Source organism: Balaenoptera ricei, chromosome 16 (assembly GCF_028023285.1).
Source record: "Balaenoptera ricei isolate mBalRic1 chromosome 16, mBalRic1.hap2, whole genome shotgun sequence".
NCBI lineage: Eukaryota > Metazoa > Chordata > Mammalia > Artiodactyla > Balaenopteridae > Balaenoptera > Balaenoptera ricei.
In genome coordinates, this window is record NC_082654.1 from 94,040,484 (window position 1) to 94,184,662 (window position 144,179).

The following is a 144,179-nucleotide window of genomic DNA, read 5'->3' on the forward strand; positions in this document are numbered from 1 at the left end:
CCACTCAATGCACAGTAAGTAATGCCGCGCTTCACAACCCCCTTCCTCTCCCTCTCTCCACTCATCCCCGTCGGCTGTAACACCAGCTGTATACGGCAGCCTCCACATTGTATTTCTCTGACTTGACCTCACTTGACTCGTGCATCCACCTACCTACTCAGCACTTGACAGATCCTGGTCTCCACATCCCTCATGTGGCAGATTCTATTTCCCAGAGATAAGCGCCAGGGTATTCCCCATTCCATACGCTCCTCTACAACGTGATGCTGACACCCTCCCACGGAGAGCCGGGTCTGTGTCCCCTCCCCCTGAACCTGGCCGACATTTTGTGACTCCCTCAAGCAATAGGGGACAGTAGAAATGAACTGAGGGGCTTCCGGGGCTGGGGCCTAACATGCCATGTGCTTCCACCTTGTCTGGGGAGACTCAGTCTTGAAGCCCGGCCCCCAGGCTGTGAGGGAGGTGGGATGTGGGGTTTCTGGCCGAAGGTCCAAGCTGAGGGTCCTGCTGACAGCCAACATCAACAGCAGGAACGTGCATAGAGCCAGAGCCTCAGATGGTCCAGCCAGCGTGTGAGCCGCCGCGGCCACTAGGTCCCCTCTGAGCTCTGCCCTCACAGGCAGACCTGTGAGCAGAACTGACTTTGGGATGGTCTGTCCCTCAGTGATAGACAGCTGGAACCTCCAACCTGCGCCCCCCCCCCCCCGCAGGCTCCCTTTCTCAGGTAATAGAACCGTCCTTTACCCCACAGCTCAGGCCAGTACCGGATGCACTGTTGGCTCACTTCTCACGTCTCAGATCCAGATCCAGTCGATTCTACCTTCAAAATACACCCAGAGTTCATCCACTTCCCATGGCTTCATTGCCCCACCCCCAAGCCGCCATCGTCTCGGGGGACGGTGGCAATAGCCCCCGCTCTCCAGCACGCGGGGCCACCCTCTCTTCTTCCACTGGACACATCACTCCTGGCATATTCCACATTTACTTATTGATTCCCTCAAGTTCTGTCTGGAGACAGGAGGCAGGAACGTGGCTTTGTCCACTGCTGCAGCCCCAGGAACAGAGCGGAGCCCGGAATTGGTGGGCCTACAGCGAATGTTTGCTAACCAGGTGAATGAACAGAACCAGCAGCAAAGGGCGCTGTCAGCACAGATGTGAGTGAAGCAGAGGAGCCCACCTTTGTGTCTGCCTCCTTAGCGCACACTTTTTTTTTTTTTTTTACTGGACAACACAACCCAAACTGACTTCTTTCTAAGATGTGGCCTTGGACCAGCCACATCTCAGCTCTGAGATTTCCCTTTTCTCCAAAATGGGAATACTAAAACCCGGTCCTTGCAGGGGCCTTTGAAGGATGAGAAAGAGTATGAAAGTCCCTGCCACACAGAAGACACTCAGTATGATGTTAGCGTTCTTGTTGTTGTGAAAAGTAAATTGGAGTCAGATTAGGATGTGCTGAGGGGTTTTTATCCTGGGCACTGGGAGTCATGAAAGTATTTTAAACAGGGAGTTACACAGTTAGATTTGTGTTTCACAGAGCTCTCTGTGGACCTTGAAGCCTCCTGAAACTCTCTAGGACATTCTGTGTACATGGATTATGTACCTCACTGGAGGGAGGGTCCATAGGTCTCTTTAGGTCTCAGTGAGTCTGCAGGCCCATAAAGGTCAAGAACCACTGGGAAGGGAAGAAGGTGGTGAGGTAGGCAGGAAGGGGCAGTGGGAGGGATGAGGAGGTGCCATGTCATGAAAACATTCAAGCAGACCTCCGGAGAGGACCATAGTGAGGACCTGAGGCCTCAGGCCAGCAGCCGTATGAGGGCACCATCCTGGAAGTGCGCCCACAACCCCAGTCTAAACTTCGGATGGTGCAGCCTCACAAGAGACCCCAGACCAGAAGCACCTAGTTAAACTTCTCCCGGTTCCTGAGCCACAGAAACGGTATGCAGTAATACAGAGTTATTGTATTCAGACCCTAGTTCTGGTGTAATTTGTCACAGAGCAATAAATGACAGATTCCTTTAACTTTCTCCAACTCTCCTGGGCATCAGTGCCTTTGGCTCACTTGATGATCCAGTTTCCATGATATTCTCCTTTATGATGTTTCCCTACATGGACCAAGGCAAACCGACATCAGAGTCTAGCTCTTAGCCTCTGCACTGCACGACATCCCAGCTTCCCTTGCATAATAATGTAACACTTGCACAGAGCTCTACAGCTTACAAAATGCAGGATCACACTTCATCCTCATGGGAACCTTGGGGTAAGGAAACGCTTTTTCATTTCTCCATTTTGTAGTTTAAAATAATGAGGCTCAAAGAAACTGAAGTGATTTGCACAAGGTCACAGAGGTAGTGCGTGGTAGCTGGAATTCCAGACAGGTCTTCTGACTCCAAATCCCCGCCTCTCTCTATTAGTTTGCTGGGGCTGCCATAACAAAATAGGGCAAATGGAGTGGCTTAAAACAGTAGAACTGTATTCGCTCACAGATCCCGAGGCTGGAAGTCCAAAATGAAGGCGTCAGCAAAGTCCTTCTGGAGGCCCTGAGGGAAGATGTGCTCCACACCCTCCCCCAGCTGCTGGTGTTGGTGGCAGTCTTGACCACAAGTCCCCTGGTTTGTGGCTGCACCATCTAATCTCTGCCGCCATCCTCATGTGGCCTTCTCTCCTGGTGTGTCTCTCTCCTCTTCTTATGAGGGCAGCAATGTTATTGGATTAAGAGCCCACCCTGAAGACCTGATCTTAACTTACTTCTTAGCTACATCTGCAAAGATCCTGTGTTCAAATAAGGTCCCGTTCACAGGTACCAGGAATTAGGTCTTCATCATATCTTTTGGGGGGACACAGATTAACCCAGAAAACCTTCATAAATTACATTCTTCCCTAGTAGACAATCCATAGACAATCATCCAACTGGGCCTAAACTGGGAATTCCTGGGGTTGTCCTTGCTTGGCCCCAAAGTGCAGCCTGGGGCTCAAGCAGCCTGGGAGAGTCCACAAAGTGCCCACCAGGGGGCACCACTTGACCAGACAATAACTCCAAAATACCTATGGGTTTATTGAATTCCTTCATGAATTGTTTCTCAACTTTATTTCTTAAATTATGATCTTCAAATTTGCTGGGCCAGAGAGATTCCAGGATTTACTGGTTTTCCAATCACAGATTTCTGAGCAGCTTTGAAACTCATTGTACCCACGCTTGCAGCCATGGACTTGGAACCACCCTGTGCTGGTAGGTTCTTCAGGCAGACAGTGGGTCTCCTCGGTCCTTAAACTGGGCACTCCCATGGGATAAGCTCAGTTAGAGGAGCCAGGAGCCCCCACTGATTCTGAGATTCAAGTGAACAGAAAAATACGTGGAGGAGTAGGGTGTCTGTCCCTCCAGGACTGGCTCAAGCTCCTGTCTCGCTAAGGTAATTTCAACTCTCAGCAAAGTTGCCCAAGAGAAGTCTGCTTTGGCCACCACTTCCCCATGGACCCCGTCTCTCTATCCTCCTTCCTGCTCAGACTCACGTCCCACAAGCTTGCCCCCAAACCCACTGCACACTGGTTCCCAAAGAGCCCTCAAGTTCCAAGACCACGTCTCCCACAAACAGAATCTCCAGTTCCCTGAAGGTCATTAGTTATGAAAGGTCCCTCTTTACTCACACGCAAAGTGAAACTCGTAAGCTGACTGAGAAGGGGCAGAAGGAAACCCACAGAAGCCTCGGAATAAGCACCCCTGAGCCCTGGGCCTGGGTGGCTCGCGCATCCTGGGGACGCTGGTATGCGGCCTCGGCACTGACTGCGGGCTCCCCTGGGACGGTTTAAAGGCTCATCATCATCTCCGTGGCCATGTTTACTGTTACCACACAGGTGGTTCCAGCTTCCACTCACCCACTCACTCATCCCACACATATTTGGGGGCATCTGAAAAGTGCCCCAGTGCTCTGACTGGGTCAGAGGCTCCAGACTCCCTTCCAGGCTGACGCTGAGCCATCGCTCAATCATGGGGTCAGGAGAGTAAAAGAAAGAAAAAAACCGAAGAAATCGGGCTTTAAGAAGGAAATGGGGATTAACCAAGATGGCGGAGTAGAAGGACATGCTCTCTCTCCCTCTTGCGAGAGCACCAGAATCACAACTGGCTGCTGGACAATCATTGACAGGAAGACCCTGGACTTCACCAAGGAGGATACCCCACGTCCAAGGACAGAGGAGAAGCCACAGTGAGACGGTAGGAGGGGCGCAATCAGAGTAAAATCTAATCCCATAACTGCTGGGTGGGTGACTCACAGACTGGAGAACACTTATACCACAGAAGTCCACCCACTGGAGTGAAGGTTCTGAGCCCCACGTCAGGCTTCCCAACCTGGGGGTCCGGCAACAGGAGGAGGAATTCCTAGAAAATCAGACTTTGAAGTCTAGTGGGAATTGATTGCAGGACTTCGACACGACTGGGGGAAACAGAGACCCCACTCTTGGAGGGCACACACAAAGTAGTGTGCGCATCGGGACCCAGGGGAAGGAGCAGTGACCCTGGGGGAGACTGAACCAGACCCAACTGCTGGTGTTGGGGGGTCTCCTGCAGAGGCGGGGGGTGGCTCTGTTTCACTGTGGGGACAAGGACTCTGGCAGCGGAGGTTCTGGGAAGTGCTCCTTGGCGTGAGCCCTCTCAGAGTCTGCCATTAACCCCACCAAAGAGCCCAGGTAGACTCCAGTGTTGGGTTGCCTCAGGCAAAACAACCAACAGGGAGGGAACCCAGCCCCACCCATCAACAGTCAAGTGGATTAAAGTTTTACTGAGCTCTGACCGCCACAGCAACAGTCAGCTCTACCCACCACCAGAGCCTCCCATCAAGCCTCTTAGATAGCCTCAACCGCCAGAGGGCAGACAGCAGAAGCAAGAAAAACTACAATCCTGCAGCCTGTGGACCAAAAACCACAGTTACAGAAAGATAGACAAGATGAAAAGGCAGAGGGCTATGTACCAGATGAAGGAACAAGAAAAAACCCCAGAAAAACAACTAAATGAAGTGGAGATAGGCAACCTTCCAGAAAAAGAATTCAGAATAATGATAGTGAAGATGATCCAGGACCTCAGAATAAGAATGGAGGCAAAGATTGAGAAGATGCAAGAAATGATTAACAAAGACCTAGAAGAATTAAAGAACAAACAAACAGAGATGAACAATACAATAACTGAAATGAAAACTACACTAGAAGGAATCAATAGCAGAATAACTGAGGCAGAAGAACGGATAAGTGACCTGGAAGACAGAATGGTGGAATTCACTGCTGCGGAACAGACTAAAGAAAAAAGAATGAAAAGAAATGAAGACAGCCTAAGAGACCTCTGGGACAACATTAAACGCAACAACATTCGCATTATAGGGGTCCCAGAAGGTGAAGAGAGAGAGAAAGGACCAGAGAAAATATTTGAAGAGATTATAGTCGAAAACTTCCCTAACATGGGAAAGGCAATAGCCACCCAAGTCCAGGAAGCGCAGAGAGTCCCATACAGGATAAACCCAAGGAGAAACACGCCGAGACACATAGTAATCAAAGTGGCAAAAATTAAAGACAAAGAAAAATTATTGAAAGCAGCAAGGGAAAAACAACAAATAACATACAAGGGAACTCCCATAAGGTTAACAGCTGATTTCTCAGCAGAAACTCTGCAAGCCAGAAAGGAGTGGCATGACATACTTACTTAAAGTGATGAAAGGGAAGAACCTACAACCAAGATTACTCTACCCAGCAAGGATCTCATTCAGATTCGATGGAGAAATCGAAAGCTTTACAGACAAGCAAAAGCTAAGAGAATTCAACACCACCAAACCAGCTCTACAACAAATGCTAAAGGAACTTCTCTAAGTGGGAAACACAAGAGAAGAAAAGGACCTACAAAAACAAACCCAAAACAATTAAGAAAATGGTCATAGGAACATACATATCGATAATTACCTTAAACGTGAATGGATTAAATGCCCCAACCAAAAGACATAGACTGGCTGAATGGATACAAAAACAAGACCCATATATATGCTGTCTACAAGAGACCCACTTTAGACCTAGGGACACATACAGACTGAAAGTGAGGGGATGGAAAAAGATATTCCATGCAAATGGAAATCAAAAGAAAGCTGGAGTAGCTATACTCATATCAGATAAAATAGACTTTAAAATAAAGAATGTTGCAAGAGACAAGGAAGGACACTACATAATGATCAAGGGATCAATCCAAGAAGAAGATATAACAATTATAAATATGTATGCACCCAACATAGGAGCACCTCAATACATAAGGCAACTGCTAACAGCTGTAAAAGAGGAAATTGACAGTAACACAGTCATAGTGGGGGACTTTAACACCTCACTTACACCAATGGACAGATCATCCAAAATGAAAATAAATAAGGAAACAGAAGCTTTAAATGACACAATAGACCAGACAGATTTAATTGATATTTATAGGACATTCCATCCAAAAACAGCAGATTACACGTTCTTCTCAAGTGCACATGGAACATTCTCCAGGATAGATCACATCTTGGGTCACAAATCAAGCCTCAGTAAATTTAAGAAAATTGAAATCATATCAAGCATCTTTTCTGACCACAACGCTATGAGATTAGAAATGAATTACAGGGAAAAAAACGTAAAAAAGACAAACACATGGAGGCTAAACAATACGTTACTAAATAACCAAGAGATCACTGAAGAAATCAAAGAGGAAATAAAAAAATACCTAGAGACAAATGACAATGAAAACACGACAACCCAAAACCTATGGGATGCAGCGAAAGCAGTTCTAAGAGGGAAGTTTATAGCTATACAAGCCTACCTAAAGAAACAAGAAAAATCTCAAGTAAACAATCTAACCTTACACCTAAAGAAACTAGAGAAAGAAGAACAAACAAAACCCAAAGTTAGCAGAAGGAAAGAAATCATAAAGATCAGAGCAGAAATAAATGAAATAGAAACAAAGAAAACAATAGCAAAGATCAATAAAACTAAAAGTTGGTTCTTTGAGAAGATAAACAAAATTGATAAGCCATTAGCCAGACTCATCAAGAAAAAGAGGGAGAGGACTCAAATCAATAAAATCAGAAATGAAAAAGGAGAAGTTACAACAGACACCGCAGAAATACAAAGCATCCTAAGAGACTACTACAAGCAACTTTATGCCAATAAAATGGACAACCTGGAAGAAATGGACAAATTTTTAGAAACGTATAACCTTCCAAGACTGAACCAGGAAGAAACAGAAAATATTAACAGACCAATCAGAAGTAATTAAATTGAAACTGTGATTAAAAATCTTCCAACAAACAAAAGTCCAGGACCAGATGGCTTCACAGGTGAATTCTATCAAACATTTAGAGAAGAGCTAACACCTATCCTTCTCAAACTCTTCCAAAAAATTGCAGAGGAAGGAACACTCCCAAACTCATTCTATGAGGCCACCATCACCCTGATACCAAAACCAGACAAAGACACTACAAAAAAAGAAAATTACAGACCAATATCACTGATGAATATAGATACAAAAATCCTCAACAAAATACTAGCAAACAGAATCCAACAACACATTAAAAGGATCATACACCACGATCAAGTGGGATTTATCCCAGGGATGCAAGGATTCTTCAATATACACAAATCAATCAATGTGATACACCATATTAACAAATTGAAGAATAAAAACCATATGATCATCTCAATAGATGCAGAAAAAGCTTTTGACAAAATTCAACACCCATTTCTGATAAAAACTCTCCAGAAAGTGGGCATAGAGGGAACCTACCTCAACATAATAAAGGCCATATATGACAAACCCACAGCAAACATCATTCTCAATGGTGAAAAACTGAAAGCATTTCCTCTAAGATCAGGAACGAGACAAGGATGTCCACTCTCACCACTATTATTCAACATAGATCTGGAAGTCCTAGCCACGGCAATCAGAGAAGAAAAAGAAATAAAAGGAATACAAATTGGAAAAGAAGAAGTAAAACTGTCACTGTTTGCGGATGACATGATACTGTACATAGAGAATCCTAAAACTGCCACCAGAAAACTGCTAGAGCTAATTAATGAATATGGTAACGTTGCAGGATACAAAATTAATGCACAGAAATCTCTTGCATTCCTATACACTAATGATGAAAAATCTGAAAGAGAAATTATGGAAACACTCCCATTTACCACTGCAACAAAAAGAATAAAATACCTAGGAATAAACCTACCTAGGGAGACAAAAGACCTGTATGCAGAAAACTATAAGACACTGATGAAAGAAATTAAAGATGATACCAACAGATGGAGAGATATACCATGTTCTTGGATTGGAAGAATCAACATTTTGAAAATGAGTATACTACCCAAAGCAATCTACAGATTCAATGCAATCCCTATCAAATTACCAATGGCATTTTTTACAGAGCTAGAACAAATCATCTTAAAATTTGTATGGAGACAAAAAAGACCCCGAATAGCCAAAGCAGTCTTGAGGCAAAAAAATGGAGCTGGAGGAATCAGACTCCCTGACTTCAGACTATACTACAAAGCTACAGTAATCAAGACAATATGGTACTGGCACCAAAACAGAAACATAGATCAATGGAACAAGATAGAAAGCCCAGAGATTAACCCATGCACCTATGGTCAACTAATCTATGACAAAGGAGGCAAAGATATACAATGGAGAAAAGACAGTCTCTTCAATAAGTGGTGCTGGGAAAACTGGACAGCTACATGTAAAAGAATGAAATTAGAATACTCCCTAACACCATACACAAAAATAAACTCAAAATGGATTAGAGACTTAAATATAAGACTGGACACTATAAAACTCTTAGAGGAAAACATAGGAAGAACACTCTTTGACATAAATCACAGCAAGATCTTTTTTGATCCACCTCCTAGAGTAATGGAAATAAAAACAAAAATAAACAAATGGGACCTAATGAAACTTCAAAGCTTTTGCACAGCAAAGGAAACCATAAACAAGACGAAAAGACAACCCTCAGAATGGGAGAAAATATTTGCAAATGAATCAACGGACAAAGGATTAATCTCCAAAATATATAAACAGCTCATTCAGCTCAATATTAAAGAAACAAACACCCCAATCCAAAAATGGGCAGAAGACCTAAATAGACATTTCTCCAAAGAAGACATACAGACGGCCACGAAGCACATGAAAAGATGCTCAACATCACTAATTATTAGAGAAATGCAAATCAAAACTACAATGAGGTATCACCTCACTCCTGTTAGAATGGGCATCATCAGAAAATCTACAAACAACAAATGCTGGAGAGGGTGTGGAGAAAAGGGAACGCTCTTGCACTGTTGGTGGGAATGTAAATTGATACAGCCACTATGGAGAACAATATGGAGGTTCCTTAAAAAACTAAAAATAGAATTACCATATGACCCTGCAATCCCACTACTGGGCATATACCCAGAGAAAACCGTAATTCAAAAAGACACATGCACCCGAATGTTCATTGCAGCACTATTTACAATAGCCAGGTCATGGAAGCAACCTAAATGCCCATCAACAGACGAATGGATAAAGAAGAAGTGGTACATATATACAATGGAATATTACTCAGCCATAAAAAGGAACGAAATTGAGTCATTTGTTGAGAAGTGGATGGATCTAGAGACTGTCATACCGAGTGAAGTAAGTCAGAAAGAGAAAAACAAATATCATATATTAATGCATGTATGTGGAACCTAGAAAAATGGTACAGATGAGCCGGTTTGCAGGGCAGAAGTTGAGACACAGATGTAGAGAATGGACATATGGACACCAAGGGGGGAAAACTGCGGTGGGGTGGGGATGGTGGTGTGCTGAATTGGGCGATTGGGATTGACATGTATACACTGATGTGTATAAAATTGATGCCTAATAAGAACCTGCAGTATAAAAAAACAAACAAAACAACTAATACTAAACTTTCATTGGGTTATTTTTATGGAAATATGTTAATATAAATGTTTCAGACATTACATGAAATTTCTAAAAATCTAAAAAAAAAAAAATATATCATGATCTTCAACTTCAAGTCATTGCAATTTAACAAATGTTGCAGTGCTTACTACATGCAAGGCACTGTGCTAGCTGGTTAACTTCCCTCCTCCCCCACTCTCAGTGTTGTCAGACATGTGTCAGACATGGTCCTTTTAAAAATCCATTGTTGCTTTTCACTTGCCTCTCAGAGAGTATTAAAGATATGAATCGTGAGAAAAAAAAAAGAAGACACTGATTTTCTGAAACAAACCTCTTGTACAAAATAAATTGAGAGATAATAAATCTCTATATAAAAATGATTGTACACACACACACTTATATGCCCACAAACACATATTTACCTTTCATTTTAAACAAATCACTAGGAAAATAAGGGTTGAAGGAAAAGTTCCTTGCTCCTTTACAAGGTAGGCAAATCAACATAGGGTAAAAATAATACCCCAAGTCACCTAATCTATTTTGGAATAGTAAAACCAAAAGAGATGAAGAATCAGTTTTATCTTGGGGAAGTTGTTTCTGATTTTAAAATGTAAGCACAATACACATGATGATAAAATGGACTTCTCAACTCAGAATAAATGAACTTTTATGAGTGTACATAACTCTAAAGTAATGATAATGAAGTAACTCAAATAAAGGGAAGGTTGGTGTGTGAGATGTCTCCAAAATTTTTCATAATATTTGGTTTTCCCTTTACTTAGGACTTCTTTTAAACAAGGCGAAAACTTAAGGTTTTCTGGCCTGTTTTGGACAAGTTGTTATGAATTTTAGCATCTCATCTTTAAATCTCTATTCTTGAACTCCAAATGTTTCCCTCGATTACAGTGTACAGTAATAAACAACTGCTACTCTCTGCTTGTTCCCACCCACTTGTACAAGTAAGTCTGTAGTATTTCAGGACCTCTGATTTGGTTTTCAAGAGGCTTTTTCTTGTCACTGGCTCTCCTCCATTTCTGCTGACCCAGGCTTCCAAGAGTGTGAGGGATAATGGGATACACTCTCCGAAGAGTTTGATGCCTCTCTTTTTATTTGTTTTGCTCATCACTGTATTAAAAACATAAAATTCTAACTGAGTAAATTTGAAGATCGAATTGGCTTTATTCAGTGATTTATGAATCGGGCAGCATCCCATTGAGCAAGTAGAAAGGAGCTCTGCAGAGCTGTAAAAAATGCAAGAACTTTACAGGCAGGAGGGGGCAGAAAAGGGAAGTTTCTAGCTAAGAGTGGATTGTTTCAGGCAGGGTCACCTTCCTTTTGGGGGAAGGTGGGGGGTCACCCCTCTAGTGCTGACCAGGTAATTCCAGATCTATTGGTGAAAGGTCCCATTCCTGAGAGAGGCTGAAACTGCAATTAGGTTAGCTATTAAGTCTTGGTTTGCTGACGTGGGACTTAGCACAAGTGACTCCATTTGGGGTTTGTTGTTTCTTTACTAACAACTGTATCTCATTCCTAGCTCTTAACCCCAGTACCTAGATACTTGCTGGTGAATGGATGACCAGACCAGTGAATTCAGAATTTCAGAGAAGTTCTTTATAATGAGAGACCGGCAGAGAAATGGCAGTTCTACCACCCAGTAAGTTTTGAACTCTTGCAGGTCTGATGCCCAAATCAAGTGTGGGAACGTGAACAGTGAGACTGAGTGAAAACACAGCAGTTCTTTGTGCTTCTGTTAGAGAAACACTGGTGGGAGACAGAGGACAAAGGAAGGAGACACAGGACTGGAGTGACCTCAGCTGGGGGCGGGGTTTCACAGTGTTGGGTGCTGCAGAGAGGTAGTCAGCAGGAGCAGGGGCTGTGTACATCATCAGAGGCATTTTTTATTTTATTTTATTGTTTTTATTGACGTATAGTTGATTTACAATCTTGTGCCAATCTGCTGTATGGCAAAGTGACTCAGTTATACACATATAGACATTCTTTTTTTATATTCTTTTCCATTACAGTTTATCACAGGATATTGACTCTAGTTCCCTGTGCTGTAGAGTAGGACCTTGTTGTTTATCCCTCCTATATATAATAGTTTACATCTGCTAATGCCACACTCCCAGCCCTTCCCTCTCCCACCCCCCTCCTCCTTGGCAACCACAAGTCTGTTCTCTATGTCTGTGAGTCTGTTGCTGTTTCATAGATAGGTTCATTTGTGCCATACTTTAGATTCCACATGTAAGTGGTATCACATGGTATTTGTCTTTCTCTTTCTGACTTACTTCCCTTAATAATCTCTAGTTGCATCCATGTTGCTGCAGTCATCAAAGGCATCTTAGAAGAGGCTCTGCTTGCCATAGCTTCTGGCAACGTTGCTTCCTACAGTGGAAAGAAGAATGTTGTTGATAGGAATTCCCAAAGTTAGGCTAAAGTGGGGGTGAAGTAACTTTTCTAGGTGAAGAGGTGATCTTTTTTTTTTTTTTGATTTGTATGTGTGTGTTTTATTATATATTAGTCTCTTAAATCAAATAGAAGACAAAAAGTGGAGCTACAAACCAAAGTTACAACAGTACTAGCTTTTCTCGTCGCCCGTCTGTCTACTTTTACCAGAGGTCTTTATTTCTTCATAAGGCTTTGAGCTACTGTCCAGGGTCCTTGACTCCAAACTGAAGAACTCCCTGTGGCAGGCGGGTCTGGTGGTTAAGAACTCTCTCAACTCTTGATTAACTGGGAATGTCTTGATTTCTCCCTCATTTTCGAAGGAAAGTTTTGCTAGATATAGGATTCTTGGTTGACGGTTTCTTTCCTTCAACACTTCAAGTACATTGAGTCATGCCATCTGGCCTCCGAGGCTCCTGATGAGAAATCTGCTCAATGACCTTCCCGGCAAACCTTCTCTCAGCTTCATAGACTTTCATAATGTACCGTATCATGTCTTATGCAACAGAACATTTTGTATAGTATCGTGAAGTCAGTTAAGTTGTAACGTTATTTTGAGACCAGAATTTAAGGAAAAGGAATTGAACATTTCAAGTGTAGACATTATGAGGTCTCTAAAATTATTACACATTTTCAAACTAGAAATAAAAAGGCCACTGAAGTATCCTGCAGATTTTTATTTATAACAAAGTGAATACCAATATCTAATAACACACGTAAAGAAAAATTTCTTTGGGATCCTTTTTCCTAAGTGTAAAGGGGCCTTGAACTCAAAAAGTGAGAAAACCACTGTGGTGTATCCCCAGCGGTGATGGGTCCATTTCTTGCTCTGACCTCAGAGTGCACCATTGTGATGTACTTCACAAAGCCCTATGAAAGAGAAAGGTGGGCCCAGGTTTTTGGTCCTTAGAGCCCAGGAAGCTGCTTTTGGTGACCTGACGGCCTTGGACCTACAGTTAGCTTGTGTTTTCCTTGTTTCTGCCATTTTGTTGATTTTCGTTTCTCTTTTCTCTACTCTTTTTTATTTGTGTCATTGTTCTTTCTACAGTTAGCATAGTGAGTATTGTTGGTATAGTTAATACTTGATTAGCATAGTTAGTGTAGTTAGTACTAGTTAGCGCTGTTGGTACAGTTAGCGTAGTTAGCGTTGTTAGTAGAGACAGCATACTTAGCCCTGTTAGTACAGTTAGCATTGTTAGTTAGCGTAGTTAGCGTTGCTAGGTAGTGCTGTCAGTCAGTGTAGTTAGCAGATCACCAGGATGCAGGGCCTCACAGCCAAATCTGCTGGCAAGGAGGCTCATATTGATGACTTCGAGATGCTCCACACCATTGGTGAAGGCACCTTCGGTAAAGTGAAGTTGGTCCGGCACGTTCTGACCGGGACACAGATGGCTGTGAAGGTCATAAGGAAAAGGCGTCAGAGCTTCTCAAGTGTCCAGGCACTTTTCTGGGAAGTGTGCAGTCTGAAGGCTCTGAATCACCCCAATATTGTAAAACTGCTGGGGGTGATTGACACAGAGGAGACATTTTTCGTGGTGATGGAGTACCTCAGTGGGGGGGACATGTACCGCTATTTGAAGACCCATGGCCGTATGACAGAGGCGCAGGCCCGCGGCCCGTTCCAGCAGCTGCTCTCCGCCCTGCAGCACTGCCACCGGAGGGGCATCGTGCACCGGGACCTGAAGCCACTGAGCCTCCTCTTTGATTCCAACATGAATATCAAACTTACAGACTTTGGCCTCAGCAACAAGTGTGATGGCACTGTCCAACTGGACACGATCTGCGGCACACACCCTTATGCTGCCCCGGAACTCCTCCTGGGGCAGAGCTACAGCGGCCCTGCGGTGGACATGTGGAGCTTGGGAGCAGTGCTCTACACCATGGTAACTGGGTCCCGGCCCTTTGTGGGAAAAGACTTACAGGAGCTGCGGAAGCAAATCCTACAAGGGCAATACCCCATCCCACCTTATCTGTCTGTGAAGATAAGGGATCTGTTACAAAAAATGATTGCCCTCAACCCCAGTGACAGATGCACCTTACCTGACCTCATGAGGCATCCATGGGTCAACATGGGCCAGAAGGAGCCACTCCAGCCACCCTGTGGAGAGGACCTGGAGGTGACAATGGTGAGGACTCCGGGCTTGACTTGCGACCAGATCCAGGACACTGGGACAGGCAGTGTGAGCTCCAAGAAACCCAAGGTGGAGGTCTCCATCATAACTCTGAAGCCCTTCTCTTGCGGGGACCTCTGTGGCAGTGAACTTGAGCCTTCTCCAAGCTCTGTGGTGTCCTCCCTGCAAACCAGGTGGCTCTACCACAGAAAAAATGTGCAGCTGCAGGAAGACCAGCAGGCAGGGCAGAAGACCGGTGAGTCTGCCTGTCCCCCACCCAGCCTGGAGGCGAGGACTGCCACCCCCAGCCCAGCCCCCCAGTGTGGCACTGGGACATCCACCTCCAGCAGCAGCAGCAGGATTGGAGCCCCAGAGGGAAGCAGCTGCCCCCTGGGTGTGTCCAACACTGGAAGGTCCTCCCACACTGGGCAGCCTGAGAGTGTGTCCTCATCCACTGTCTCTGGCCAGAGCCAGAAAAAGCAAGGGGTGGCTGGGAGAATCTGGAACTTTATTTTGAAACATCTTTGTTGCAAGCTGCCCAGCATGAGGCGTCATAATAAAGTGAGCCCATGTGAACCCCATGGATGACCGAGGCAGGAAGGTCAGGCCGCCGCGCTCCCTGGGGCCCGGTGCAGGGGAAGAGGAGTGTGTTCTCTGCACGGCTTTCAGAAGCATCGTATCCAAGACCCTGGCCAGCTCAGAGGATGGTCCGGAGCAGCCCGGGCGACCGAAAGCGAGGCCACCGTGGCTGCAGGTCTGACCCTCAACCCCCACCTGGGTGAAACTTGAGAGACGGGACTGTCATTCCTGGGGCACGTCTCCCCTCCCCCACTCTTCTGTCTTCCGTGTTGGTGGGGGAGGGGGATAGTTCTTGTTCCAAGAACTCCTGGGTTCTTCCAATTCTAGTTAATAAACTTGATGCTCCAGAAAAAAAAAAAAAAGAAGGAAATGGACCATCTCAACAGAGGGGATCAGGGAAAGTCCCGAGTCAAGAGCCTCCTGAGAAAGATGAGAGAGTGAGGAGGGGGCCCTGCAACACACCCGGTCCCCCCAGCTTTGACGGCTGGTGTTGGCTGCATCCCTGGAGAGAAGCTCTGCTTCTCACTGTGGGGCAGTGGTGGGGAGCCCTGAAAGGGAGGGAGCAGCCCCCAACATGGATAGCTTGAACGTTAGCCCATGGTGTATTTCCAACCTGTCTATACCTCTAACCAGAGAACTAGCTGCCAGCAAGACGTCCTCACCGCCAGACACAAAGGCCCCGACACCCACCGCATTTGACATTCCCCTCAGCCTCTGCTGCCCTCCATTCCATTCCCCAGAGGCAGTCAGTGCCTGAGTCCTTTAGCAATGAAGCGCCACCCACCCCAGCCCACATCAGGATTCCCCACGTGTGGGGACCACCTCCATCAGAATCCTTAGATGCTTGTTAAAAAGATGCAGATCCCTGGGCCCTGACCCAGGATCGGTGAGTCAGACCCTCTGGAGATGGGATCCAGAGTCTGTGCTTCGGCCAGTCTCCCAGGTGTTCACAGACTCTGCAGAAGCCTGGTCTTCACATCGGAGCAGAGTGCAGGACCTGTACTGACACACAGCATTGCCGTACTGTATTCACAGCTCTGTGGAGCATTTGGGTGATGAAAAGTGTTATTTATGGGTTGAATGGTGTCCCCACCCCACACTCATATGTTGAAGTCCTAACGCCCAGGTCCTCAGAAACTGACCTTTTATTTAAGATCAGGACTGTTGCAGATGTAATTGGTTAAGATGAGGTCATTAGGATCATTAGGACTTAATCCAATGTGACTGGTGTCTTTATAAAAAGGGGAAATTAAAACACAGAGACAGACAAAGGGAGAAGACCACGTGAACATGAAGGCAGAGATCACGGGGGTGCCAGTGACCACCAGAAGCTGACAGCAGAGGGAACAGATCCCCCTTCACAGCCTCAGAGGGAGCCAACCCTGCCCACACCTGGATCTTGGTCGAGTTGCCTCCAAGACTGGGGGACAGTAAATGTCTGCTGTCTAAGCTCCCCGCTCTGTGGTCCTTTGTTACAATAGAAATGGTATTGGCTACAGTTTGGGCCCAAATAAAGATGTGGAGACCAAAATAAAGGACCGAGTTTGGAGGAGGGAAAGCAGGCTGGAAACAGAGGATATGGTGGGTGTCCTCACAGTAGAAAAACCCACCCCAATCTCATGGAACATATTATATTTTCCCATGGGAAAGCCAGTCATCTTCTATCAGAACTTCTTAAAAATTAGCCTAGAGAAGATTTAGAAAGAGCATGAAAGAGCTTTTGGGGTGACATGAAGGTTCTATATCATGATGGTTGTGGCTGTTTGTTACACGACTGTGTAAAATTTGTCAAAACTCATTGAATTGTACACAAAATTGATGAATTTTGTTGCATGTAAATTATAACTCAGTAAAACTGATTAAAGTGAAAAATCAGCCCAGCAAAGAAATTTCTGGTTAATTTTGTTTGGTGGTGATTAGAGAGAAAATCCAAGAAGAAAAGATAAAGACAAAAAACCACTTGTTTTTGCAAACCATCTTTTAAACAAGAAACCAGGCTAAAAATAGGCCATTTGATTTGAAACACAGTATGGGAAAGAAATAGAAAAATAGAAGAAAGATAATTCTATAGCATTTTTATCAGAAAATGAAAACACGTGTATTTTAACATCCTCAGGCAGATAGTTAATCTGACATGGAAAATATAATAAAAAGAAAACAAAAACCAGAAAATCTTCTTCTCCTTTTTAAAAAAATTTATTTATTTATTTATTTATTTATTTATTTTTGGCTGCATTGGGTCTTTGTTGCTACGCACAGGCTTTCTCTAGTTGCGGCAAGCGGTGGCTACTCTTCATTGCAGAGCACGGGCTGTAGAGCACAGGCTCAGTAGTTGTGGCGCATGGGCTTAGTTGCTCCGCGGCATGTGGGATCTTCCTGGACCAGGGCTCTAACCCGTGTCTCCTGGATTGGCAGGTGGATTCTTAACCACTGCGCCACCAGGGAAGCCCCAATCTTCTTCTTCTGAATAAAGAACAAAAATTCAAAGAACTCGTGAGTAATCCCTGAATACAAATGCTGTTAAATGCAGAAATAAGCAGAGAAGCGTTCCTATTAGAACTAATGGACGGTTAACTGGTAAGTTTCAAATTAAAATATGAAGGGGGGGAATGACCACATCACTGAAGTGTACCCATAGCTCCAGCCTCGACTGAACACTATACACTGTGTACTCACATTGAGCATTTGTGGTATGTTCCCGTCACGTAAACTAGTCCATGTGCTTTTAGAGGAGGTCCAAAGCCTTGAGCTTGGTCATGGAGAACAGGACGTTAATTGCAGTGTTGTTTTCTATCTCACAACCGGAAGTGCTACCACTCACATCTTTGTACATTCAGCATTGTGGTGCCCGAGAGAACCTGGGTTTGGTGCATCCTCAGCTGTAAAGGAGGGTGAGGGGAGCTACCTGGGCAGGTGTTGTGAGGGTCGAGGGAAGGGACAGAAAGCACCCAGACAGGCCATCGGTTTTCTTAGGTTCCCCTACTTTAAACAATTTAATGCCTTTTCAAGTCACACCCCTGTGTTTTGGATGTTTTTATACTGCATTTTTTTTTCTCTTACATATTATAGATAAAAAGGAGACATGCCTAGTTTAGTTTGGCTTTAGAGAAAAATCCCAACATTGATACATACTAGCAGTGAGAACTGGGGCAAAATATGTAATCCATCTAGACCCTTGTTTCCTAATCTACAAAATGAGATAATACCTACCTTATGAGTTTGTTGTGAGGACTAGGGTTTATAATACATGTAAAGCACTTAGCACTATACCTAGTCTTTAATTAAGTCCTCAGTAAATACTATTAGATGATACTTTTAAATGGTTTTATTACAGCCTTTCCACAATTACATGGTGGCATATGAAACTACTGACTTTTAAATTTCCCATAAATCAACAAGTTTAAAATTAAGTTTATTATATTAAACTAAATCCAAATTAATAAAGAGCTGCTGAGTTTTATTTCATTCATTCCTCATTCAACAGCTACTTAATTATTGAGGGTTTTCTATGTGCCCAGTACTATTTTAGGCATGAGGTCAGAGCAGGGAATAAGACAGATAGATACATCCCCTTTCCTTACAGAGCTTACAGCCTAGAGGGGAGCAGATGATGTACTAATACATGATGTACGGGGTAGATGCTGGGGGGACCAAAGGAGGAAGTGTGTGAAGGGCTGGGGAGGAGAGGGATCACTCTGATCAGAGGATCCAGGGATCCTCTGAAAGGGAGGGCCTCACGGATGAGGTGACGTATAAGCAGAAAACATGAAGGCTCTGGGGGTACAAGCCACATAGATGTCTGGGCAAGAGCATTCCAGGCAGAGGAAAGAACACGTGCAAAGTCCCTGAGGCCAGAGCCTGCTTGGTGTGTTCAAGACGCAACAAGAGGGCCTATGTGATCAGAGCCATGAGACTAGTGGGGGGGTCGGGGGGAGGAGAGCATCAGAGGAGAGATAGAGCCCTGGGAAGTGATGAGAGGAAGGGTTCTGAGCAGAGCATGGCCACCCATCACCCCCATCCCTGGCTGCTTCAAAGGATTGTTCTTTTTGTTTTTATCTACATTTTAATAGGTTCGCTCCAGCAGCTGTGGGAGAGCAAACAGCAGGGAGGCCAGGATAGATGCAGGGAGGCCAGTTAGGGGCACGTGGGTGAGGGGGCAGCACAGTGGGCAAAGGTGATTCTGAAGGTGGAGCCAGGGGGACTTGCTGAGGGCCAAACACAGGCACGAGTGACAGAGCAAAGCTGAGGACTCCAAGGTTTTGTCCTGAGCAAACTGCCATTTGCTGAGATAGGAGAGCCTGCAGAGGGCACAGGTTTGCTGGGAACTTTGGATGTTTGGGTTTTATTTTGTGAGTATTAAGAAACCTAAGAGGCGTTCAAGTAAGAGGTATCAAGTAAGCGATTGTATACAGAAGCCCAGGCAAGAAGGAGATCTGGCAGCCTCAACTTTACCAGATATTTAAAGCCCTGCGACTGGATGAGATCAATAATGAGGAAGTGAGTGAGGATAAGAGATCACAGCCTGAGGAGAAAGCAGCACCCCTGAGCTGGGCAGACAGAGTGGGAGTCCTCGGGGCCCAGTGAGGAGGGGGCAGAACTGTGCAGCAAGGGGGTCAGAGCCTCCAGGGGTCCCTTCACGCCTTCATCTATGGACCCGCACAGGCCTGCGAGGAAGCTACCTGGGGCCGGGGAAGGGTCACCTGCGGAGAGTGGAGGGGAGAATCCCCAGCACCCAGCCAGGGCCCAGAAGAGCGCCTAAGTCCAGAACCACAGTGGGTCCTCAAGTTCAAGGACACTGGGCGGAGTCGTCAGGAGGGGTTGGCCTCAGTAACGGGGCAAAATGCTGCTCTGGGGCCCCCACAAAAGCTTAAAAACAGGACCTGAAAGCATCAAACTCTTTCCAAATAGCTTAACTGTATCCCAGAACAAAGTGCAACAATACTTACATATATAAACAAAGTAAACGTCTCAATGTCTGGCATCCGATCAAAAATTACCTGGCATGGAAAACATTACTCACGACAAGGAGAAAGGCCAATCAATAGAAACTGCTTCAGAAATGACTCAGATGATAAAATTAGTAGAAAATGACATGAATACCATTATTAGAATATATTCCATAGGTTCAAGATGCCAGAGGTGAGATCAAGCACTGAACATGGTACACACACACCCAAGGTGAACTTCTAGAGATGAAACTACAATATGTGAAATGGAAAATACACTGGATGAGGTTAACAGCGGATGAAATACTGCAGGGAAGATTAGTGACTTTAAAGGCGAGGCAATAGAAATTATCCAAAATGAAACACTGAAAGAAAGACTGGCCAGAAATGAAACAGAGTAGCCGTTAACTGTGGACAAATTCAAGTGCCTGATACATGTGTGATGCAGTTTCCAAGGCAGAAGAGAGGGGAGGGGCAGAAAGACTATCTGAAGAAATAATGGCTGAAAAAATTCCAAATCTGATAAAAACTATAAACTCACACACACACACACACACACACACACACACACACACAAACAAAACAAAGAAATGTAATGAAACTGGAGGACAAAACCATGGGAAAAAAAACCACACCAAGGTACATCATAGCACATCATAATCAAACTGCTTAAGTCAGAGATAAAGATAAAATCTTAAGAGCAGGCAGTGATAAAAAAGACACTGTGCATACAAAGGCATAAAGATAAGAATGACAGCAGACTTCTGATCAAAAACAACATAAGCCAGAAAACATTGTATTAGGGGGAATAAAACCACACATTAATTTAGAAATCGAAACTTAGCAAAAATATCATTCAAAAACAGAGATAAAAAAAGATTTTTTTAGATATACAAAAGCTGAAAGAATTCATCACCCACAGACCTGTGCTTCAAGATCCGCTGAGGGAAGTCCTTCAGGCAAAAGGGAAATGACGGCAAGTGGAGACGTGCATTCACACCGAGGGCTGAGGAGTCCTAGATATGCTACCTATGGGCTCAATATGAGATGTTGGGTCTTATTGTTTAAACCTGTTGAAAAGGGAATTTGCTGGAAAATGTGGTAAAAAACACACAGTGGAATATACAGGAAGGAGATTCTGACACGTGCTACAACACAGCTGAATCTGAAGGACGTGATGCTCTGTGAAATTAGCCAGTCACCAAGGACAACCGTGTGATTGCATCCACATGAGGTCCCCAGAGCAGTCAAATTTATAGACCTAGAAATGGAATGGTGGTTGTAGGGGGCAGGGGGTGAGGGGAATGGGGGTGGAGGGTGCAGAGTTACATTTCCGCAAGATGGAAAGAGTTCTGTGGACGGAGGGTGGTGATGGTTGTACGATGTGAATACAGGTGACCCTTGAACAGTGCAGGTTTCAACTGCGTGGGTCTACTTATACATGGATTTTTTTCCCATAAATACACAGTGGACTCTCCATATTCATGGGTTTCGCATCCACAGATTCAGCCAACCATGGATTGAAATTTCTCTCTGTGGTTGGTTGAATCTGTGGCTGTGGAACTACGGAAACAGAGGGCCAACTGCACCATACCATCCTATCTAAGGGACCTGAGCATCCATGGATTTTGGTATCTGCAGGGGCTGCTGGGACCAATCCCCCATGGATACCAAGGGACTGAATGCCTCTGAACTGTACTCTTCAAGTCAGACAGTTGAGATGGTCAGTTTTATGTGTATTTTACCACAATTTTAAAAACAGAGGAAATTGCCTGCTTAAAGCAAAAATAATAACAGCATATATGGGGCATATGAGAAATATGGGGGCAGAAGATCCACAGCACCATGGGTGGGGAGAACGGTGGTGAGCTGCTAGGAATGGAAGGTAGACAGTGATGAGGTGAAGACCCTATTATAAACCCTAAAACAACCACTCAAATAACTCTAGAAATAACCTCACGAGCAGTTATTCCTAATAAGCAAACAGCAGGTAAAATAGCATCATAAAAAGAAAAAATGCTTCTGTCCACCTTAAAGGCCTGGAAGCAGTGACATCCCAGGAGTAGTGACCACAGGTGTACACAGATACCAGAAATTATCAAAGCGTGTGCTTTAAATGTCAGTTATACTTCAACAAAGTTGTTTAAAATAAAAGCAGGATGAGCTGCTTGCACAGGCAAGACCTCCTGGGCTGGGGGGGGGGGGGGATGTCACATCTCTCCACGTAACCCCTTCTCTCCTTCTGCAGCAGTAACGACATTGTGTGCTCTGACATTAGGTGTGGCCACGTCACTTGCTCTGTCCCATAAAATGTCAATGAAAGTGATTCTATCAGTTCCTGAAGGGGTCCTCACGAGCTAATGCACGTGGTGCCGTGTCTTCCCCCTGCCCAAGAGACAGTAGCAGCATGTGTGCAGCTGACCCTTGGGGCACCCTGGGTCTACCAATGCCACGTGGAGCTGAGCCTCTGCCAGCATGAGTGCAGGAGGCAGTCTGAGTGAGAGATAAACTGCATGGGTATGTTGGGACACCTTTGTTACTACAGCTAACTTAGCCCATCCTGACTGAACACCCCCTGACACCACACAGGTCCCATTACAGTGGAAGTTTTGTTTGGCACTAGAAGGCAAACCTGTCCAGTGGCCTCCGAGGTCTCTTCCACCTTGAAGACATGAGTTACATGTCACAAGTGTCAGCAGCCTGGGTGTCTAACTTAGGTACCTTTTCAAGCCTCCACCGACCTGTACAGAACTTGGTACCTTCTCACAGTATCACCCAGATATTTCTGAGTCCCCAAATACTCAAACACAAGTTGGCTCCTGTTCTTCACCTCCTTCAGTTACCAAGGAAAATCACAGTGACACAGAGACTGTGACCAGTGCCCCCCACCAAGACTGGCTCTGCCAAGGATGCCACTTCCCTTTGTTCCCAGTGTCACCACTCCCCAGAATGTCAGGGTCATGCTGGATTCTCATCCCGAGCCCTTTCTAAGGCTCCCCTCCAGGGGACCAGGCCGCCGTTCTAGGTCTGACCCTGTGTCTAGGAGCCCATCTGTCCCCACTGGTTCCTCCAGAGATACCACTGCCCCTACCCATGTGGGCCTCTGCCAGTCCTGGGGAACAGGACTCCTTGTGAGGCTGGCAGCCCCTGAAGCTCCTAATCGCTCGTTAAATGTGACACACTGCCAGGGAGCAAACAGGAAAGTACCAGGTGCTTCCAGGCCCCACTGACCTGAGGAGGAGTGGGCAAGACCTATTTTGGAAGAACTCCTTCTCCCTTCATTTCCATTAGACAAATTTCCCATGTGCCTAGGATTTTGGAAGGCTCCCCTGAAGAGAAAGGAGAAAATAACTGGAGAGAACACAGATTAATTTTGCAGTAAGTTTCCCTTCCACACAATCAACAGTACCTCAGAATCAAAGCAGTCTCCAAGAATATTTAGGAGAAATGTATTTTCTCTCAAAGATCCAACGTTGCTGAGATGCAAATCATCTTTCACATTATTATTCAAGGAAGTTTGGCTCCTTCCAACCTCAGTTCTTGAGTACTTCCCTTTCAAGTTGTGATATTTTGGCTTTATATTTGCAAACTAAAACAAAAATGGCTTCTCTGGGTGGTTTTTCCAAAACAAATAGTCTTTTCCACAGGCCTATCTAAGCATTCTTTTTCCACAGTAAAGAAAACTGCTCTCAGCTTTGAAACAGTCACTTAATTTCTGTTTCTATCACCCTGTCCAGGTTTCACAAATCATGAGGTCCAGTTTCAATAACTCAGTGATTCCTTTCTTATTATCCACAGAAGTTCCTGACAGGAAGAAGACTTAGATGTAAAGAATGGGATCACTGTCTTTCTTCTGAAATAGCTCTAATCAGAGTCAGTCTGTTATACTCAGGAGTGTAAATCAAACCTAACCTGCAGAAAGCCAAATGAGAAAACAACAAGTGTCCCAGCTGCTGAACAAGGGATATATACAAAACAATTCCAGGAAATTGCAGTTCTCACCACATTTCAGCATGGGGCCTCCTCTGTGACTTAGAAGCAAGGATATCTAGTTTCTGCTAGCATCAGAGAGTAGAGTAAAATGCCGAGCCAGATAGCCTTTGGAGAGGAGGGGAAGATCTCAGGGAAGGTCTGATGCCAATTTGGAGGACAGAGTCAAATGGGCTTGAATAAAATGCATTTCCTGGCATCTTCCCCACCATCCAAGTCACTTGGGAGCTTAGCCAGGGCATATTTTTAGTATTCTACTGTGTCTTTTGAACAAGGTTGGGTCTTATGAGATACCACGTGGCCCTGATCACGCTCCGAAGGAGCAAAATCCCAACCAAGAATCTCTTCCCAGTAAATGTTTATCGCTGCATTTCCAACAGAAGGGGATTCTGAATTCATTTGTGCTCCTTAAATCAAAATAGTCAACCAACGACTCCTACCCGTAGAAATGCGTCTGCGGCTGAGAGCCCAGAGATGCTTCCTGCCCAAAGGCCACATTCCCCAAAGTGAGGTGCAGAGGGGCCAACGTCTACAGTTTTCCGGGGACTTTTTGGAACCGGTACGTCTTAAGCTTCTGTCAGTTTCCCCCAGACGCCAGCTCGGCCCCAGCGGCGACGGCCCCGGCAGGTCAGCCTGCCTCCCCGCCCGCAGGGCTGGCCTCCAGCTGGACACCTGGGGCCACGCACGGCCTCCTAGTTACACATTCACCCCGTCCCCGGGTTGATCATTCCTCCAGCGCGGAGGAAGTCCTTCCCCGGCCGAGCGCCCCAGATGACGACGACCAAGCCTTTACCGAGGCGGCCAACCTGGCAAAGGGCTGCCCTCCTCGCCAGTGCGGGCACTTTGCCTCCTCTGCGCGAGAAAGGACCCCGCGGTCCCAGTCCCTGTGCCCAACCCGTCACCCCAAGGCCTGCGGACCGCCCGCCCCTCGCCGCCCCCCCACCGCGCCCCGCCCTCCCCGCGCGCCGACCCGGCTCCTCGGCGCTCATCGGCCATCCCCGCCCCGGCCTCCCCGCGCGCACGCGCGACCACGGCGGGGGCCGGGCCTCGCGCCCCCTTCCCTCCTCCCCTGCCCCCTCCTCCGCCTCCCGACCGGTGGGGGGCGGGGCCGTGCGCCTGCGCGGAGCGGACAGTCTGGCGGGGGCGCAGCCGCGGGGTGGCGGGCAGTTGCCGTGGGGACCGCGGGCCCCTCCCTCCTCCGGTCCTCTACCCCTGGCGTTCCCTTCCGAGGCGCGGCCGACGACCCGGCTTCCCTGCCGCCGGCCCGGCGGAGCTGCAGACGGTGCCCCGCGAGAGGCGGAGCCGCTCCCAAGATGTCGCAGACGGCCATGTCCGAGACCTACGGTACGGGGCGGGGGCGCGGGCCGGGGCGCGAGGGGCGCGGGCGGGGCGGGCCGGGGTGCCGGGGGCCAGGGCTTGCGGGCCGGGGTGGGGTGGGCGCGGGCGGCGGGGCGCCGATACGAGTGCCGGGGCGCCGGCCGGCCGAGGGTAGCCAGTCTACGTGATCTGCTTCTCCGAGGGTCCTCTTGCTGGTTCTCCGCGTTCACGCCGGTAGGGTTTCCCTTTCTTAGTCTGATATCAGTAGTCGGGGTTTGGGAAGCCAGTTGGAGACTCGGTTCATCTGCGATATTGTCCCTAGCAAAGGATGTGAAGGACTTGAGGCGACGCCTGCAGTTGAGTGTGCTTCTCGGCTATTGCACTTTGAGCTTTCCTAGATTGGAAGTCCTTCCTTTGCACTGAAATTACAAGGACTTATCGATAGGCAAGTTCATCCATTTCTTCTTCCAGAGACTTTTCAGGCTGCGTGATGGCTATTTATAAATGTGTCTTTTTAAGACCATAAACACCTCCGAAGCACAGCCCAGTAGGCTTGATCTTTGCTTCCTCTGTAGCACCCACACCTGAAGGCACCCAACAGAGATTTTTTTTTTTAATAAACGAAAGCCTTCCCAATTCATAAACTGTGTTTTTGTCCTGCGTGGTAAAAATAAACAACATAGTACACTTCTGCTTTGTATCAAGATTCATGAGGTGTTCACGAGTCTGGAATCACTCTCAGATGTGTGCATTCTCAGATTAAGTCTGATTTGGATTTTACAGTCCCAGGGAGGGGCTCAAGTTCAGAACCATTACTTCTAGGCAAATCAGTCATGTCTCCTCCGTGTGTCCTGGCATGCTGCCCCCTTTCCCATCAACAGATAGGCGTGGGCCGGCTTTATGGGCCGGCGTGGTTTCCAACACTACAAGGTACCCACCGGCACTGATCTGCTCTCAGGGAGTTTACAGTCCGGGGCGGGGTGGGATACAGTGTTAATCCAGGTATGATACTAATGAATGTTAAAAACTTCAGGCAGGAGTTCTGAAGGAATGTGGTCTCTGAAGGTATGTTAGAAAGAAACCTGACCCAGACCCAGGCCAGGGAGGCATTAACCAGTGTGCAAATACCCAGGCCCTGAGGGATCCAGGGTCCCTATAAGAGGAGTGTGGTTGAGGCCCCTTGGCCCCTGGGCATTTGCTCCACCTTTGGCCACTCCCGTGACTGGAACCTGCCCTGTTCTTGGTAACACTGGGAGCAGGATGGCTGTTCCTAGAAGGCATAGGAAGTCCGACAGGACGTCCCTGGCTTGTAAGGATCAGTGTCGTGGGAGCTTCTGATGCTACAGCACCTGTCACATCCACGTGGTCTGCCTCTGTCTGTAGAGAACCACAGTCAGATTTCCTAAAGAAAAGCCATTTCTCCAGCAAGTTTTGGATATGCTTTTGCTTTTTCTTTATTTTCAAGTGCTCCTTTCCCCACACTTTGTTTTTTTCCTCTGACCCGGAGAAGGAGCACATGGGAGGGGTGGAAAGTCCAAGTAAGAAACCAAGTGGGGTTATGAGTTAGGAGGAATATGGGAAGATAGGGATTTTATTATTCAGTTGTCTCATATGAAACAATAACCTTGGTAAAATCTGGCACCTCCACTTCAGACAGAGCTCATCAAGCATCCCAGGTTAACTGATCAGATTCTGTTCATCAGGCTTTGACCTTTAGTGTTCTTATTTCATGGTACCTTCCAAATATGTTTTTTACTTTAAACTAACTGAATTTAATCCTTCCCTCTAATAGAAGAAACTCATAGAAAATTAGTTTTAGGAAAAGCAAGTGTGGCACTTGAAAGTGCCAACCCAAAATAAAAGTCACCCAAAACCAAGTCCTAAACTGTCACCTTCACTTATCATTGGTAGATTGGCACAGCATTGGTTCCCTGCTTCTGGACGTTCGCCTGTTAGGTAGCTGGTAAAGGAATGTTTGCCTAATCTTTAAACTCCTTTGTACTCTGTGCTCATTTTCTCTCTTCTGGAAAAGGAGTCTCTGTAGCTTGACAGGTATATGATGAAAAATAAAGAACCACTGCTTATCAGTATACTGTTAATGAGCTCTGTCTACCTGCCTTTTAGCTTATTAAAGCAGTATTTCACTTGCCAGTGACTGAATAGTGTTCAGTATTTTGCTGCTCTGAAAGCACCAACCGCATGAATAACATATGTTATGTAATACTTTACTTAATATTGTAATACAACATTGAAATCTCGAACACATAGGTTTCTGGTTGAAATCCTCCCTCTGAATATCCCTAAACCGAAACAGTGTTTCCCAAACATTGTTAGATCCACAGCATTCTTAACGCTCTGGCCACTTAGTATGGCTTGGGGCTTCCCAAGGAGCTCCAGATTGGCTGATCACAAATTGGCTTTAATTTCTGATACCAAGATTTGTGAGACAAAACTAATGAATCAAATAGGTAGTATCAAGCAGTGATGTTCAGAAAGGAGCTGAGAAGCATAAGTGGTGTAGAACAGCGGTTCCCCAACCTTTTTGGCACCAGGGACCGGTTTTGTGGAACACAACTTTTCCATGGACGAGGGGGCGGGGATGGTTCAGGCGATAATGCCAGTGACGGGGAGCGATGGGCAGCGTTGGATGAAGCTTTGTTTGCTTGCCGCCGCTCACTTCCTGCTGTGCGGCCCAGTTCCCAACAGGCCACGGAAGGTAACGGTCTGCAGCCCTGGGGTTGGGGACCCCTGGTGTAGAAGATGCTAGAAATTAAAAAAAAATGTAAGGGCTGAGGCAGTTTGAGAGTGAGGAAAAGTCTAAGCCAAATCTCTATACACACTGGACTTTATGCATTCTACAGTGACAACAATTTATGAAGCCAGAACACAAATTGTTGGTCATATACTAGTTTTATTATTGATACAGTATACTCAGTATTTTTATTTTGTCCTCTATTTTCAAAGTATTACAGCATTTGACATATAACTTTGAGAATTATCAGGACATGTTCTTTTTAAAATGTTATCACTATAGGCTGCTGTGGGTTGAATTGTGTCCCCTAAAAGGTATGTCCAGGTCCTAAGCCCAGGCAACCTGTGGATGTGACCTTATTTGGAAATAGGGTCTTTACTGATGTAATCAGGTTCAGATGAGGTCATGTTGGATTAGGGTGAGCTCTCATTCAATGACTGGCATCCTTATAAGTTGAGAGGAATTTGACATAGACACGTGGAGGGAAAATGTGATGTAAAGACAGGCTGAAGTCGAAGTGATGTGACTACAAGCCCAGGACCACCAAGGATGGCCGGCAGCCACCAGAAGCTAGGAAGAGGCAAGGAGGGGTCCTTCCCTGGCATCCTCAGAGAGAGCCTGGCCCTGCCAGCACCTTGACTTTGGACTCCTAACCTAGAACTACGAGACTACCAAATAAGCCATCCAGTTTGTGGCATTTTGTTATAGCAGCCATAGGAAACTAATACATAGGCGTTGGTAGTCAAAATATGATTCAGGGAGAAATTCAGGCTTGATAAAGCAAAGTGGAGTGAGGAGAACATTCTAGGCAAAGGAAATAACGTCTTCAGAGTCATCTGGTTCCAATGAAGTATGAAAAAACTTGCTGTTAGGGAAATCACCTAAATTGCCATTACTGTATTTTGCTAGACAGGGCGTGTAAAAAATGTCAACAAAGGAAGCATATAACATCAGAATAAAGGACATTTCTCTAAATTGAATACGTTTATCATTTTAAATGTTTGTAGTTTTCATTTTCTCACCATTGAAAATTGGTGAACAAGAACCAACGTTTGGGGAACACTACAACCGTGGTTCTCAACTGCATGTGCCCTGAGCCCCCTGGTGTGTTAAGATGCAGATTCTGGTTTTGCATATTCACTTCTGCACCTGCCCAGCTCCCAGGCTGTGCACGCACTGTTGGTCCAAGGACCACAACTGCATATCAGGACACTATTCTCTACAATGCCTCCAGGCCCTAGAACTTTGAAAACATTGTTCTTTGGAAATCAGAAGTTTATGAGACTTTTTCATGGTCATTTGAACTATAAAGCATTCCAATCCTTGCCTGTCATTTGCCTTTCTCTGAAGTCTCCTAAATATTTCTAGCCACATCAGTCCCTCAAGCTACATATCTTGCTTTCAACTCCCTACCTACCTATTGCATGTGGGTGGCCTAGAGGTAACCTACCCCATGTCCCAAAGCCAACTAATTACCCATTGCTATTCCCCAGGTACCCGTTTGCCTAAGAGATGATCTTTGCTCTGAATATTGTTTTGGAATGAGAAGAAAGCTGAAGTTTCTTTGATTTTTTTTTTTCTCCTCAACCATCCGTTAGAGATTGCTCAGACTGATGTAATAGATTTTTTTTCCCCCATTTCTAACAAATCCATTCGAATACTTGCCAGTGGAAATAGTTTGAGGGAAAACCTTTGATTCCTCTGTGTCCTGTAACACTTGACTTTGGACGTCACAGCTTTCTCTGCCAGTCTCATCTTGGTAATGGACTGAGTTCCATGTGTTTAAAGAAGACTTTTGCTTCTCTGTTGCTGTGAATATGAATCAAAAGCTAAAATGATGTGCAGGATACTATTGTTTAAAGGCGGATCAAGCAAGGCAGATGTAAAGGATAGGGTACTACAGCACAACACATAAGTCAAACAAACACTGTCTGTCTACAAATTGTCTTCCTTTGTAATCCCCACCAAGCTTTCTCAACAAAAATAAGTTTACTTTGAGAGAGATTTGGCCAATAAATAAATCCCTGATGATGACGGATGTGATACCTGGGGGAATCATGCTTGATTGCTCTGCCACAGCTAGATGCAACCCTACACTACTCAGAACAGTAACTGCTTATATGACAACACTTAGTGACCTTGGCCTTCTAATTCTTTCTATTTCTCTTATATGCTGTGTTTTGGACAGTTAAGAAGTCTTAAAAAGCAGCTAATATTTAGAAATGGTGGGGAGGGACACCATTCATAAAGTGCTGATACTTTATGAATGGGACGATGTGTTTTAGAGGGAAGTTTATCATTTTTCAAATATGAATTTTTAATCTTCCAGAAGAGACTGCGGACTTAAAATCACAGCATCTTTCCCTCCTTTGTTGTGATTTAAAATATTGTTACGTGCCACGTGCTCGCTTCGTTACAGAAGTTTCTCTGGTTCACTTGCTTACATGGGTTATGATAGGCGTTCTCATAAAATAAACACCCAGCTTTGCTGCCTGCGGGGACTCGCAGATCTATTTTGCAATTCAGTCAGCTCTTGATGGTGGCAAAGCACATCTCTTTCAAGACTAGACCGTAAGCTCTTTGAAAGCAGGGCACTGCTTGCATGACTTTCTGTCCCCCATGCTGTAACCAGCCCCTGGACAGCCGTCAGGGGACGCTGAATGAGCCTTCACTTTGATTCCACTGGGGAGGTGGTATATTTTCCTCTCAGTTACAGGATGTGAAACAAAACGCCAGGATGAATAGAAAAGCTGACTGGAAGATGTCGTTTAATTCTTTTCTTTATGGTAGAAGTCTACCAGTTTTTTTACATTGTATGTAATATAAATGCAATTCTAATTAAAACCTCTCCAAAGAGGTCACACAGGCATCCTTTTTTGAGAATGGACTTCCCTTGGGAAGTCACATCTGAAACCAGCTCCCAGCGGTTGGAGCTGAGGGCTGCAGAGGCACCATTGCTTTGCTTCTGGGGCAGCAGCCCTTGACCATTGCCCAGCTGAACGTAACTGCACCTGCAGAGAGAACACGATGGTCATATGGCAGCTGGCCGGCCTGCAGGTATGAGAGCCCAGAGGCAGGCCTTAGTGTGTCCATCAGGCACTTCAGGGAGGGTGGCACCCTGCCCTGGGGCCTGGGGCACCCGGGCAGACTTCTCCCCACCCTGGGGACAGACACCAGGTGACTGGAATCTGTGTTCACCAAACATTCAAATGCCCGACAGTTGGTAGTTATTAAATACATTCGACGAATGCACTTACCTGGTTCTAAATCCATGTTTACTGAACCACCTTCTGATTATAAATTGACTCTACGTGATCAAAAATAAAATTTTTTAGAAATTATGCTTAAAAGAAAATTTCTGTTCAATAGATAATAGATTGTTAGCTCTTTTGGTCATTTTCTCAGGTGGAAGGTTTCCAACTGCAAGTGGCATAGGTAATATGAAAATGTATTTTTTTTTTTTCATTTTAGAGTACTTTATTCAAGTATTGGTCTGTCGGAATTCATTCTAGTGCGCTCTTCTTGTTGAGTTTGAACATGTACTTTTGAAAATAGCTATAGATGAGGTTTCAGGGCTGGTTGATTCAGAAGCTCAGCCATGTCAGCAAGGACCTAAATTTTTAACATCTCTCTCTTACGGCTGTATTATCCTCATCCCCTGAGTCATAAAACGGCTACTCTTTGTAATCTGGGTACCCTTCCTTGTTTACATCCATAGAAGAGAGGAGTGCTTTCCCATGTTTATGAAATAAAGTCCATCATCCCCATCTGATTGGGCCAAGTTAGGTCAAGTGCCTGCCCTGGACCAGTTACAGGCAGGGTAATGCCTTGCTCTCTTTAGCTGAAACCTGTGTTTCTAATCCAGTCTCAGGAAGGGAGGAGGGACCTGGGAATCGGTTTATAAAAACAGTGCCTGTCCTGGAGTTCTGGGGTCCTGTTTCCTGAGGTTACTGTGGCTCCTTGGGGGAAGGCTGTTAGGCGGACAACATGTACCGCAGCAGTGCCTCCTGGTCTCCAAAAAATGTCAGCCGCGGTTGAGTTTGAACTTGTTTCTTCTGGTTAGTGACCTTCCTGAAGTAGAGGGCAGACTTAGATGTCCCTTCTCCAATGGGGAGGACACAGCAGAGTTGTGGACAGAGCGCGGACCTCCACCGTGGGCGAGCACAGATGGGCATCCCTGGTCTTCTTAGGAAGAGCGAAATTTCTTGTGTTATTTTGCAGACACAATATACTTGCCTTTGACCTTAGTTCTCATTGTCTTTGTGAAGCTGATAAAAATATTTGGTGTTTTGAAGACTAACATTTACCTTCAGAATCACTTTGACTGCACTAATACTTGGGGGGGGGGGGGTGCAGGGAATGGAAGTCAATTATTTGGTGGCCATTGCTATTTCCCCACTTTTCATAAATTAACACCTTGAGTAATTTTTTCATAAATTTGTACATAAACTAGGATACTATACCTGTCACATACCTTTATAAGAATGAAGTCCTTACTTTGGATTGTCTTTAATATTAAAATCCGTAGGGACCTTCATAGTCTAGACATTGATAAAACTTTGTTGGTAAAATTGATATTAAAGTGTGTTTTGTTATTACATAAATAAGTTCAATAAGTGTTCACAACTACAAAAGCATTATGAGTTAAAAGTGACCTTCTCTGTATTTCTTCTGGTGTATATCATCTAGTAACAAAGTTAATTTTCCCTAGTTACATTTCCCAAGAACAGTGTTATTTCTAGCTGTTACGTGACTATTATTTCTAGCTGTTACGTGACTAAAGATGCTTTCAGGTCAATATCCTTGAATGAGATTCTTCTGGTATTGACCTATTACTCTGTTTCCATTGTACCAGGAAATCTTTCCTTACTGAGAAACCATTGGTGTGTCAGCCTGAATTATAACCCTAATCTTTGAATTATAACCCTAATCTCAATATCCTTAAATGAGATTCTTCTGGTATTGACCTATTATTCTGTTTCCATTGTACCAGAAAATCTTTCCTTATTGAGAAACCATCAGTGTGTCAGCCTGAATTATAACCCTGATCTCTAGATGAAGGGTGAAGTTAGAATAATCTACACAAGGTGCTTTGTATCCAGTGTCTAATCCTCACCAGGACAGGGTAAGGTAAACACTGGGACGCACTTGCGGGTGAGGAAACTCTCTGAGAGGCTAGGTGTCTGCTCAGGGTCCCGGAGCTAGGGTGGTGGGGCTGGCATTTGAGCTCATTCTCAAGGGTAATCAAGTCCTTACTCTCCTTTCCTTTCCCGAACAGAAATCTTTCTCCATATAGGCTCTGATCAGTGATGACCCCCTGGATCTCATTGTCTAGTGCATGTGCTAGACAAACACTGGATGTTTGATACGAGTCAGAATCTCTCTCTAACTCAGGACACAATTGGGAAGTGGGCGCTGAAGCCTGTACCTTCTCAACTAATGCCGGAGACCTTTCCCGTTCACATGGGGTGCTTTCATTTCTGTGTAATCTCTAAAATTGCAGATACTATCATGGTACTCGAGGCTTGCTCCAAAGTTGTAGTTCAGAAAGACACGTTTTGTGTATGAATCCTCAAATACAAAATTAACTGTTCAACTTTTCTCTCTTTATTACCCTAGTTGGAGTGTTCTCTGCAACATTTTGGCAAACAACTTGCCCTTAGTTCTTCATATAATTTTATCCTCTCGTATACCTCAATCAGATTTAACATTCTACTCTTTAAAGTATCCAGACTTGTTTCCTGGTTAAGGATCATTGTTTTTTAATTAGTTCTCTTCATTTCTGTCTGCTTCACTGGCCGCCACCTTCCTTTTCTGGGCAGTTTCTACTTTAGGAGAAGAATTCCTCTTCTTTTTTTCTTTTTCATGTTATTACATCAATTAGGTATCACCTAAGAACTTGCGGTTTTGATGCTGGCTCGCTGGCCAGGCTCACTCACCTGCTAAGGAAGCTCAGGCCCCCGGTGGGTCTGACCCGCACGAGCGTGTCCGCACCGTCTCAGAGCCTGTCCGTGACCTTGAGCAGCCCTTGGGGCCTGTGCCGGGAATGTTAAACCCACGATGTCACAGCTCCTCTCTGTCGTCATTCAACTCAGGCTCCGGCGAAGCCCCAGCGCCGCTGCCAGCAGCCAGGCTGCTCGCCGTCTGTCCCGCCGCCATCCGTAGGTCACCGCTCTCCTGCCACCCAGACCGGCCGCCTCGCCTAAGCCAGCGCTCCACCAAGGGTTTTGCTGCTTGATTCCCCCTGCCCAGTAAACCAGAACTTCTTTTTTTGGAAGTACTACAGGTCACCCGATGTTCTGCGCCGTACTTTGTCCTCCTTGTTGCTGTTCCCTGTTGGTGTCCTCGGGGCTGTTCCTTACCCCCCAGGGTCCCCTGGGCTGGAGTCCCGCTTTCTCCTACAGCTCCTCGCCCACCCTGGGCGACGGCAGGGTCCCCGCTTGGATTCTCAGTGCCTCGATGTCGTTGCCTGTCCCCTTCTCCTCCTTCTCTTCTGCCCCCACTCTGAGGCCCTCCCGTCCCCGGCTGCTCTCTGGACGTGGCCGCGTGCCCCGTCCCGATCACCCTCCCCCGCTCGTCCCCTCAGGAGCTCCGGGCGCCCGGCCCCTCCAGCCCCTTCTGTTCGGGCGATGAGCGGCTCCTTCTCCAGCTGTGCCGCGCACGGCCTTTCCTTCGCCTCTTCCTTCCTCAGCTGCGCTCGCCCTGTGACCCCGGCCCTGGCTCCCCACCATCCGCCCTGCGCGCGGCCCTGCGGACAAAGCTCTTCTCCGACCGAGATCTCTGTAGCCGGATGGCCTGTGCATCCGGCCGGGTGCGCGGGGTGCCTGGCCGCCCTTCCCTCTCTCCTGGCCGCCTCGCTTTTCCTCTGCATCTGCTGTTTTAGCCCTTCATTGATCTCAAGCCCTGAGCTCTCCTCCACTAGGTGACAGGAAGGGAAAGGTGCCGTGCTACGGAGACTGCCTGCCCTCCCGCCCCTTCTGCAGCCTGTCTTCACCTCCACGCCTCACCGTAGCCCTGGTCCTGCTGTCTCAAGAACGGAGGTCTCTGTCGCCGCGGAGACTGAGCCCTGCCTCCTGCCTCACACCTCACCTCTCAAGTCTTAGGGACGCGTGTCAGCAGTCATCCCTTTTCTACTGGTCACTGCCCACCTGCTGGCGTCCACACTGCACTCTCCCCTCACTGACCTGGCCCTTCTTTCCATCCCAGCCAGGCTTCTGGCCAGAGCTGCCAGGGCTTTTTATCTGCAGCCTCTCACGTCCCCCGTCCTTCAGCAGCCCACCCTCGCCCCCAGCTCCAGTGACCTGGTTCACCACGGGGTGCCGGGGGTTGAGCTTACCGAGCTTCCCTTCACAGTCAGCACTTAGAGGAACCACCTCCCCAGATCTCCACGGTCGTGGTCATTTGAAGTGCGATCCCTGGATCTGCACCCACAACGTGGACACGTCCTCAGAACCTTCAGGCTTTCTTACCTCAGTTGCTGGTGTCACTGACCAGCTGGTCCCTAAGCCGGAAACCCAGGACCCCTTCTCAGATGACCCACTGTCCCAGCGCCTCTTCTGCCAGGACGTGGAATACATGGAATGAATCCTGCAGTCAAGGCCGTCATCCACCTTTGCTTCCTTTCTGACCTCTGGAAACCTTAAAAGCAGAACCAGTGCTTGGCGAAACGAGGAAGGCGGAGGTCATCTGGTCTACCCAGTGTGACTTACTTTTCTTGAAGGCTGCAGGTCAGTGCTGGAGCAGATGTGCGGCGCTCTTAGTGCCGCTTTCTGGCGTGGTGCCCGGTTCCCCGTCACCCGTTACTGTGCCTGTAGCCACAGTCACACTGTAGCATGTGCTACCGATCTGCTGCGGTCCGGGAAGTTGGAGGTTGCTTGAAATGAGTGTAAAAACAAGTCAGTAGGTTCCAAATGAGGTTTCCCCCATGGAGCTAATCCTTTGACTTTGTGTTAGCTGCTTCAGTGGAGGCCATTTTTTCCTGATCCAGTTTTGTCCGTGTTCCTCAATGACTGACTTTTGCCCAAGACTGGTCTCTAATTATTCAATACCTTTCCTGTTATCTCATTTAACATTTCTCATGCAAAATTAAAAATATATTAGCAGCGTATATCCCTTTTAGGTTTTCTATTTTGGGATGTGATCTTTCCCCCACCCTCAAGCTTAGCTCATTCTGAGGAAACCCTCATAGTGACCATAAGTTGGATGCAAAAAATTCCTTTGTGATTTTGAGCAAAGTGACATCCACTGTAATAAAACAACATCAAATCCAATTGAAGTAGACATCATTATTTAGCTCACAATTAGTTATCTTATACAACCTAACAATGTGCCCTACACATCCCTCCATAAAGTACTCTGTAACATGCCTAGTTACCTGCTCCTGGTATGCCTTTTTTGTAGCTGTTAAACACTGTACACTTGTCATATAAAACATACATGATATGCAATGTGTATGTCATCCAACTTCCAGCAAGGAAAGAGGGGGAAAAAAAAAACCAAAACCACAGATCATAAAACCAAAAGAAATCAGTCAAGCCAGCGAGCGCACTTTCTACCAAACCCATGGATATGGGCCTCGTGAGTGAAAGCCTCACTGCTGTGAAAAACCAGCCAACCTCACGCCCCGAGGAGAGAGTGCCAGGTTTTGTAGATGATGCCACTCAGCTCTGAGGAAGCCTGTGAAATCCAGATCCCCTCGTCAACAGGAGGAGTTTAACAGAAACTCTTCGTAAGTTGGATCCTTGTCACCTACAGGGAATAAGTCATTGCCGGTTGTGGTGCTTGGTCGTGTTTGTGTCAACCAAACACATGTATCTCCAGACGGAAAATAACAGGACACAGAGCGTCACATCTCACCTGCCAGTCCCTCCCTCTGGGTACCACGTCCTCCTTGAAGCACACCCTTCAGTGGTCCTTTCAGTGTGGGATGTGCAGAGTCAACTTACAGAGTCGCTGTCTGATAATACCACCTATTCTTTTATTTTTTTAATAGAACTTTTTATTTTGAGATCATGATAGATTCATAGGTTTAAGAAAAAATAGAGATCTCACGGACCGTTTCCCCTGTTGCCCGCAGTGGGGACATTGCAAAACGGTCATAAGATAACCAAGATTTAGATGTTGCCTTGGCTACCGATACAGATCACTTCTATCAGCACAAAAATCTCTCCTGCACCCTTTAAAGGCACATACTCTTCCTCCTTGCTCCCACCCCTCCCTAGGCCCTGGCAGCCGCTCGTCTGTTCATCTGTATCAGGAGTGTTCTGGAAGTGGCATCATGCAGTGTGTAATCTTTTGGGATTGACTTTTTCACACAGCATAATTCTCTGGAGATCCATCCAGCTTATCGCATGTGTGAACGGTTCACTCCTTTTTATTGCTGAGTACTGTTCCTTGGTCTGAATGTACTAATTTGTTTAACCAGTCACCTGTTGAAGAACATCTGGGTTCTTTCCAGTTTTTAGCGATTACAAATAAAGCTGCTACAAACATTCATGTACAGGGTTTTGTGTGAGCATAAGTCTTCATTTTTCTGGGATAAATGCCTGGAAGTGCAGTTGCTGAGTCATCTGGTGGTTGCTTGTTTAGTTTTTTTGAGAAACTGTCAAGCTATTTTCCAGTTCACTGTACCATTTTATATATCTCTACCAGCAATGTATGAGTGATCTAGTTTCTGCACATTCCTGGCCAGCATTTGGTGTTGTCACTACTTTTTATTTTAGCCTTTCTGTTAATGTGTAGTGATACCTTATTATGGTTTTATTTATGTTTTTCTAATTATTGGCTAATGACCTTAAACATATTTTCATGTGTTTATTTGCCATTTGTATGTCCTTTTCAGTGAAATGCCTCTTCATGTCTTATGCCCATTTTCTAATTGGGTTGTTTGATGTTTTAATTATTTAATTAATTATTGAATTATAGTTGATTTACAATATAGTTTCAAGTGTATAGAAAACAATAGTTTCAAGTGTATAGAAAAGTGATTCATTGATATATTTTTTCAGATTCTTTTCCATTATATGTTATTACAAGATATTGAACATAGTTGCCTGTGCTATAGAGTAAATCCTTGTGGCTTATCTATTTTACGTATAGTACTTTGTATCTGTTAAGCCCCACCTCCTAATTTATCCCTCCCCCTCCCCCTTTCCCCTTTGGTAACCAGAAGTCTGTTTCCTATGTCTGTGAGCCTGTTTCTGTTTTGTATATAGATTCATTTGTACTGTTCTTGAGGTTCCACATACAAGTGATATCACAATAATATTTGTCTGACTTACTTCACTAAGTGTAATATTCTCTGTGTTGCTGCAAATGGCAATATTTCATTCTTCTTTATGGCTGAGGCATATTCTATTGTACATATATACCACATCTTCTTAATCCAGTTGTCTGTTGATGGGCACTTGGGTTGCTTCCATATCACGGCTATTGTACATAATGCTTCCATGAACATTGGGGTGCATGTATCTTTTCAAATTAGAGTTTTTTTCGTCTTTTCTGGATATATACCCAGGAGTGGGATTGCTGGATCATATGGTAGCCCTATTTTTAGTTTTTGAGGAACCCCCATACTTTTTTCCATAGTGGCTGCACAGATTTACATTCCCATCAACAGTGTAGGAGGGTCCCATTTTCTCCACACCCTCTCCAGCATTTGTTATTTGTAGACTTTTTTTTTTAAACATCTTTATTGGAGTATAATTGCTTTACAATGGTGTATTAGTTTCTGCTTTATAACAAAGTGAATCAGTTATACATATACATATGTCCCCATATCTCTTCCCTCTTGCATCTCCCTCCCTCCCACTCTCCCTATCCCACCCCTCTAGGTGGTCACAAAGCACCGAGCTGATCTCCCTGTGCTATGCGGCTGCTTCCCACTAGCTATCTATTTTACGTTTGGTAGTGTATATATGTCCATGCCACTCTCACTTTGTCCCAGCTTACCCTACGCCCCACCCCCGTATCAAGTCCATTCTCCAGTAGGTCTGCATCTTTATTCCCGTCTTGCCCCTAGGTTCTTCTGACCATATTTCTTTTCTTTTCCTTTTTTTTTTTTTTTTAGATTCCATATATATGTGTTAGCATACGGTATTTGTTTTTCTCTTTCTGACTTACTTCACTCTGTATGACAGTCTCTAAGTCCATCCACCTCATTACAAATAACTCAGTTTCGTTCCTTTTTATGGCTGAGTATTATTCCATTGTATATATTTGCCACATCTTCTTTATCCATTCATCTGTTGATGGACACTTAGGTTGCTTCCATGTCCTGACTATTGTAAAAAGAGCTGCAATGAACATTTTGGTACATGACTCTTTTTGAATTATGGTTTTCTCAGGGTATATGCCCAGTAGTGGGATTGCTGGGTCGTATGGTAGTTCTATTTTTAGTTTTTTAAGGAACCTCCATACTGTTCTCCATAGTGGCTGTATCAATTTACATTCCCACCAACAGTGCAAGAGGGTTCCCTTTTCTCCACACCCTCTCCAGCATTTATTGTTTCTAGGTTTTTTGATGATGGCCATTCTGACTGGTGTGAGATGATATCTCATTGTAGTTTTGATTTGCATTTCTCTAATGATTAATGATGTTGAGCATTCTTTCATGTGTTTGTTGGCAATCTGTATGTCTTCTTTGGAGAAATGTTTATTTAGGTCTTCTGCCCATTTTTTGATTTGGTTGGTTGTTTTTTTGATATAGAGCTGCATGCGTTGCTTGTATGTTTTAGAGATTAATCCTTTGTCAGTTGCTTCATTTGCAAATATTTTCTCCCATTCTGAGGGTTGTCTTTTGGTCTTGTTTATGGTTTCCTTTGCTGTGCAAAAGCTTTTAAGTTTCATTAGGTCCCATTTGTTTATTTTTGTTTTTATTTCTGTTTCTCTAGGAGCTGGGTCAAAAAGGATCTTGCTGTGATTTATGTCATAGAGTGTTCTGCCTATGTTTTCCTCTTAAGAGTTTGATGGTGTCTGGCCTTACAATTAGGTCTTTAATCCATTTTGAGTTTATTTTTGTGTATGGTGTCAGGGAGTGTTCTAATTTCATTCTTTTAGATGTAGCTGTCCAGTTTTCCCAGCACCACTTATTGAAGAGACTGTCTTTTCTCCACTGTATATTCTTGCCTCCTTTATCAAAGATAAGGTGACCATATGTGTGTGGGTTTATCTCAGGGCTTTCTATCCTGTTCCATTGATCAATATTTCTGTTTTTGTGCCAGTACCATACTGTCTTGATTACTGTAGCTTTGTAGTAGAGTCTGAAGTCAAGGAGCCTGATGCCTCTAGCTCCGTTTTTCTTTCTCAAGATTGCTTTGGCTATTCAGGGTCTTTTGTGTTTCCGTACAAATTGTGAAATTTTTTGTTCTAGTTCTGTGAAGAATGCCAGTGGTAGTTTGATAGGGAGTGCATTGAATCTGTAGATTGCTTTAGGTAGTAGAGTCATTTTCACAGTGTTGATTCTTCCAATCCAAGAACATGGTATATCTCTCCATCCATTTGTATCATCTTTAATTTCTTTCATCGGTGTCTTATAATTTTCTGCATACAGGTCTTTTGTCTTCTTAGGTAGATTTATTCCTAGATATTTGATTCTTTTTGTTGCAGTGGTAAATGGGAATGTTTTCTTAATTTCACTTTCAGATTTTTCATCATTAGTGTATAGGAATGCAAGAGATTTCTGTGCATTAATTTTGTATCCTGCTACTTTACCAAATTCATTGATTAGCTCTAGTAGTTTTCTGGTAGCATCTTTAGGATTCTCTATGTATAGTATCATGTCATCTGCAAACAGTGACAGCTTTACTTCTTCTTTTCCAATTTGGATTCCTTTTATTTCTTTTTCTTCTCTGATTGCTGTGGCTAACACTTCCAAAACTATGTTGAATAATAGTGGTGAGAGTGGGCAACCTTGTCTTGTTCCTGATCTTAGTGGAAATGGTTTCAGTTTTTCACCATTGAGGACAATGTTGGCTGTGGGTTTGTCATATATGTCCTTTATTATGTTGAGGAAAGTTCCCTCTATGCCTACTTTCTGGAGGGTTTTTATCATGAATGGGTGTTGAATTTTGTCGAAAGCTTTTTCTGCATCTATTGAGATGATCATATGGCTTTTCTCCTTCAGTTTGTTAATATGGTGTATCACGTTGATTGATTTGCGTATATTGAAGAATCCTTGCATTCCTGGGATAAACCCCCCTTGATCATAGTGTATGACCCTTTTAATGTGCTGTTGGATTCTGTTTGCTAGTATTTTGTTGAGGATTTTTGCATCTATGTTCATCAGTGATATTGGCCTGTAGTTTTCTTTCTTTGTGACATCTTTGTCTGGTTTTGGTATCAGGGTGATGGTGGCCTCATAGAATGAGTTTGGGTGTGTTCCTCCCTCTGCTATATTTTGGAAGAGTTTGAGAAGGATAGGTGTTAGCTCTTCTCTAAATGTTTGATAGAATTCGCCTGTGAAGCCATCTGGTTCTGGGCTTTTGTTTGTTGGAAGATTTTTAATCACAGTTTCAATTTCAGTGCTTGTGACTGGTCTGTTCATATTTTCTATTTCTTCCTGGTTCAGTCTCAGAAGATTGTGCATTTCTAAGAATTTGTCCATTTCTTCGAGGTTGTCCATTTTATTGGCATATAGTTGCTTGTAGTAATCTCTCATGATCCTTTGTATTTCTGCAGTGTCAGTTGTTACTTCTCCTTTTTCATTTCTAATTCTATTGATTTGAGTCTTCTCCCTTTTTTTCTTGATGAGTCTGGCTAATGGTTAATCAATTTTGTTTATCTTCTCAAAGAACCAGCTTTTAGTTTTATTGATCTTTGCTATCATTTCCTTTTCATTTATTTCTGATCTGATCTTCATGATTTCTTTCCTTCTGCTAACTTTGGGGTTTTTTTTGTTCTTCTTTCTCTAATTGCTTTAGGTGTAAGGTTAGGTTGTTTATTTGAGATGTTTCTTCTTTCTTAATGTAAGATTGTATTGCTATAAACTTCCCTCTTAGAACTGCTTTTGCTGCATCCCATAGGTTTTGCATCGTTGTGTTTTCACTGTCATTTGTTTCTAGGTATTTTTTGATTTCCTCCTTGATTTCTTCAGTGATCTCTTGGTTATTAAGTAGTGCATTGTTTAGCCTCCATGTGTTTGTATTTCTTACAGATTTTTCCCTGTAATTGATATCTAGTCTCATAGAGTTGTGGTCGGTTAAGATACTTGATACGATTTCAATTTTCTTAAACTTACCAAGGCTTGATTTCTGACCCAAGATATGATCTATCCTGGAGAACGTTCCATGAGCACTTGAGAAGAATGTGTATTCTGTTGTTTTTGGATGGAATGTCCTATAAATATCAATTAAGTCCATCTTGTTTAATGTATCCTTTAAAGCTTGTGTTTCCTTATTTATTTTCATTTTGGATGATGTGTCCATTGGTGAACGTGAGGTGTTAAAGTCCCCTACTATGATTGTGTTACTGTCGATTTCCCCCTTTATGGCTGTATTTGCCTTATGTATTGAGGTGCTCCTATGTTGGGTGCATAAGTATTTACAATTGTTATATCTTCTTCTTGGATTGATCCCTTGATCATTATGTAGTGTCCTTCTTTGTCTCCTGTTTGTTGAGAATTTTTGCATCTATGTTCGTCAGTGATATTGGTCTGTAGTTTTCTTTCTTTGTGACATCTTTGTCTGGTTTTGGTATCAGAGTGATGGTGAGTTGTTTGAATTTTTTTATTCTAGTCTTTGTTTTAAAGATTATTTTGTCTGATATGAGAATTGCTACTCCAGCTTTCTTTTGATCTCCATTTGCATGGAATATCTTTTTCCATCCCCTCACTTTCAGTCTGTGTGTGTCCCTAGGTCTGAAGTGGGTCTCTTGTAGACAGCATATATACGGGTCTTGTTTCTGTGTCCATTCAGCCAGTCTATGTCTTTTGGTTGGAGCATTTAATCCTTTTACATTTAAGGTAATTATCAATATGTATGTTCCTATTACCATTTTCTTAATTGTTTTGGGTTTATTATTGTAGGTCTTTTCCTTCTCTTGTGTTTCCTGCCTAGAGAAGTTCCTTTAGCATTTGTTGTAAAGCTGGTTTGGTGGTGCTGAATTCTCTTAGCTTTTGCTTGTCTGTAAAGGTTTTAATTTCTCCGTCAAATCTGAATGAGATCCTTGCTGGGTAGAGTAATCTTGGTTGTAGGTTTTTCTCCTTCATCACTTTAAATATGTCCTGCCACTCCCTTCTGGCTTGCAGGGTTTCTGCTGAAAGATCAGCTGTTAACCTTATGGGGATTCCATTATGTGTTATGTGTTGTTTTTCCCTTGCTGCTTTTAATATTCTTTGTATTTCATTTTTGATAGTTTGATTAATATGTGTCTTGGCGTGTTTCTCCTTGGATTTATCCTGTATGGGACTCTCTGTGCTTCCTGGACTTGATTAACTATTTCCTTTCCCATATTAGGGAATTTTTCAACTATAATCTCTTCAGATATTTTCTCAGTCCCTTTCTTTTTCTCTTCTTCTTCTGGGACCCCTATAATTCGAATGTTGGTGGGTTTAATGTTGTCCCAGAGGTGTCTGAGACTGTCCTCAGTTCTTTTCATTCTTCTTTCTTTATTCTGCTCTGCAGTAGTTATTTCCACTATTTTATCTTGCAGGTCACTTATCCGTTCTTCTGCCTCAGTTATTCTCCTATTGATCCCTTCTAGAGAATTTTTAATTTCATTTATTGTGTTGTTCATCACTGTTTGTTTGCTCTTTAGTTTTTCTAGGTCCTTGTTAAACGTTTCTTGTATTTTCTCCATTCTATTTCCACGATTTGGGATCATCTTTACTATCATTATTCTGAATTCTTTTTCAGGTAGACTGCCTATTTCCTCTTCATTTGTTAGGTCTAGTGGGTTTTTGCCTTGCTCCTTCATCTGCTGTGTGTTTCTCTGTCTTCTCATTTTGCTTAACTTACTGTGTTTCGGGGTCTCCTTTTCGCAGGCTGCAGGTTCGTAGTTTCCATTGTTTTTGGTGTCTGTCCCCAGTGTCTAAGGTTGGTTCAGTGGGTTGTGTAGGCTTCCTGGTGGAGGGGACTAGTGCCTGTGTTCTGGTGGATGAGGTTGGATCTTGTCTTTCTGGTGGGCAGGTCCACGTCTGGTGGTGTGTTTTGGGGTGTCTGTGGCCTTATTATGATTTTAGGCAGCCTCTCTGCTAATGGATGGGGCTGTGTTCCTGTCTTGCTAGTTGTTTGGCATGGGGTGTCCAGCACTGTAGCTTGCTGGTCGTTGAGTGGAGCTGGGTCTTGGCATTGAGTTGGAGATCTCTGGGAGATTTTCGTCGTTTGGTATTACGTGGAGCTGGGAGGTCTCTGGTGGACCCATGTCCTGAAGTTGGCTCTCCCATCTCAGAGGCACAGCCCTGACACCTGGCTGGAGCACCAAGAGCCTGTCATCCACACGGCTCAGAATAAAAGGGAGGAAAAAAAGAAAGAAAAAAAGAAAGAGGATAAAATAAAATAAAATTAAGTAAAATAAAGTTATTAAAATAAAATATAACTATTAAGAAAAAAAAATTTTTTTAAGTAATAAAAAAAAACGGATGGACAGAACCCTAGGACAAATGGTAAAAGCAAAGCTATACAGACAAAATCTCACACAGAAGCATACACATAAACACTCACAAAAAGAGAAAAAGGGAAAAATATATATATATCGTTGCTCCCAAAGTCCACCTCCTCAATGTGGGATGATTCGTTGTCTATTCAGGTATTCCACAGATGCAGGTACATCAAGTAGATTGTGGAGATTTAATCCGCTGCTCCTGAGGCTGCTGGGAGAGATTTCCCTTTCTCTTCTTTGTTCGCACAGCTCCCGGGGTTTGGCTTTGGATTTGGACCCGCCTCTGCTTGTAGGTTGCCTGAGGGCGTCTGTTCTTCACTCACACAGGACGGGGTTAAAGGAGCAGCCGATTAGGGGGCTCCAGCTCACTCAGGCCGGTGGGATGGAGAGGTACAGATGCGGGGCGAGGATGCGGGGAGAGCCTGCGGCAGCAGAGGCATCGTGACGTTGCAGCAGCCTGAGGCACTGTGTGTTCTCCCGGGGAAGTTGTCCCTGGATCACAGGAGCCTGGCCGTGGCGGGCTGCACAGGCTCCCGGGAGGGGCGGTGTGGAGAGTGACCTGTGCTCGCACACAGGCTTCTTGGTGGCGCAGCAGCAGCCTTAGTGTCTCATGCCTGTCTCTGGGGTCCGCGCTGATCGTCGCTGCTCGCGCCCGTCTCTGGAGCTCATTTAGGGGGCGCTCTGAATCCCCTCTCCTCGCACACCCCAAAACAATGGTCTCTTGCCTCTTCAGCAGCTGCAGACCTTTTCCCGGACTCCCTCCCGGCTAGCCGTGGCGCACTAGCCCCCTTCAGGCTGTGTTCACGCTGCCAACCCCAGTCCTCTCCTTGGGATCCGACCGAAGCCTGAGCCTCAGCTCCCAGCCCCCGCTCGCCCCGGCGGGTGAGCAGACAAGCCTCTCGGACTGGTGAGCACTGCTCGGCACTGATCCTCCGTGCAGGAATCTCTCCACTTTGCCCTCCGCACCCCTGTTGCTGCGCTCTCCTCCGTGACTCTGAAGCTCACCCCTCCGCCCCCCCGCAGTCTCCGCCCAGGAAGGGGCTCCTAGTGTATGGAAACCTTTCCTCCTTCACAGCTCCCTCCCACTGGTGCAGGTCCCGTCCCTATTCTTTTATCTCTGTTATTTCTTTTTTCTTTTGCCCTACCCAGGTACGTGGGGAGTTTCTTGCCTTGTGGGAGGTCTGAGGTCTTCTGCCAGCGTTCAGTAGGTGTTCTGTAGGTGTTGTTCCACATGTAGATGTATTTCTGATGTATTTGTTGGGAGGAAGGTGATCTCCACGTCTTACTCTTCTGCCATCTTGAAGCTCCTCCTGTAGACTTTTTGATGATGGCCATTCTGACCAGTGTGAGGTGGTACCTCATTGTGGTTTTGATTTGCATTTTCCTGATGATCAGTGATCCTGAGCATCTTTGCATGTGCCTGTTGGCCATCTGTATGTCTTCTTTGGAGAAACGTCTATCTAGATCTTCCACCCATTTTTTGATTGGGGTTTTTGTTTTTTTGATATTAAGCTGCATGAGCCGTTTGTATATTTTAGAGATTAACCCCTTGTTGGTCTCATCATTTGCAAATATTTTCTCTCAGTCTGTAGGTTATCTTTTCATTTCATTGATGGTTTCCTTTGCTGTGCAAAAGCTTTTAAGATAGATTAGGTCCCATTTGTTTATTTTTGCTTTTATTTCTTATTTCTAAGAAAATATTGCAACCATTTATGGCTAAGAGTGTCTTGTCTATGTTCTCGTCTAGGAGTTTTATGGTGTCATGTTTTATATTTAGGTCTTTAAACCATTTTGAGTTTATTTTTGTATATGGTGTGAGGGAGTGTTCTGATTTCATTTACATGTAGTTGTCCAGCTTTCTCAACCCCACTTGTTGAAGACACTGTGTTTTCTCTACTGTATTATCTTGTCTCCTTTGTCATAGATTTATTGACTGTGGGTTTATTTCTGGGCTCTCTGTTCTATTCCTTTGGGCTATATGTCTGTTTTTGTGCCAATACCACAGTTTTGATTACTATAGCTTTATAGTATAGTCTGACGTCTGGAAGGGTTATGCCTCCAGCTTTGTTCTTTTTCCTTGGGATTGCTTTGGCAATTATGGGTCTTTTTTGCTTCCATATAAATCTCAGGATTGTTGTTCTTGTTCTGTGAAAAATGTCATGGGTATTTGATAGGGATTGCACTAAATTTGTAGATTGCTTTGGGTGGTATGGACATTTTGACAATATTAATTCTTCCAATCCAAGAGCATGGGATATCTTTTAATTTCTTTGAATCATCTTCAATTTCCTTTATCAATGTTTTATATTTTTCAGTGTATAGGTTTTTCACCCCCTTGGTTAAGTTTATTCCTAGATATTTTTTTGATGAAATTTTAAGTGGGATTGTTTTTTTTTTTACTTTCTCTTTCTGATATTTCATCATTAGTGTAAAGAAATGCAACAGATTTATGTATATTAATCTTGTATCCTGCTACCTTACTGAATTCATTTATTAGTTCTAATGGTGAGTTGTTTGAATTTTTTTACTGTGAAGTTTTTTGTTTTTTTTTAAATTAATTAATTTATTTTTGGCTGTGTTGGGTCTTCGTGTCTGTGTGAGGGCTTTCTCTAGTTGCGGCAAGCGGGGGCCACTCTTCATCACTATGCGCGGGCCTCTCACTATCACGGCCTCTCTTGTTGTGGAGCACAGGCTCCAGATGCGCAGGCTTAGTAGTTGTGGCTCACGGGCCCAGTTGCCCCACAGCATGTGGGATCTTCCCAGACCAGGGCTCGAACCCGTGTCCCCTGCATTGGCAGGCATATTCTCAACCACTGCGCCACCAGGGAAGCCCTACTGTGGAGTTTTGAGAGGGTTTTTTTTTTTAATTGATGAATATGTTCTAGATGTTAGTCCTTTGTTGGATATTTTGCAGATCTTTTCATCCAGTCTGTAGCTTGTCTTTTTATTCTCTTAGCAAGGTTTTCTACAAAGCAAAAGTTTTCAATTTTGGTGAAGTCAGATTTATCAGTTTTTCCATTTCTGGATTTTTTTTTTTTTTTTTGGTGTCCAGTCTAAGAGCTCTTTGCTTAGCCATAGATCCTGACGCTCTTCTCCTATTTTCTCCTAAAAGTTTCATAGTAATGTTTTACCTTTTAAGTCCGTGATCTATTTTCAGTTAATTTTGCATAAGATATGAAGCTTAGATCAAAGTTCTTTTTTCCCCCCAATGGATGTCCAGTTGCTTCAGCACCATTTGTTGAAAAGGCTCACTTTCTTCTGTGAAATGATTTTTGCACTTTCAAAAGCAGTTGGACGTACTAATGTAGGTCTACTTCTTAGTTCTGGTCTGTTCCATTGATCTGTGTGTCTCCCCCATCAGTCCCTCACAGTGTGATTGCTGTAGCTACATAATAACTCAGGTAAGGTGATTGCTTCCACTTTGTTTTTCTTTTTCAAAATTGTTTTTGCTATGCCAGTTCCTTTGTCTTTCCATATAAATTTTAGAATAATCTTGTCTATATGTACCAAAAAGTCTTGTTAGAAATAGGAATGAATTGGCGTCTTTACTTTGTCTAGTCTTTAATCCATGAACACAGTACGTCTCTGTATTTATTTAGATTGCCCTTTGTTTCTTTCATTAGCATCGTGCAGTAATTTTTATCATAGAAACCCTTTACATGTTTTTGTTAGACTTATGCCAGAGGTTTTTTTTCAGTGATTGCAAGTGCTGTTATATTTTAAATTTTGACGCTCATGTGTTTGTCATTAGTATGTAGAGATACGATTGATTTTTATATCCTACAATCTGGACCTTGCTGAACTCACTTATCAGTTATAGGAGGGTTTTGGGGTTTTTTTATTTTTTTATTTTTTATTTTTTGATTCCTTGGATTTTCTATGTAGAGAATCATATCATCTGCCAATAGGAACAATTTTATTTTTTCCTTTTTGATCTGTGTGCCTTTGTTTCCTTATGCCTCACTGCACTGGCTAGAACTTCCTGTATGATATTGAATAGAGTGGTGAGAGCAGACATTCTTACTTTGTTCCTGATCTTAGCAGGAAAGCAGTCTTTCACTGTTCAGTGTAAGGTTAGCTGTAGAAATTTTTAAATGCTCTTCATCAGTTGAGGGAGTTCCTCTCTGGGTTGCTGTCTTTTTTTGTTTTTTGAGTGTTTTTATCATGAATGAGTGTTGACTTTGACGAAATGCTTCTGCTGCATCAGTTGATATAATCATGTGATTTTTCCTTTTAGCCTGTTAGTAGAGAAATTACATTGATTGATTTTCAAATATTGAACAGCGTTTCGTCCCTGAAACAAAGCCCACTTGGTCATAGTGTATAATTTTTATATATGTAAAACTGAATTCTCTTTGCTAATATTTTGTTAATGTTCATAAGAGATACTGCTCTGTCGTTTGTGTTGTTTTAAGGCTGTCTTTTTCTGGCTTTGGTATCAGGGAAATACTAGCTTCATAAAATAACTAGGGAAGGGTTCCCTCCTCTTCAGTTTTCTCAAAGATGTTATATAGAGTTGGTGTTGATTCTTTTTTTAAATGTTCATAGAATTCTCTAGTAAAACCATCCATCCTAAATGTTTCTTTTTTGTTAGTTTTAAAATTACAGTTTCCTTAAGTTACATGGCTATTTAAGTTATCTATTTTATTGGGTGAGTTGTACTACTTTGTGTTTTTGAAGAATTGGTCCATCTCATCTAAGTTGTCAAATTAAAGTATGTGGAGCTGTTCTTGATACTCCCTTGTTACCCTGCTGGGTCTGTAGTGCTGTGACCTGAAATTGACTATGTGTGTCCTCCCTTTGTTGTTGGTGTGAGTCTTTGTTACATAAATGAGTTAAAGATGGCCCTGCATGTTGGCCTCTCTGTGGTGTTCTTCTTCACAGCAAGCTGAGACGTTAGTTCAAAGCCTTGCCAGCACCAAACTCCATTCTTACCCACTCAGTTGCTTTAAATATAGCCCCAGTACGCATATTTTTAGCCATTTAGAGGCTGCCTGCTTTGAATACCCTGTGAAGCCGCACTCTCATCTGCAAACTTTTGCTTAGACACACTCTGGGGCTGTGACAGGCCTCTAGCTGGTGCTGTCTGGCTTCCCTCCCACGCAGCCAGCCAAAGTGCTACCCAAACGAAGGTGGTGTGTGCTGTGACCATCTCAAGGTCCTGTCTTTTTCCTTGATCTGCCCCCAGACCTTGAACTCACCAGTTTTGCTAGAGGTTTATCAATTTTAATGATCTTTTCAAGGAACCAGTTCTTTGTTTTATGGATTTTCTTTGTTTTTCTGTTTTCAGTTTCATTGATGTCTGCTCTTTTTTTCCTTCCTTCTGCTTGCTTTATTTATTTTGCTCTTCTTTTTCTGTGTTCTTGAGGGTAGGAGCTTAGATAATTGATTGAGACTTTTCCTCTTTTCTAATATATGCATTTAGTGCTCTGAATTTTCCTTTCAGCATTGCTTTAATTGTAACCCACAAATCTTGATAAGCTATATTTTCATTTCCATTAAGCTCAGTGTATTTTTCTGTTTCCCGGGGGACTTCATCTTTAAATCATGGGTTATTTAGACATGGATTGGTTAGTATCCAAGTATTTGGAGATTTTCCTATTGTCTTTATATTATGAATTTCTAGTTTGATTCCCTTGTGGTTGGAGAACACATTTTATATGATTTCAATTCTTTTAAATTTGTTGAGGTTTGTTTTATGGCCAATGGTATAGTCCATCTTGATTTACGTTCCATCGTCCCTTGGAAAGAATATGTGTCCCACTCCTGTTGGGCAGAGTGTTCTGTAAATGTTGACTCCATCCTCTTGGTTGACTAAGCTGAGTTCTTCTGTGTCTTTGCTGATTTTCTGTCTAGCTGTTCTATCAGTGTTGAGAGAGGAGTGTTGAAGTCTCAGCCATAATCGTGGGTTTGTTTCTCCTTTCAATTCTATCAAGCTTTAGTTTGATGTATTTTGTAGCTCTGTTTTTTGGTGCACACATTGAGACTTTCTATGTCTTATTGGTGGAATACCCTTTTTTCATTATATAGTGACACTTTCTTTCTCTGGCCATTTCCTTTGCCCTGAAGACTGTTTTAGCTGATAATGATAATGATTTACTTTGATTAATATTTGTGTGATATACCTTTTCCCATCCTTTCACTTTCACCCTGCCTGAACATCATAATTGAAGGGAGTTTCTTGTAGGCAGCTTATAGTTGGGTCATGTTTTTTCAACTAATCTGCCAATCTGTCTTTTACTTGATATAGTTATATAGTTTACATTTAATATAATTGATCTATTAGAATTTATTTTTGCCATTTTATATTTTTGCTTTCTGTTCTGTTTTTCATTTTCCTCTTTTCTTTTTCTAGTCTTTCTGTGGTTTATGTGAACATTTTTTAGAATTCCATTTGATTTACCTATAATGTTTTTGAGTATATCTCTTTGCATTGCTTTTTTAGTGGTTGCTCTAGGTATCACATTATATATACATATCACAGTCTACTGGTGTCATCATTTTACGTTTGAATGAAATATAAAAACCTTGCCTTCTCTTACAGGCATACCTTGTTTTATTGTGCTTCTTCAGAGACTGCGTTTTTTACAAATTGAAGTTTGTGGCAACTCTACATTGAGCAAGTCTGTTGGCATCGTTTTTCCAACAGCATTTGTTCACTTTGTGTCTCTGGGTCACGTTTTGGTAATAATCAAAATATTTTAGACTTTTTCACTATTATTATATTTGTTATGGTGATCATTGATCTTTGATGTTCCTGTGGCAAAAAGTTTATGACTTGAAGGTTCAGATGATGGTCAGTGTTTTTTACCAATAAAGTATTTTTTTAATTAAAGTATGTACATTGTTTTTTTAGACAGAATGCTATTGCACACTTAATAGACTACAAGATAGTGTAAACATAACTTTATATGCACTGGGAAACCAAAACAGTTGTGTCACTCACTTTATTGTGATTTTTGCTTTATTGCAGTGGTCTGGAACTGAACCCGCAGTATCTCTGGGGTAGACCTGTGCTACCCCACAGGTAGACCCCACTTGTAATATAATCATCTTAAATATAATCATCTTAAATATTTTCTCCTCTTATATTTAGTCACAAACACATCAAACAGTGTTACCATTTTTGCTTAAACACCCAAACATACTTTAGAATACTCAAGAAAAGAAGAAGAAAACCCTATTGTAATTACCCATATTATTTACCATGTTCTTCCTTCCTTCATGATGTTCCATGATTCCTTTTATCACTTCCTTTCAGGTTTTTTTGTTTGTTTTTTGCCACGCCGCACAGCTTGCAGGATCTTAGTTCCCTGACTAGGGGTTGAACCTGGGCCCCAGCAGTGAAAGGCCAGAATCCTAACCACTGGACCACCAGGGAACTCCTTTCCTTTTGGTTTAGAGAGCTTCCTTTAGCCATCTTTTAGGGTAGATCTGTTGGTGACAAATTCTGTTAGTTCTTTTTTTCCTCTAAGAATGTCTTGATCTCTCCTTCATTCTAGGATATTTTTAGGATATAAAATTCTGGATTGAGAGTTCTTTTCTTTCAGCCCTTGAAAAATATTGGTGCCACTTCTGGCCTCAGTGGTTTCTGATGAGAAATCTGTTGTCATTTGGATTGTTTTTTTTCCTGTAGGTAAGGTATCATTTCTCTCTGGCTGCTTTCAAGATTTTTTTTGTTTATTTGTTTTTAGTTTTTAGAAATTTAATTATGTATCTTGGCATGGATGTATTTGGACTTTTGTTTGGAAGAATCTAGCTGTTTGAATTCAGTAAGCTTTGCAAATCTGGATTTATGAGTCTTGCCAAATTTAGGAAGTTTTCAGCCGTTATTTCTTTGAATACTTTTTCAAACCCATCCTCTTTTTTCTCTCCTTCTGGGACTCATGAAAGTTAGATTTTTTTTTTTATAATCTCAAAACTCCATGAGGCTCTATTAATATATTTTCAGGCTGTTTTCTGTTTGTTGTTCAGATTAGATATTTTCTATCATTTTGAAGTCCAGTTCACTGATTGTTTCCTGTGTCCCATTTTGTTTTGAGCCCATCCACTGAGCTACATACATCAGTTATTGTATTTTTCGATTCCAAAAGTCCATTTTGTTCTTCTTTATATCTTCTCTATTAAGCCTTTCTTTTTGCTGAAGATTTCTCCTTTTTATTTGTTTCAGTCATGTTGTTATTGCTTGTTGAAGCATTCATGATGGCTGCTTTACAATCTTTGTCAGATTTTTCAGACGTCTCTATCATCTTGGCACTGGAATCTGTTGATCAAATTTTTTCTTTCTGTTTGAGATCTTCCTCGTTCTTGATATAATGAAGGATTTCCGTTTGAATCCTGGGCATTGTTGCATTATGTTATGAGACCTTAGATTTTTATTTAAATCTCTTGTTTAACTCGTCTCTGCTCTTGGGCGCTGCTCCGTGACTGCTGGGTGAGTTGGAAGCCCAGGCTGCCCACCGAGCTCCCATGGACACCCAGGGCCAGGGCTGTTCCTGTACTGCTGGGCCGGGGTGAGAGCCCCAGTGTCCGGCCTCCCACACCCCATGACCACGTGTCCCCACGGGCACTGTGGCTCCGTACCTGGTCTTGAGACACCACCCTGCTGGGGGCATCAGGGAACCTCACTGCAGCCTCGGAAGGGTGGTGGTCCGGGCTCCCCACTCAGCCTTTGCTGGCATTGGTGGCGTGAGGCCACAGTTTTTCCTGTAGTGTTTGTCCGGAGTAGAGCAGTTTTGTGTAAAAGGTTTCTCTCTTGCTAGGTTGCCCTTTCCTGGTTCGATGACTTGCGATAGCAGGCTTTTGTTGGGGCTTCTTAAAATCTGCCTCCATTGGCATTTCCAGGCTGCCAGCTTGTTCGGCTCCAAGTCTGGGAAATACGAGGGAAAAGGAAAAACCCAAGGGACTCATCACTGTGTCATTCCTCAGGCCCCAAGATCCCTGGCCAGTTTGCCACCTTCTCTACACTTTTCAAAGTCTTCTTATGTTTCTTTTGTATGTAGCGTCTAGGGTTCTAAGTTGGCCTGAGCAGGCGGAATGGGGAAAAGTACTTCTACTCCATCTTCTTGGAAGCAGAAGTCCACGTTGGTGTTAAGGATCATTTTTTGCACGTCGAATTCTGCATTAGACAGTTCCTTGTTTTTGTGCTCCTGCCCCAACACTGTGAAGATGGTGACCTTTGCGGTTGAGGAACCTCGTTCCTTAATAGGGAGTTTTTCCTTTCTTGCTGATTGCTTTTACAGTTTAATATTGACTCTACCTCATTCTCTGTTTTGTTTTGTTTTGTTTTCCATTCCAGAATATGTACTAGACCTATATGTTGGACCTTTTCCTTCAATTCTGCATTTTTCTTAAACTCTCATATTTTCTCTCTCTTCATTTCTCTGTTCTGCCTCCTAGTAATTTTCTCCAGTCTGGATTGCAGTTCACTAATTTTCTCCTTAGTTTTGTTGATTCTACTCTTTAACTCATCCATTGACTATTTATTTTTAATGACTGCAGTTTTTATTTCTAGACAGACACATTCTGGAAATCTACCTTTTCTTTTATATCGTTTTTTATGGATTCATCTTTTCTTATGGATTCAGTTCCTTTTTTATGGTATTAATCATCCTGAGTATACCTTGTCAGGTTCTTTTTTTTATCAAATTCTTGAAATTGTAATGTCTTTGGATTGCTGACTCACTCATGATGGATTGTTGGAGTGTTTTGTAATTTTAGATTGTGAGGATTGCTCATCTTCAGAGGAGCTGTAAGCATGGGACGCCTATGTATCGCGGTTTGAGGATGTGTCCTTCCAGAGTGATCTGCATTTGCATCTTCCAGGCATCCTGTTGATATCACTTTCTAAGGCCATTTTTATTGTTTTAACTTTCTTGACTTGGAGGTTCATTGTCGACATGTTTTTTAAGTTTGAATTTCACACTCACCTGTGGAGCCAGCCCATGATAAATCTTCAGAGGGTAATGTTTTTCTGCTAATCCTGCTGAGAGGTCGGGCAGAGTCAGAGAAGGTTCCTTGTCCTCCTGAGCTGGTGAGAGGATTTTTCCAGCCTGTCCTTCACTTGTTCAGATTCAGCTCTCTACTCCTTCCTTCACGTGAGCACAAGCTCTTGAATCCTGTCCCACAGATGTTAAAACTCAATACTGACAACCCTCCATCTGGGGCCCCTACTGCTTTTTCCAGTTCCAAGCATCTAGAGATTTCCTTTTCTTTCCTGAAAGGTCAGCTATGTATTTTTTTTTTTAATATGATGTATTTTTTCCAGCATTTCTAGTTGTTTAACCCAAGAGGGTTTTCAAAAAAAGGGTTTTCTATTTAAGTATGAAAACTTATCTCTTGGAGCTACAAGATTCAGAGTGTGAAGAGTTTTTTGGAGGAATTAAATATTTTTACATATGGAAATTACACATCTTACTTGTCTTTTGTCCAGCAAGGTGCAAGTCAGTTGATATGTTACCCTTTTACCTGTTGAGGTTGTGGTATAATCTGGAAAGCGATTACCATAATAGAGTCCATTTAAGCAAAACTTCCAAAGCAGAAAATAATAATGGAACAAGCATTAAGCCAAAGTCTGTGCTTAGATCTATGAGTTTTTGTTTCAGGATTAGATGGATTTCTGAAACTCCTTTTACTATGTGCATATAAAACATGAGAGACATTCGCATTTGTATATATAAATTATTTTCGCTCTCAAGACTTACTTTTGCCTATATACTGGCAGCATCTTTACCTGGTTCTCATCTTCCAATGTTTACAACCTATGTAATGTATGTAATGTATTGGGCTTTATTTCTTAAATAGAAGAAGATATTGAACAAGATTGAGAAATTTCAGTATTTTCATTTTAACCTGGCAATCTTAATTTCTTGGTCTGTAAAAGCTGTTCAGTGACAATGATGAGACTTGCGTATTTTATTTTGTATGTGTGGTAAAATATACATAGCATGAGATTTATCATTTTAAAATCAACAGTTCAGTGGCTTTAAGTACATTCGCATTGTTGTACAACTATCACCACCATCCATCTCCAGAACTTTTTCATCTTCTCAAACCGATATTCATATCCATTGAACCCTGACTCCCCATTTCCCCTCTCCCAGACTCCTCGCAACTAGCCTTCTACTTTCTGTCTCTGTGAGTTTGACCACGCTGGATACCTCATACAAATGGAATCTTGTGGTATTTCTCCTTTAGTGACTGGCTTAGTTCACTTAGCACAATCAAAGTCCATCCGTGTTGTAGCGTGTATCAGAATTTCCTTCCTTTTTAAGGCTGAATAATATTCCAATGTATGTATGTACCACATTTTGTTTATCGTTTATCCGTCAATGGATATTTGGGTTGCTTCCATCTTCTGGCAACCGTGACTAGTGCTGTTATGAACACTGGTGTGGCATGCTTTTAAAACAGGCAGTGAGATGCATAAAACTGTAGGTATTTTTAAATGCTAACAATTGTTAATAGCACTATCCTACAAGTTTAATTGCCTGTAACTATTTGAAAAGCATGAAAGGTTGAATAGGCTTGACCTTTGGGTAATAAGGAATGTAGTTCTTAGGAACAGGGCTGGACCAAGCACCAGCAAAGAAATTGACCGTTTGTGCTTCACTGGGTGGGCGGGGGGAGAAGGAGCCAGGGCTGGGAGCGCATGGTCGGGTCTGAAACAGGAGTGTGCAGGTGACACCTTCAGAGGTGCCCCCGACAGAATCAGGAATGTGGAGCAGTCCCTTCAGGGCCACAGGATGAGCCTGGCAGCCGGGGGTCAGCAGACGTGGGTCGGGGTCAAAGTGTGAGGGTGGAGAGGGTCTTGGTGCCTGCAGCGCTAGGCTGAACAGAACTAGAGTTCTTCGCCAACGGAAAAAGCAAAAGGAATCACCAAGCCAGTGTCAAGCTACCGATGCCCCATCGTTCCGATTCACAGACTCCGTTCTAGAAAGCCTCTATTCCCAGTTTATGGAAAGTAGGATCCCAAATTAAATCTGTTCCCCTGTGTAAAGAAGAAGTAAAGAGCTCTCTCTATATTGAATGGGACAGATATCACACGCGGAGTACTGACCCAAACCCCTGGGCTTAGGCCGGCCTTCCCAAAGGTCATAGACACAGGAATAAAGGCAAGGCCACAGAAGTCTGCAAGTGCAGGGGGAACTTACACCTGTTTCTGAAAGAAGAAAGGAGTGGACTTCTCAAAGCCTATAAGTCTACCAGGTTTTTTCTTTTGTACAGAAAAATTGCAATTTCTAGGCGATTTTTGCTTGTCACTGTGTGTGTATTTATTTTAATAGCAAAGAGATTTCAGTCATTACAAGAGGAGTTTTCAAACTTCCAGTATCAAAAGAAATTGTCCCCAGAGCAGTTTGAAAAGGCATTGGGTTAGCATATAAGCCATATATCGAAAAGGTGGAAAGGTAAGTCAGTGTGTTTATTGCCATTTTCACAAAATATTCAGTTGCCTCTTTTTTCTTTTATATTAACTGAGATTTCATTAAATTTTATGATTGTAGTCTAAGTTCACCAGCACCTGTTCTGAAGTTATGTTTCACAGTCTCTTTTTGTTTTTCAGACTTTTTGTTTAAATTCTTGGTTATTGGGAACGCAGGAACCGGCAAGTCTTGCTTGCTTCATCAGTTTATTGAAAAAAAATGTAAGTGACGTCACATGGTCGGTGCTTCTTGCATGTCTTCTCCCGAGGGCACACTCTTGTGCAGATTTGTTTAGGACAAAACTTCCGAATATGTTTTCAGGGAAAATGTCATAGTTTAAGAATATTTTTAAAGGACATAAAATGTTTATGTTATTAAACGTTTAGTAATCTGATTTTTTATTTAGCGTTTCAGTTTCATAGTGGGTCATTGTTCATTATGTAGTGAATTGTCCTGTACATTTTCCAGATACTAAAATACAGTATGGTGCTGTGGAATTCTATTTCCTGGCAGGAGTGGCCCGAGAACCCTAGTTGTACAGTTTGGATAAGATAGCATTTGGTCCCCAGCGGCCTTGTATTGTTCTTAAGGCAGCTATTGTTGTCAGTCCTGTTTTACAGGTAAATAAACAGAGGTTTACAGGACTTGGTGTGTGCACTTGGCATGGTCACCTAGTAACGGTGCATGTTAGACTCAAACCCAGGCCTTTCGACCACAGAAAATATCTTGTGCCGTTGACTTGCCCTGTGTTGGTGAGAGAGGTTGAATTTTGTATTCCAAGCTACTGGAAAAGACGGTAGGTTTGAAAGGCCCTTAAAATAAGCCGTGCTTATATAGTAATGGAAAGAATTGTGGAGAATGACCTGTCTATCTAGAGGTAGTCAGGTGAAGGCCCGAACACAGAAAATTAATCTCACTTAATGAAGTGCCTCTTAAGTAAGAATGCATGAGATGCATTAGGTGGTGGACGGTGGAGACAGAGGCAGCAAAGGGTGTCCTGGGAAAGAGCTCTGAAGAATAAGATTCTAGAAGTGTTTTCTGCTGCTTCCATTTCCATCGACCAGGAGCTTGTTGGAACCTTCATGTAGTGACACGGACCCAGCGTGGCTCAGTCCCTCTTGAATTTGACAGGCATTCACCCGCTGGGCGGCCTGGGGTTCTGTACGAGTTACCCAGACTTTGCATTGTTCCATCTCAGAAGAGGGGACGCTGGGCCAGGTGCCCGGCCTCGGCGGACACTCTCCCTTCACATCCTCCCTCACCCCTCACGACCACAGTAATGATGTAACGAGGCTTCACTGTATTGCTCTCGTAGCTGTGTCTTAATCAGGATGCCCTTGGCCTTTCATTACTGCCTTGGAAGGCTTTTCCTGCCAGGCTGGCCCAGTAGCTGGACACCAGCGGATGTCCACGCCGGTCTGCACTGTCTGGGCCTGAGACCAGCTGCTGGAATCAGACCCTTTCCTCCCCCAGGCCCCCAGGGAGCAATGAACACAGCCGTCAGATGGCACCCTGGTTTCTGGTACAATTAAATTTTATCCTACAGTTATAAAATATAAACCAGTCAGTGGACTGTGTAGCCAGGATATTTGTTTTTTCTTTTCCTTTCACATCACAGAAATTTTCTTTTATAAGACAGCTTATTCCAGTTGGGTTTAGCAAACTACTTATTTTGCCAACCTCCCTGCCCATTCAGACAGTATTGATTTCTCCAGCAAATTCATTCCAAATGATTGCCATACACAATACTCGAGTTCATGAAACTCAACAGCTGTAATGTGCATAGAGGTCTTGGTTTGGGGTGTGTTTGTTCTGAGTTTTTTAGTCTATCTTTTCCTCTTTTTCCCTTAATCTTTGGTGAGCATCAAGTTTCTTTCTTGGGCTACGGTGCTTTTCCTTCCCTTTGCTTATATTTCTTTAGAATGTTTGTCCGAATAGTTGAAACTATCGTTGGCCAAGTTGCAGTCTGTCAGTGGGCAGTAAGCCCTCCAAGATGGTACCCAGTATTTTGTGCAGTTGCCATTCACGAGAACCTTAGCGGTGGTCAGGTAGATATGGTCTTATATGGCGTGGCCACCAAGCCTCAGCTTTAAATATATGGCTTGTTTAGGTTTTTTGAGAAAAAGCTTTATTGTCTCTTTGAGAACGGGAACTGTGTGTATTCTGTTTAAGACAGTGAATGCTTATTATCATCTGACTGTTGGAGAAATGAATGGCGACAGTAAATTACATTTTCCATTGACAGAAAGAACTCTTGATTTTAATGTTACTTGTATAAATCTATAAGCCTGTTTCCCTAATGTTCTAAAATTAAATTTCTTTTTCTTTTTCAGTCAAAGATGACTCAAATCACACAATAGGAGTGGAATTTGGCTCAAAGATAATAAATGTTGGTGGTAAATATGTAAAGTTACAGATATGGGACACAGCAGGCCAAGAACGATTCAGGTAGCTTTTTCTCTAACTTAATAAAAATACTTGAAAATTGGGTTTGAAATAATCAATTATATTCTCTTAATGTACGTGGTCCCCTCCTCCCTCCCCCCACCCTCACAGATTTTAGAAAGTTCACCTCTGGAAGCTTTATGACAAGCTAAAAGTCAGTTTTTCTCCACACAGCATTGATTTACGAAAGAATACATTAGAATCTCTTCCGAGTGCACACGGCCTAATTTAGAGGCTAATTTATTCTTTGGGACCTAGTGGTACATTAGGACGTCGTGGCATTGCATATTCCACAATTTACTTTTAGATTAAAACCAAGGCAAAGTGGTAGCACAAACAATTTTTCTCTATATTTCACTTTAAAAGGAGAATTTTTTAAAACCTCTTTGGGAGTTGGTTTTGCTTTACATTAAAACATTCCACAGAATATTCTCTAATCAGCACTTGGATTACACTGAAGTCATAATCGATGTTTAGAATGATGACCGAAGTCCACAGCAGATAGGTTCCATGTTTGATATTCTGTAACTACTAAAGCAGGAAAGTAGATTAATATTTTAGTTATGTTTTTTTGAATAGATACAGAAAGTCAAACAGAACAGATATTCACAGTTTCAAAATTCAGTTAAATAAAACTCAGTCCCAGTGCAAGCATTTCACTTAAAGTCAGGTATAATATTTTAAATGCTCAAAAATTGTTTGCTTCAAAAGTATCATAACTAGACTTCAGACAATATTACTATAAAGCTGTAGTAATCAGAACATCGTGGTATGACTTCCCTGGTGGCGCAGTGGTTAAGAATCTGCCCACCAATGCGGGGGACATGGGTTCGATCCCTGGTCTGGGAAGATCCCACATGCTGTGGAGCAACTAAGCCCGTGCGCCACCAACTACTGAGCCTGCGTTCTAGAGCCTGTGAGCCACAACTACTGAGCCCACGTGCTTCAACTCCTGAAGCCTGCACGCCTAGAGCCTGTGTTCTGCCACAAGAGAAGCCACTGCAATGAGAAGCCTGCACACCACAACGAAGAGTAGCCCCCGCTTGCCACAACTAGAGAAGGCCCACGTGCAGCAACGAAGACCCAACGCAGCCAAAAATAAATAAATATATAAATTTATTTTTTAAAAAAAAGAAAGTACCTTGGACAGACTTATACGGACTTTCTTATTTAAAAAAAAAAAAAACAGCATAGTACTGGCAGAAAAATGGACATATGGGTGAGTGGAACAGAATAGAGAGCCCAGAAATAAACCCACACACCGATGGTCAATTAATCTTCCACAGAGGAGGCAAGAATATACAATGGAGAAAAGACAGTCTCTTCGATAAGTGGTGCTGGGAAAACTGGACAGCTACATGTAAAAGAATGAAATTAGAACGCTCCCTAACACCATACACAAAAATGAACTCAAAATGGATTGAAGACCTAAATGTAAGACCAGGTACTATAAAACTCCTGCAGGAAAAGCAGAGGCGGAACGCTCATTGACATAAATCGCAGCAATATCTATTTTGATCTGTCTCCTTGAATAATGAAAATAAAAGCAAAACTAAACAAATGGGACCTAATTAAACTTAAAAGCTTTTGCGCAGCAAAGGAAACCATAAACAAGACAAAAAGACCACCCTCAGAATGGGAGAAAATATTTGCAAATGAACCAACTGACAAAGGATTAATCTCCAAAATATACAAACAGCATGCAGCTCAATATCAAAAATAATCAAACAACCCAATCAAATAAATCAGAACTACAGTGAGGTACCACCTCACACTGGTCAGAATGGCCAACATCAAAAAGTCCACAAACAATAAATGCTGTAGAGGGTGTGGAGAAAAGGGAACCCCTCCTATGCTGTTGGTGAGAATGTAAGTTGATGCAGCCACTATGGAGAACAGTATAGAGGTTCCTCTAAAAACTAAAAGTAGAGGCCCAGCCGAGGGCAGGGATGAGTGAGGCAAGGACTGGAAAGACAGAAATTAAGTGAAAGTCTGCTGACCCTCACCCTCTTCCCCCACCTCTTCCTTAGCTGCTGGCAGCCAGGTGTGTATGTCTCAGGCAGGAGAAATGATTCTTATCTGCAGAAAAATAACCCCAAAGAAAAGGCTTAAAGATACTAACATTTTGGTTTCACCAATGAAATAGCCCAATTTCTGTCCAGCTGCCTCACAGTGAATAGCCCACACATAAAGAGCATCTTTTAGAGTTTGGCATTCCTTGTTCTTGAATATAAATGATCAACCAAGAATCACCAGACACTTGATGAAAGTTTTTAAGATAAGAGAAAGAGCCCAAAATAAAGAAAATAGAAACTTTCAGGGAATAGACAAAAACTAAACTACAGTATCCTCACAAATAAGAGTAGATATTGCATTCAGGGAATAAGAACAAAATTATAATTTAAAAAGAGCAATTAAAATAATATATTAAATGGAGTAGTGCTCTTCCAGAAAGTTAAACAGTAAACTTGAGATGAGAAAGGGAAGAAAACATAAAAAATCATACAGAGTTAGTCCAGGAAGCTCAAGGCCTGACCAGTTGAGCCTTCCTGAAGACAGAAGAAACAGTAAAATAAACAATTGAAGAAAATTTTCCACTAGAGGAATGAGACTCCGTAAGATTCCACCTTACACCAAACACAGATGAGGGGGGAAAATCCAGACCAGGGTCTGCCACGTAAAATTTCAGAACACCAGGGATGAAGTGAAGATACCAAAAGATTCCAAGAGGGGAAAGCAAATCACATATCAAGAAATGAAAATGAGAATTGCACTGGACTATTGAGCAACAACGCTTGGAAGCTAGAAGATAATTAAAGCCTTGCCTTCAAAACCCAACGTGAAAAATTTTTTTTCCAACCTAAAATTCTAAACTCAGCCAAACTATCCATTAAGTGTGAAACAAAAAATACCTTCAGTTATAGAAAAATGGAGGGAAACAAAGGTTGTCTTTCATATATTCTTTCTTAGAAACTTCAAGAGGATATACTTCACCAGCACAAGGGAGGAACCAAGAGAGGAAGGTGGAGCCACCGGGGCCCCAGCCTGGGGAACAGGGAGGTGGCGGGAGCTGTCTGAGCCCCGTTTCTTAGGGGTCCTTAGGGAGGTTCCAGTCTGTAGGCACGATCGATTAGATCACTGACCATTGGGGGTTGAACTTGAGCCCCAGTCCCTGAGCACCAGGGCCTTGTAGGCCTCGAGGAGGACCTGGAGGATGGACTGAGGGACACAGGTGACAGAGGGGACGCATGTGGCAGGGGTCCAGGCAGAGCTGGTGGTTCGGATCAGGACGGTGCTGGTGAAGGTGTAGAGACGTGCACGGTATAGGACCTGACCACTTGGTGAGACGGGTCCTGACTGATGTGTCCACTGTGGGACACGTTGCATCTCATCACTTTGTGATGGGCACAGAGTGGGTGGAGAGATTTCTGGCTGTGTAAACAGAGTGGGTGGTGGGGCCCCCTCCAGGAGGGGCCTGTAGGCCGGGAGCCGAAGAGTTCTGCCTGACAGGTGTTGACTGTGACGCGTTCATTGTGGTCACACAGAGTTGCTGGGCTAGCGCATGGCTCTTACGGAAGAAGTCTGAGCTGATTAAACCTGAGTTGAGAGCGTTGGTAGAAAAGAGAGCCCAGGACCCAGCCTTGGGGAAGGAGCTCCAGGACCAACGGGGCAGATTCAGAGGAATGGTCCAGAGTAGCTGGTGTGAGAGGAGACCGGGAGGGAGTGGGGCTGCGGCCTGGGGGGAGGGCAGGTGCCGCGGGGTCGGTGGAGCTGCTGTGTCCATGGAGCAGGAGGCGGCGGTGCTGGCGAAGCAGCTCCTGAGGAGTTTGGGTGCAGGAGGAGCCCGCGATGGGACGGGAGCGGGAGCCTGGTTCTCGTCCAGGACGGGAGGTGCCGGAGGAGCACATTGTATTCTGCTAGCGGGAAAATCTGCCACACGGGGAGAAGAGTCGGGATGCAGGGGAGGAAGTGTGTTACTGCAGGAGAAATCCTGGAGCTTGTGGGGACGGGCGAGCGGCGCTCGGGTGGGGGCTCACTGAAGACAAGTGAGGCCGCGGGGGCGCGAGCGCGGGCAGCGCGGCCGGGCGTCGGGGGCGCAGCCGCGCGCTGCCCCGCGTCCACAGGAAGGCACGGGCCCCGGGCAAGCAGAGGGGCTGCGGGGGGCTCTGTGCCCTGTGACCCTGTGATGTCCCCTTGCTGCCCCTCCCCCGACGTTCTCAAAGGCACCCTCAGTTGTGCGGGGCAGCCTCACGCCCTGCAGGGAGGATCACACTCATCCCAGCCTCGTGTCCCCACCTCCCCGTCGCTCCTGTGACACGATTTCAGGCAGGACAGCCCTTCATGCCCATGTTCAGATAACTTTGAATCATTTCTCTTTAAAGCCACCTCTGTCCCCGTGTTGAGGTTTCCAAGGCAAAAATGGGTGTTTTGTGTGGGAAGATGGTGCTCAGGGGTACGGGCTCCGCGTGGTGGAAAGTGAAAGCCTGTCACTCTTCCAGGTCTGTGACGAGAAGCTACTACAGGGGCGCGGCAGGGGCGCTGCTCGTCTATGACATCACCAGGTAATGACACCCCTCCCCGGCCTGTGCTCCCCGAGGTCCGAGCCTCCCCGCGGGTGTGCTGGGCACGTCGGCGGCAGGGCTGTGGGTCGGGAAGCCCCTCAGCCCTTTCCCTGGGGGTCTTGGGGGTTTTCGAAGCAGCCCCTTCCACCACTTTACCATGTAAAGCAGCGTGTTCCCAAGCTTCAGATAGATAAGCATCCCCAGTGTCATTATGTTTCTTAGCATGATGTTTTGATACTTTCCTTAAGGTTTGCAAAGCGAAGCTTTGCGTGTGGTAAATCATTAGAAGTAACGGACCTCCATCAAGCACAGGCTCTAGGCTGGGATGGCCTGGGTTCAAATCCCAGTTCCCCTCACCAGCGGTGTGGGTCCTCCGGCGAGGTGCTCCGCCGTCTGGACTTTAGTTTCCGTGTCTGTTCCATGGAGTCATGACCACGTAATACTCCTCAGGTTGCTGGGCGGTTGATTTGGTTCATACAGAGCTCTCGGCCCATCATGAGAATCCGAGTGCACTTCCCTGCGTGTAGCTATCACCCAGGTATCACAATTAAATTTAAAATTCAGTTCCTTGCTCAGTCCTTAGAATATACGAGGATTTTATCCTTAGATAGATGAGGGCTGAAAACAGTCCTGAAGGTGGATGCACCTGATGAAGTCCCGGCTCTGCCGCTGGCTGCTTGTGTGACTTTGGGCAACTTAGTCTCTCTGGGCCTCAGGTTTCTTGTGGAAACAGGAGATAATAAGAGTCTGTGTCACAGAGTCCTTACAGAGAATCAGTGTGTTAAATTCCCGTGAAGCGTGTCACACGGATCCATTGAGCGGCAGCAGTTAGCCTTAGGTCTTGCTCACGTGTCGCATGAGCCAAGAGCCCAGTAAATACTGCACCCTGCTTGGGCAAACGACAGGCAGCAAGCCGTCTGACTTGCTGCCTCATTTTCACGGAAACGAGAGGAAATGCACCCTGTGGGTGTGGCGTACACCTGGGGCACCCAGGTCGTCTGCGTTGCCGTAAAGGTTGTGGGCATCGCCCTGCGTGTGCCAGAGCGCTGCGAGTGGTGTGAGTGGCTGGAAAGCGTTGCTAGCCTTATAAAATACCTGTGCTGTTCTCACAATCTTGTATCACGCAGCCGAGAAACCTACAATGCGCTTACTAATTGGTTAACAGATGCCAGGATGCTCGCGAGTCAGAACATCGTCATCATTCTCTGCGGGAACAAGAAGGACCTGGACGCCGATCGGGAGGTCACCTTCCTGGAAGCCTCCCGCTTTGCTCAGGAAAATGGCAAGTGGCCTTTCGCCTGTCACACCTGCTGGGGCTTTCAGATGCAGCTGTAGTTAGGAAGCGTGGAACCTCCTATTGTCTTTACTGTACATTAGACTCACGTAACATGGTTTCACCCTACTGCATTCTGCCTACGAAGGTTACTATGACGAGGGACTTCCCTGGTGGTCCGGCGGTTCAGACTCTGCGTCTCCACTGCAGGGGGCGCAGGTTCGATCCCCGGTCGGGGAACTAAGATCCCGCATGCCCCGTGGTGTGGCCAAAAACAAAAAAAAGGTTACTATGATGATAAAAGCTAATCTCTTAGCATTCTGTGGTGACTTTTCAGTCTAGGATCTTTGAGTATCACAGGTCTTGGTTTAAAGTGAAATTTATAACAATCTTTAAAGGCCCTAATCAGACGATGTCATCTTTTAGAAAATGTAATTTGAAGCTAAGTTAGTGAAATATTAGATGTAAATAGAAAGGGAGGCAGTAGAAGACATACTGGACTAATTGGCTTTATTTCACTTGCATTAAATTTAAGTCATTTGGCTAAAGATGCCTTTGAAACTTCTCTGAATTTCCATATAGAATACATAAGGATGACACATAAGATTACCGGTTGCTTATAGACAGCTGAATGAGAAGCATTCAGACATTTTAAAATAACTTTAATTTTTAGAAGCAATCAATAACTAAAATATCCTAATATCAACTTTCAGCTGGACTCCAGGACTACCAGCTTACACTCTCACAAACGAACAGGTTTTCTGCTAAGAAAATAAACATGCGATAAAAACATAAGCCTTCGTGAGTTTGTAAAGAAGCTGTTTAGAAATATGCACGCTTAGAATGTTAAAGCTCGAAAGGAATTTATTTGTCATTTAAATGAAACTCATCTTTACAAGGAAGGAAACAAGGGTCTGGAGAGGTTGTGGTTTGCTCACAAAAGCAAGGAGAGCAGCCTTCTCCTGCATGAGTCACCAGCTGGTGAAGAAGAAGAGAGCTCATTCGAGTAAGATCCCCTCACTGTCAGGGCGGCACACCAAACGTCAGCACTTGTAGGTTGTATTTGTGGTGACGTGAAGACTATTGGAAAGGCAATTGCTACTTTGTCTTATATCAACAGCCGGGTGCCTTCAGCCAGCCTGCTTCCTTACCAGCGTCCTGCTTGCTTAGTTTCTTCAACACATTTAAGTGCTAGCGCAAAATACTAGTTACTTTTCATAAAAAGTTAGATTTCTTCTGATATTTAAAAAAATATTTTGACATTTATTGATTTCATATTTGCAGAAATACCTGGTTTTAAGTACTAAATTCTCTTTCGTCTACTATTCTAAGAGTGTACTAAGCCGGCAGCTATGAATCGAATAATTGTGATTGTCTTCTAAATATGGCTTCGTGTTTTGTTTGATGTCAATTTTAGAGCTGATGTTTCTGGAAACGAGCGCACTAACCGGGGAGAACGTGGAAGAGGCCTTTGTACAGTGTGCGAGAAAAATACTTAACAAAATTGAATCAGGTAAAAGGCTTTCCATTAATAAACTTTCCTTTAACATAGTTTCCTCTCTAGCTCAATAGTGTCACTTTTCAGTACTTCCAGGAGTGATTTGGTCAGAGTGGCCTCTCTCCCCCTGCCGACCTGCAGTCGCCACTCACGGGCTTGAAGGTCTTGTCCGCGGCTGAGGTGGGAGCCCACGCCTCTTTCACAGCGGCCTCCTTAGCCCCAGTGATGGAAGGGACAGAGTCAGGGTGTCAGGGCGTGTTTGCTTTTAGAACCACAGCCTTTGTTGGAGCCATCACTTCAGGAAGAACGGACCTTTGTCCGCGCTCCGTCAGCACCTCGGACTCTGCTGGGCCAGCGGTCCTGTGTGGTGGAGAGGCACCAACCGTGTGGCTTGACGTGATCTATGGGCACCTCGCGGGGTGCCGCTGGTTTAGATCAGGCATCGGGGAGCATTTACTTCCAAAGCTCACTGAGCGTGCCTCAGTAGTAACCTGTCTCATCATTGCTATGTTTGTTGCTTCAGTAAAAATAAATTTACAATACCCCTAATTTAGGCAGCTGACAAACTAATATGTAGTTGTCATTTATTAGAGTTACTTTTTATTTAAATATCACCAAAATTATATGTGGACATTCAGTTTTTAATTGATTCATTCAAATATCTGAATGCCTATTCTTTGTCAGGTGCTGGGATACAGAAATAAATTAATCACAACCCTTGCCCTCAAGAAACTGTCTTTCATGGGAAGCAGTCAAAAGATAATTATAATACGGTGTGGTCGATACAGTAACTGAGATGCGCACAGGATCTTGGGGCACACGAAGAAGGAGAACCTACCTGTTTAGGAGGTGATATCAGGAAGGGCTTCCAGGAGGAGGTGGCGACTGAGCTCAGGCTGTCACGTGTGAGGAGGAGGAGGCGGGCAGGGGAGTGGGGAGGAGGGGAGGCCAGCAGGGACAGCGCGAGTGGAGACTGGGGGAGAAGTTGAAGTTACTAGAACAGAAGGACCACAGCGGGGAGTGGCAGGAGAGAAGGCTGAGGAGAGGCAGCTGCCAGCCCAGGGATCGTGATCCGGGATCTAGAACGTTACCCTGTGGTGACCGAGTCTCCACCCTGCCTGTATGCTAGAGTCTCCTGGGATGCGTAAAAGTTTGAATTCCAAGACCCACCTCTAGAGATGCTGAATTAAGCCCTCAGCATCAGGTTTTAAAAAGCTCTCTCGTATGATTAATTCTCGTATTAATTCTCATATGATTAATGTTCGTCCAAGATTGAGGACCACTGCGGTAGGGGTGAGTGGCCATTCAGGGGCGGGGGCAGTGAATGATGTGGTCAGATTGTGGCTGGAGGCAAATCCTGTGTGTGGGGGTGGTCACATCAGGGACATACTGAAGGGGGCCCAGGGCCAATGGCCAGGATAGCAACTAAGGCATGTTTGAGTAATCCGAAAAAAGATGCCTGATTAAAGCTTTATCGAGGATGTGGAAGCGGAGATGATGAAGAGACATAGATGAATCCAAGAAACGTTTTGGCAGTGGCGTGGTGACTCAGATGCTACATAGCAGGGCAGGGCCGTTGACTGTGGGGAGGGGGCTGAAGAGGCGGGGTCAGGAAGGGAGGGGGAGGGGGCTGAAGAGGCGGGGTCAGGAAGGGAGGGGCAGCCGCAGGTAACTAACTCGGTGACCCAGAGGGTCATGGCAGAGCCAGAGGGTAAGCCGGCTCAGGGGAAGCAGGATGGTTCTGTGGTGGAGGGTTCCCTGGGCAGCGTCACTGGAACAAACACGAGGAGGCATCCAGGAAGCTGTGGGTAGAATTCCTGGCTGGCAGTGTCTGCTCGGGAGCCATCAGTCTGTAGGAGGAGTGGCAGCTCTGGAAGGAACGAGATCATTCAGCGATCAGTGGAGAGTGGGCAGAGCAGTGGCCCAGAGCGAAGCCCTGGAGACCAGAGGATGAGCGAGAGAAGGAGGGGAAAAGGCAGAGGTATATGAAGAGACCCGGGAACGTGGGTATCACTTTAGCTGAGGTTCAGCCAAAGGGTTGTTCATTATCAGATGCATCAGGGGAAAGTCTCATAAGCTAAGACTTGAGCTGAAAAGTATCCCGTGGGGCGGGGCAGTAGGAAGTCACTGGTCATCTTTACCAGCAGAATGACAAAGGGAGAAGACAGCAGCTGAGCACAGAGAGGAGGTGAGGAAGCAGAGCCTGGGCACCTCCCGGGAGGAGGGTTAATTTAATGAGAGGTTTCAGCAACAGAAGAAGTCTTAGCACGTGTAAATGACGTGAGAGAAGAGAGAGGAAGGTAAAGGGGAGAAGGCAGGAGGGGAGCGGACGGAGAAGGTAGGGGCGGGTGAGGCAGTGGGAGAGCGTCAGGGTCCCAGACCGAGGGCTGGTCTCAGCAGGAAGAGGGCCGCTTCACGCTTCTGTGGTCTTTTGATCTGAAAACAGCAACAAAAAGTTACTCAACCTGGTACAGAACTGTTATTTTTAAAGACGAGAGCATAAATAGTTATCATTAAAATTGGTGTGATGTTGAGTATTAGCAAGCTCAACATGAGCTTTTATTTAGATTACCTTCCCCCTTTGGTATCCACCCATGAATACAGTGTGTGTGAGTTAATTCATATAAAGCTTTCAGGATCTTTTTCTTCTGAGATCATCCAAATCATAGTTACATCAGATGACAAACTATAAGGATATGTTAGAATTCTCCAGCAGTACTTTTTTTTTTTTTAGATTTTATTGAAGTATAGTTGATTTACAATGTTGTGTTAATTTCTGCTGTACAGCAAAGTGATTCAGTTATACATATATTTTTTTTTTCATATTCTTTTCCATTATGGTTTGTCACAGGATATTGAATATAGTTCCCTGTGCTATACAGTAGGACCTTGTTGTTTATCCATTTCAGCAGTACTTTTTAATTTTACTTTTCTAAAGAGGCAGTACATTCGTATGGTTCAAAAACCATTATTTTCTCCCCTCCTTTTTACACAAAAGTTAGCGTACTATGAACTCTGCACTTACTATACCTACCAGTGATGACAAATCAGTATTTAGAGACTTCCATATACATATATATGCTAATGTACATATACACACATAGTGTGTGTGTGTGTGTGTGTAGTGTTCAATTTTGTGTATTGCCATAATTTATTTAACCAGTCTACTTTGGACATTTGAGTTGTTGCCAGTATTTAGCTGTAACAAAAAATGTTGCAGTAAATAACCTTTTGTATATCATTTCACATGTGTGTGAGTGTATGTATAGGATAAATTCCCAGAAGTGGATTTGCTGCGTCAAAGAACACAAGCATTTGGAATTTAGGTAGAGGCTGTCAAATTCCTCCATCGGGGTTGTAGCAGTTTATCATCCCACTATAGTGAATGAAGGTGTTTATTTCACTAAAGCCACACCCACAGGGTGTATTATCATACGTGGGTTTTTACCAGTCTCATAAGTGAAAAATGGTATCTTTGTGGTTTAATTTTAAATTAAATCTTTGTATACATAATATATTTACATAATTCCAAATTCAGAAAGTGCAGAAGAGGATACAGTGAGTCACCCTCTGTTACCCCATCTCCTGTCCCCTAGCTATCTAGAGCTCTTTCTTGAAGTCAACCATTATTACCAGTTCTTTATGTATCCGTCCAAAGAGGTTTTTATGCCCATACAAGCAAACGTGTGTATTTTTTCCTCTTTATTCAAAATTGTGTTGTATATGCACAGTGTTCTGCACTTTGCTTTTTTCACTTAATGTATTGTGGGGATCACAGAAGCATGAAAACTTTTTCTAAAGACTTGCTTGGTCCTCAGGTGAGCTGGACCCAGAAAGAATGGGCTCAGGCATTCAGTATGGAGATGCTGCCTTGAGACAGCTACGGTCTCCACGCCGCGCACAGGCCCCGAGCGCGCAGGAGTGTGGCTGCTGAAGCAGCGCGGGTGCACAGGTAGGTGCCCGTGTCGTGGCGGCCCCACTGCCCTCGGCCTCGCCCCCGGTTTGCTACCCAGAGCCCCGCGCAGGCTCAGAGGTGGAGGCTCGGGCCATAACACACACCTGATCACATTTAAAAGAATAGAAATCATCCAGTGTCTGCTCTCAGACCACAGTGTAATTAAACTAGAAATCAGTAACAGAAAGATAACTGGAAAATCCAAAATACGTGGGGATTAAACAACACACTTCTAAATAACACATGAGTGAAAGAAGAAATCTCAAGAGAAATTTAAGAATATTTTGAACTAAATGAAAAAACACAACTTATCAAAATTTGGGAAGATTCAACATAAACAGTACTTGGAGTGAAATTTATAGCATTGAATTCATGTATTAGAAAAGAAGAAAGGTCTAAATACCATCATATAAGTGTCCACCATAGAAAACCAGAAAAAGAAGAGCAAATTAAAGCCAGAGTAGGCAGAAGAAAAGAAATAATAAAAATTAGAGCAGGAAATCAATAGAGAAAAATCAACGAAACCAAAGCTGGTTCCTTGAAAAAGACCAATAAAATCAGTGACTCTAGCCAGGCTAAGGGAAAAAAAAAAAAAAATATATATATATATATATATATATATATATATATATATAAAAATTACTAATATCAGAAATGAAAGAGGGGACATTACTGCAGATTCTATGGACATTAAAAGGATAATAAAGGAATACTGTGAACAACTCTATGCCCACAAATTTGATAACCTACATGAAATAAACTAATTCTATCAAAGACACAATTTGCCAAAACTTATACAAGAACAAATACACAATCTGAATAAGCCCATATCTATTAAAGAAATTGAACTGATAATTAATAATCTTCCGAAACAGAAAGCACCAGGCCCACACGGGTTCACTGGTGAATTCCACCAAACGTTTAAGGAAGAAACTATACCAATTCTCTTCAGTCTCTTTCACAGAACAAAAGCAGACCGAACACTTCCTAACTCATTCTGTGAGGCCAGCATTACCCTAATTCCAAAACCAGACAAAGACATTACAAGAAAAGAAAACTACACACTAGTATCTCCTGTGAACATAGATGCAAAAATTCTCAACAAAATGTTAGATTGAATCCAACAATGTATAAAAAGAATTACATCCTTCCAAGTGGGATTTATCCCAGGTATGCAAGGCTGGTTCAACATTCCAAAATCAATTAATGTAATCGTCACATCAACAGGGAACAAAAACCACATGATTTTATCAAGCGATGCAGAAAAATCATTTGACAAAATCCAATATCCATTCACAATGAAAGCTCTCAGTAAAGTAGGAATAGAGGGGAATCTCCTCAACTTAATAAAGAAAATCTACCCAAAACCTACTGCTAACATCCTGCTTAATGGTGAGAAAGTTGAAGCTTTCCTATTAATATCAAGGCAAGGAGGTCCCCTGTCACCATCATACTGGAAGTCCTAGCTAATGCAATAAGAAAAGGAAATAAAAGGTATACAGACTGGGAAGGAAGAAATTAACTTACTTTGTTGACTGATGATAATCTGTGTAGAAAATCCAAAAATTCCACAAACTCTATATAGCACAGTTGCAAGATACAAGGTTAATATACAAAAGTCCATCACTTTTCTCTATGCCAGCAATGAACAAGTGCAATTCGAAATGAAAAACACAATACCATTTCCGTTAGCATCCCCCCAAAAAGGAAATAGGTAGAACTCTAACAACATCTGTATGAGGAAAACCAAACTGATTCTGAAGTTTATGTGGAGAAGAGACAAAAGACCCATAATAGCCAACACAGTATTGAGGGAGAAGAACAAAGTTGAAGGACTGTTACTACCCAGCTTCAAAACACTATAAAGCCACAGTAGTCAAGACAGTATGGTATTGGTGAAATAATAGACAAGTAGATCAGTGGGACAGAATAGAGAGCCCAGAAATACACCCACATACTGATGTTTGATAAAGGAGCAAAGGCAATACAATGGAGCAAAAATAGTCTTTTCAACAAATGGTGCTAGAACAACTGGACATCCATGCAAAAAAATGAATCTAGATACCAGACCTTGTACCCTTCACAAAAATTAACTCAAAATGGATCACAGACCTAAATGTAAAATGCAAAACTATAAAACTCCTAGAAGGTAAAAGAAAATGTAGATGACCTAGGGTATGGTGATGACTTTTTAGACACAGCGCTAAAGACACAATCCATGAAAGAAATAATTGGTAAGCTGGACTTCATGAAAAATAAAAACTTCTGCTCTGCAAAAGACAATGTCAAGAGAATTAGTAGACAAGCTATAGACCAGGAGAAAATATTTGTGAAACACATACCTGATAAAGGACTGTTATCCCAAATACACAAAGACCTCTTAAAACGCAACAGTAAGAAAACAAACAACCCAATTTAAAAACGGGCCAAAGACCTTAACAGACACCTCACCAAAGAAGATATCCAGATGGCAATAAGTATACGAAAACATACGCCATACCATATGCCATCAAGGAAAAAGCAAAGTAAAACGATGAGATATCATTACAAGCCTATTAGAATGGCCACAATCCAAGACACTGACAGCACCAAATGCTGGTGAGGATGTAGAACAGTAGGAATTCTCGTTCATTGCTGGTGGGAATGCAAAATGGTGCAGCCACTTTGGAAGACAGCTTGGCATTTTCTTATAAAACTAACCTTAGGACTTCCCTGGTGGCGCAGTGCTTAAGAATCCACCTGCCAATGCAGGGGACACAGGTTCGATCCCTGGTCTAGCAAGATCCCACATGCCGCGGAGCAACTAAGCCCATGTGCCACAACTACTGAGCTTGCGCTCTAGAGCCCGCAAGCCACAGCTACTGAGCCCACGTGCTGCAACTACTGAAGCCCACGCACCTAGAGCCCATGTGCCACAACTACTGAGCCCGAATGCTACAACTACTGAAGCCCGTTCTCCTAGAGCCCGTGTTCCGCAACAAGAGAAGCCACCGCAATGAGAAGCCTGCGTACTGCAACAAAGACCCAGCGCAGCCAAAAATAAAAATTAAATTTAAAAAAAAGAGTAATGCTTAAAAATAAATAAATTAGCAAGACATGTTTATAATCAATCAATGTTTAAACTGTCAATCGTATAACACGGGTAAAACCATTAGGTAGGTAGGTAGATAGATAGATAGGTAGATAGATGAAAGTAAACATACTGTATGATCCAGCAGTCTCACTCCTTGCTATTAACCCAAAGGAGTTGAAAACTTATGTCCACACAAAACCCTGCACATGGATGTTTATAGCAGCATTATTCATAATTGCCAAAGCCTGCAAGCAAACAGGATGTCCTGCGGAAGGCAAATGGGTAAACTGCAGTCCATCCAGACAATGGAATATTATTCAGCACTAAAAAGAAATGAGCTGTCAAGCCTTCAAGGCATATAACTAAGTGAAAGAGGCCAATCTGGGGATTTCCCTGGCGGTGCAGTGGTTAAGACTCCGCGCTTCCACTGCAGGGGGCACAGGTTCAATCCTTGGTCGGGGAACTAAGATCCCACATGCCATGCGGTGCGGCCAAAAAAACACAAAGAATCCAATCTGAAAAGGCTACATACTGCATGATTCCAACTATGTGACATCCTGGAAAAGGCAAGACTATGGAGACAGGAAAAAGATCAGGGGCTGGGGATGGGAGGGATGAATAGGCAGAGCACAGAGGATTTTTAGGAGAGCGAAAATACTCTGCATAATACCATGTGCTGGATACGTGTCGTCATTTATTTGTCCAAACCCCTAGAACATAGAACACCAAGAGTGAACTGTAATTTAACTATGGATTTGGGGTGGTTACGAATTGTCAGTGTAGGCTCATCAGCTGTCACAAATATACCATCTGGTGGGGACGTTGGTAACGGGGGAGGCTGTGTATGTGTGAAGGCAGGGCAGCTTTGGGAACTCTACATACTTTTCCCGCCTCAATTTTGCTTCGAACCTAAAACTGCTCTAAAGAAATGAAATCTTAAGAAAAAAATCCTAAAGCAACCACTGAAACAACACAGTGAAGAGTTTTGGCTAATAAGCCAACATGGGAATTAAAATGGAATAAATACATAATTAATCTAAATACAAAAGAAGGCAGGAAAAGAGGAAAAAAGGAAGTAAAGAGCAGATGGGGAAAATATAAAACAAATAGCAAAATGCTAGATTAAGCCCAGCCTTACCAATTAAAACAAAACTTAGATACTCTGCTTGAAAGAGTTTGTGGGAAATCCTTATACTCTTGCTGAGAAAGGAAAGTTGATGGGAGTGATTGAGAGGTTCTTCTCCCTTTATGTCAGTGACGAGTCTTTTCCTGGGTTCATTGAAGTCTAAATGAATGTGCCTGTAGCTAAGGCTCATTTATAAAATTTGCAAGTAGAGATTTTAACTTTCTAAAGCTTCCTCTTTTTTCTGTATAGTCCACATTATCTAATATGCCTAGGTAAGTTTAAATAAAAATTGGAAGTATTCATTCACTAGTTCCCTTTGTGACTTGAATCGATGTTTGTTTGTACATTTTTAGTTATGCATATTTCTAAATTGTTCTTAATATTTTTTAGGTGTTCATACAGTGGTATTTGGGACACAATTGTTGGAGCTTGAAGAAGTTTTTTTTTTTTTTTTAACCACCATCTTTTTCTACTTTATATGGAAGTAGATCTTTGTGCAAAAAAAATAGCTTGGGTTGTTATGCAAGCTCGTAGATGTGGCACAGCAAACATATATAATAAATCCAATTCAGTGGACAAGACCATTAAATGTATACATGTATGTAAAAATGTTCTGTTCCGTTTTCGCCCTTTGACCCTGGTTTGAATCCTGGCTGTGTACTGTATATATGCTAGTCCAGTACGTCTCCACAGCATGGTATCTGATGTATCGTATGATTGATAGAGCGTTGCACTAAATGCAGTCTAATACTTTATTTTTTTTTTTAATCGTCTGAACTAAAATCTGTTCATTGTGAGGTGTGCTTTGATCATTGTTTCGGTTATATTGCACAGTTGGTTATGTTTATGACCTGATATTCAGAGACTCTGGCATCGATCGCCGATGCAGTGCTTAGTTAATTCCATTTACCACAGTCCACAAGGTGTTATGTGAGCCACACTCGAAATACTAGATCGGTAGTTACTCACATACCAAAATAAAATGAAAAATGGAGTTTTTCCATGAACTTGACACTGTCCGGCACCCTGTTGACTCTAAAGCATCTTCATCAGATCGGTTCAGGAAGTAGAGCTGAGCACCTGCTCTGTCTCAGGCGCTGTGATCAGTGCTGAAGATGCTGGTGCCTTGAACCAAACTTCCTAGGCAACCGACCTACTCTCAGCATCTGCTCAGCGCAACAGATGAACCACGTACCAGGGGCTGCTCACCTGGTCCCAGTTCGCTGAACCACCTGTCTTCCTGTTAGAAAACACATCGTTTGCTACTGTGCTTTTTCTGGGATTCAGTATTAGAGCATCACTGCCTCTTTTTTAGTCTTCTATTGTTTTGTGTTCATTTTTAAGGCAACCCACTAAATCAAGTTAATTTTAAAGGGACACCACTAAGAAGTTTCTGTACAGCTTTTGCCTTATGACAGTTACCGAGTTAACATGTTTTTAATTCACATGAGTTATATTGAAGTCTAATATATATTGTATTACAAAGACTTGTTCTACTATTTTAAAATGTTTATGCAAAAAATATATAATAGAACTTTTCTTTAAAGTTAAAATACAGTACTATTTAAAGCTGAAAGGTTTAAAAGCATTCTTCACCTTATATGTGTTCTTCCACTGTGACTTTTAGCTGCAAACTGGTAGATTTCATTACCTTTAAGTTGGAAGCTGCCTACTGCTTTTGTTGTTTTGTTTTAACCAACAGAGCACAGCAGCACTACAAACTCTGGGAAGTGACTTGGATAAAAATATCAGGATATAGCTGTTTTCAGTACTTTAATTTTGCTTCTTTTATGTCTTGAATATTTGATTTTGAAAAGTCAGAATATGAAGCAAATTCTCAGACTGAACTGCTTCTTGGACCTCGCTAGAAGAATGTTTCATTCAGTATCTCATTTACAGTGGGTTTGCAAGCTGCTCGTTTTTGAACAGCTTTTTGCATGGGGTAGGAGCATGTCTGTTTGACCACATCAGTTTATTCAAAAGCAAAATTTTTTTTAAATAAGATAAATGTTAAGTTGATTTATAAGTGAGCCTGTTAATGAAACCCCAGGTACTGCGTATAATTCCACATCCCTTGACCAATAAAAGTTGCTGGAGAACCAAACCATGGTGGTTCTTAATAAAGGCCTTTAGGAAAAATGAAGAGGGGAGAAAATGTGGTATTTGGTCCATGGAGTGTTTTCCAACACCACCAACCAGTCCTCTGGTTCTTCACACACCAGATGGGTTCTGTTCTGACCCTGTCTACCCGGACATGGCATCAGATCCCACAGGTTAAGGGCTGAGCCGGCATCACCACCACCACCACCACCCGCACCCAGACACACACTGCAGATGCCAGTCACAGGTCCAGGTTGTTACCTGTGCTTCTGACCTACCAGCACAGGTTAAGTGCTGAGGTTAAGTCAGCACTAAGTCTGAGGTTCCCACGACCCCCTCCTTGGGTTTGATTAACTTCTAGAGCAGCTCACAGGACTGAGAGAAACAGTTTCCTTACGAGATTACTGGGTTTTTGCAAAGGATATTAAAGGATACAAATGAACAGCAGACGAGGAGATACATAGGGCCAGGTCTGGAAGGGTACCGAGCACAGGAGCGTCTGTCCCTGTGGAGTTTGCGGTGCACCACCCTCACGGCACATGGATGTCTTCCTGTTCACCAACCCGGAAGCTCAGAAGCTCCTCAAATCTTGCTGTTCAAGAATTTTTCTAGAGCTTGCTCTCCAGCACCCCCCTTCCCTGAGGCCAGTGGGTGGAGATAAAAGTTCCTTTGATCTTTCTGGTGACCAGCCCCACACTGAGGCTCTCTAGGGGACACACCTGAAGTCAATTCATTAGCATAAACTCTGCTCACAAGGGACCCCTAAAACTCAGGAAATTCTAAGGGTTTTAGGAGCTTTGTGTTGGGAACCAGATATAAAGACCAAATATATCTAGTAACAAATGTTATGTATGTATTTCCCACAACTTATTAAGTTTTCAAGATGCTCTTAATTTACATATCTAGAAAAGCATTTTCTCAGTCTTCCTAGAAAAAGATTCTACACTCCATCTGGACTTGAGATTATAATTTATTCTTTCACAGTCCAGCATTTAAGTGAAAATGAAAACATCACAATTTGGGATACTACAATGGTTTTTTGAAAACATATTACTTGTGACTTACGTTAGAGTTTTTGAAATCTTTAAGAACATTGATTCCTAGCAGATCAGTATTATTCAGAGTGAAGAAAATGCTAAAATTAGTAATTTAAATGATTTATAATTCATACCATGACACAGTAGATGGTTCTTTGTTTTCTGTCAAATTTGTCCTGTTTTTTTTTTTTTTTGCTCTTTTTGGAGGGGAAAATTAGAGGGACTTTAAAACACCTGTAAAGTTTAAAATAATTTTTTGTGCTAGTTGTAAAGTGATTTCTCTTTACTAATCAGTCTACCTATGCACCTACAAACAATCTGAGTTTATCCCAGTTGTTGCTTGGTTGCTTCCTGATTGTATTTACTTCTTTAAGGAGTTGCTTTTAGAATTGTAGAGGGATTTATCTGAGAACACTCAACTTGCCAGCTTCAGGAAGAGGAGTCATTTGTTGGCCATCACCCTCTAAGGTTAGCAACTGACTTACGGGAGTTTTTGAACATACACAAGTATGGAGAAAATAGCACATAGAACCACTATATCAGCTAGCTTCCACAATTGTCCACATTATGCCAATCTTGTCTTATCTATTGTACCTTTGCCCCACTTTTTTTATGCTGTAATATTTGGAAACACCCAAAACATCTGTCATTTCACCCAAAAATAGTTCAGTATGCATCTCTGACAAGAATATATTTTTTTAATTTTATATAATCAACATACCATTGGGAACTTCATAAAAGATACTGTTACAAGCCAAGAATGGCTGTGGTTTTTTTCTTGCAATTATATAAAGTTGTCTTTCTGGCATGTATTGAAGAAGCAAGATGCACATCTTTAATCCAGTATTACGGGAGGTCATTTCCCAACATGTGGCTAATTGTACTGGAAGTTCTGTCCCCGAGCCCAGGGGACAGTTGTACCTTCAGCAGGGACACGGGGCAGCCAGCCTGCCACCCACAGCCAGCACAGCTTCAGAGTGGTGGGACCCCTCGCCGAACTGGTTGTTAGACCGTCTCAGTATCACCCTTGCCACTGTAGTAACGTGAGGCGCACCTAATTTTTTCATCTCAGTGTGTCTACATGAAGGATGTATTGAACTTGACCCATGCATCTCCGGAAGTTAACGCTAACCAAGTATGAAGTGGGTCGAGCTTGCAATAATGTCAGCATGCTCCTTCATCCTAGAGGATGTTGTCCTTCACCTGTGGGAACTGGATGAAAAATAGATAATAAGCCTGTGCTCTGACAGCTCCTTTCTCTTAACTTCTTGATGTCATGTGTAAATTTCATTTTAAAGAAAAACTAGCATTTTAAGAAAACAAACACTAAATTTCTGAGTATGTCACGTTCCAAACTGCCATAGAAATAATTATGTTCACTAAATATTTAAGGGCCAACTAACTCTCTGTGAGAGTAGAGTGCTAAGTTCTGTATGTTGGGTGGGGAGCCGTCAAATCATTTTACATCGACTAGGAAAATTTGTGATGTGATTAATTTGGGGTAAGTCCACCACACCATTCTCCTTTCCAGAAAAGTCACCATGTTGGTTTCTGTGGCCATAAACATCTGTCACATGCCCTCATGCTGTGCCTATTTCGTGGGGAAAATGGTGCTTTTACAGGACACGCTTGTGTTGCTCTGAATGCCCCTTGCTTTCTCATCGCCTCTCTGACTTTGCATGGACTGTTTCGTTGCCCTCACCTGTAACGCACCCTGCAGGCGGTCCAGGTCTGTCAGGCTGCAGCCCCCTTGTCCTGACGGATGCAGCTGGGAGCCTTCAGTAACCCTCTCCCACTCCTGACACGTGCAGACACGCTGCTCCAGTCCTGCGCTGTCCTGACCTTGCTTTTGGTATTGGTCGCGTCGATCCGTAGATAGTCTTTCTTTGTCTTCTCTACTGGGCTGAGACTTCCCTAGGAAAGGGCTGCCTTCTGTGTGCCTAGGGCCTGGCAAATAGAAGGGACTCCAGTGCTTGTGGAGAGGACAAATGATCAGAGTCAGCTGTGTCCCCAGGTCCTTCTAAAGTACCTGGATATCGAGCCTATCCACTGCAAGATGCCTGTTTTGCCAAATCTCCCGAAAGGTGGTTATATGATCCTGCTCAGTCCCTTCCTTTCTGGGAGGGAGTTTCAGAACTCCTAGAGCTCCCTTTCAAATGATACCACCGAGACCCCGGCCTCCATCCCCCCGCCTCCCAACAAAGATCAACAGTTAGCTATCCACAGAGAAAAGCAGCTCTGGGAGAACTCGGGAGTCCACTTAAGAAACTTCAGCTGCTCAGTGGAACAAAAACCTGAAAATCATCGCACACAAAGGGAAGGAAGAACAGCTTCGTTTTGTCTGCATCGTCCCATCCCCGAGGCCAGCACTGCTCAACACCAGGAGGGAACTCCCCAGCTAGACAGAGTTCTCCTCCCCAGGAAAGGGGGGGTGGTGTGAGCGACCAGCTTCCCCAGCGTTTTGGGGCAGGACCCGTTCAGTTTCACCCCACCTAGAGACCAGCAACGCTGCGACGTAGAGCCAAGTGTCAGCCATGCAGCTGGAACAACCACGGTTCCTAGTGCCCTGCTCCGCAGGGGAGCTCACCGGCCTTCAGTAGTTGTCACCCCGTGGGTACTCCCGTCCGTGGGCACCTGCTGCCTGAGCCCCTCCCCATCCTCCCCGGCCCCGCCAGGGCCCAGGATCTGCACTGGCAGCCTGCCCAGGCCTCTGCAGCTACATAGGCGCGAGATGCCCGCCGAGGGCCCTGCGGCTGACCCCCGTTGCCAGGTGCGCAGCGTGGCCAGCCCCTCCCAGCTGTGCACCTGCGCGCCCCCAGGCTGATCCCCGTCACCAGCCTCCGCTGTTGTGTACACACCTGCGGGGAGATTCTGCAGCTCTAGGAAAGTACACCCCCTGCCAGGGCCCCCGCAGCTGCGGTGGGCCCACGCTTGGCCCAAGCCCTTGCGACTGGCCCTGTTCCCCACCACTACGTGTGAGTCTGCGACCAGCCCCTCCCACTACACGGGAACCTGCAGCTGGTCTCCACAGCCAGGTGTGTGCACACCTCCAACTCTGACCATCACTGCTTCCTGGCCTGTGCCCGAGCAGCTGAACCTGGAGGTGCTGCTGAGGAACCCACCGGCCCTTGCAGCCACTGCAAAGCCCACACAGTGCTTGCCAGGAACCACACAGTTGATGCTGTGACCCTCAGTGGCCTGAGCCCATGGCACAATATCCCTCCCACCCAGACTACCCCCTGACCCTGCACTTGGCACCCTGCACCACTAGGCCTGGGATCACAGCACACTCCAGCATGCCCCTGCCTGCAGGTGAAGGTCTTTCCTTATACCAAAGTCAGCCCATAAAGTCTGGAAGAGATGGCTGCTTCTTCAAGTGCACAGATACCTATTAATAGCAAGACTTCAGGGATCACAGAGAATCAGGGAATCGTGAGACCACCAAAGGAACACGGCAAACTTCCAGTAACTCTCCCCAGAGAAATGGGGACACGTTAGTTGGCCAACAAAGGATTCAAAATAATAGTTCCAAAAATGCTCAGAGAGCTACAAGAGAACACAGATAAAACAACAAAATCAGGAAAACAATACAAGAACAAAATGAGAAGTTCAACAAAGAGATAGAAAACATAAAAAAGAACCAAACAGACATTTTGGACCTGAAGAATACAACGACTGAACCGAAGAATTTAATACAGAGCTTCAACAGCAACAGAAGAAAGAAACACTGAGCTTGAAGACATATCATTTGAAATTATTCAAACAGAGAAGCAAAGAGGGGGAAAAGAATGAAAAGCCTACAGGACTTACAGGACACCATTAAGAGACAGTCTACACATCACTGGAGCCCCAGGAGGAGAAGAGAGGGAGGGAGGACGGGAAGCTTGTTTAAAGAAATGATGGCTGAGAACTTCCCAAACCTTGGTAGGCATTTGGAGTCCAAGTTTCAGTCCACAACTCTCTTTCCAAGACACATGGTAATGAAACTGTCTGAAATCGTAACTCTCAGAGCAGCCTCTTTGTTTGCGACTGTTGACTTCAGTGCCTAGTTACCCAGTTGTCTTGTTTTACATTCTAGGGTTAAGAGCTTTGCTATTTAGGTTGCAGGTTTTGTTGTTTGGATCAGTATTTCTCGGGAACGCTGTCTGTGCACTCTTAGTTGGCCTCTTGGTACCTGACGGTACAGCCTGTGGGCAAGCAGGCGTCCAGACTGCTGTGCTGTCCGTGTGCACTGACCAGTCACCTGAGGCTGTGAGAAGCAATGGAACAGACGATTTGTCGATAAACGTCTGCTTTCAGGCCTAGGCCTGCTCAGCTGTCCAGGACTTGTAGGATGGGCCATAAATGCTTGGGGTGAAATGTGTCAAATCTCTCAATTCTGCTAATTACACACACTCTGTTACAGTTGACAGGTCCTCACACTGAAGCAGAAGCCAGAGCTATAAAAACTCAGTAACTGCCGCCTTTTCAAAGCAGTAGGAGAGGAATGGCAAATAATAGTTTTCCTACTCTAATTTTAAGATGAAATGATTTCACCTGAAGCTTTTAAATTTGGTTTTCTATTTAGGTTGTTTATACATGTTTTTACCTGATTCTTCAAACTTTAGCCCTATCTGAGCCGTGAGAAATATACTTCTGCACTTGGAGAAATCCAGTACCCAAGTGCTGCGTTGGTTGTTCAGTGTGTCTCCGATCAAAGTATAGGATTTCATGCCCACTTTTCTTTTCTTCTTTTAAAAAAAACATAGTTTATTGAGAAATTACTGGAGAACTTTTGTTTAGCAGATTCCTCATTTTTAATACTGTTATTTGAAATGTCTATCGTAAAGCCTCGAAGGGGCCTAGCACTTTTTTACAACTTAAAGGTGTTCTCACATTTAACATCTGATTTAACCTTCAAAACAGCCCTTTGCAGTGGCTCAGAGAACAGGGGCCCGAGATGCAGAGGCCAGGGCTGTCACCCCCAGGAAGTGGACGGCGGGCCCCGGGGGTGGGGGCAGCAGCCCTGTGGTCTCCACAGCAACGCACGGTAGGACAAGGCACTGGGATTTCTGTTGACTGGCACCTTTTTTTCTTCAAAATTCATGGAAATTTCAAACACACCTGTTTACTGGAATTTCAAGGACTATAAAGTGTTCTTATTTTAACTGGTGAGAGTATTTTCCATGTTTAACATACCTTTAGTGCCAAGTTGCTGGAGGTGGGAAATAAGTTGATTTCATCACTATGAAACCATGCTTTGATTTAAAAAGAAAAGAAAAACCTGCAAGCTTGATAAGTTGCCTTTTTGTCCCTGCCTTCAGTACACTGAAAATATTATCAATTAAAAATGCATGACTGGGCTTCCCTGGTGGCGCAGTGGTTGAGAGTCTGCCTGCCAGTGCAGGGGACACGGGTTCGAGCCCTGGTCTGGGAGGATCCCACATGCCGCGGAGCGACTGGGCCCGTGAGCCACAATCGCTGAGCCTGCGCGTCTGGAGTCTGTGCTCCGCAACAAGAGAGGCCGCGATGGTGAGAGGCCTGCGCACCGCGATGAAGAGTGGCCCCCACTCGCCGCAACTGGAGAAGGCCCTCGCACAGAAATGAAGACCCAACACAGCCATAAATAAATAAATAAAAATTAAAAAAAAAAAAAAAATGCATGACTGAAAATGCATGCCAGCTGGTTTTCGAATGCTTGTCACAGTCTTATTGTATTTAGTGGCTAAAGCTGTACCGAAGTTGCCTGTGAGTCGGGTATTTCTCTGTGAAGGTGAGGCAGTGCCTGGGGGCCTGTGCCGTGGCTGTCGCCCTTCGCCCGCAGGAGGGTGGTCTCTGCCTGACGCCCCTCGCCCAGCAGCATCTAACGTCTGCCGTTACTGTGGCAACACTCCTGTGCTGTCTGCCAATAAACCCCTGACCCGGCTGGCCCTCGCCTGTGCTGCTTCTCTTCTCTGTTTATTTGACTGAGTCCTTGAGCAAGAATAGAAGAAAAATGTCTTTAGGTACTCGGATTTTTTTTACTTGATGTGTAACTATCCGATTACTGTACTCTGGCCCTCCTGTCTTCCTCTTTTTGTTTCCAGGAGTAATGTTGGCGTTAAGCACTCGCCCGTGACTTCAGACCTTTGCCCAGTGTAGTTACGTTCTGGGATCCTCAATGTAGCGGCCTCGGCTTCAGGCCGGGTCTGGTGCTTGTCCTCGGGGACGTCGCGGTGAGATGGTGTCTCGCCCGTTGTCAGAGCCGTTCTCACAGGCTGACGCCACACAGCAGAGCACTCGGCTGGGCGTGGGGACGCGTCGAGTCCACGGAAAACGTCGTAGAAAGCTCAGCGGGCAGCGTCGGGAACCATCCATGAGGGAGGGGTGTGTGGTGCCGGCCGGGGCCCCCAGCAAGGTGGGCTGGTGGAGGGGGCCCTTGGCAGGAAGCAGGCGTTTGGTCCCGACCCCCAGGATTCCTCTCAAGGAGCGGAAGGCAGCACAGAGACAGAAGAACCTCCAGTTCCCTTGAAGCCCTCAAGTGAAACGGGCTGGCTGTCTCGGGCCCTGGTCAACACCTAGGTCATAAAACCAGTAGAAGATGGATTAATGGCGATGTTACCTGTCACAAGCAGTCACTCTTAACTGGTTCAGACTACCGCTCACAGCCAGCACGGCCAGTGTTTTGGGTTTAGGTTGAAGCCACACTCACAGCAAGATCCCAGGCAGCAGGCGTGGTGTCCCCTGCCCGTGGGCCACCAGGCTTCCTGAACCTGTGCAGACGTGAGCTGAGGGCGTCGGCTGGGTCTTCCAGATGCTCAGGGCTGCCCGCACTTCCCTTTCCTCATTCCCCACCACCATAGGCGCTCCGATGGGGGCAGCGTGCGGATGTGCCCCGTCTGCCCGGGACGCTGCGCTGTGGTCACCTCCCTGGGCCCACGTGGGTATGTGGGGAAACGCTTAGGAGCGGAACTGCCAAGTCAAAGATGTGCTCCTTTTTTTTTTTTTTAATGTCTGAAACATTTATATTAACATATTTCCATACAAATAACCCAATGAAAGTTTAGTATTAGTTGTTTTGTTTGTATTTTTATACTGCAGGTTCTTATTAGTCATCAATTTTATACACATCAGTGTATACATGTCAATCCCAATCGCCCAATTCAGCACACCACCATCCCCACCCCACCGCGGTTTTCCCCCCTTGGTGTCCATACGTTTGTTCTCTACATGTGTCTCAACTTCTGCCCTGCAAACCGGCTCATCTGTACCATTTTTCTAGGTTCCACATACATGTGTTAATATATGATATTTGTTTTTCTCTTTCTGACTTACTTCACTCTGTATGACAGTCTCTAGATCCACCCACGTCTCAACAAATGACTCAATTTCGTTCCTTTTTATGGCTGAGTAATATTCCATTGTATATATGTACCACAACTTCTTTATCCATTCACCTGTCGATGGGCATTTAGGTTGCTTCCATGACCTGGCTATTGTAAAGAGTGCTGCAATGAACATTGGGGTGCATGTGTCTTTTAGAATTACGGTTTTCTCTGGGTATACGCCCAGTAGTGGGATTGCTGGATCATATGGTAAAAAAGATGTGCTCCTTTTTAAGAGCCGTAAAGCCAAACTGCCCTCCAGAGAACTTGTGCCAATTTACCCTCCCACTAATAGTGCAGGAGGCCCAAGCTTAAATCCATGCTGTATGTAAGAAAAAGCCGTTTTTTAAAAAATTAAGGTTTATATTTTGTTTTATTAAATTTTAACCTTTGCCGTACATACTGTGGCAGTCATGAAGAAGGTGTCCTTTAATCTATAAACAGCAGTCACAGGCTACAGGAGCACTGTTGTTATGAAGGACACACCACGGGCATCCCTGGGAAATCAGTCCTGCTGTGGAGGAAAGTGGAACAGAATCTGTGTGTCCCAATCAGAACACATGGAAAAGCCAGCAGCCTGGCCCACCTAAGCAAGCCCTGGGCCTTCTGAAAAACTCGATAAGCTTCTATTGTTGGTGCAATCAAGTTCAAATTTTATTCCTAGGAAAGGTTAGTCTTTTTGGTGGAAATTCAGGATTTACACCTCACTATCCAAAAATCTCCGTGTTTTGAATATGGTAAGGTTCAAAGTACCCTTCCAGCCAGGTTCAGGCCCAGGAGAGGGGGGCTGCAATTGCTGGCCTACAGGCCCCTAGCTGGCTCTGCCGTCAGCCTAGCTTAACCTAACACGCAGCTTGGAGTTTTCAGGGGTAGACATATCTTCAAAGAGTGGGTATTCAGTTTTGGGTTTGGTTTTTTTTTTTTTCCTGTTTTCTCTAGGATTTTTAAAAATAGCTAATACATTCTTACATGTCAAAAATCAAAGCAGGATGGAAGGTCACCCTGGGGCCTCCTTGCCTCTCCCTCACTCCCCCCTCACCCCACACCTACAGTAACCACTGGCTAGTGTGTGTATCCTTCCAGAGTTCCTTAATGTGGATACAGGTATTATTCCTCCTCCCTTCCTTAAACAAAAGGCAACATGTTACACACACTGTCTTTTTCCATCTATACTGCATCTTGGAGCTCTTGGCACGTCTGGGTACATTGAGAGCTTTCTCCTTCTTATAGAAGGCTGAATAATGTTCCATTGTGTGAATATGCCATGTTTCCTTTAACCACTTCCTTGCTGATAAACAATTGGGTCATTTCCAATTCCCTGGTTCTTTTGAGGTGATTCCAAAACACATGATTAATGACAGCATCGTCAACTTCTGTCTTCACCCACGTTTCTGTCTCCTTCCTTCATTCATTAGAAAAAAGGTAACAGCATTCCTCCCAGTTCAGCCCCTTTTCTATGCAGAGGCAAGAAGCATTTACAAAATTTGATGGAAGGGGGAAAAAAAATCCAGCAAGAAATGTGAAAGACCTTTTTGATGAAAACTTTATTGAAATAAATATAAGAAGACCAACTTAAATGGAGACATACTCTATTTGGGGATAGAAAGAGTCAATATGATAAAGATGTCAGTCCTCCAAAATTAGTAAATTCAATGCAGTTTAATAAAATTCCCAAACAGAATGTTAAAATAGAAATCGACAAGCTCATTCTAAAGTTCATATAAAAAAGAAAATTGCCAAGGAAAGCAAAGAACAAGGGAGGGTAGGGAGACTTGCCATACCAAATACTAAAATGCACTGCAAAATTAAGTTAAAACAATGCTGTGAGCTCAGGTGTAGACCAGTTGATCCACAGAAGAGCAGTGTCTAGAAACTTTCCCTTGTATCTGTGGCAATTTATGAAAAAGTATGATGTGACATTTTATATCAGTAAGGGCTCTTCACTAGATGGTGTTAGGCCCTTTTTCTTCCCATTTAATTGAATTTTTTTTAAAAAGGTTGGCTCCCTAATTCATATTCACCAAAAAAGTTAATTCCAGTTGGATTAAAGATCTAAAAGCAAAAGGTAAGATTTTTTTTAAGGCATTGGAAGAACATAAGAATTTTTTTACGACCAAAGGGTGAATCTTTCTGTAGGTGACTCAAAATACCCCATAAAGAAAGGGTTTGAGGTTTGACTCTGCAAATTAGTTTTTTCTATACAAAAGAAAGCATACAGTTAGCAACGGGCTATGACAAAGCATTTGCAACACGTTTGACACAAGATTGGGGTCAGATAATACAGAGATCCTAGCTAGTTAAACAGATACCCACTGCGGGGGGGCGGGGGGGAGAAAAAAAGGTAGTGTGCTTTTGTAGTTTTCCCAAAATAATTTTAAGCTTGGCAAAGCACATAAATAGGCCATTCATCAAAGAAATAGATGATTGATCAACATGAAAAAGAAGGTAACCCTAATAGTGAAATGCAAATTCAGATAATCACGTTTTATTCCTGATATTGCTAACGTATGGCTTGTTCTTTTTTGTCAAGCTTGCTAGAGGCTTATCAATTTTACTCATCTTTTCAAAGAACAAGCTTTTGGCTTCATTTGTTTTTGTTATCAATTTTATTGATTTCTGCTCTTTTTCCTTCATTCTGGAAGATGTGGGCTTACTTTTGTCTCTTAAAATGGAAGCTTAGATTATTGATCTGAGGCCTGCTTTCCTAATATAAGCCCTCAATGCTATAAATTCCTTCAAAGTACTACTTTCTTTAACTGTGCCCACAAATTTTAATGTATTGTAATTTCATTTTTCTTCCATTTAAAATATCTTCTAATTCCTCTTGAGACCATCTTTTTGGTGGATTATTTATGAGCAAGTTGTTTAATTTCCAACTGATTTGAGATTTTCCTATCTTTACTTATTTCTAGTTTAATTCCATTATAGTCAGAAACATACTTTGTATGATTTTAAATTTTAGGTTATTTTAATAACCAGGATCTGAACTGTCTTGATGAATGTTCCATGTGAACGTGAAAATTTTGTGTTCTGCTTTTGCTGGGTAGTGTTCTATAAATGTCAGAGTGATTTGGTTAATGGTGTCGTTTAGCTCTTCTGTATCTTCACCAATCTTTTGTCTACTAGTTCTGTTACTGATAGGCGTGTTGATGTCTCTAACTATAATTGTAAATTTGTCTAGTTCTCCTTTCGGGGGTCAGATGTTCCTTCATATATTGTATTTTGCCTCAGGACAATCTTCTTTGTAGTTTTAGCCTTTTTCCCAATCAGCTTAATCTGCCCTCCGTAGCCACTCTGTTTACTTTCGTAGCACGGCTTTTCCCGTGCATGCAGAGAACCCTTGCTGGTCTTGCATTCTGTCATTTTGTAGGAGTGATGTCTGCCATGCTTCCCATAGGAGCCCGCCAGGTTTTAGGAATGTTCACGCGCTCACACTCATTCACTGTGGGCTCAGACGCTCATCTGTTTGGAAGCTCTTGTTAGGTTCTCAGGAAAAATCCACTGCTGTGTCTCCTCCATGCCAGCACTCTTCCACCTCTGACCCCAGGTGAGTGGGAGCTTCCCACACATCAAGCAATCCTTTGACACCAGCTGGGTGTCCTACAATTCAGCTCAGTTCTGACAGTCTACCGGGAGACAGTGGTGGGTCCCACAGGTTAAGGGCTCAGCCCCACAAGACTGCCCCCCGCCCCCAACTTCAGACGCCAATCACAGGTCCAGGTTGTTACCTGTGCTTCTGACCAACCAGCTGTAAATTGGAAGGTCCCGGGACCCCCTTCCTTGGGTTCAATTAATTTGCTAGAGCAGCTCACAGAAATCAGGAAAACAAGTTTACTTACTGGATTACTGCTTTATTGTAGAGGATATAACTCAAGAACAGCCAGATGGAAGAGATGCATGGGACACGGTACAGGGAAAGAGTGCAGTTTACATGCTCTGTGGGTACCACTTTCCTCACATCTCCATCTGTTCGCCACCCTGGAATCTCTTCGAACCCCGTCCTTCTAGGTTTTATGGAGGCTTCATCACATAGGTTTGAGTGATTAAGTCATTGGCCATTGGTGATTGACTCAATCTCCAGCCCCTCTGTCCTCCCCAGAGGTCAGGGATGGGACTGAAAGTTCCAACCCTCTCCTCCCAGTTGGTTTCGCTGGCAACCAGCCCCCATTCTTAGGGGCTGGCCAAAAGTCATCTCAAAAGGTGTGTTGGGAAGGGGCTTGTTATGAATAACAAGGCACTCCTTTCACCTTTCTGGCTCTGGAGCTGTTTCAGGAACCAAGAACAAAAGACCAAGTTCTAGAACTGTTGTTCTCATTCCTCATGTTCCCAGTTTCCTTTTGGTATCACTTCTCTTGTCTGAAGCACACCCTTTGACTATTCCTTTAAAGCAGGTCTCCTGGCTATCAATTCTTAGTTTTCCTGCATATGAGTATATCCTTATTTCTCCCTCATTCCTAAGGGATATTTCACTGGATACAGAATTCTGAGTTGACAGTTCTTTTCTTTCAGCACTTTTAAGAAACGTGCCACTTCCTTCTGGCCTCCGTAGTTTGATGAAAAAAACGCACAGGCATTTGAATTGTTGTTCCCTTGTAGGTCATCTTTCATTTTTCTCTGGCTGCTTTCAAGATGTCTGTTGGTTTTCAACAGTTTTCAATTTATCCAGGCTTGGATTTCTTTGGGTTTATCCTGTTTCAGCTTCACTCAGCTTACTTGGGAGGTTTTTAGCCATCATTTCTGCACATGTTTTTAAAGCACTACACTCTTCCTCTTATCCTTCTAGGACTCCTATAACACAACCTGGAAACTTTTTCTTCAGCCCTTTTTTCTCTCTGTTGTTCAGACTGGATGATTTGTATTGATTATCTTTGTCATCTTCAATCTTCCATTGAGTCTATCCAGTAAGGTTTTTTAAATTATTTCAGTTGGAGTATTTTTCAGTTTTAATATTTTCATTTAGTTCTCCTATCATCTGTTTCTCTACTGATAATTTCTATTTCAATGCTTATTTCAAGAGGGTGATTGCTCGTTTGAACTTTTCAATAATAGCTTCTTTCAAGCCTATGAGAGCAGCTACTGATTGTCTTTTTCCTTGAGAGCCATTTTCATGGTTTTCAGGTGCTGAGTAACTTGGGATTGAATCTTAGGCATCTGAATATTACATGATGAGACATGACCAAGTCCTGTGGAGAAAGAATGCTTGTATTTTTGTTTTAGTAAGTAATCAACCTATTTAGGCTCAGGCCCCAAGTCCTGTGGGTGTTGGTTCCAATGTCAGTTCAGTCTTCAAAGCTTTGGCAGTGCTATTTGGACCTGCCCCACGTGTAACCATCTTGTGGTCAGTCTGAGACCTGAGGAGGGTTCTGCCAGGCCAGTCTCAAGGGTGCTTGGTAGGCTAATTAGGATCAGCTCCACTGGGGGACGTTGTGAACAAGGGGAGCAGGTGGGGGAAAGATGGGGAGTTACAGAATGTGTATAACATTATTCCATATTTGTGCAAAAAAAAAAAGAAAAAGTGTGTATGTACCTCCAAGCGCCTGGAAAAAAGGTCTGGAAGTTTACACACCAAACTTAACACTGGTTTCCTCTAAGGAGGGGTGTAGAATTTTGGTGAGGGGGTGGTACTGAAAGGAACTTGCACTTTTTACTCTATAACTTCTCTTTGAGTTACTTTACCCATGCCCTATCAATCACTTTTGTAATTTTCAGAACAATAAGAAAGTGTGAGGGAAAGACTGGGGAAAATGTGGCATTTAACGCAAAGTATATACACAGAACGTGTCTTTTCCTGGATGTATCTAACGTATCTTGTTAAACATTTATCGAATGAAAAATCCATTCAGGGGTCAATGTGATCATCCACTTTCTTCAACCATTTATGTGCTAATCAGAATTATTTTCCACAAAACAGAAGTTTCAGCCTGTAACATTAATGAATTTTATTCACATTTTTCCAAGTAACTGCAATATTCAATACAAGCGAAAAGCAATACGTAGTTCTTAGAAAACACAGCCCCAAATTCCCACTGCCTGAGCCTTGTGATGGTAAGTGCCCAGCCTTTGTTCTTCAGAATGTTAAAGTGAATGCAGTGCTCAAAATAAATATACAATAACAACACAGGGAGACCGTTCTTAAATACAGTTTTGCTAATTATAAAAGAAATCCAAAAAGAGGCCTCTACTGTCTTCACTCAGGTGTCCTGACTTTCAAAATGGAAATAAGTAATAGACGAGCAGCTTTTCCCCCTCTCACACTAGCAGGCTGGAAGGGAGCAAATCTGGGCCCAAAACCTAGACGTCACTCCTTGCACAGAATTTGGTATTAAGCACACACCTTACATTGAAGAGCTCCCTATTCGTCCTACTGTACAAAATCCATTTCAAATACAAGGTCACACTTTTAGGATCACTTTTTAAATATTATTTAGCTGATCACAAGACTATAGTAAGAACCTTATGAGTCAGGCATTGACAGTTTGATCCCAAACCAACTACAGAATCAGACTGTGTAAATATTAGCACCATTTTGTATCTAGTCCAGTGAAATGTAAAACTATCCACTAAACTATTTTCTACTGAAGCAGTCAACAAGGAAAGTTGTTTTTACTTCTAACATATGCTTGGCCTCTCTCCCTCTTTGCCAATAATACGTTTGAACACTTTGATTATCAAATACTAACCTTCCGTTGATAAAGTTTACGGCCAGCACAGCCTTAGAACTCAAAAGCCACCTTTTCTTTTGTGCAGTTTAGTTGGTTGAGTTTATGTGACCCAGTGTACACACCTTTCAGGTTACTAGCAATTTACATTTGATGAATCAATGACAAAGCTATTTCATAAGAAGCACCACAAATGTGTGCTTACTACCTTACAAGTTAATTCAGATAACCTATGCCCTATTTTACTTTTAGTAAACTTGAAAAAATGTATATATGTGCTTGGAAATTTTCTGACAGTAGGGGAGTACAAGCATTTTGACACCTCCTAAATGAGAGCAATCTTTTAGGTTTTAAAAGAAAGAAAACGGACAGATTCCTATTTAGTTCTCACTCACCTCGGTCCAGTGGAGGTGTTCAGGTGTTACTCAATATTCTATTATTGCTTTTAATAAAAGTAACACAGAAAACGTGTTTATGGCAAATTGTTTTAATTAAGAACTTAAAACAAAAATTTTAAAAAGAGAGTCCTATGTAGCAACTATTTTATTCTATATTTTAAATATCACTGGATTCTCAGTTTCAGACTTTTCAACATGATAGGTAATTTTAAACTACCTTGCCGTCTTATAAGTTGTCCAAAGAAATGGAAACATGATCACAACATCAGTTTCTAGAATGAGAAGGAAAAAGTAGGACATCAAATTGTTACAACTTCAAAAATTTTGTAGGCTTAAAAGATAATCTTTACCCCTAAAGAGAAAGAAAAGTAAAGAAACCCTAACCAACTAATGACTTGGACATAGGAAGGGGACTCACAAGTACTTCAAATTGACTCATTCATTGTTCATGCACATTAAAAGTACTTAAAAATTTTGTTCATTTGTCCTCTACTTAAAAATGGGGAAAAATTGGCCAGTATTGCCCTCTAGGTTCTTCCAGATCTGCATCTGGAGTTTGCAGTAATATGTAAGCACATTGAATATGAGTCTGTTTTCTAAAGGAGAGAGTCTGGCTTGCTCAGAGCCTCGAAGGGTCGGGTTTCTAAGACAGTCCATCCGTGTGGACCCGAGCTACTCCCCTCGGCCTCTTCCTAAGATTGTCAGCTGCAACGGGAATGGAACGCCAGAGCCGGTGGCTGAAACCGAACATGCAGGAAGTGATTTTCAAGAAACAGGTTCCACCATCACGACGCCACAGGAATTTCATCTTTAGGTACCTGCAATGTTTAAGGACTATAATAACAGCAAGATTCACCAGGATCACTAGGCGAGGTTGTTTTGGACAACACACAGACCTTCTTCGTACTAAATATACATCGCAGTGACCAGGAGAGCTCACGATGTATTCACCTAAAAACAATGCAAATATTTTTAAAGTTTTTTTTTTTTAAAAAAGCTCATGATTCTTCAGTATGGGTTTGCAAAACTTAATACAGTTGTGTAAGATGATACTGTGTGAAGATTTTACATGGAATAAAACATTTGTCTTCTAAAAATTGACCATAATACTTCAAAGACCCAGAGTAAAAATGTCAAGGAAATGCTCAAACTCACATCAAACACCAGATTTTCATTCACACGCCTGCACATGCTAAGTTGGCAAAGTACTTCCTTCTCTCCTATGAGGAGTTTACCATTCATCCTTCCTACAGATTCCTGTCTCTCCTGGATGGAAAGCAGTGTTTCTCAAAATCACTTTCTACCACAAAAGCAAATGTACTAGAGAAAAGGAGCACTTCATTTACATACACCTCTGCCCACGCACACACCAGCATCCTCTCGCGTTAGGTTCTACACAAGACCTACCGGCTAGCAACCTAGGAGGAATGTATTTCAACCAAAACTCTGAACAATGTACATCATCAAGGCTTTGTTACTGGTGAGTTCTATGGAGGAGAAAGTAGGGGTGGTCCACATCTCTAATGGGTATCTTAAAATCCGTCCCCATCCCCAATGGGCAGGACAATTAAATTCTAAATGTCATTGCCAAACTATCAGAAAGGAGGCAAAGTCCACAGTGGGTGTGTGTCAGAAGGCCAGACTGCAGCAAGTGAACGGTACCCCATTATGTGTTCTTAAAAAATCTCACCATCAAAAGTGACAGTCTTTGACTCAAGAAACCAATACTACTTCTAAACACACTGCACTGGCACTTTGTTTACTGGAATGCACTTGAACTATTAAACTATTAATAAGTGCCTAGATGACAATTTAAAGAGAAAAGATGACCCTCACCCAGCCCAATAATTCTTAAATATCACAGCCCACACGAAGTGGTGCTGAACTGAAATGCAAAAGAAGGTTTAATTGTTAGGAACTACCAAAGCTCTACTTTCACTATACATGGAATCAGTACTAGCGTTGAAACTCACTTTTAACGTGATATTCTTTCACAAAGAAATCTACACATAAGGAAAATGAGTCTTCTGCCACAGCTGGTGTGATCTTACCAGCTATGGAATCTCAGAAGTCGTTCAGAACAGAGCAACACAGGCTCCACCTAAACTGAGGGAAGATACTGAAGTTAAGAATCTGTAAGCCATTTAAAGGCATTTGGTGTCAGTATCTTAAAAGATTAAGATGCTTGAAAACAAAACCCTTATAAGAATATCAAAGATTTAGGGAATTCTCATAAATAACCAAATGTCTATGGCTTTCAGCTGTCACCCTACTGCTGAGGTAGGTGACCAGGATTCATCGAAAGAGACAATCTTTTGGAAACTCCCTAAGAAAAATCTTGCATAATCAGTTGGTTTCTTAAACCTGTGTCCAGCTTCTTTTGATGGTTTTTGTTTTGTTTTTTCCTCTCTTTCATTTACACCTTTTAAAAGAGGTCGTCTGAGCAGCTGTCCCTGCGCTCAAGCCCTGGCGGAGTAGCATCTCATATACTCCGTCATCCACGGGTTCTCGGACGAGGCAGGCTTGACGCGCCTGGTTCTGTCCACGTCGGCGGAGTGAGCCCGCTGCCTCTGCGCCGCCAGCCGCCTCTTCTCCACCTGCCTCCTGCTCTTGGCTCGCAGCGCCGATTCATGGATCTAAGGGAGTCAGAATAAACGTACACTCACTCGGGTGGCTTTGGCGCTAGTTTTCCAGAACGTTTACAATGAAGCTTCCCCCAGGTCACCTGGAGCAGGGCAGAGGCAAGCCAGACTCACCATATTCAGGACTTCTGTGTATAAAGGCTTCTCCAGAAGGGCCACTGCCCTGGATTCTGTCTTACCCATCGTCAGCAATAAAGAAACTAGGCAACAGAAAATGTCCACTGGACAAAATTTCAGATATAAATGGTAAGCAACTAATCTGCAGGTGCCTCGAGAAACTGGCTCTGAAATATTACTGGAACTGCTTAGCATTAAGCATGGATCAGTATGCCATTGAAGGAATTTAAATGTTTTACAGGGACTTCCCTGGTGGCGCAGTGGTTAGGAATCCGCCTGCCAATGCAGGGGACACGGGTTCGAGCCCTGGTCTGGGAAGATCCCACGTGCCACGGAGCAACGAAGCCCATGAGCCACAACTACTGAGCCTGCGCTCTAGAGCCCACGAGCCACAACTACTGAGCCCATGCACTGCAACTACTGACGCCCGCGTGCCTAGAGCCCGTGCTCCGCAACAAGAGAAGCCACCGCAATGAGAAGCCTGCGCTCGCCGCAACTGGAGAAAGCCCGCGCGCAGCAGCGAAGACCCAACGCAGCCAAAAAATAAATTTAAAAAAAAATACTTAAAAAATAAATAACGTCTTACAGCAAAATACTAACAAATCTCAAAGGATTTTACCAGCTAAGACGTTTAATGAACCCTGTTCAACTTAATCCCACCGGGTTGCCAGAGGACAGCTCTGTTGTCTCAAATATCACTCCAAACAGCACCATCTGCTAGGGCTCAGAAGTCTGTTCAGGGAACACTGGATCCTGGTATTTAACCAGAACTCCAACAGCCTGAACTTTCTGCTTCTTTTCCTTCCCTCTTTGCTGTGGGCTGGAGTGACGGTGTTAGTGCTAACGAAGTCATTGCTTTGTGGTTCCACACGTGAGGCCCCCTCGTCTGCTGTGTCCTCAGGCCTTCGCACAGGGACACGCCAGGGCTGAGTCCGAGGAGAACCAGACCTCCGGGGGATGGATGAGCAGGGGAAACGCAATCACTCTAATTTAATCCAAAGAGAAAACGAGCGTCTGGATAGATGTCGGGAATGCAGGAGATGTGATCTAACAGACAGACAGTAACAAAGGGGTCAAGGGGACGGATACCAGTTATCAAGGCTGATGGAGCAGGAGCCTCTCAGGAGGCCAGAGGCAAATCCAGACGGGCAGCCGCCAGCCCTGACCGTGCCCCTCGGCTGCACCTCCTGGCCCCCCAAGGACTTGAGAACCCCGAGTCCTGGCACTTCACCTGGCTCGGTGTCGGTAAACCCTTCCAGGTACCAGCAAAACCCCTGACCTCCAGGCAGCTAACATCCTGCATCCTGTTTGCAAATCAGAAGCCCAGTTCTAGGCTTTCCTTGGGCCACCTAAGACCTACCATGTCCCAAAGCATCACAGTGACCACAGGATATGACAGCCAATGACAGAAGCGAGGCCATCCCCCATCCTCCAGGGGGAAAGCAGAGAAGCCCGTTCACTGGCACCCACCTCATGCACTGAGGCAGAAGCACAGACGTTGTGAGTTTTTTGGCTTCCTGTATCCGTCTGTTTCTCTCCCCACCCATAAAGGGCAAACGGATGCTTATGTTCTTTAATTTTAGTTGATGACCTTTGAGGACTCTTGACTGCTCTCCTACTTCCTCTGGCAGGTAAGGCACTTGGTGGTTGTTGAGGTTCGGTACTGCTGGGTAATTTGTCAGGCTCTCTGGTCCTGATCTGTCGTTCAGGTTTTTCTTTTATGTCTTTCACTGGCAGTGCTTTTTGAAAAAGGAGATAAAATAAGATGAATGCTTTAAATTCCAGTTTACATATAATTACATATGATTTAAATATTTGGGATGAAAAATTCATAATGTTTAATGAAGTCAGTAAGTTTTTCACTTATAGCTCAATTCACAAGTTTCACTTAAAACGGAAGGACAAACACGTTAGTATAATAATTTTCAGTCTATCCCATTTTAACATCAACAATAAATACACCAAGATTGAACCAAGCCTATTCAAAAGTAACAACTATCACTCGCATTCTGAGATTAAGCATCTGAATTAAATACTAAAAGCTAGAAAGCAACTCTGCCTAATGGCTTTCCCCACAATAAGTCCAATCATCTTATCGTCTTGCTTCAGGGGCAGATCTGGACCTGTGACAATCATTCAACAGCTGCAGAAGGTTAGTTTTCAAGTTACTCAACTGGAGTTCCAGGACTGCATTTCTTTGTGACGCTCCATGATTATGGAAAACGCTCCTCTCACTCTCCTGCTCCTTGTAAGAGCTGGCCAGTGGCCTCATCTTCAAAAGCCCTCCATCACAATAGGGAGGGTTTCCATAGCTACTCACACACATACACACACACACACACACACACACACACACGCACAGCTGGGCGCCCCCAGTGTGAGGAGCTGGGAAGGGGGCTCTAGTTCTTGACGTGAACCAGGGCCCCTGGTCTACACAGTCCTAAATCTCTCAGCGGGGCTGGGGAAACTCCAGTGGGGAATAGACTGCCCGCCTGAGGTGAACTCAGACACTAAGAACACACTCCAAAACGTAACTATTTCCCTTAATTACCATTCATGACTTTCCATTCATTATTTTTATAAGTACTTTATGATCTTGTAAAGGTTGTATTCTTTGTGTAAACCCCTAGTGAGCCTGTGTTTCATCTCAGACTAAACTTATGTCCGAATTAGAGCTCCTTGTGAATCCAGGCTCCACTTCACGGACCCCCTTGTTCACATCTGTGGGAAACCCCTCGTTTCCGAGGCTCCAGAATTTGGCTCTAGGTGATGATTTTCCAGGTTGCTATTCCCAAACCCCATCACTTTTAGGACACACTCGGGTCCCTCACTCCTTTAGTGGATCCCTCCCTGCCGACATCCATGTCCCCGTGGAAGTAGAGGCCCTCACACAAAATGCACACGTGTGAACCCTGACAGATCACCGTCATTTCTGTCTTCAGCAATGACCCTGATCTACCAAACTGTTTCATTTATTACTAAGCATTTTAGGGAGCAGACAGCCTGCGTCCGACCCTGGGGCTCAGTGCTTCCCACCCCCGTGCGCCATATCCATAAACCCAGCCCTGTGCTGCCTGGGGATGAGGTGAGATGCCAGCCTTCCACTGTATCATGAGAACCCAAATCCACCCATCACTCACACACCCCTCTGAGTGATGTGTCCACACCTCGTCCTCTTCTCTTCCCTGGATGTAGGAAAAGAGGAAAGAGCCCATCAGGACCAAGACAACAGAGAGTAGAAGGGGGACCGAGGCTGGTGTAGTCACAACACTGAGAGAGGGGAACAACCTAAATCATCTTCATCGATTCATTTCCCTTCCTTCTCTTCCTCTAACCCATGTGGGGAGCCTGCCCAGAGAAGACAATAATGATTTGGTTCAAAGGACAAGGTAATGCCAGCCACGAAGATGTTAGGAAAGTGAATTCCAGAAAGAGGGACTGGCTTGTTCAACGGCCTGGACAGAAGAAAGAATATACGTAGTTCAAAATGAAAGGCACACAGAGAGTCTAGGGATGAAGGCACGGGGCGGGGGGTGGCGGGTAGCAGTGGGGAGAAAAGACTTTCTGTGCCAAACTCAGAAGTTTTATTTTTTCCTGAAAGTGAAGAAGAATCACTGAAGGATTTTAGGCTGAAAAATGATGTGTCCTATTTGCATTTCGGGAATGAGGTCTCTAGCAACGGACGTGAAGGACGGGTTAGATCACAGAGGTGGGGACACAAAGGACAGCTAGGGAAAAACAGCAGCGTCCGGGGAGGGGAGGGGAACCCACAGTGATGGCAGGGGCGGGGCGGTGAGAAAGACCAGAAGAGCGCCCACCACACCTGGCCGGTGCGCAGGCTCACCCGGGCACCTGTGAACTGCGCACTGATGAGACCGCAGCGCGGAGAGCCCAGCGGCAGAGGGCGAGGTGCATAGGGCAGCGGGCGACGGACACCGCGAGGATGCTGGCAGGCAAACGGGAGTCTGCGTCCTCAGGGCTTGGGAGTGGCTAGTCATGCTGTCCTCCAGGCGAAGGCCGCCAAAGGATGGGGAAAGGGTGCTCGACGCCTCGGGTGTGAGATGCGCCTGGAGCCACCAAGAAGGCAACAGCTGGACCCTTAATCCGGGGCCGAGAAGAGAACGTGGAATCGGAGGAGGTCATGAGCGGGCGGGTGGGGGCCGGGGCTCAGACGGAGAGCGGGTCCCCCAGCGGGACGGGAAAGGGGGCGGAGGGCGGCCCCGGGGAGGAGCCAGGGAGCCAGGGAGCGGACAGCCAGCAAAGTCGAAAAGCTTCCAGGAGAGAAGGACTCTCAGAAAAGGAGAGAGCGGTGAACAGGGCCGAACACTGCAGAGGGGGCGGGAGGAGGCAGAAGAAAAGAGACGGGGCATTCTAGGCGCAGGGGCTTATGACGCAGCAACTACTGCGTAACACGTGAGTGGCTGCAAGGGTGTACTGCACAGCGCAGGGAATACAGCCGACACTTCGTAACGATTATAGACGCAGCGTAACCTTTAAAACTGTGAATCACTATGTTGTACACCTGAAACTTATATAATATTGTGAATCAACTATACCTCAACAACAAAAAAAACAGGATGGTAACTTTTATGTTGGGTGTATTTTACCACAATTAAACATAAAGTATTCAATTTTTTTTTTTTTTAAAGAAAGACTCAGCACTGGGCAGCCAGGCTGTCTCACGGGGGATGGAGGGGAGCATGGGGGGAGGGGTGGGGAAGCGGGTCACAGCCGGCTGCGCAGTGAAGAGTGGGGAGACCCCAATGCAGGTAGTGGACCAACTCTCCTCGCCACGGAGCACTAAAAGGGCTGACACTATAAACAGCAGGGTCCACAAGCACCCAACACAAGAAACTAAAATCCTCTCCGGAGAGCCTAGGCCTCAGATTATTCCTACAGATAATCTTCCAAACACAACGATGAGTGTCCTGGGACGGTGACCAGGCACACAAGAGGCAAGAGAGTAAGGAAGGCCCAGCAGGAGCGAGAGACTTGGGATAATGGGATCATCACTGACCATAAAACAACCGTGTTCACGCTCTGTACTTAAAGAAAAAACACAAGCTCCAAAGTATCTGTAGCGGGAGACAAAAGATGGGAAACACAGAAGAGACAGAACTTGTAACTATAAAACTAATATTTATAAAACTCTTGAAATAGTGCCTGGTACAAGATAAGCGTATACTCGTATATGTTTCAAAATACTATTCAAAGTTTTAAATAAAGACATTTCCAGACAGACAAAACAGTGTCACCACCAGTTACTGTGAAAAATTCTAATACCCCCTTTCTCAGTAACTGAAAAATAAGCTCGGTCTTGATTTAGGCCTATGCTGTGCAATACAAAAGCCATTAACCACATGTGGCTATTACATATGTTTAAATTAATTAAAATTAAGTAAAAATAAATATTCAGCTCCTCAGTTACACCAATCAGAGTTCAAGTGCTCGATTCCCACGCTGGATGGTGCAGACAGAGAACCTGCCCCTCATCACAGAAAGTCTGATTGAACAGATTGATTTTTTAAACTATCTGAACAACAGAATTAACACATTTGACCCAATGGGTATACACAGAACACTGCACCCAACAACTGCAGAGAATATACAATCTTGTCAAGCACATGTGGAACACTTACAAAAATCTACTTATCCAAGCAAGGTCATAAAGCAAATCTTAATACATTTACAAAATTGAAATCATATAGAATGTATTCTCTGACTATCATGTAATTAAGCTAGATACAACAACAAAAATAAATTACTTTTTTAAATCTCCAGTTTTGAAATTTAAAAACTTTTTTTTTAATTGAAGTATAGTTGATTTACAATATTCTGTTAGTTTCAGGTGTACAGCAAAGTAATCCAGATATATATATATATATATATATGACAAAATTCAAAAAAATATGTATACGAATACATTTTGAAAAATGTAATCGAAGAGTTGGAAGATGAGGTTGAGAACACTGCCCAGAAAAATAGAAGAAAAAGACAGATGGAATGGGAGCCGGGGTAGAAAATTACAGGATACATTTGTGAAGTCTGACATCCAACTAAGGAGTTCAAAAAGAAAGGAACAGAAAAAAAAAAAAAAAAGAAAAGAAATGAGAAAACAATTAAAGAAAACTTCCCAGAATTACAAAACATGAGTTTGACTGCAAGGACCTATGAAAGCACATTGGAGGAAAACAGGCCTGGATCGGGGAAACTTTTCAGAACACAGAGGACGAAGAGAAGACCTGAAAAGCTTCCGGAGGCGGGGAACGTGTTATCAACAAAAGATTAAGAGTCAGAACGACAAGGCAGTGTAATGGCAACATCAGAAGTTCCAACACTGGACAGCAACGCCTCCAGATTTTTTAGAGACAATTACTTCTAACCTAGAATTTCATGCCCAGCCACAAACTACTGAATAGTGAGGGTAGAATCTTTTGACATGCAAGGTCTCAGGAAGTTAAACCTCTCACACACCCTTTCTCGGGAAGGTACTAGAAGATAATTTTTGTCAGGAGAGGGTAAACCAAGAAAGAAGACATGTGAGAGCCACACAACAGAGGGTCCTACCCAAGAGAGAAGACAGGGAGTCCTTGCGGCGGTGGCCAAGGGCCGTCCCAAGATGCAACCAGGCCAGATGAAAGTAGGTCAGAGGCCCCGGGAGGGACGTCTTAAGATGGGGAAGGTGACAGTGAACCTGCTGTGTCCGTGGTGTTGCAAAAGAAAGAAAAGGGAATCACGGCAATAACAATATAGGGCAGCTGTGAGCCACCTTTCCACAGGCACTAACTGTGACTCTAACAAACTCTATGATGACGGTACTGAGAGGGTGGGGATAGGCCATGTGTATGGGTTAGGAGATCACTAAAAAGAATTAAAGCCAACAGATGGTGCTAAAAACTGAAAAAGATCAAGAAGTATCAATAAAAGCCATGTTACCCGGAGAAACAGAAATACACATCAAGGAAAACCAGAGGAGTGGGAAGTGGCCGCCTAGGGAATAGGCAGTTGGTGGGGAGGGGAGCTGCTGTACTGTACTCAGCCATATAGAGCTGCACGCTTCTGTGCGTACACATGGCTTCAGCAAAGACAAGGACTAAGCGCTTACGTTTTATAGAAACTCAAAAGCGTGCCCATCATTCCAGAAAGACCGTCCACTTAAGAACAAGGACTTTCAATCCTGCCGGACACAGGGATAGACAGGGGCTGTGACGGGCATGAGCAAACCAAAAGATCCTGGGATTGGGAGTCCTGAAAGCAGAAACATCCTTTCTTCTCCTGGATGCCTAAACCACAAATATTAGCAGAGAAGAAGTAACTACTTAGCCACTGGGAGGATTTAGTGTCTCTGAGGAAATCAAAATAATCACGAACTCTTGCAAACACAGACCCCACCCATAGTACAGTGCTGTCTAAAAACTGCATTTATATACGCATGGAAATAACTGACAGCTCTTTTGCAAACAATGAAGGGGAAGAGGCGGGGAGAGAAAAGCCCATTCAGTCTGATAAAGTACATCGCATAACTGAGCTGGTAGATCAGTGCCCCCTTACCCTCTCCACCTTCTGTTATGTGAACTTCTAGCAAAGGTTCGGAACGGGTGGGAATTCACACGTAACATGAGGGTGGAGGGGCAGCTCTGCCACAGACGATGAACTGAGAGTAGCTGAGAACAGTGTAACAAGACTCAATTTCCTCTCCTCCTCAGCATCTCACAGAGAAGCTAGGATGAGAGTTTGACTGAGTACCACTTGCAATTTGGCAAACAAAATCACTGATCATTTATTCTGAGTTTCATCTATACAACTGAGATAAAAGCTATGGTCCTATCTCTTAGAATTGTCTTGAATGTTGAATGAGAAAATACATATTCTAAGGTCAGTGCGTGGATGCATGACAAGCTCTCGGTGCCTTTTAGCTATTTTGCTCACCAGAGCCTCTTTCAAACTGAGCGACGCCGGGTGGTGCCTGGCCCACGTTAGAGTATCAGGAAGAAAGCGGGGGCTCCTCCAGGCTGTATCTGGCACATCCATTCAGCTTGGCCCTTAGCACCAGTGACCAGCCAGCCCGCCTCACACGCCGAGAGTCCCCCCTGCTCCGCGCTCCTCCGGGCAGGAGAGAAGGCGCGGGGCCCCGGCAGCAACTGCAGATGCACCGCCCCCAAGAGCCATTTTCCAGCTGCCGCTCCTCCCGCTCAGAGCAGCAGCCGGAGGAGGGGAGGCGAGAAGCGGAGGGAACCCGGCACTTACAAGGATTACCTCCCACCAGCCGGGAGTTACGCAACAATCTGCGTAAACAAATGCAAAATACTCCTTAGGGACAGCGCGGCGAGGTCAGGGAGTTAACACAGAAAACAACGGCCCCATTCACAAGACAGAGCGCTTAGCTCAGTGGTTCCTAACCTCCGGCGGTCACCTTCGAGAACCTGATGAAAGCTGGGCGCCTCTCATAAACAAACGGGGGCTCGGAAATAAAGATGGCAGTTCAGCGGTCCAGAGGCCACCAAGGCCACCGGATGAAGACCCGGGGACTTCGCCAGGGACACGTCAAAGGCGTTCACATTGGGCTCAACCCAGAGCCACCTCATTACGGAAATAAAGGGTGGGAGGGCGGAGGCGGGGCAGCCACCTTCCTTATTTTGTCAAGGGAGGCGCATTCTCCGCCTACCCAAAATACCTAGATTAAATAAAATCAAGGAAGCGCCTGCTCTGAGCGCTGCGACAAACTGCTGGGCGGTTCAGAGGCGACCCGAGAGCAAATCCAGTCCCGCGAGCGGGGCCCTCCCCGGCCAGGTACCTGGCAGCGCCGAGTCCTCCGCGTCCTCCGCGTCCCTGGCCTCCGCGTCCCCCGCGGCCTCCGCGCCCCGCTCCTCCTCCGGGGCCGCGCGCGCCCGCTGCTCCGGCTCCTCGCGCGCCGCTGGCTCCACGGGCGGCGGCGGCGAGGCCGGGGCGCACTGGGGCGCGGGGGCCCCGGCGCCCGAGGACGCCGACGACGCCGAGTCGTCCGAGGCGCAGGCCGGGCCCCAGTCGTCCCAGAGCCAGGGCGCGTGCGCCTGCTCCAGCAGCCGGCGGCCCAGGCGGTAGTGGAGCAGCGCGCGGTAGCACGGCCCGTACTCGTCCCAGCGCGGCTTCTGGTAGCGCTTCATGTACTCGCTCTTCACGCCGCTCCCCGGGGACATGGTGCCGCCCGCCGGCCCCGAGTGCCCGCCGTTCCGTGCCGCGCTGTCGCCTACGGAACCCGCGGCACGACACAGAGGCGCGCCCCGCCCCTCCACTCGCCCGGCCCGCCGCGACGTTTAAACCCGGAGCCCCGCCCGCACGGGGCGGGGCATGGGGCCTGTGGCCTGGAGCGCGGGCGGGGGCGGGGCGCGGGGGCGGGGCGTGGGGGCGGGCACGGCGGGGGCAGGCCGGGGCGGTGGGCGGGGCGAGGGGCGGGGGGAGCGCGCGGCCTGCCCGGGGAGGGGGAGGCGAAGGGGGAGGGGAGGGGGAGGGGAGGGGAGGGGAGGGGGCGGGGACCCGGGCGGGCGGCCCCGGCGGGGGTGGGGGCCGAGCGGCAGCGGCTGCGGGGCGTGGGGGGGGGAATCAGCCGGGAGGGCGGCTCCGGAGCTCAGAAGCCAGAAGCCGCGGGAGCCCGCGGATGGGCGCTGGAGGAGGGAGGCGAAGGAGGCGTGGGCGCGGGGAGCGGAGCGGCCTCGGGGTCCCAGGAGAGCCCTTCGAGCGCGGCGTGCGGGTAGGAGGGTCGGACCCGCTTACCTTCTCCGTGCGCCCCCGGCCCCACGGCGCCGGCCGGTCCTCTGCGCGCGTGGCGCAGCAGCCCGGAGCCGCCGGCTCTCCCCGCGCTTTCCTGCCGAGCAAGATGTCGCCGCCGGCGCGGCGGCCCGCGCTCCTGCAGCAGGCGGGAGGGCAAGGCGCCACCTCAGTCCCGGGAGCAGACGCCTCCCGCGCGCGCTCCCGGGCCCCGGGCCCCGGCCCCCGCCCCGCTCGGTGTGGGCGGCGGCTTCGGCGCTGCGCGCGGGGACGCGGGCGACTCGGCTGGCCCGGGCCCCCGCCGCCGCAGGATGCGTCTGGGAACGAAGCCGCCCCCCCAGCCCGCGACGTTCTGTGTTCTCTTCGCGACACCTGCGCCGGTCGCGCTTCCCAGAAACAACCCCAAGTCCGCACGTTGGCTCTTGCTTCCTCCTCTCTGTTCACAGCACCTGTTACTCTGGCTTTAACCCCTTTTCAACGCTTTGGTACAACTCCTTTCTCGTCTACACCCCGAACATTTTTGAAGCTATTGATTCAAACTGCCAAGCCACTTTCTCAGAGACTCGTTTGCACAGAAAACCTTGGCCGACTCAGTTGCGTTGTGCTAAGTATACAACGTTGCTCTGGTTGTTACAGTTTCCAACGTGGCCCCATGCAGATTCTTCCCCTTTATTAAAAGGAACCTGGATACATTAGTAACAAAAAGATCTGAAAGAAAAGAAGTTCGGGGAAATCAAAACATTAGCAGTTGAAAAAAAGGCCCGGGCCGCGATAAGTTACCCGGTTGTCGCTTCTATACTGAATTTCCACCGACTCACGGCTGTTTTCCATTCTGTCTCCTGTCTCTGCATCCTGCCCCGCCCCCCATCATAGACAAAAGATCCAGAGGTAGACGCGCGGCCCAAGCCTGTTCTGAGAACTTGAAGTCAGTTGTCCAGAAGTCATTAACACTAATTGTTAATGGCAGTTTTCTGGAGAGACACTTGTGACCTCCTACTGTTGACACCCCCATGGTGGCCCTGACTTCTCCCCTCCCTAACTTTACCTTCTGTAGCTTGAAATACCCCAGGAACCTTCTAATGTATCCCCCTTTTATTTAAACTGGTTTCCCATGGTTGCAAACAAAAGAACCTTAATAAATATATTAATAACGTGGGAGAAATGACGATGTGCAATTACACGAAAAATTCAGAACACAATCTGTTTCAGTTAGCTTTGGTTGCATAATTAACCACCTGTTGTGGTTTAAAACAACTAAGGTGTATTATTTCTCACGATTCTATGGGTTAGCTGGGCAGCTCCTCTGCTGCTTTAGACTCATTTAAACAGCTGCGTTCAGCTGGAGGGAGAGCTGGGCTGGAAGGTTCAAGATGGCCTCACTCACACACCTGGCACTGAGGCTGGCTGTGGGCTAGGCTGGCTGTGGGCTGGGCTGTCTTGATCTCCTCCTTGCGGTCTCATCCTCCAGGAGGTTAGCCTGGCTTCTTCACCTGGCCCTTTCTTCCAAGAGGTTAATAGCAGAAGTTGGAAGGCCTCTGAAGGTCATATACATCTCTTCTGCTGCATTCTAATGCTCAAATAAGTCACAAGGCTAGCCCAGATTCGGGGAGAGAGAAATTCCACCCCTCCACGGGAGTAGCAGCAGCAAACTTACATTGCAAAGGGGCATGCATACTGGATGGAGGAATGTGTGGCTATATCTTACAATCACAACCACACAGACACAAAGTATATAAGGTATGATACCATTTTTTGTATAACTGGAAAATAGGGTTAGGAATGATTTTGTTTTGTTTTGTCTTACTTTTCCCTATTTTGCACAGTTAAGTGTATTACATTCATTCTAATTTTGTAAAGTGTTATTATTAGTCAGGGCTCATCCACTTGGAAGTGACAAAAATCCGATTCAACTAGTTTAAACAGAAAGAATATTTATTGGCTCCGACAGACCTAGACCCGGGGATCCATCAATGTCACTGGGACTCTACTTCTTTCTCTTGGTTTTTTGACCTCTGCTTTCCTGGGGGGTGAGGGTGGGAGGAGGGCTGGGCTCTTCTCCCACTGCAATGGACTTCCTCCACACAGCTGGAGAAAGTGCCACTTGTACCCCAAGCTTATGTTGTCTTCGCTGAGGACCACCAGCAAAAGAGAACTTCTTGGTATTCCAATTATAGAGACAGATTCTTCAGTCACATGCTTAGCTGTTGCCAGGGGTAGGAGGTGATGTGATTGGCCAGGCATGGGTCACGTGCCCATCCCTGTAAATGGGGATAGGTGGGAGGCTGAAATTGACAGGAGAACCACAGGGAACAAGGAAGAAGTGGCTTCCCAGAGGAAGGAGCCGGTAGGCAGACAAAACAACATATGCCCATCTATATATTCGTCTTTGTGTTTAGAAGAATAACAGGATGAGAAAGATCTAATTTGACAGCATTTGTGAGGGGAAGTCTTCTGGGATCTATTTGACCATAAGTGAAGTATGGCTGTTAAGAAATTGAATACAATCATAAGCAGTAACTACAAAGTTGTATTTCTGTATCAGGGGAGGTAAACCTTTCCTCCAGAGAATCCTGTGTTCATACGGTACTGAAGGACTGCCCGTGTGGATGACGGTATCGATTTGTTCTGCAGGTAGAATCAGGACCAACGAGCAGAGATTACAAGACACAACTGTGGCAAATGTTGTGGACTTGCAACTGGTTTCTGAAGCAAGAGGGAAACTTTAGGACTGACCTAAGGAGCTCACAGAAGAAACAGAGAGAGTAGAAAATGGGCAGGTACCAAAGGGACCTCAGAGGCCGGGCAGCAGGGTCCCTGCATGGAGAGGAGAGGACTTTGGTAGAAGGAGCCTTCAGTGAGAGGCAACCCTGCGCGGGCCCCTCCATGAGGGAGAGTCGGAGCCAATAGAAAGGAAGGTCAATGCTGGACTCCTGAAAGATCATAGAAAGATAATAGAGATTTGCTACATAGACATACAGATTCCATATAAGAAGCCTGCTACTGACTAAGTCTGGCAGCACTGGGATGGCAGCCTCACAAAGTGGCGAGCCCCGCAGGCTGTCCTCCTTCTGGGGTGCTGGGCTGAACTTCCTGCACTCCCTACTTCCAGAGCCCTGCCACCTGCAGCCCCTGGCACTGTCACTCCCTCCCCTCAGGGTGCCATCCCATCCTGTGTCAATCCGTATACTTCTGAGCCAAGGGAGGCCATCTTCCAAGAGCTTCCCTGACTTCACCCTTCCTTCCTCCCAAGTTGTTCTTTCCATGTCATATGCTCGCCTCCTGCCTCTCCTGACCCCTCCCAGCTGGTGCTCGCTCCATCAGCCTCAGTCTTCCCATTCCTCTCTGGACTTCGCCTCTCTCTGTCTCTGTCTCTGTCTCTCTCCCTCCCTCCCTCTCCCTAGCCTTTTCCCTCTCCTTCTCTCTCCAAACACAGACTCAGGAGTCCCCTATCCCCTCTACCCTTTTTATAAACCTATCTCCCAGTGTGGAAGCTACAGATACTATATTTCCCCCAGCCTCCCTTGCAGCTAGAGTAGTCCTGAGACCTAAACTCTGCTAATCAGATACTCCTGCCCCCAGGCTTAGAATCAGGGTCTGCTGGTGCAGAAAAGCAAGGACCAGGAGGGTCTCTCTTTGGCTGAAATGCCAGTTTCAGAACCGAGTTCCTGGAGCAGAAGTGGCCCCAGTGCTTGCAGAAATGCCAGCGTCCAGAGCCAATGGTGTCCGCAATGCAAGCCCCGTTGGTCTCCATTGGTGTTCTTCCTCTCAGAGCCCCAGACCTCTTCCAGAGATTCTGGAAGCCACCCAAGTGACTTTTAAATATGTGTCTTTTCTGCTGAAATGAGCAGAGTTGATTTCTCTGAGAGCAGTGGAGCACTTCGTTCGATACACTGATCTGTCCTGACTCCTTCCTCCTCTCTGATCGGCTTCCGGTTTCCTTAGCAGCTTCCTATTCCTCCTCCTCCTCTTTCTTAAACTAAGGATTCCTCATTCTTTCCTCACCTCTCTCCGCCTGCCATCTCTGCACAAGGGACCACATAGCAGTGATGACTGCTCTATACCGGGGCATCAATACCTCCATGGCCCCCACCCCGCAGACCACCGTCCAGCTCACTGGCCATTCCCCCCTGGGGCATAGCTTGCCAACAGCTCACGTTCGGTGTTCATATTTACCATCTTGCTCTCCCCACCAATCCCTTTGTCTCCTTTCCCCATTTCTGTTAACGGCATTTTCATTCTCCCAGTCACAGGGTCAAAATGTCAGGGTCATCCTTGAGCCCACATGCAGAGAGGCTAGGGCGCTCATGTCCATCGGATGGTGTCTCACATGTCCATCCCCCCTCCCCTTATCACCTTGGTTGGGGATGGGGGCACACTCACAAGCATCAAGCCCCCTTCGTGGCCCTGCAGAGAGCGAGGACCTGATCCAAACAAGGGGTCTGCAGCCCGAGCAGGCCCGGCTAGTGACTGCACCCTCAGCCCCGCCCCCATGCACGACTGCTGGGGAAGCCACTCCCATGGCCCCAGAGGGGGCTGTCAGAGCCACAGGCCGGTCCAGACTGCTCAATGAGAGCAAAGAAAAATAATATTAAAACCAAATAATCCTCAAGTGCAGCTCAGTACTGTTTAACTGCCCTCTTTCCCTTCTTGTCTACAGTGGATGTAGCCAGGGACTATCATGTAGAAAAATACATATGAACAGTTCCTTTTACGTGGACAAGGTCTGGGCAAAGCCTTTGTGTCACTGGATTAATCCTGGTGGTCATAACCTTCTGTCTCAAGGCCATACCGGCCACAGGAAAAATCAAGAATATGCATTGAAAACAACGAAGTACTTGGCTTGAGTTCCTACCAAGAAGCCTGGGGGAAATACCCCCAACTTGATAGCCTGGAGCCCTGTTCATGGGAAGAGGGTTCCCAAACAGCAAACCCCAGCCTCAGTGCAGAACACGCTCTGTCTATGCAGCAGTGAGGGTGCCCAGACCCCTGCTTATCTCAGGGCCTTCTGGAGTCCTTCACTTCCTGAGAAGAGGCAAAGAGAGGCTCTGTGCTGGCACCCACTGACCACAGACCCCGACCTGGACCACCAGCTGAGCCCTTCCCTGAGAGGCTACTCCGCCCTGGGACGGGCTCTCAAGTGAAGACCCCGTCTCTGTCCGATGGGGCCACTATAACCAAGTGCCACAAGTTGGGCGGCTTATCAACAACAGACATTTATTTCTGACAGCGCTGACATCAAGGTGCCCGCCAGCATGGTCGAGTTCTGGGGAGAACCCGCTTCCTCCCTCTCACAGACTGGGCCCTCACATGGTGGGCAAAGGGGCCAGGGAGCTCTCCGGGGCTTTTTCTCTTAGAGCAGGAATCCCATTCATGAGGGCTCCACCCTCAGCACTGAATCACCTCCCAAAGACCCTACCTCTTAATACCATCACCTTGGGGAGTAGCCTTCACATATGAATTTTAGGGAGACGTGGACATTCAGACCATAGCAACACTTGTCCTCTGCCCTTCCTCCGCCGCTGCCGCTTCTTATCTTCTATGGTCTCTCCTGCACAGCCCCCCAGCTCTCCCCCTCCTTCCCCCTCCCTCCCCCCCTCCACTTCCAGCTGTGCCTCTGTCTCCCTCCAGAAAACTCCCCTTCCCTGCTGTTCCCACTCTCGGTCCCATCTAACAGAGAAGCCAAAATATCCCCAATTACCTTGACTACTGGATAATAAGCCATCAAATCCAGAAGAGCAGTGTGATTACCATGACAATTCGTCAGAACACAGATTTCTACGTGTGTGTCCTCTGGCAGCATCCGGAACGCCTGCTTTGAGGGCATGCCCAGACTCGAATTCCAGCTGTCTTGCTCTGTGTGGTGGAATGCTGAGCCCTGCGCTGCCTAGTTGTGTGCATTTCTGAAGGCATTCTCGACCAAACTGCCCGTACTCCATCAGCCCGTCACCATGCACATCAGGATACCGATCATTTTCTGAGGCTTCAGAATATTCATGAGAGGATGACATTCTTAGTTGAGCAGCCCAGACTCCCTACGCTTCAGGTTTTCCCCCCTAGAGAACAGCGCCAGGCTGGGGAGCAAGAAAATATCCTTCATGGAGGCTTGCTAATGAATATGCACTCTCTCCATTGCTCGAGGATTCCAAAGTCTATTTTTTTTTTTCCCTTGCATTCTAGCCAATTTACTAGAAAACAGTGTACTTCAAGAGCACTGCTCTGGCCCCTCACAGAATTGCTTTTTCTGAATTGCACTTGGTGTCAGGGCATCAACTTCCCTGAGGCACTGGACCAGAAACGGGCAGATGGAACTGTTAGGTCCATGAAGGGAGGTGACCTGGTCCACGCTTCGCCTGTGACCCCCTGTGACAACTCATGGCAGAAATTCGTCTCGGGCTTTTATTGACAAGCTGACTAGTTTTTTACATTTTGGACACTGGAAATTCTGGGGTTTTTTTGTTTTTGGTTTTTTTGTTTTTGGTTTTTTTCTTTGCTTCAGCTGCTATAAAGTATAGAGCCAAATTTGTATCCCAATTTTGTACATTAACATACCACGGTTTTATTCTATTTTATATTCTTTTCTTTTTCTCACTCTGATTTCCTCTCTTATGGATTTGATCCTTTTGTATCATGTGTATTTTGGAAGCTGACTTAAATGCTTTTTTAAATGTTTGAAAATTGTTATTTATTTTCCAGAATTCATGTAAAATGTGAACTTTTTAATTCAATGAGACTTGCAGGAAATGTGTTATATGAAACTACACAGATCTCATATAGATATGTAAGATACATAAGATATATTAAATACCTTAACTGGAAATAAATATCTAAATAGACGTGAATCCTGTATATGTATATATGTATGTCTATTCATTATGCCTACATATATATACACACATATACATATATATGTATGCATAAATGAATCACTTTGCTGTACACCTGAAACTAACACAGCATTGTAAATCAACTATACTTTAAAAAATAAATATATATATGTGTGTGTGTATATATATATATATATATATATATATGTATGTATGTAGGTATGTATGAATCCTTTTTGAACTGGGGATGGGTATAACAAACCGCAAGTAGAAGGGTAAAAATTAAAATGAATAGTTTGTGTTTCTACTCTTTACATGATAGCTGCTATTATTTTAAGGTACTCCAGTGAAGTCAGGGCAAAGAGGGATAATAGAGACTTGCCATACAAACAGTCATCCCCTCCACCCATGTAGTAGTCAGCTAGCAATAAACGTCATAGTGCAGCTTGATTGATGTAATCAGTATCCTTTTCCAATGCAGCATTTGGGATATTCAGCTTTGAAATATTGTTATTGGACTAAAGATGTGATCTGGAAATCTTTTAACCATGGGCATCTTTGAATGGAATGAGGACAGGCTGGTAACATCAGGGACCTCCCTGTCCCAGGCCATGACATAGCCGCTAAATTCCAATGGAATTCAATTCCATGCACGTTGCTGAAAGCTTTCTGTGTGCCCAGCGCTGCGCTCAGGGGAGGAGACCTGAAAGACCCAGGTCCTGCTGTGGCCCAGCTGTGCTGAGGGCAGGACATGTGAATGACTCCAGTCTCAACCTCCAGACTCAAATTCAGTGGTTCCCAACATTCGGGGAGGTCCATACTCTCTTGGGAATATAATAAAAGCTGTAGTCTTTCTCCACAGAAAAAAATAAAGGTACACACAAGACATTTGCCTGCCTGTCAGCCTCTCCCCGTGCTGGCTTATGGATCCCAGAACAAGAGCCCCTATCCTGTATTCAAGAGAAAAACAATATATGATTAGCTTTCTAATAGAACTGGCATCAAATGCCCACTATATATCAGACATTTTCCTTACATTGTCTCAATTAATTCTCACAGCAACTCTTTGAAATAGAATCTACTATTACACCCATTTCACAGATGAGGAAACTGGGGACTAGACCTAATAAATAACTTGACCAAGATTACACAGCTAGTAAGTAACAGAGATAGAACTGGAACTCAGGTATGGCTGGCTCCAGAGTTAACACTCATGTTGCTAGAAGGGATTGATTAAGACAAAAGGAATTCGACAGAGGAATAATCAGCCAGGCACTCTGAGACAGAGAGAAGAGAGGGTGCAGACAACGTGGTGTGGGGGTAAGTATACGGGACACTGGGGCCAGGTTGCATGAGTTTGAATCTTGGCTCTGCCACTAACTCCGTGACCCTGGTCAAGTAATTTAACTTCTTTGTGCATCAGTGATCTTAGGTATAAAATAAGCTTAACAGCAGTTCTTGTGCGGATTAGATAAAATTACAGTTTATGCAGTAGTTAGAACTGTGTCTGCATTTAATAAGCAATCAATAGATGGTAGGTCTTTTTATTAGAAAGCAGCACAGCAGGATGACCCCGGGCCTTGGGGATGAATCCAGGTCCATCACGCCGGGCCCCCATTGAAGGGCTAAGTGTATCTTGGACACATGTTCTTCCTGTATTTGTAGGTCATGCTGACAACTTTGGGGGGATTACACTGTATGAGCCTGCTCAGGCTGCCATAACGAAATACCATAGATGGAGTGCTTAAACAATGGAAACTTACTTCTCACAGTTCTGGAGCTTATAAGTTCAAGATCAAGGTTTGGCATGATGAGATTCTGCTGAGAGCTCTCTTCCTGGCTTGTAGATGGCCGCCTTCTTGCTGTGTCCTTACGTGGTGGAGAGACATCTCTGGTGTCTCTTCCTCTTCTTATAAGGACACCAGCCCTGCCAGATTAGGGCACCCTTATCACTTCCTCACAGGCCCTAACTCTAAACACAGTCACATCGGGGTTGGAGCTTCAGCGTACGCATCTGGGACTTTGACAGTTTTGGAGATTCCATTGTGATGTCCAAGTGGATCCAACTTTCAGAACGTCATTGCCCAAAAAGGTGCACGTCCTAGGCCAGGTAAGCCCAGGAACATACTTTCTTGGTGCCTGGAGTGAATCCCAAGTGGTAATAGAATTCACCTCTTTGACTCTCTGTTTCTCTGCACTCCACCCCTGTCCCATGATTTTTGGTTCTATTTCTGGTCCTTAGACTAGTTTGTTTCTGGTTCTGATTTGCACGTGGCCAATAATTTATTCCCCACTGGCAGCAATGATTAGGAATCTGGCTTTATGGTCTAAGCATATAGGAAGATGATGAGAATCTTTCTCTGCCACATGAAATACAGTAAAGACTTGGGGTTAATAGTCTTTGTGAGGGTGGGGTGCTTAATAGTCTCATCTGTCTGTTTATGAACTCAAGTCAATCACGTAAATATTTCATGCACACCATAAAGGAGATCAGTTCTCTGAGGTATGGACTTGCTCTGCTCTAAACTACAGACTCTGGAAGTTGGATTACAGCAGAGAATGATGGTCTAAAGGATGTTGGTGGAAAGGACTCCGCCAGAAACTTCTAATGATCGATAGCTCAAGGAATAAATTTATGGCTATAGACTTCCAAGCTGATGCTGCTTAGACAACATTCAATATCAGAGATTAAGTCAGAATTTCCAGAACCCTTATTAGTGGTTCCCAACCAATAGAGATGTGGCATTTGGCAATGTCTGAAGACATTTTTGGTTGTCACAGGGGGAGAGGGGTGCTAGTGGCATTTAGTGGGAAGAGGGCAGAGTTGCTGCTAAACGTCCTACAATACACAAGACAATGCCCACAACAATGAATCATCTGGCCCAAAATATCAGTAGTGCCAGGGTTGTGAAACCCTGCGCGAGTGGTATGTATCTTGCTTAGTTACTGATTAAAATTTTTTTAATTGTGTAAGGATTGGTGTTAACTTGTAAAAATGCAAATAATTGTTTATTGTGTTTATTTATGTTTTTATTTTATTATTTTATTTTATTTATTATTTTATTTTTATTTTATTTTATTATTTATGTTTATTTATGTGTTTATTGTGTTTATTTATATACGTAACCCAAAATTTACCATTTTAATTGTAGTGACATTAAGTGCATTCACATTGCTGTGACTCTCATCTCCAGAACTTTTTCATCTTCCCAAACTCAAACTCCATACACATTAAACACTAACTCCTCTTTCCCTCCTCCCCCAGCCCCTGGCAACCACCATTCTGCTTTCTATCTCTAAGACTTTTGACTATTCTAACTCAAATTCCACCTCATATAAGTGGAATCACAGGGTATTTATCCTTCTGTGACTGACATATCAATTAGCATAATGTCTTCAAAGTTCATCAATTTTGTAGCATGTATTAGAATTTCCTTCCTTTTTCAAGCTTAATAATATTCCACGTTTTGTAGACCACATTTTGTTCATCCATTCATCCGTCAATAGACATTTGTGTTGTTGTCACCTTTTGGCTATTATGACTAATGCTGCTGTGAACATGGGTGTACAAATATCTGTCCAAGTCCCTGCTTTCAAGTCTTTTGAGTGTATACCCAGAAGTGGAATTGCTGGGTCATGTAGTGATTCTGTGTTTTATACAGCAGCTTAACCATTTTACAATCCCACCAGCAATGCACAAGGATTCCAATTCCTCCACATCCTTGCCAATACTCCTAATGGGTGTGAAGTGGTATCGCATAGTGGTTTTGATTTGTATTTCCCTAACAGTCATTAATGTAGACTGCAGAGCATTTTTTCATGTGCTTATTGGCCTTTGTATATCTTATTTGGAGATATGTCTATTTAAGTATTTTGCCTATTTTTAAATCGGGTTGTTTTAATTGTTGTTAAGTTGCAGGAATTCTTTATATATTCTGGATATTAACCCCTTATCAGATATATGGTTTGCAAATATTTTCTCCCAATCTGTGGGTTGTCTTTTCCCTCTGTTAATAGTGTACTTTGATACACAAAATTTTAAATTTTGATGAAGTCCAATTTATGTATGTTTTCTTTTGTTGCTTGTGCTTTCAGTGGCATAGCCAGGAAATTGTTGCCAAAGCTAATGTTATGAAGCTTTTCCATTTTCTTCTAGGAGTTTTATAGTTTTAGCTCTTACAGTTAACTCTTTGATCCATTTTGAGTTGATTTTTTGTATATGCTGTAAGGTAAGGGTACAACTTCATTCTTCTGCATGAGGATATCCAGTTTTCTCAGCACCATTTGTTGAGAAATCTGTCTTTTCCTTATTGAATGGTCTTGGCACCCTTGTGCCAAGGTTTATTTATGTGAAAGGGTTTATTTGGGGGCTGTCTATTCTATTCCACTGATATATATGTCTTTATGCCAGTATCACACTTTTTAAAATTACTGTAGCTTTGTAATAAGTTTTGAAATCCAGAATTGTGAGTCCTCCAACTTTGCTTTTCTTTGTCAGATTGCTTTGGCTGTTCAGGGTTCCTTGAATTTGAAGATGAGTTTTTCTATTTCTGGAAAAATATCATTGGGATTTTGATAAGGATTGCATTGAATCTGTAGCTCACTTTGGGTAGTATTGGCATCTTACAGTATTAAGTCTTTTCAATCTGTGAACAAAGGATGTCTTCCCATTCATTTGTATATTCTTTAATTTCTTTAAGCAATGTTTTATAATTTTCAATGTACAAGTCCTTTGCCACCTTGATTAAGTTTATTCCTAAGTATTTTATTATTTCTGATGCTATTGTAAACAGAATTGTTTTCTTAATTTCCTTTCTGGATTGTCATTATTATTGTATAGAAATACTATGGATTTTTGTATGTTGACTTTGTGTCCTGCAATTTTGCTGAATTCATTGATCAGTTCTGACAGGTTTTTTTGTGTAATCTTTAGGGTTTTCTACATATATGATCATGGTATCTGTGAACAGAGATAATTTTACTTCTTCCTTTCCAATTTAAATGTCATTTATTGATTGATTGATTTTGCTTAATTGTTCTGGCTAGAACTTCCAACACTATTCTGAAAAGAAATGACAAAAAATAGGTATCCTTTTCTTGTTCCTGACCTTAGTGAAAAAGCTTTCAGTCTTTCACCATTGAATATGATGTTAGCTGTAGGCTTCCATATATGGCCTTTATTATGTTGAGGAAGTTTCTTTCCATTACTAGTTTACTGAGTCTTTTTATCATAAAAGGGTGTTGAATTTTGTCAAAAATCTTTTTCTGAATCAATTAAGATGATCATGCGATTTGTTTCCTTCATTCTGTTAATATGTATTACATTAATTGATTTTCATATGTTGAGCCATCCTTGAATTCTGAGAATAAATGCCACAATCCCACTTGGTCACAGTGTATAATCCTTTTAACATGCTGCTAATTTTGGTTTGCTAGTATTTTGTTAAGGATTTTTACGTAATATTCAAAAGTAAAGGTGTGTAGTTTTCTTTTCTTGTAATTGTCTGGCTTTGGTATCAGAGAAATTCTGGTTTCATAGAACAAGTTAGGAAGTGTTCCCTCCTCTTCAATATTTCAGCACAGTTTGAGAAGGATTGGTGTTAATCCCTCTGTAAATATTTGGTAGAATTCACAAGAGAAGCAATCTGACCCAGGGCTTTTCTGTGTTGGGAGATTTTTGATTACTGATACAATCTCCTTACTAGTTAGAGGTCTATTTATATGTCCTATTTCGTCATGATTCAGTCTCAGTAGGTTGTGTGTTTCTAGGAATTTGTAAGTTTCACCTAGGCTATTCAATTTGTTGACATACAATTGTTCCTACTACTCTCTTATAATCCTTTTTATTTCTATAAAATAAGTAGTAACGGCCCCACTTTCATTTCTGACTTTCGTAACTTGACTTTTCTTCTCTCCCCTTTTCTTCCTAATCAATTTAGCTAAAGATTTGTCAATTTTGGGCTTCCCTGGTGGCGCAGTGGTTAAGAATCTGCCTGCTAATGCAAGGGACATGGGTTCGAGACCTGGCCTGGGAAGATCCCACATGCCGTGGAGCAGCTAAGCCCGCACACCACAACTACTTAACCTGAGCTCTAGAGCCCGCAAGCCACAACTACTGAAGCCCACGCGCCTAGAGCCCGTGCTCTGCAACAAGAAAAGCTACTACAATGAGAAGCCCACACACTGCAACAAAGAGTAGCCCCGGCTCACCGCAGCTAAAAGAAAGCTCGTGCACAGCAACGAAGACCCAACACAGCCAAAAATAAATATAAATAAATAAATAAATTTATATAGAAAAAAAAGATTTGTCAATTTTGTTCATCTTTTTCAAGAACCAACTTTTGGTTTCACTGATTTTTTTCTATTGTTTTTCTATTCTCTATCTTATTTATCTCCACTCTAATGTTTATTACTTCCTTCCTTTCGTTAGCTTTGGGTTTAGTTTTTTCTTCTTTTTCTCAACTGTAAAGTTAGGTTGTTGAATTGAGATCTTCCTTTTTAAATGTGTTTACAGCTAGAGATTTCCCTCTTAGCGTTGTGTTTGCTGCCTCCCATAAGTTTTGACCTCCCATAATTATGTTTTGTTTTCATTTTCATTTCTTGCAAGATATTTTCTAATTTCACTTGTAATTTTTTCCTTGACCCATTGGTTGTTTGAGAGTATTGTTTAATTTCCATATATTTGTGAATTTTCCAGTTTTCATTTGTTATTGACTTCTAGTTTTATTCCATTGTGATCAGAAAAGATATTTTGTATGTGGCTTAACAGAAATAGGTACAAAATAATTTTGCTAATATCACTCACAAATTATTGTTATCCAAAGAATTTCGTCCTGTAGAGATGCAAATGATTTATACCTTACAGAAAAGAAAACTCCAAATGTTATTATTCCACTATAGAACATTAACCAATTTGTATGGAATTTTGTAATCTTCTTCCAGCATTCTTTCTGTGCCTATAAATACTTCTGTATCTCCCATAACCCCTTGAACCAGCTCTCTCAGCTCACTGGCTCCTTCAATCATGAGTTAAATAAATCTTGGGTTTGTGTTTAATCTAATAAACAAACAAAAAACTCTAACAGAAAATTGGGATATAATTAGGTCAAATAAAAATGTTTATCAGAGACAGGAGTAACCTGTTCATATTTGGAGAAGGGGAAAACTCGAGGAGAGAAAGGGGCTAAAAGTGGGATAAATGAGACCTCACGCGCAGGCAGAGTTCTTAGCCTTGTGGAGCCAGAGTGTTGCCCATTTTCTGAGCCTGGAGAGAAGGAGAAAACAGGTATGTGAAAGGTAATCGAGTGACAGTGACAAATCAACTGCAGATTTTGAGGCTGCTGACATTGTTCTGCATCTCATCATGCCTTCTTTTCAGAACGCTGGGAATTGGCAACCACGACCAAAATAACAGTACTGGTCAGAAGCCAGGTTAAGCCTTGACCACTCTGTGGTCAAGGGGTGGTAACCCTTCCACAACTCCATCCATTTGTGCTGCTGGTGCATGTAACATGTCACATGCCATGACCTGTTGATAGAGAAGACATGGCTGAGATATGGCAAGGTAAAATATGTCAACAATTAACACAGGATTCTCCAAGCACAATAGCAGGTGTTCAAAGTGCCTTTACTGTGGATGAAGCTGTTGACTGTTTTGTCTCAAATAGAAAACAAGATTTAAAAAAAAAAAAAGACTGGTGTTTGCAAGCTTATCTAAAAGAAAACATTTCTGCATACGTAGTAAGAATTTTAACGTTGACCAATAGGAGGGCTGACCTTTGCCCTCACCTCCTGGTGGGTAATTTCTAAGCCTTTGGAATGCCCTACCGATGAGTGGGGCATTTGTTGACCTGGAGTTTTGGACTGCACTGGAGTGTCTATCAATGTGTTGATGGTGGGGGGCTTTTGAGTCATGCAGTATCAGCGCAACCTCCAGAAGGCTTAGAGACTGAGGTCAGCCATGCAAACAGTTGACCCTGGAGCTCCAATAAAGGCTCTGGACACCAAGGCTTGGGTGAACTTCCCTGGTTGGCAATATTCCCCGCATACTGTCACACATCATTGCTGGGAGGAATTAGCACTGTTCATGGCTCCATGGGGAGAGGAGACTGGAAGGCCCGAGTCAGGAGCCCTCCCTCCTGGACGCCGCCCACGTGCTTCTCCACTTATCTGATTTTAATCTACATCCTTTTGCTGTTATAAACTGTAACCATGAGTATATCGGCTTTCAATGAGTTCTGTGAATCCTTCTAGAGAATTACCAAACTCAAGTGTCCAAAGGGAAGGTGATCTTGTGAACTGTGCTGCCTAACTTCTCACTACTAGAGATTAAACACATGGACACAGGTCATCAAGAAATCTTAATTAAAAAGCATAGATAGTAGAGAAAAAGTATCCGAGCCTTCTGATCAAGACTGCAAAGTTAAATTAGAATCCCTGTTGGTGGGGTTTGGGAGCGGTGGAGGTGGGATTAAATATAAAAAAATATTCCCTCATGGGTCCTCTGAAATTCAGAGGCTGCTTAGATATTCCTTACTCCACATCCCATTAGTCTTGAAAGCTGAGAGCACATTTACAAGGCCCTAGTGAAGGTAAGTGAGTGTCCCAAGATCATACCTTTACTGACAGAGCTGCAGAATCCACTCCTTCATTTGACTCATTCACATGGAAGAAAATATATTACATTCTGTAAGAGCCACCTGCTATAAACCCCAAAGATGATTCTGAAGAATACTATTGTCTATGGTTGATGATAAAGATGTTTTGAAAAATAATTTCGATGTACAGGATGTTCAAATAGCAACAAAAGCACAGCACAAGATCCTGAGACCAATGGCGAACATCACCCTTCATCCCTCACCATGACTTTTTGAAATGCACTACGTAATACTCCTCAGTTCTGTTGTGTGATGCCTCTCTCTGCAGTGGAGGGCTGGTTGGAAACTCTCCTTTAGCTCTTTCCTTTTCCTGTGCAGATTCTTTGTCTTCTTAAAATGGAAAGGTGCATACAGAATATAGTGTAGCAGGACAACGATGACTCGTGAATGCTTCGTGATTCATTTATTGGAGGTCTGGGACTCAGATTTCACCTCAGGATAAAGAACTTTCTGACAAATTAAAATGGACCAGAAATGTGTTTGAGGGCTCTACCAGGGAGACTACGGAAGACACTTGTTGGGGACTCAAGCATTAGTGGAGGATAATGAGATCAGTGGAGTCACTTAGCTGTTAGGAGAGAGGGCTCTGCAGTCAGATGGACTAGGGCTGAGAACCCAGCTCCCCACCTACTTCCACTGTGCCCAGGGGAGCCACCTGCCTCTGTCACCTCAGCTTCTGAACCTGAAAAATGGGGCTGGTAACAGCACCTGTGTCATAGGGTTGCTGGGAGGCTGAAGCAAGATGCACACTGGGGGCTTCACAAGCCCTCCATAAATGCTAGAAAATTTCATTTATTTTATGCCTTTTGAAAAAACAGCAGAAGCCTTTTATTAAAGACAATCTGACCAAAGGAGCTTGAACCAGTAAAGCAGATAGATGAAACCAAGGTGACAATCCTCACTCTCTAGAAAAGTAGGGAAATCTGAGCAGGCTGCCTTTCATCACATCTGGACAAGATAATAGTCCCTGTAAACACTTCCTACTTGGTCAGTGTATTAGACAGAACAAGGAACCACCAGCTTCTATAGTAGACAGATTCAAACATCTCAGTATTTACTACTTAGCCATAAAAAAGAATGAAATAATGCTATTTGCAGCAACATGGATGGACCTAGAGATTATCATACTAAGTGAAGTAAGTCAGACAGAGAAAGACAAATACCATATGATATCACTTACACGTGGAATCTAAAAAAATGATACGCATGAACTTATTTACAAAACAGAAACAGACTCACAGACATAGGGAACAGACTTGTGGTTGCCAAGGGGGAGGGGGGTGGGGGAGGGATGGATTGGGAGTTTGGGATTAGCAGATGCAAACTATTATATATAGGATGGATAAACAGCAAGACCCTACTGTATAGCACAGGGAATTATATTCAATATTCTATGATAAACCATAATGGAAAAGAATATGAAAAAGAATGTATATATATGTATAACTGAGTCACTTTGCTGTACAAGAGAAATTAACACAACATTGTAAATCAACTCTACTTCAATTTAAAAAGTCTCAGTATTCAAAACAATAGAAGTCTATTTCTCACTCAAACAAAGAGGGACTGTCCTCCCAGCATGAGTCAGAGATACCAGATCCCTTCATCTTGTGACACGGCCATCACGACACATAGCTTCCAGGACACAGGGAGAAGGGAAGGGAGGGTTTCCTTGGAGAAAATCATTCTCTGCGTGTTTCACCTTCACCCTCACGATACCACTCACTCACAACACTCCCGACACCGGAAATGTAGGTTTTCCACACATCAAGAAAATCTGTGACACCAGCTGGGTGTCCAGCAATTCAGTTCTGACCCTGTCTACCTGAAGTTTAGCATCAGACCCCACAGGTTAAGGACTCAGTCCCACAAGACTGCCTCCACTTCAGATGCCAATAACCCGTAGTTGGTCTGCAGGTGACCCACACCTTCTGTCCGACTTGGCTGCAAATCAGAGGTTCCCATGAGCCCCTCCTTGGATTTGATCATTTGCTAGAATGGCTCACAGAACTCAGGGAAACATTTACATTTGCTGGTCCGTTAAAAAGGAGATAGTAGAAGATATGAATGAATAGCTAGATGAAGAGACACATAAGGCAGGTCCAGAAGGGTCCCGAGCACAGGCGTTTCTGTCCCTGTGGAGTCGGTGGGGGGGGAGCACCACCTTCTTGCACGTAGATGTGTTCATCAGCCCAGAAGCTCTTAGAACCCCACACTCTGGGAGTCTTTATACAGGCTTTACCATATAGGCAAGATCAATCATTAACTCCATCTCCAGCTCTCTGTCCTTCCCGGAGGATGTAGGGGTAGGGCTGAACATTCTAAGCATGATTAGAATGGCTTGACCTTTCTCGTGACCAGCCCGCATCTGGAAGCCACCCAGGAACCCACCAAAAGCCGCCTCGTTAGAACAGCAGACATGCCTATCGCCCAAGAAATTCCACAGGATTTAAGAGATCTGTGTCAGGAACCAAAGTCAGAGACCCAATATTAGAACAAAGGATGCTCCAAGTGTTCTTACCACTTGGGAAATTACCTGGATTTTAGGAGTTCTGTGACTGGAACGAGGGACAGAGACTATATATGTGTATATATATATTTTATAATTTCAGAAGGATGGAGGAGACACACCAGCTCGTAACATCCGTGGCCGTGAGGTGACGCATCCTTTTTAGATCTGGTGGCATGAACTCAACCAACCGCAGAGGAAAATGTAGAGGAGCCCGTGGGTGTCCGCTGAGCACTGTGTCTGCCAAGGTCAGCGACCTGGACCTGCAAACGGGCCCCTCTGCACGGTTCCACCTGGAGCCCCTCCGACTGCTGTCACAGGGGCGAGCCCCGACTTGTCCCTAAGCTCAGTGCAGGCCTTCGGACCTCCAGCGGCTGCACTGCCTCTCACAGGGGACACCGAGCGCTTCTCCTCCCAGCCTTTGGGACCCACCTTGGGGCCAGGGCTGTCCCTCTCCCTGCAGCCCACGAGGGCTGAGGCAGGAGCCGCCAGAAACGGCTGAGCCCCCAGCGTGTGACTGGCACTGGTGTAGGAACAGATGTGACAATGTGAACAGAACCCACCCTCAAGGAGGCCATAGCCGCTCAGGCAGGCAGGGCAGGTTTATGTGTGCTTTTTAATCACACCACACTGTGGTTTATTTAACAACTCCCCAATTATTTTTCCCATGAATTGCCAACATGTTTCTCCCATATTTAAAATTTTTGTTTTGTTTTGTTTTTAATTTTTATTGGAATATAGTTGATTTACAATCTTGTGTTAGTTTCAGGTGTACAGCAAAGTGAATCAGTTATACATATATCCACTCTTTTTTTCATATTTAAAATTTGAAATCCAAACTTGACCTTCATCTTGGTTGATATTTTATTCATTGATCTGATCTACTTCATACTTTATATTTCATATTTTATGAAATCAGAAAAATGCTCCCTATGTGCTCCACCTGAGGTACTAACTGAGCGGCATGGTCTGAACAAGGAGGGGTGCCAGGTTGGCATGACCTGCTCTTTCTGAACTAGCGCAGACCCCCGGCCATCTCTGTGTCCTTTTCATGATAGTTACAAACCGTATGTTCAACAATCAATCCCAGGAGTTTTCTGGGAAGCAATGCCAAGCAGACATACAGTTTCTTAGGATCTATTATATTTTCCTTTAAAAAATGCTTGTTTGATTCTAATCTTTTTGTCATTTCTACCATTCTCAATGACGCCTTAAAAATCGCCAAAAAAAAAAGGGTTACAAATTACATCCAGGAGCATCTTAGAAGGCCCAGCTGTAGATTATCTGGGTCTGGAGTCTGGGTGGTTAAAGCATCTTGCTCTGCCCTGGGTTGTGCCGTTGCCTAAAAGGACAAGGCAGAGGATGGTGAGGCAGAGGGAAACTGATTTCCATTAAAACGTGTGAGAACTTCTCTGGGGGCATAAATTGACAAAATGGAGTGCTGGAGCCTTCCAACCCCAGGACCTGTTACAGGTCCAGACGTTTCCCAACCTACCAGCGGGGGTCCTCAGGGACCGAAATTTCCTGTGGGGCCCTGGTTCCCTCAAGAGCTCAGATGGCTTCCCCGGGCAGCAGGCCACCTGGAATTAGAAGGCAAATGACATCATGGCCAGATTCAGACTGGGGTATCTGTTCCGACCTCCCCAAACTTCAAGTTCTGTATGACCCGCTTGCCAAGGCAGGTATCACTGTGTGTCACATTTATAAATAGCTCCAAACATCTCTGGAGGGGCCAGGGGCCCCTGGGCACAAAGGAAATGGCTATCCTTCTTCAGCGGTTGTTTTGCATGAAATAAAAGCATTGAACCAAGCCCATACAGAACCGAGGGTGTTCAGATCAACTCCCTTTTGAAGTTAGATTTGGGGGGTTTGACAACAATGGTCAGCACCAGATGGGAAGTTTTCTCAGAGGTTAGGGAATTAAGTTTGGGGTTGGGGGTGTAATAACTGAGATGTTGAAAAGAAGACTTAGCTCCCGAAGAGGCTGAAGGCTTGATTTTTTTGAGAAGCTGGAACCCGGTTCCCTTCCATAGCTGGACGCTATGTTCAGCCTGGTCCTCTCCGGCATCTCGGCCAGGAGGGCAGACTTAGCACCTTCTCACTGAGGGGGACTGAAGATCCAGATCCGGTTTCTCGGGAGAAACAAAGGTGGATTTGACTGGGGAATTTATCTGAAGAGTGGCCAGCAGAATCGATGGATCCTAACTTCCAAAATCCTTGCCCAGTAGTATTCTACACAAACCCAGGCAGCTCGTAAAGCACCCAGGACCGTGGTCTGAAACAGAAGCACGTCACCCGTGGAGGAGGTCTAAGGCCTCAGAGATGCTGACTGACTGCCCACTGAGCAGCTGCATGGCCGGCTTGTGTGCTCAGCAGGAGGCTGCTGTCAGTGTGGACCCCAACCCGGAGAACCGCCACCCTGGGTCAGTATCACTGTTTATCGCTGACCACAGCCCCACAGGTGAGGACCAGAGTGTGGGATGCACCAAGGCCCAACTGCAGTGGGCAGCAGACCAGGTTCTAGCCTGCCCCTCGGTCCTGCGAGAAGCGAGGCACCGCTGAGCCGGAGCAGGGTGGGGAGGGGCCGGGACTGTCCCCTGTAGGCCCCCAGGGAGGGCACGGCCGCCCTGCCGAGGGGTGATGCAGGAGCCGGGCTGGGTGAGTGCAAGGTTTGCAGTCCCCAGAGAACAGTATCCATCCAGTGGGGACTTTCAGGGCCACCTCCCTCGTGGGGGCCGGAGGAAGAGTGTTGATTTCTAAATGAGTGCCTAAGATGGCTTTCTTGCCAGCTGGGTGCACTGGGCCGGTGGATACCAGCCAAACTGCATGGGTGAAAGCAAACTGCGTGGCTTTCCTCTCTTGGAGTCCCCCGACCCCTGGCCCCTCTGCTCCCACTACAGTTAAATCGTGATGGCCACCAGCTTAATGACCTTGGTTCCCAAACCCACCACAGGGGTCCATGAAAATACCTTCCCCAGGTCTGTCCGTCGTAACCTGAGGGCCCCACAGGGCTCTGGTTTCCACTCAGAGTTCAGGAACCTGAGCCTTCAGACTTCAGCAGGTCCTTTGAGCAAACATGCTGCGTCCCCCCATTTCCCCTTCCGACCACCACACGGGCTGGAGAAGCAGGAAGAGCAGCCCCCAGCCTCAAAGGCTGAGTTCCCAGATGGAAGTGTGAGGACCTGCCCTGGAGCAAGACTCAAGGCAACGAGGGACCCCAAGTACCTCTGTGAACAGCGTTCCACGTCCGAGCGCCCCAGGTCTGTGATGGCTTTGAGGTCAGCTCCAGGGTCCCTGCTGCCCAGGTGATGCCCAGGAAGTCTCAGGAGTCCAACCTGGACCAGATGCCCTGGGTCTCAGCGCTGCAACCAGAGCTCCTCCAAGGCCAGGTGCAGGTCTGACGATTCTAGGACCGAGTCCAGCGTGGGGGGAGCTTTTCCCTACACTGCCAACAAGCAGCGCTCTGACGGCAGCTGGGGGTCCTACAATTCAACTCGGTTCTGCCGCTCTCCACCTGGAGACGGCATCAGGTCCCGCAGGCTGAGGACTCAGCCCCACAAGACTGCCGCCACTTCAGACGCCAGCTGCAAGTCCAGCTGTGCTTCTGACCAACTGCCTGTAATTTGGAGGTTCCAAGGATACCCTCCTGGGGTTTGATTAATTTGCTAGAGCAGCTCACAGAAGTGAGAGAAACCCTTTACTTACGAGATCACTGGTTTTTTATAAAAGGATATAACCCAGGAATAGCCAGGTGCAGGAGATGCAGAGGGTGAGGCATGGGGAAAAGATGTGGAGCTTTCCAACACCTCCAGGCGTTCCCCAACCCAGAAGCTCTCTGAACCGGCCTTTTGGGTTTTTAAGGAGGCTTCACTCCATAGTCATGATTGATTAAGTCATAGGCCATTGGTGATTGAGTCAATCTCCAGCCCCTCTCCTCCCAGGAAATCAGGGGGTGGGACTGAAATTTGCACCCCTCTGTTTACGGTTGGTTCCCCTGGCAACCAGCTCCCATACGCAGGTGCTTCCAAAAGCCTCATGGACATAAACCCAGTAGTGGTGAAAAGGGGCTTGTGAATAACAAGACACCCATGTCAACTTCGTGGCTCAGAGGACAAGAGACCAAGTAGAACAAAAGATGCTCCTGTGGTTCTTACTGTTCAGGAAATTCCAAGGGTTTTGGGAGCTGTGAGCCAGAATCGGGGACAAAGACCAAATGAGTATTTCTTATTATAAATCACAGTATCACAGTGTCCTTTACTCAAAGCAACACGTATTTACTAAGCACAGAAGTGGTTGGGGGCTTCCCTGGTGGCACAGTGGTTGAGAATCTGCCTGCTAATGCAGGGGACACGGGTTTGAGCCCTGGTCTGGGAAGATCCCACATGCCTCAGAGCAACCAGGCCTATGAGCCACAACTACTGAGCCTGCGCGTCTGGAGCCTGTGCTCCGCAACTAGAGAGGCCGCGATAGTGAGAGGCCTGCGCACTGTGATGAAGAGTGGCCCCCGCTTGCCGCAACTAGAGAAAGCCCTCGCACAGAAACGAAGACCCAACACAGCCAAAATAAATAAATTAAAAAAATAAAAAATAAAAAATAAATTAAAAAAAAAACACTCCCCAACACTTCATAACGAAACATTTAAAAAAAAAAAAAAGTGGTCTTTTGCTTCGGGGACCCCCACTTGAACTGGTCCCTATTGGGACCAGCTCTGGGAGGGACTCTAGCGACATTTTTAGAAAGTCATAGATTTTGGTGAAATTTGCAAAAGTGAGATATTTAACCACAACTTTCCCTCCAGTGCATTTCACTTCATATGGGATGGGGATGGCTGCTGGTAATTTGGGACCTGGCTGGTGGGATGTTGAGATGGGGACACTTGAGTTTGAGTTGGAGGGGGTGCTTATGTACGTGGTCACCTCCATCTTTGCTAGTCATCTCGGGGTGGCTCCGGGACCCTGCCCCCTGCTGACCCACCGGGGCCCTGAGGCTACCACGCGGCACCGAGACAGCACTGGGACAAAGTGGGCCTTACTGAGCCCAGCCCTGGAAGATGTGGAGCCACAGCCTCAAAACTAGGTGGCAGAAGCTGGTCTGTGTGAACATATTAGAGATGAGTCAGTCAGCTAGTTAATACGATTCTACTATTATCCTGTATCTTGTATATTTGTGGCCTTTATAGGCTTTTAAAATCTTAGAATGTGCTGTTTTCTCATGCTAAATAAATTATTTATTTTGAACCTTTTTTTTTTTAAATTTTGAATTCTTTGTCTTAAAGAGGCCCTCCCAAATCGTGCAAGCTTCAGGCTCAGGGACCCCGGCCTTGGCGCTGACCATGGGCTTGCTCTGGCAGATATTCTTCCAGGCACTGGGGGTATGGCCGTGAGCAAAACAGACAAGCCCCCTGCCCCGTGAGTTTGCCAGGACTCGGCAAACACCTAATAAACATTACCTAGACCCAACTGCACACTAGAAGGAGTCAACTCCTTAGGGGGCCCAGGGCTGACCCCAACTGCACCCAGGGTCACTGGGGCAGGTTTTCATTACCAGCCCTAACTCTTCAGGGTCATGTATCCAGGATGGCATCAGGAAACACAGGTTGGGGAATGCCTCCCTCCAGGCGTGAGCTGGTGGACCGTGGCCTGCACTCCCCTTTGGCCTGTCCCATGGCCTGAGACACTTCCTCATAGATGACTTTTTGTGTTTCTTGGTTTTGTTTTTTTTGTCAAACATTCAGCTTCTATGTTCCAAGGTTCACCACTTAACACTGCAGTGTCCCAGAGAATACATCTGCTGCCTCATTTATTATTCCCTTAAGAGAAATTCCTGAAAGTAAAATCACAGAACAAGAAATTGTCATGGCTTTTGGTTTTAATTTCCCCAATTGCTTTCAGAAAAGTTTCCAATTTCCATGCCCCCAGTGTTGGGGAAGGCATACCTCAGCACTCTTCTCAGTACTGAATTGGGTGTTTGCTTCTTAAATATGGCCAAATTGATATACAAAAAGTGGCAACTCTCTGATTAAATGGTCATGACTTTGGTCGCTAATAGTATTAAATATTTTTCATGTGTATTGTTTATTTATTTATTTATTTATGTTCTTTGTGCCTCTATATATTATCTTAAATTATTTGTTTACACACGTCCTTTGCTTGTTTTTCTGTTGAATATTTTTTTTAACGTCAATTTTCCATTTTCTTAAGTGAGACTATATTAACCATTTCTCTAATTGTGCCAAGTATTTTCCTCGCCAATTGTTTGAAAATGAACCTGATGGCTGGGTTCCCTCAGTCCTGCCGCCACCATCGCAGACATATGGCGAACTCTAGATCCATTCAGGGCACCAAATGGGGCGTGAAGGGTAGTGGGGGAACTGACCTATGAAAAGCCAAGCACCAAAGTCTGCAAGGACCTCTCCGCCCGTGCAAGCGCAGCACTGATGCATGCCAAGGCCATCCTCTCCAGGCGGGCAGCCGCGCACTGCCGGCTCGGGCCTCCACCAGGACCCACTCCTAAAGGCTCCTCTGCGTAAGGCCTTACAGGGACTCCTGCGGGGGGTGGTGGGGGGAGGGGGAGGAGGGGAAAAAACCTTAGGCAGGACACAGGAAGCTTTTCCCGCTCTGGCCCCTGCCTGCCTTTCTCTCCTCACCTGCCCCAGCCCATGCTCATCTTCAGCGCCAGCAGTGCTGGCTGCTTCCGGTTCCCTGAATGGGAGAGACTTTCCAGCCTTGGTGTGTTTCCCTATAAGACTCCTGCTCGGTCTCCAAGGCTCAGTCCAGGCATGGGGGGCTTCTAGAAGCCTCCCTCCCGCTGCGCCCTCCTCATCGCACTCATCACAGGGGTTCTAGCTGGCTGTCTGTCTCTGCACTTCTCCACGCCCGCACCTGGCAGACACCCTGCGTATTCGGAGGAAGGGGATAGGGAGGCGGCTCGGAGTCTCCCGGGATCTGGCGCTGGGGAACCATGTTTTCAAAGTGCAAGTCCTTTCACACACGAGGGGCACCATCATTGCTATGGGGGGTGGTGGTAACATTAGGGTCGTTATTACGTCTGCGTTAAAATGAAAGTGGAAATCATCCGTAGGTCCACGCTGGGCAGGCAGACAGCCTTCAGGGAAGATAAAACCATTGGTTAAGGGTGAGACGTCTCACTTGACAAGGGAAATAAACGTATGAAGCAAGCATGGTGTAATTACACTCTCTTTCTAGGGTTTCAGAAGCCACCAGCTATGAGTGCCAAGGGGGCACACCATCTACTCATGTGATCAGATTTGTACATGGTTTGTCACCTGCGTTTTTCAGGCATGGGATCCAGTGCATGCTCTGCTGGGGGCTGGGGCAGGGCAGGGTCTACTGGGCTAAATGCCTGTCTCTGCCCCGCGGGAAGGCGCATCTCCTGGGAGGTTCTGCGTCCACCATGGAGGGTGCCGGTGCTGCCCCGAGGCGGCATCCTGGGTTGGCAGCCAGGGTCCTGCCGACCAGCCCTGCCTGACTCACCATCCTCACGGCCTCAGCGATGGCTCGGGGAATTCCCCTGTGCTGAGGGCTGCTCCATGCAACAAAGTCGGGGGAGGGTCCTTCCCCACCCTGCCCCCCTCCAGTGCTTTCCTGGGTGATTTTTCTTACATGTGGTATTCCCCTCGAGGAGGGCTTCTTTGTGCCAAGATCTGAAGTGCTACTTATTGGAGCCATCCCACAAAGACGATCTCCTGTTTCCAGGACTCAGGAGACCAAAACCTGGGGGCCCAGATGGAGGAGGCTGTGCACGTAGCAGCAGCACAAGCCCATGGGTCTCTGTGACCTCGGCTCTGCCCGGGGAAGGGCTGGGGGGCTCGGGGGCCGGGCTGTGAGTCTTTCTTCTCCTGGAGCAGCTGCTCACCAAAGTCTGTCTGCACAAGCGTCATCTGGGACTTTATTAGACCGTAGGTGCCAGGTGTCCTCCCCAGATTCTGTGTGGATCCCGGTCCCTCCCCCCCACCCCACCTCCCCGGGGCTCTGATGCCGACGGCTTGAGGACCACACTGGGCTGAGAAATTCAACTGGGATCTAGAGGGTCAGCACTGAAACTGTGGTCCACAAACCAGCATCCCGCCTCACCTGGAGTGTGTTAAAAATACAATCTCAGACCACCCGGATCTACTGAATTCAAACCTGCATTTTAATAGGACCCCCGGGCAATACTCTGCACCAAAAACTTGAGACACACCGACCTAACTGTGGGGGAGGGAGAATTGAGAAAAAGGCAGACAGGGGGTCCTGCAAGATTCAAAAGGAAACCCAAGTCACCACGGGAAAAGTTGGAGGTATTTGGAGGCACAATGTCATGCCCTGGGTGTGAATTCTCAGTCAAGGAGGCAGGTTGAGAATTGTACCCTGCCTGCCACAGACAGGGGTACGTGTGTCACGTGATCCACATGGGTGAGCAGGGATGTTGGACACTCATTGTCAAGCACAAACACACTCAAAGACCAAAGCCTGCCACTTGGAAATGGGTGACATTCTCAAGTAGCATAAAAAGGAAAGTGCAGGTTGATTTTGCTTTTCATCACAAACTCACTTGTTTATCTGTGATGGAACACAAATGTCCACTGGCATCCCCTTATACCCTAAGGTCTAAGTTTGTTTGGCTGAGACCCATCCCCAACCCAACTATCAATCTTGGGGCCCATCAGAATAGAAGCCCCCAAAGTCTGTGACCACATTACCCTCCCCCCCAGCCTCTGAGCATTTGGTGAGTTCATCAGTAAAGTGTATTTTCTGAAGATTGGGGATAATGCAGAGGGCTCATTTTTTTCACTGGCCCCTTTCCCTCTATCTCTCCCTAGCCATCCCCATTCCGCCACCAAGCAAAGCAAGTACCTCTGGTCAGTTTGGGAAGCACCTTTTGCGGTTTCATTATACCCTTGAGATTTCATTCTGTGGACACATGCTTCCAAATAAATACCTAAGAGAACTTTCCCTAAGAGAACTTTCAATGAATAACATCTCCTCCACCTGTGGCATTGGATAGCCTGTCTTGTTAAGTCTAAAGCTAGGAGAAGATGACCCGAAATCGATCTTCACTTATTTCTCAGACTAAACAGAAGATTCACTGACCAAGTCTAATTCCTCCTCACCACCTCCGTCCTCCCACCTTAAACACTAGGTTTCTGATAGGGAATCGGCACTAGAAGGAGAAAAAGTGCGAGTACAGGCTGCAGTGGGACCCCAGCTGAGGCAGTTCTGTGGCCTTAAGGACAGATGCCAAGGTGGCCAAATGGACCTCTGGCCCTAGGGCCTTCCCGGACTCTGGCTACTGCGCCCTGGGGCCATTTTTGTGGACATAGGTGTCTCTCGAAGTCACATCCAAAATGCACTAGACCAGAACCTTTGTGTTGAGGAGGAGGGCCTAGCAACACACTTCAGCCCTCCTTCATCTGTGCCCTAAAAGAGTGGTGGAGCCTGGAAACGGAGGCCGCCCTCCCCCACCCCAGCCTGCCAGCGACAGTCGACAGTAAGCACCGAGTAGATGCAAGCCTGCAGTCAGGGATGCACAAGGGTGTGGAAGACAAGGCTAGGGGACCAGGAATTCTCGGGCGGTGTTTGGCCTTCTCTAAAATAATGTGGTGTATTCTTCCTCGGCAGGGAAGCTCTGGAAGCAATTTTTTGCAAACGAATTCGAGGAAAAGAGCTTGACGGAGCACAGTTAGGCCTTCCACTTAGGATGACTTGCAAGGAAATAGGCCACCCACAATCTGTATCCATTAATAGCCCTCCGTTTTCTTGGCCACAGAAGGAAGGCGCTCCCACGCGATGCGATGCCATCATAACTTCCGGGAAGCATCTTTCTTTTTCAGCCCGGAATATTTGTTTTTTCCTTTCTGGTTCGATTCTCTGCGGGGAATTCTGAAACGCACGAGACACACACACAGAGAACAACAAAGCATGTGGAAGAAAGGAGTTTCTGTGTCTCAGGCAACACTTTCTCAACCTCCTTGTGGAGAAAAGACACAACCCTTCCCCCAACACTTATCAACGTTTATGCCCCATCGCACACCCCCGCCCCAGTGCTTTAAAGGACGGCCCAAAAGCAGAGCGTTGACGGCCCTGAGCTACCCCTGCCCTCTGGCAAGCAGTTGGGACCTTGAGTCAGATGAATCCGGATCAGGGAGACATCTGACGACCAGTTCGCCGAGGGTGGGACTGGAAGGGGACTCATCTTGCATCCGTTGGACTGAGTGAGATGCTCCCATAGTCTTTTTCTATCCCGAACTGTCCCGCTGCCCCGTCTGCACCTCTGGGTTGCCACGCACAGGAGGGGAGAACGCTGGCCACCCTGGCTTCCGCGCGTGCCCGGAAAGCTCGAGCGAAGCGTCGGTGGTGCCCGCGAGGGGCCAAGGAGAGGATGCGCTCCGCTCCGAGGACGGAAACCGCGGGGAAGGGGCGGCAGGGAGCGCCGGCCGGCCAGGTGGGGGGACACGATCGAAGGCGGGAGGCTGTGTGACCGGGGCGGGGCTCGGGGGAGATGCCTGGAGCATCTCTGATTCAGCCTCCAGGTGTGCCAGGACCAGGCTAATCCCCAGCCCTCCTGGCTGTAACTTCAGCCCAAGTAAGAATGACCTTGGTAATTTTAACTCTTTATACACCCACTCAATCACTTACCACCAGATTATTTTTACTATTAGGACAACAAATTACACGCAACCCGCCTACTCAGGACATGCTGCCCGGGCCGGGTGCGGGGAAGTTCTGCCCCCTTCCCCTGCACTCAGCGACGGGTAGAAAGACAGATGGACAAGTGCTGAGGGGGTGGACGGTGGCGTGGGTGGCTGGAAGGCTCAGATGAGGAGAGGGGAGGAGGATGCAGAAGGGCGCCAAGGAGCAAGCTTTGCCTCCAGCAGGACTCGGAAATGTGTATCTGCAGAACTGGGACAAGCCACCTGGGGATGCAAGAGCAGGATGAAGCATCAATTACAGCCTCCCTTTGCACTGCCTGCTGACATGTGACAGAGGCCTGGGATTGTACTGCGCACTGGCCTCTAGCAGGATGCCACCGCTCCCACTGTGGAGGGCTAGGCAGAGGGCCTGGAGAGGACCACAAACCCCAGGCACCCCCTGGCGCTGGCCAGCCTCTGCATCTCTTCCCGGGTATATGAGTGGGGTGGGCTCAGTATTCTCTGAGACCATTCTAGCTTTAAAATTCTGTGATTCTGGGTCTAAGAGATTTAGTATCAATTGATGATTCACACTCAAAGCCTAGAGGTAATTGTAGGCTAGATGATTCCTCATAAAGGATCAAAGTGGCGGGTAAGTAAAACAATTCTTTACCCTCAAAGATCAGCATTAGGCAACATTGCTAGCGGAAAATATTTTTTAAAGAAATCTGTCTCTGCAAAGCCAAATCAGATCAGAAGGAAATGAGAAGACAGTTGCCTGATCAGAGGGAGAGCAGCATGGTGGGATGAAGGCCAGCGAGGAGGACCCCGCCGGCACCTGTCTTGCCAGTTTCTGGCTTGTGATAAATGCTCCGTCAGTGTTTGTTAAATTAAATTGACATAAATGAAACATGCCAAGAGATTTTGTTAGTGCTTGTTAGAGATTGTTAGTTATCCCCTTAAATCATTCCCCTTTCTTACATCTTTATAGAACTGCCACTTTTTTGAGCACATGGCCACTCAGAATAAAAATTACTTTGCTGCGTCACTCTTTTTTTTTTTTTTTAAATGTCTACTAACATCCAATTTTTTTTTAAATTTTATTATTTATTTATTTAGGCTGCGCTGGGTCTTAGTTGCAGCATGTGGACTCTTAGTTGTGGCATGCATGCGGATCAGCTCCCTGACCAGGGATTGAACCCAAGCCCCCTCCATTGGGAGGGCGGAGTCTTACCCACTGGACCAGCAGGGAAGTCCCCTGCTGTCTCACTCTTAAAGCAATGCATTTTGACCAAGATTTGCCCAAGGAAGTGTAAACAGCAGTATCACATGGCAGCCTCCAGGAGCTTTCCATAGGTATATCCTTTGTTTTCCTCCTTCCCACTAGCCAGAATATGGGTGTGATGACTGGACCTGGGCAGCCATGTTAGACCAGGAAGTGATTATGTGAAATGAGACCATACACGGCAAGAGAAGAGTCCTGAGTGCATGAGGGCCTTGTGGAGTTGTGGAGCCACAACTCCAGTCCTGGACTGTCTATTCCCAGAATTTTATAAGAAAGAGAAATACTTTTCTATCTCATTCAAGTCACCGATATTTTGTCTCTCATGCCAAACTGATGCATGATGCCTTTGGTGCCTAGAAGTCCTCAGTAGTGTTTACTGAATGAATAAATGCCACAGCAATAATGTTCACTATAGAAAATTAATAAAAATGAGGAAATATAGGCAAACTATTTTCCTATAAGGATAAAAGAGAAAATTTAAGACTCATTTGAGTCCTGCCTACAGCTAATAACCAATAATTGGGTATCAGTTGGAGTGAAACAACTATTTTACTAAATACCAAAATACCTTACACCGAGCTTCCCTAGGATCTGTGAGCTCAACTATGAGAAAACGAAACAGTATTTTTCCATGATCATGTTTACTTTTGTCTTGAGCCCCTATTTTCTCCTAAGAGCAAAAATAATCTCGGTATTTTCAGACAAACTCTATTAATCACTATGGAGCCATTTCAGGACTTAAGTTCAGATGTTTCTCCCCTGCTCTACCCTAGGGATGGGTCAAGGCTCTGGGGGACCCAGGTAAGTGCTGCAGTTGTGAGGAGGAGGAGGTGCTGGCCTCAGTCCATCTCTGCCCACTTAGCCCCTCTGGGTCCTCATTCCCATGCCTCTGCATCCCCCGCGGCCTTGCTAGGGTCCTGGATGCCAGATCCCCAGTTCTGTAAGTAACTACACCCCCTCACCAGAACCATGAGGCTCCCCCAGCTCTCTCAGCACCTCTGGGACCTCCTGGAGTCTCAGGACCTTTCCCTGATCTACCCTGAGAACCATAGCCTTGGCCACCCACAGACCCTGCTTAGATGACGCTCTGAGCCCTGGTCCACGCTGGCCACTTCTTAGGGCACAGATCCCAGTGCTCGGGGGTCCACCCAACTTATCAAGGGGTCATTATCATGACTCATTTGGCCTGGGCGTGCCTGACACAGAGTTCCTTCTTGGAGACTCTCAGCATCAGTAGCCTTCCCTACTATCCTACCCTCCGAAATTTGGAGAAACTCTCCTCCCTGTAGCCCAGAAAGGGCCTTCCTCCCCTTGCTCTGTGGTGGAGAGAATGGGCTGATAGATGTTCTTCCAGTTGTCATTTCCAGGTAAACGTCATGCACTCAGCTCTTCACTGTGACCCTTTTGATCCTCCCCCAAAGGCCAGGTTCTTGTCAGTTGAAATCCTTAGTTTTCAAGACATTACCTCTACTCTGGTTTTCACAAGCCTATTTTATTTAGAGTCAAGGCTAAGATTTTGACTCCATTTTTTTGTCTCTGGACTTAGCCTCTAATGTTAAAAAGAAAGGCCACGGGGTAGACAGGAATACCAAAAGTAAAAATGATCAGTGAATATGTCAAAATATTTTCTTACTACATTAAGATAAACAGATCTACGGTGTCTCAGAAAGTGTTCAGTGGGGAAGCAAAAAAAAAATGAAAAACAACCCCAAAGAATCACAAAGAAACCGAGCTCTCCTGGAGCTGTAAATTCTGTGGAACCGCCCTACCTCTGAACTTTTGGTGTCTATTCCTCTTTCAGTCAGTTTTCTATCACTTTCTGCTGAAAATGTCCTAACTGATACAAAGGCATTCTGTTGTGGATTTGCCTTTGAGGCTTTGTTTACACCATGGCACAATGTCCTCTTTAAGAGGACTCACAGGAGACAATTACCTCTGGCCTCACTTTTATGAATAATTGTGCTTCTGAGCAACTGGCTTGTTTTTCTCCTTGGATGTCATGAAGCACTATTGTAGAATGTGCCAGGGATTTGTTTTACTCAGGTATGGTAAGACACGCAGACATGGAAATATCCATCATGAAGGAAGAATTTTTGTATTCCCACAAGTCCCTAGAAATAAGGGGCACGACCATACAGGGAAGTACCAGGGTCAGCCAGAAGACAGAGGGAGTGGGGAAAATTCAGCCAGGAGCCTTTATTGTGGTTTCTGCAAGCAAGGCAAGAAGAGGCAGGGGAAGCAGGTGTAATATTGGCTAATTTGATTTTGAGTAATTGAGTTTGAATAATCTCAGGGGGCTTTGGGGCAAAGGAGCTGTCCCTAGGTGTCTGCTACCTGGCCCTGGGTGATTAGGGCAGGGGGATGTGGCCCAGAGTGAAAGCCCCATAGAGGAGGTAGTTGGGGTGTGGCATTGGTTGGTTTGCATTTGGAAGGTGCTTGAAGGCCAGTTGTTTACTATCTCCAGGAATTAGCCAGCCCTTGTGGGGAGACGGGGCGGGGGGTGGGGTGGGGGGTGGAGGGCCTTCACAAGGTCATCAAGACCCCAAGATGTCAAAGCATCAGAATAAAAAGGCATGATTACATCGTAAAGCAGTTATACTCCAATAAAGATGTTAAAAAAAAAAAAGGGCATGATTAACACAAACATATACCTCCTTGTATTTCCCTCTCTGTGTAAACTGCTGCTAAGCTCAGAATTAAATTTATGGTTTATTTATACCTGCCTATAAATCTTACTCCTAGATTTATCTTAGCTTTCCACCCTCCATGGTCCAATTTCTTCACTTATTTGTTTTTTATTTTATCTTTTATAATCTTGTATGAATTATCATAAACCTTTTCTGGAACAAGAAAGTGTACAAAAACAAACAAAAAAACAATAAAAAAGCAAACAAACAGCATTTCAGCCTCCTGCAAGGATTTGCATACAAATCACCATGTGAATGAAAGCCTACAGCAATTTCACAAAAAGCAATCAGAACTCTACAAAACAATGCCCTGCAGCTCTTAAAAGAGGCTCTGCAGCTGGATCAGGAACCTGACCTACTACTACTGTCCTGGCCACGATAGGTATTTATGACACAATTAAAACACCTCTGCCTTGGAATTTAGCAGAAAGTTTGGGGTAAAGGAGGATTTCCTTTCTTGAAGAGCTCTCTGGAGAAATGGGAATGTGTTCCTTTCCTCTGGATACATTTCCCTATAATAAGCAAGTAGAGGTCTTCGGGTTAATCCAGTTACACTTAAAACTGCCTCAAAAATAAGAACATTCTTTCCAAAGGAAAGCTCATCTTTGGAGCACTTAACAGTTGGAGGCCTTGAAAGGACCCACTCATAATGATTGGCAGGTGTTGGAAGCTTTCTTACCCGTTATCACCTGGGCATGACCAACTGGCTCTTTAACAGCGACGGGGGCCACCTCACACCTGGGGAAACAGGCTGGGGCGTCAGAGTCCTGCGTTTGGAGAGGTGGAGCCAGGATCAGAACCTTTAACCACTAGGTAGCTGCCTGGGTACAAGGGACAGCTAGGACTGTTTTAGTTGAAAATGACAGAAGCCCAAATCAAACTAGCTGAAGCCAAACAAAGGTGGGAAGGAAGTAAATTCCCATTACGCAAGCGACGGGAATGGATGCGGGCACGACTGGGTCCTCAGACCCGATCCGAGCGCCTCCACCTGTCTCTCTGTCTCCCAGCTCCCTCCCCGGGCGGGGTCCTAGCCGCACAGCACCACCACCCCCATGTGGCACGCCCGGGCCCCGCAGAAGCAGCCCCCATCTCTGCACTCCACAGACCAATCTGGGCGACGACTGGACCATTTGGACCACGGGCTCGTCCAGGACCAAATGCTGCTTCCAGCTGATCCCGGGTCAGGTGCCCGGTTCCGATTTGGCGAGGTGGTGGGGGGAGGTTGCACCACAATGTGATTGATAGTGCAGGGCAGCATCGAGGGCCAGTCGCCAGGAGGACAGAAGGGTGCGGACAGACGGCTGCCAGAAAGCACCCGCCAGTCTCAGCACCCGTCCTGCGCCTGCGCGGCGCGCGCAGTGCTTCCGCCAGGTCTGCGCGCAGCCGATCTCCTTCCCGCAGAAGGGTCCACGCGGGGGATGTCAGCGCTCAGGTCCTCTCACTGAGGCTGAACAGCAGGGACGGGGCAGGTCCTCTGCTGGCGACCCCCTGCTACGGTAAGAAGGCTTCAGTTACCGTGTAACGCAGGCGTGGTACAGGCAGCTGCCACAGGACCATGGGAACCCTTAGAACCCCGGAGCTTTGACGTTGAACTAGAGACACACTGATGGGACGGCCCTCCCTCCGTCAGAGCTGAGATGCCGCCTGCAGAGCTTCCTCTAGTGAGGGCAGCCTCCCGGGTCCAGGAGCCCCGATGGAAAGCAGACACACAGTTGGGGCGAGCACAGCCCTGGATTTGCAGGGCAGAGGTGCTTTCACACACGTTGTGGCTGGTCCAGGGATCAGGCCATGCATCTCCATGTTTCTTTCCAAATACATGGATGCCTACAAATGGCCCTAGGTGATGGGGACTTGGTTCAAAGGTCACCAAACTCCTCCAGCAACATCTTGCCCACCTGCAGTCCCAGGGCTAATACTCTCGCAAGGAGATGAAGCTGAGCGCTGTCAATTGCGTGGAATACACAGTGGGCTGAGAGAGGCAGCCCCGTGGCGTTTCCAGGCTTCCAATGAGGCCGTTTCTGTCCCTTGAGCCTTGATACCAGTTTCACCGTGAAGGAGGGTGCCAGCCCTGGGATGGAGCCATGGGAAAGCGGGCACTGGGGCTCTGGGGCCCCTTAGATGTTCCACATGGCTCTACAAAGAGCGACATGTATGGCTTTTCAAAACTGTGAGATCAAAGTCATTGAGTCTGTCAAGGCAAGGTTTAGAGGCAAAAAGTATTTCAGAATGAAAAAAAATTTTTTATTTGCAAAAAGGGCAAGGGAGCCAGACTTCAATAAGACCAGCTCATCCAATAAAAAATCCAACAAGTATCTAATGTTATAAAACCCCACAAGATTGCATGTTTACATCTGTCTGTTCATGGTGGGAAAGGATCAGCTCGTGCTGACGTGTGTTACTGTCTCAGACATTAACCCCAAAGCCAGGATGGCGTGGTCCCTGCTGAGAGTCCAGGCTTACAGGAAATGCTCGAGATTTTGCTCTTTGGTGAGACCAAAACTAGACAGAGTGGCTGTATTATTTTTATTTTGTATGAAGGTACAAAGTGTTTTTTCTCCCTGAAATGCGCTGCACACACAGTGGTAACAGGGCTGGACCAATTGCCGGTTTCCACATGATGAATCATTTGTTTACATTTTGATCCGTTTTTCTCCTTATTACGGTATCATCAGGCCCTTCAAAGATGTAATCAAAATCAGTATCACTCTTAAGAGTGATCAAGAAGTTCCTAGCGCCGTGAGGAAAAGTGACCTAAACAAACATGACAAGTGTTGTGTCACATTGAAGAAGTTAGGAGACAAAGTAGGGCCAAGGTTGCTTAATTCTATTTCTTTCCTCTTTTTGCTTATTCCCTGAACATGCTCTGAGACACATGAATCATTACATCTGTTGATCTTGATGAAGAAGAATATCTTGAAATGTCATTATTCTCCGTACTTCCTCTCCATCCTGTGACTCTTTCATCATTAAAGAGGCGGCCGTTCGTTGCATCAGGAGAGGCCGAGTATCCTTGGCTTTGACTTCTAAGCTCAGATTTTTGGTTTTTGGTTTTTGGTTTTTTTGGCATATAGTTTTTTTTTTAATTAATTTTTGCTGGAGTATGGTTGATTTACAATGTTGTGTTAGCCTCTGCTGTACAGCAAAGTGAATCAGTTATACATACACATATATCCACTCTTTTTTACATTCTTTTCCCTTATAGGTCATTACAGAATATTGAGTAGAGTTCCCTGTGCTGTACAGTAGGTCCTTATTAGTTATCAATTTTATATATAGTAGTGTGTATGTGTCAATCCCAATCTCCCAATTTATCCCTCCCCCCCTTTCCCTCTTGCTAATCACAAGATTGTTTTCTACATCTGTAACTCTGTTTCTGCTTTTGTAAATAAGTTCATTTGTACCACTTTTTTTTAGATTCCACATATAAGTGATATTCTACACGATATTTGTCCCTCTCTGTCTGACTTACTTCACCCGATATGACAATCTCTAGGTCCATCCATGTTGCTGCAAATGGCATTATTTCATTCTTTTTTATGGCTGAGTAATATTCCATTGTATATATGTACCACATCTTCTGTATCCATTCATCTGTCGATGGATATCTAGGTTGCTTCTATGCCCTGGCTATTGTAAATAGTGCTGCAATGTACATTGGGATGCATGTATCTTTTTGAATTATAGTTTTCTCCGGATATATGCCCATGAGTGGGATTGCTGGATCATACGGTAACTCTATTTTTAGTTTTTTAGGGAACCTCCATACTGTTTTTCACAGTGGCTGCACAAATTTCCATTCCTGCCAACAGTGTAGGAGGGTTCCCTTTTCTCCACACCCTCTCCAGCAGAAATTCCAGCTCTTGCCAAGATCTCACTGCAAGTCAGGAGGCTTCCGTCCCACTATCTAAAGTCCACATCATTATTCTCCCTGTCACGCCATGATTGTCTGCCATTCCTCTTCCCTCACCCAAGAGCAAGGGTGTCACAGACCTCTCTGGACCCACAAAGCACTCTCAGCCCCACTCTACCAGACTCTAGAGGGAAGGAAATTTATCATCCCCAGTGACATGAGTTTTTCTCGCGCATGAAATTCAAAACCAGGCTCCAGCCATAGACGTGTGACCCACGCTGATAATGTGTAAATACCTGCAAATCCACCACAGCTTCTCAAAAGGAGGAGCCGCAAAATATGATCACAGCTTGTAAACCCGCCCAGAAGCTGGAGAGTAGGGTCTTTACAAACTAATCAGAAAATTGGATGTGCTTTTCAACAGAGGATGCAACCGGCCCGTCACAAAAGGCCAAGTTTGCCCAGTGAGCATACTCCACACACGCTTCACAAAAAACAAACTTCAATTCACTAGTGAACAAAGAAAAGCAAATGAAGTCAACAACCAAGGCCTTTTCTTCCCCATCAAATTTCTAAAGGAAAAATTGATGCTCCCCAGGGTCTGCTGTCCGCACACATCTCCCCTCCCCTTCCCTTCACTTTTTTCTTTTTTTTTTCTAATTAACTCCCAAATGCCAAATCCAATGGCCTCTTTTTTTTTTTTTTTAATTTATTTATTTATTTATTTATTTATTCCTGGCTGTGTTGGGTCTTCACCTCTGTGCGAGGGCTTTCTCCAGTTGCGGCAAGCGGGGACCACTCTTCATCGCGGTGCGCGGGCCTCTCACTATCGCGGCCTCTCTTGTTGCGGAGCACAGGCTCCAGACGCGCAGGCTCAGCAGCTGTGGCTCACGGGCCTAGTTGCTCCGCGGCATGCAGGATCCTCCCAGACCAGGGCTCGAACCCGTGTCCCCTGCATTGGCAGGCAGATTCTCAACCACTGCGCCACCAGGGAAGCCCCTTCCTTTCACTTTTTTATTCATTTCTTCCTTTTTTCCCCCGCAGCTTTCAGTTGGCACCTACCTATTTTGAGTCCTCATTTTCTTCCAGTCGCAGAAATCACTTACTTGGCTCCGCAGCCAAGGGGAATCCGTCCATGTTTGGGAAACGCCAGCTACACATTAGGCCACTGTGGAGGGTTATGTGATCAAGAGTTACTTCTGCAGGAATTAGCACAAGCATACTTCCCAGCAGAGACCTGGTCTAGAAAACAAGTCAGCTGGAGACAACATATCCTTTCAGCCAAAGTGCAACCTTCCCGCTCTCTTGATACTTTCAAAGCAAAAAAATGCAAAAAATGCAAAAAAAAAAAAAAGGGGGGGGGGAGTTGGTAAGAAAATAGGACGTGGGCTCCAGGTGTGCCCACCTGCCTCCTTCATCCCACGGTTTCCTCTCCAGGTGACACTTTATCACTAAGTCGTGGGTGGGAACATTTGTCAGAACATTTGGGAGATCTGACAGCAGGGGAAGAACCGTCTCTGTTTCAGGACTGTCAGCCCCTGAGACCAGTATGTCCCGCTTAAAAAATTACACACACACACAATTAGGGCCTTCGTTAAGTAGACCTTAAAATTTCAGAGTTTGCCAAAGCAAACATAATTTCATCCACTTATTCATTGATTCACTAACTAATAGACATCTACAAATTGCTAGATACTAGGAATACAGGGGTAAAAACGACAGACACGGCCCCTTCCCAGAGCTGGCATCTAGAGGAGGAAACCGATAGAAAATACAATAGACATTGTATGACTGAATCTCTTTGCCGTACACCTGAAACTAACACAATGTCATAAATCAACTGTACTCCAATAAAATTAAAAGAAGGAAAGAACACACAATAGGCGTCGTTGCCCTGGGAAGGCTTCTGTGGTAACCACGGGCCCTATTTTCTGTATTCTGAGGCTCTAGCATCTGGAGGGACTGCCTATTCCCAGAGAGAGGAACAACTCGCCCCAGGAGTGAACTTTTCAAATGCAAACTAGCCAACCCAGAGCCCGCCCCACTGACCAGCTCCTCTATGTGACCCACACGCAGGGTCCCCATCACCTGCACTAATTGTTCCTGACCACACAACTAGGGACAGCCCCACACCCAGAGTCCCTTGAAGATCCAGCCCAGCACTCGGGGAGCCTGCAGACCCCGGCTTGCCCTCTGCTTCCCACGGAAACCATAATGAAGGCCCTTGCCCCTGGTCCCCCTGTTCCCCCCGCCTCCTGATCAAATTGGTGCTTCCCCGTGTGGCCCTGCGGAGCTCGTCCTGCCTCTTGTATCTAGGGAACTTCGGTATAAAAAACATCCTTCTTCGTGACAGTCATTTCCGTGTCTGAGTGTCTTACCTGATTCAAGAAGATCCGGGGCCCTCTGCAGTGTGGAGATTCAACTGCTCTCCGAAGAATGAAGGAAGCAACAGGTCAGAGGTCGGGGGCTGGGCCACAGGCCATGGGGACACCACAAGCAAAGGCCTTACGGCAGGAGAGAGACTGGCTTATTTGAGGGCCTGGAGCAGACCTCAGGGGCCAGAACCTGGTGAGCAGGGACGGGGCCCCGTCAGCAGGGGGCACCCTCCATGTGTGCCTTCTGTACTGAGACCTAGGGGACCCAAGGCTCCTTCTTGGGGCCCTTGACGTG

General features: G+C 45.0%; 2 protein-coding genes across 15 annotated transcripts; one reads left to right on the forward strand and one right to left on the reverse strand.

The window, feature by feature from the left end:
- Window positions 1-25,113: 25,113 nt before the first annotated feature.
- On the forward strand, window positions 25,114-77,125 carry RAB4A (RAB4A, member RAS oncogene family). 2 transcript variants are annotated; one of them, XM_059899221.1, is made up of 8 exons: window positions 25,114-25,352; window positions 57,236-57,316; window positions 59,429-59,543; window positions 64,040-64,102; window positions 65,230-65,384; window positions 66,793-66,888; window positions 70,692-70,825; window positions 75,418-77,125. In XM_059899221.1, exons 1-7 carry the CDS (start codon window positions 25,322-25,324, stop codon window positions 70,805-70,807), a joined length of 657 nt encoding a protein of 218 aa, XP_059755204.1. In that variant the 5' UTR covers window positions 25,114-25,321; the 3' UTR covers window positions 70,808-70,825; window positions 75,418-77,125. The 2 variants fall into 2 exon arrangements, with proteins under 2 accessions (XP_059755204.1, XP_059755205.1); XM_059899222.1 differs by lacking the exons at window positions 25,114-25,352; window positions 57,236-57,316 and having other exon boundaries at window positions 59,455-59,543; window positions 65,268-65,384.
- Window positions 77,126-91,438: 14,313 nt separating this feature from the next.
- CCSAP (centriole, cilia and spindle associated protein) lies at window positions 91,439-105,305 on the reverse strand. Of its 13 annotated transcripts, none has more exons than XR_009497964.1 (6): window positions 104,118-104,694; window positions 96,794-97,062; window positions 94,987-95,200; window positions 94,538-94,665; window positions 93,461-93,515; window positions 91,439-93,382 (listed from the first exon to the last, which is right to left on the reverse strand). XR_009497964.1 is itself a non-coding variant. In XM_059899938.1 (4 exons), exons 1-3 carry the CDS (start codon window positions 104,497-104,499, stop codon window positions 95,024-95,026), a joined length of 828 nt encoding a protein of 275 aa, XP_059755921.1. In that variant the 5' UTR covers window positions 104,500-104,694; the 3' UTR covers window positions 91,440-93,382; window positions 94,987-95,023. The 13 variants fall into 13 exon arrangements, 5 of the variants coding, with proteins under 5 accessions (XP_059755921.1, XP_059755920.1, XP_059755922.1 ...); XR_009497959.1 differs by lacking the exons at window positions 91,439-93,382; window positions 93,461-93,515; window positions 94,538-94,665 and adding exons at window positions 95,321-95,427; window positions 95,943-96,308; window positions 105,074-105,305 and having other exon boundaries at window positions 95,112-95,200; window positions 104,118-104,549; XR_009497961.1 differs by having other exon boundaries at window positions 91,439-93,515.
- Window positions 105,306-144,179: the final 38,874 nt, after the last annotated feature.

What these genes read in the sequence shown, in the direction of transcription:
- RAB4A (XM_059899221.1), top strand. Translation starts at nt 25,322, where the DNA reads ATGTCGCAGACGGCCATGTCCGAGACCTACG. An exon ending in CTCGTCTATGACATCACCAG is followed by an intron (nt 64,103 to 65,229) that starts GTAATGACACCC and finishes TGTATCACGCAG; the next exon opens with CCGAGAAACCTACAATGCGC. An exon ending in ACTTAACAAAATTGAATCAG is followed by an intron (nt 66,889 to 70,691) that starts GTAAAAGGCTTT and finishes CTTGGTCCTCAG; the next exon opens with GTGAGCTGGACCCAGAAAGA.
- CCSAP (XM_059899936.1), bottom strand. Translation starts at nt 104,499, where the DNA reads ATGTCCCCGGGGAGCGGCGTGAAGAGCGAGTACATGAAGCGCTACCAG. An exon ending in GGAGGACTCGGCGCTGCCAG is followed by an intron (nt 97,063 to 104,117) that starts GTACCTGGCCGG and finishes TTTTTCAAAAAG; the next exon opens with CACTGCCAGTGAAAGACATA. An exon ending in CTTCTGCCTCAGTGCATGAG is followed by an intron (nt 96,309 to 96,793) that starts GTGGGTGCCAGT and finishes GGATTAAATTAG; the next exon opens with AGTGATTGCGTTTCCCCTGC.